This window comes from Hippoglossus stenolepis, chromosome 20, assembly GCF_022539355.2.
Source record: "Hippoglossus stenolepis isolate QCI-W04-F060 chromosome 20, HSTE1.2, whole genome shotgun sequence".
NCBI lineage: Eukaryota > Metazoa > Chordata > Actinopteri > Pleuronectiformes > Pleuronectidae > Hippoglossus > Hippoglossus stenolepis.
This window is the reverse complement of record NC_061502.1, coordinates 17,797,686-17,919,581: the sequence shown is the minus strand read 5'-3', so window position 1 is coordinate 17,919,581 and position 121,896 is coordinate 17,797,686. Positions and strand designations below refer to the sequence as shown.

At 44.0% G+C, this 121,896-nt stretch overlaps 6 protein-coding genes and 1 long non-coding RNA gene across 10 annotated transcripts in view; 2 read left to right on the top strand and 5 right to left on the bottom strand.

The window, feature by feature from the left end:
- Window positions 1–218: 218 nt before the first annotated feature.
- On the bottom strand, window positions 219–4,081 carry nup43 (nucleoporin 43). Its single transcript, XM_035143319.2, has 8 exons — window positions 3,675–4,081; window positions 2,938–3,060; window positions 2,581–2,658; window positions 1,857–2,019; window positions 1,623–1,758; window positions 1,376–1,527; window positions 1,166–1,282; window positions 219–714 (listed from the first exon to the last, which is right to left on the bottom strand). The coding sequence occupies exons 1-8, from the start codon at window positions 3,792–3,794 to the stop codon at window positions 485–487; spliced, it is 1,119 nt and encodes a 372-aa protein (XP_034999210.1). The 5' UTR covers window positions 3,795–4,081; the 3' UTR covers window positions 219–484.
- Window positions 4,082–5,686: 1,605 nt separating this feature from the next.
- Window positions 5,687–11,793, top strand: pcmt (protein-L-isoaspartate (D-aspartate) O-methyltransferase). 2 transcript variants are annotated; one of them, XM_035144096.2, is made up of 8 exons: window positions 5,687–5,866; window positions 8,588–8,692; window positions 8,783–8,814; window positions 9,131–9,235; window positions 9,400–9,520; window positions 9,914–9,999; window positions 10,160–10,329; window positions 10,848–11,793. In XM_035144096.2, exons 1-8 carry the CDS (start codon window positions 5,695–5,697, stop codon window positions 10,858–10,860), a joined length of 804 nt encoding a protein of 267 aa, XP_034999987.1. In that variant the 5' UTR covers window positions 5,687–5,694; the 3' UTR covers window positions 10,861–11,793. The 2 variants fall into 2 exon arrangements, 1 of the variants encoding a protein (XP_034999987.1); XR_004694281.2 differs by having other exon boundaries at window positions 5,688–5,866; window positions 10,160–10,392.
- A 575-nt stretch (window positions 11,794–12,368) lies between these two features.
- On the bottom strand, window positions 12,369–18,179 carry lrp11 (low density lipoprotein receptor-related protein 11). 2 transcript variants are annotated; one of them, XM_035144094.2, is made up of 9 exons: window positions 17,369–18,179; window positions 16,489–16,646; window positions 15,755–15,896; window positions 15,529–15,654; window positions 15,172–15,375; window positions 13,819–13,986; window positions 13,677–13,733; window positions 13,496–13,588; window positions 12,369–13,415 (listed from the first exon to the last, which is right to left on the bottom strand). In XM_035144094.2, the coding sequence occupies exons 1-9, from the start codon at window positions 17,994–17,996 to the stop codon at window positions 13,261–13,263; spliced, it is 1,731 nt and encodes a 576-aa protein (XP_034999985.1). In that variant the 5' UTR covers window positions 17,997–18,179; the 3' UTR covers window positions 12,369–13,260. The 2 variants fall into 2 exon arrangements, with proteins under 2 accessions (XP_034999985.1, XP_034999986.1); XM_035144095.2 differs by having other exon boundaries at window positions 17,396–18,179.
- A 340-nt stretch (window positions 18,180–18,519) lies between these two features.
- On the bottom strand, window positions 18,520–66,694 carry map3k5 (mitogen-activated protein kinase kinase kinase 5). The gene is made up of 30 exons (XM_035143900.2): window positions 65,637–66,694; window positions 52,778–52,917; window positions 50,083–50,106; window positions 46,129–46,322; window positions 44,916–45,084; window positions 43,908–44,014; window positions 40,929–41,099; window positions 38,452–38,564; window positions 37,133–37,292; window positions 36,107–36,260; window positions 35,875–35,982; window positions 35,322–35,374; window positions 33,846–33,941; window positions 32,199–32,280; window positions 30,687–30,820; window positions 29,608–29,735; window positions 29,103–29,239; window positions 28,135–28,240; window positions 27,102–27,259; window positions 26,159–26,336; window positions 25,455–25,472; window positions 24,746–24,923; window positions 24,349–24,517; window positions 24,072–24,257; window positions 22,828–22,933; window positions 21,871–22,108; window positions 21,670–21,782; window positions 21,439–21,554; window positions 21,015–21,091; window positions 18,520–20,186 (listed from the first exon to the last, which is right to left on the bottom strand). Exons 1-30 carry the CDS (start codon window positions 66,049–66,051, stop codon window positions 20,126–20,128), a joined length of 4,089 nt encoding a protein of 1,362 aa, XP_034999791.2. The 5' UTR covers window positions 66,052–66,694; the 3' UTR covers window positions 18,520–20,125.
- On the top strand, window positions 20,843–22,408 carry LOC124851196. Its single transcript, XR_007032274.1, has 2 exons — window positions 20,843–20,924; window positions 21,381–22,408. It is a non-coding gene; the product is annotated as an uncharacterized LOC124851196 (long non-coding RNA).
- A 40,943-nt stretch (window positions 66,695–107,637) lies between the features above and the next one.
- The window catches only part of tfap2d (transcription factor AP-2 delta (activating enhancer binding protein 2 delta)), a 43,326-nt gene continuing 29,067 nt past the window's right edge, over window positions 107,638–121,896 (bottom strand). The window contains exon 9 of the transcript XR_007032266.1: window positions 107,638–107,697. The gene's annotated coding sequence lies outside the window, so the exon portion shown is untranslated. The remainder of the gene's footprint in view (window positions 107,698–121,896) is intronic.
- Window positions 115,227–121,896, bottom strand: part of tfap2b (transcription factor AP-2 beta) — an 11,754-nt gene continuing 5,084 nt past the window's right edge. For both annotated transcript variants that reach the window (XM_035143311.2, XM_035143312.2), the window contains exons 4-7: window positions 121,689–121,896; window positions 121,356–121,474; window positions 120,345–120,486; window positions 115,227–116,281 (exon numbers count right to left, since the gene is read on the bottom strand). The exon at window positions 121,689–121,896 is cut by the window's right edge and continues 12 nt beyond it. In XM_035143311.2, the coding sequence (XP_034999202.1) occupies window positions 115,990–116,281; window positions 120,345–120,486; window positions 121,356–121,474; window positions 121,689–121,896 (761 nt within the window). In that variant the 3' untranslated portion in view covers window positions 115,227–115,989. The remainder of the gene's footprint in view (window positions 116,282–120,344; window positions 120,487–121,355; window positions 121,475–121,688) is intronic.

Below are 121,896 nucleotides of genomic sequence, written 5' to 3'. Positions count from 1 at the left end.
CTTTTAATTTTAAGAGATACAGGAAACCGTAGGAGAGGAATGTTTGGGTGAAGCTTCACTCAAGTTCCCCCGATGCAGCGTCTTCATCCTTCACCTGAGCTCAGTGAACACAACTAATCTGAGCTGGTAAAGTAGAATTATATTTAATAAACAGCAGCAGAGGTCATTTAAACCTTGTGTGTAAAAACCTTGAAAGTATTTGCGTCATTTCTATTTCATTGGTTTATTTATTTATTTCAAAAACAGTTTTAACAACAACATCCATTCAAAAAGTTCAGCTGAACTCAAATACTCTGCTTGGAACGATTTACAAAACAATGAAGCCATAATGATTCATCAATGCATCAGCAAAATACACAAGTAAAGCCACAATATCACAAACACACTTGTGAACATTTGTTTTGATATCTGATCAAAGCAGAAAATAAAACCTCAGCTAGGACCGAAATTGGCTGCAAATAAATATCTTTTTCTCTTGTGCACTTCAAACTGGGATCTGCCGGTTGACAAAAATCGCCTCTCCGTCAGTCCCGCAGACGAGACACTGTCCGAGTACGTCCAGGCTGTTGACCGACAGCGTCTGGCTGGGCAGCATGTGGGTCGTCTCCAGGCGTCCTTTACTGGAGTCTCCGCTCAGCCAGGCGTTGACGAGGGACTGGTTCCCTCCGGCTGGAGCCATCGCACTGCGAGACATCATGCTGGTGTTCCTGCCGCCTGGGAAAACCACAATGAAGCATATTGCATTAGAGATTATTGTGATTACTGTGCCATTATTATGTTGGTGTATAGATTCCAATGTTATGCTTTGTTATTTTGCTTTCAGCTGACCAAAAAATAAAAGCTGGGGGTTTATGACTAATACATAAAATATACAAATATCCTCTTTCTAAGGCAGAAAGATAAGTTTCTAACATATGATTGAACTGTCGTGTATAATTGTAACGACACATCAATCATGTGATGTGCTGACAACATTTGGTGAATGGTTTAGAGTTTGGAACGCTAAAGGTCACAGTTTACAACAAGTATAATGAAAATACTCTGGATTGTGGTAGAAATGCCAGTTCTCTGCAGCACAGAGCAGAGTTTTTTCTGTGTAAAATCGGGTTGGTCATCTCCCTGTGCACTCAGATGAGAAGGAAACATGTGACATATGTAGTCTTACCTTGTAGGAAGGAGGGCATGTCTGACTGTGAGGATGTTTCCCAGTGTAGCAGCGAGCCGTCCTCTGAACAGGTGAACAGATGGTCTGGGTTGGTTGGGTGGAAGTGGACCTCCCACACTGGACAGAGAACCACAGAAAAACTTTTATGTAAAAAAAAAGCAGCAGTTATTGCTAAAAAGATCCAAATGAACTTGTAAGTCTAAGTCTTACTTTCAGCAGAGTGGGCCTCCATGAGTGAGAAGGGAGCGTTGCTCTGTCTCACATCCCAGACACAGAGCATGCCGTCCTGGCCTCCTGTGGCTACGATGTGCTGTTGGTTCGGATGTCTGTCCACACAGTGCAGAGGAACTCTATCCCCGGAGCTGAGTGGAAAACAACTTGTCAGTTTTGCTTACAATGAAAGGAAAGAGCAAAATCCCATGTAAATTTTTTTTAATGATGACTGTGGAGATCTTACAGGGAGAGGATCTGTGAGGGCGAGTTGCTTTGTTGTCTGAAATCCCACAGCTTGAGTTGGCCGATCGAGTTCACCGTCAAAATCTCTGTTGTCCTCAGATAAGTCACCGCATGAATCGTGCTGCTGTCTGCGTTCTCTGGCAGTGATGAAACAGTCCAATAAAACATGTGAGTCCCAAGAAACATCAGTCATTACATTTTATTGTGAAATGTTGCAGCTTAATCTTAGTCTCACCTATGACTCGGATCACTGCTTCCTGGTCGGCTCTGAAGACGATGATCCTGCCATCTTCACCGACCGTCACGATCTCGGGGCTGCTGCACACGACACCAGTGCAGGGGGCGTTGTCACAGGGGTAACGATGCGCCCTCGCCCAGTGCTGAGCAACTGATATTGTCTGCAGACAAGAGAGAGAGAAGACAAATGAAATGAGACGTTTTATCAAACCACAACTATTTCGTGTGTTTCCTGTTAAGCAGTTGGTCAACAGTTCTTTCCCTGAACTGAAACATATTTGTGGAGCCATTTCCATGTCTTTAGCTGTTGCGTGTTACAAAAGCTTTTATAAAGTCATAAATAAAATACCTTGTGGCAATTTACAGTTTTCATAAATGTTATAAATCAGACACAAATAGAAAATCTGAATAACTACTTCAGAAATGCAAGAAGAAGAACTGACCACTAGTTGATCCTCGTAGGCACAGATTCAGGTCAAATGTTGCTCTACTCAGGGTTTCACTTCACTGTTTGATCGTCTTTGTTGCAACATGTTTTTATATATTGTTCCCCCTAATTTTGGAATAGCAGATATTCCACAAGGAGCATCAAATAGAAGTAAAATATATTACATTATTGTCCAGGGTCAGTTGGTAATGGCTCCATGTGTCAGACTCCTTCTGGACTGTGTGGTAGTAATATAAAGTTATTATTATTATAAAGTTATTAGTATGATGTGTACCTGACTGTTTTGGTGGTGGCGGTAGATGCTGACTGCTCCAGTTGAAGATGCCGTGACGATTCTGTCTTGGTCCAAAAACTGTAAAATATTAAAGGTTGCATGAAGGCACAAGATGAATTCCAGAAATCAGATAGAATTTAACAATAAGATAATAGGTACAAAACAAAAAAAAAAACATGACAACAGCCTTGTGATTGTCCTCACATGACCCCTGAGGTGATTATATCGATTCACAGCATCACATGAAACATCTGCACATGTAACCTTCAACCAACTCCAGGGGTTATGGGGGTTGCAAGTCTCTTATTTTGGTCTTTGAGGTGAAAAGTTTAAGAACTCCTGCACTAAGAGACTCACCTGAAGGTCTAGAACATCTCCATCGTGCTTGTGTTCACACAACAGCTGAGGATCTCCTTCAAATCCATCGTCCATGTCTGAACTTCCATTGTTCCCGATGGACCAGATGGAAATCTTGTTGTCCTGCAGACACATTCACAGGAGCTGATGGTTTACACAGCAGCAGAGCTAGTTTAACTCTATTAAAACAATTATAAAAACATAAATGTGCCCACACAGACATTTAACATATACAAAACACACTTTTACCTACATATAAATACTTGTATATACATTGGTGTAAAGTAAACAGAGGCTTGTGTGGTAGATTTCGAAGGAGTTTATACAAAAACCCACCAAATAACACGAATGACTGAAATGAAATGCTGCCACAAGATCAAAGAATATGTAGTAAAGCCATATAATAATACAAGTATAGAATATACATATAACAGACAGATAACTCATACAGACAGCTGTATCACCACAGTTAAGTTTTGTGACGTATTCTGCTTTCTCTAAATGAATTTATGAGCTAATCGTTATGACTCGTAATAAACACGTATTAACAACAAATAAACACTTGTTCGTGCATTAGATTGAAGCCGAATTGACACTTTACGGTTCACACCGGGCCTCAAGTCGTGATCTGCCCAATCTGATCCAAGGAACCAGACTACTTTACGAACTGAAACAGAATTGCGTGTTTTCTCTACGAAGTCTGGTGTGAAGTTCAGTATAAATATCAACTTGCCGACCTCGTTGTCCCACGAACCGGCCGCGAACACGTCCGGCTGCTGCAGCGTGGACACGGACACGGGCTTCCATCTGGTTCTGCTGACTTTCTGGGACACGTACTTAGCGTTCACGTTCTCCATCGAGGCAGAGACGGTCTCTCACACTTTAAGGCAAAACACGTTAGCCGGTGTTAGCTTAGCATTCACGAGTCAAACCGAAATGTACGCGCCCACTGCCGTCTACCGAGTACGGTGGCTCAGCGGGGTCAAAACACTCCGACAGCCATGAGAATGAGCGCCACCAGCTGGTGTGAATGGTCGAGACTGTGGGATAGTGATGCATGTTGAAATATACAGTTAATAATAATAATAAAATACACTTTATTTATGCAGCACTTTTCAAAACAAAGTTAAAAAAGTGTCTTTAAATGCAAACAACTACTGCAACTTGTCACACGTGTCTCTTGTTCATAGTTTTGTCATCTCTTGTATTTACTCTCTTGTTTATTGGCTCATTCTTTGTTCTATTATATTGTAGTACTTTACTGTGTATTCTAGTACTTAATTGTGTATCATTTACTCAGGGAGTATGTATAGTTTTATTACATTTTATGTTTTATTACATTTTATTTTGAGCTATTTCCATTCTTCGTAACTGTTTTATTGCTACTTCACATGCTGCTGTAACAATCATTTACCAATTTGGGATCAATAAAGTACATCCATCCATCTAACTCTCTCTCTCTCTATCCATCCATCTTTCTCTCTCTCTTCTCTCTCTCTCTCTCTCTCTCTCTCTCTCTCTCTCTCTCTCTATCTATCTATCTATCTATCTATCTATCCATCTATTTATCTATCTCTCTTTCTCTCTCTATCCATCCATCCATCATCTCTCTCTCTATCCATCCCTCCCTCTCTCTCTCTCTCTCTCTCTCTCTCTCTCTCTCTCTCTCTCTATCGATCTATCCATCTATTTATCTCTCTCTCTCTCTCTCTCTATCCATCTATCCATCTATCCATCTATTCATCTAACTCTCTCTCTCTCTATCATCCATCTTTCTCTTTCTCTCTATCTATCTACCCCTCCCTCTCTCTCTCTCTCTCTCTCTCTCTCTCTCTCTCTATCTATCCATCTATTCATCTAACTCTCTCTCTCTCTCTATCCATCCATCTTTCTCTTTCTCTTTCTCTTTCTCTCTCTCTATCTCTCTATCCATCCCTCCCTCTCTCTCTCTATCTATCTATCCATCCATCTATTCATCTATCTCTCTTTCTCTCTCTATCCATCCATCCATCATCTCTCTCTCTATCCATCCCTCCCTCCCTCTCTCTCTCTCTCTCTCTCTCTATCCATCTATTCATCTAACTCTCTCTCTCTCTCTATCATCCATCTTTCTCTTTCTCTCTCTCTCTATCTATCTATCCATCCCTCCCTCTCTCTCTCTCTCTCTATCCATCCACATATTCATCTATCTCTCTTTCTCTCTCTATCCATCCATCCATCCATCTCTCTCCCTCTCGCTCTCTCTCTCTCTCTCTCTCTCTCTCCATCTATTCATCTAACTCTCTCCCTCTATCCATCCATCTTTCTCTTTCTCTCTCTCTATCTATCTATCTATCTAACTCTCTCTATCTCTATCCATCCATCTTTCTCTCTCTCTCTCTCTCTTTCCATCCATCTATCCATCTCTCTCTCTCTTTCTCTCTCTATACATCCATCCATCATCTCTCTCTCTTTCTCTCTCTATCCATCCATCTATCCATCTCTCTCTCTCTATCCATCCATCCAAATAAAGAGAAACGTGGGTTTCCACTACAACATGTCTCTCACGCCCCCTAGCGGCCTGAGTCCATAGAGCTGCTGCAGATCTGCAGGACTCAGAGTGGTATGAGTTTTATTCTCTGTGTTATTAACCTGATTTTATGTAAACTACCACACGGTTGTATTCAGGGTTCGATGCCCCCGCCGTGCGCCGCACTGAGCTCCACGTGCCCCGCCCTGTGCTGCGTGCGGGCCGCCCCGCAGTGAGGCGGTGTCCGGATGCCCGGTGACGCTGCACCGGCTCCTCTGGAAGTCGTGGGCTTCCTCGGTAAAACGTTCGGCGCAGGCGCGGCACTGACAGCTGCCGTCTACTTACTCCGCAAGGTCTGCTTCACGATGGCCTGGAAATCTGGGGGAGCCAGCCACGCAGAGCTCGTCAACAACCTCCGCAGTGAGTAGTTTGCACCGCGGCGGCACCTCCGCGCACCGCTCGCCCGGAAAAACGCTTCGTTTCGCGGGTAGAGGTTATCAGCGCAGCACGGGGGGGGTTAGCCACCTAGCGGGCTAACTAGCTAGCCGTGTGGTCAGGTTGTTGTTGACCCAGCGCTGCCTCTCTCTCTCCTCCCCTTTGCCGAAGCACGCTCACCCCGCGGAGCACATGTCCCCGCGTCGCTGCTAAAATAAAACAAAAAACACACAATGTTTTTTTTTAAATATCTTATTTGTAGTTGCAGGATATTTGTTGTTTTGCAGGGGTTAGCTCAGCGTGCTAGCTCTATGTGCGTCACTGTAGCTAGCGTTAGCCCGCGCTGCTAGCTGCCCTGCCCACACTGCACCCTGCACCATTCACCTCCACCTGAGCGACGCGGACAGCTGCTGCCGCTGCTGCACCTTTATTTAGCGGATGACCGTGAACGACACGCCGCTGTGTCACCTGCGGCTGCTGGCTGTGTGTTCAGGCGGGGTGAGGGTTAGTCAGAAGGGAGCAGTGAGTCGGTGGGGCACCCCGCTGGGCTCTGGTGCGATGGGTGCCACCAGTGCCACCAGTGCCACGTGGTTCATCCTGCAGCCCAGACATTACGGCATCGTGTTGGGCACAGAGGCGAAGTGAAGCCGCCTCTGATCTGCAACGTGATGTGCACTGTCATCATATCTGACGACTTCAGCATGCAACTCCACTTTCAATATTAAATATCCACCCGATGCTATTTATATTCTGTTCAGTCCAGCTCTGCAGCAGACTGTGAAGCTGCAAGCGTTGTGAATGTGTCTCTTCTTTCTGTATTTGCTTCTTAATCAAAATCATAACTCATATATTCAGCCATATTTATCCTTAATGTTAAAAACTAAATTCCAGCATCTGCATCAAAATTGAATGGGTTGTTCCTTGGCCCATGTCCCATCCCTCCACCCTCAGACATGACCTAATCCTGGAGAATTGGCTCCGGACTTTACCCGCAGTTTGGGTTTCACATGCCCAACGCAGCACAGGGAGGTTCTCTGCACAGACGCGTTCACAACAGCATCAAATCCTCCGCATTATTCAGAGCGAGAGAGGTGGAGCAGCCGGGTGCAGCAGACAGAGGCAGAGTAAGTGACGTATTAACTCCGCTGCGGAGATCACGTGATCGTGTTTACAGCAGCCGGACGCCGTCGCCAGCTCATCACCACAAACTCTCTAGACACGCGTCAGAAGCGTCATCAACTCACTTGCGGTGAATCCAGCGGGGTTTGAATCCCTGCTGTCTTCTCACATCGACTTATCCTGGATTTCTACGGACTTTATACCAGGAGGTCAGGCGGAGAAAGTCTGCAGAAACTGCAGAGCGTCTCACTCGGACATTTGCATTCACACATGCACCTCCTCTGTGGAAGATGTGGAGGAACTGTAGAGTTCAGTGCATGTCTGAAAGCAGCTTCGGTGCAATAAATCCATCTTTAGCACAAGATCACGTTTTCTTTCTTTGCGATGCTTTAGACGCTTGTCAAATTAAAATGATGTGGTCATTATTTTTGATTTCACGCTCCTCCTGATTTAAACCCTGGACTGGGCACTGACCCATTTAGTGGCTTAAATTTAACCCAGAACGAGCACAAGCTGGATTCATGCAGGTCACACACAGGATGCATGCTAATTCCCAACTTTGTGTCTAGCCTCCTGATCCCACTGCTCAGAACTGCTCTGTTCAGGCAGTTGCAGTTCACCCAGTTGCATTTGTTCTAATGCCTCATGAATGTTTAAAGTTCAGCGCCCAGTTATGTGTCGGAGGAAGATTAAATGCGCCTTTTGAATCGTGTGTGTGGGTTTACAGCCTAGAACGAGGGCAGAGTTGGTTTGCATTCGCCAGGCAATTTTGAATCCCGAGAATAATTGTGGATGGAATAAAAAAATTCCTCGAAACTGGCCGGTGTGTGTAGTTTTAATTTCAGAAATCAGTAGTAAGCGTCCATCTGGTGGATTTGCAATGTATCCAAAAGCAGTGCATAGCTGTGAGGGTGAGGGGAGTCGGTAATGAGAGCGGCGCCGGCTGTCGTTGGCGACTCCTGCCTTTGGCACCAGCTGCTACAGGAACCTGTTATAAGGGATTAATCTGAAGACTAGTACTTTTGTGGGGAGTTTTTTTTATTCCCCATGAGTTGTCTCTAAGGGTTTGTCACTTGTCGGTTGCTTACATAAGCACATGTGACGCTCTGCAGAAACGTTTATCACTAAAAAGTCTCCACGCTTTCATCCTGCGTTTTCTCTGAAATTGTATTTTTCATACGTGGCATATTTTTCCATTTAGGGCTAATCTAGTGAAAATCTTTTCAGCTCTATTTGTGGTTTTTTATTTATAGTTCATACCAAAGTTTCTATTAAACTGTAAATAACTTAGCCTCAATTAAAACGTTGTGTCATGGGAGTTTGATAAAGGCATTTTAGGAATAATTGCCAATTTTCTAACGTATATTTATCAGAATTTGAAATAATTTATTCCCTAATATTAAGTCCCCAAGAAGTCCTGCTCATTGATTTGATTTTATACAATGAATAAAGGTGCAGGTACTAACTGTGAAGGTTGACACAGTATATGTAATATCTGCTCCTGCTTTAAGGTTGTGTCATGTTTCCTCCTGGTGTTTGTACTTGTGTCCATAACATGCAGTGACACAAACTTTGTTTCCTCCACAGAAAATGGCATTATTAAATCCGACAAGGTCTATGAAGTCATGCTGGCCACAGACCGATCCAATTTCTCTAGGTGTAATCCCTACATGGACTCGCCGCAGTCGATAGGTACGTACTCGTAACACAACTCGTGTATTCAAACAGTCTGACATCAGAGGGAGGAGCTGACCAAGTCTCTGCCTTTCTTTTAACCAAAAGGTTTTCAAGCAACCATCAGCGCCCCACATATGGTAAGAAAAGACTCCCAGACGTGCTTGTTCCCATTCACACATTTAGACGCTAAAAAAGAGAAGCAGCCAGAGAGATGTACCACATCAAATTTTAACCTTCATCTTTTAAAAATTTTTAACGGTTTAAAATAACAGCCAAACACACCCAGGTAGTTTTATGGATTTGTGTGTTAGCTTTGTCAAACTGAAAGTCGCTTAGAGCTCAACATCGTGATGCTAAGAGACACAGACAGAGACAAGTTTCCATGTTTATCAGTTATTTTCAGCCCATATTTATCCTGATTGGCCTGTACCTTGTCATCACTGTGCCCCCCAGCACGCCTACGCCCTGGAGCTTCTACACGACCAGCTGTACGACGGGGCCAAAGCTCTGGACGTTGGCTCCGGCAGTGGGATCCTGTCCGTCTGCTTTGCACGAATGGTGAGCCACACACGTGACGGGTAAACGCACACAACTTCTCTATGGTGGCTTTCTACATGTAATCATTTAATAAGCTGGACAACCAGTCAACGTGAAATCAGATGAAGTGAAATCCTTTGTGTTTATGAAGTGAGCCTCATCCCCCCTCCCTCCGCTCTTTACAGGTAGGTCCTAAAGGGAAAGTTATAGGAATCGATCACATCAAAGAGCTGGTGGATGATTCTATAAACAATGTGAAGAAAGATGACCCCAGTTTGATGACATCGGGCCGAGTGACGCTCATAGGTAACGTGTCATTCACTATATTCACACAGACACCATTAATCAAACTATTTACCTTATTCTGAATAAAGATAAAGATATTTAAAGTCTCCTTTTGGGAAATGTGTTTTTATACTTAATCTGTAATTAGAAATTAAACCTCAAACATTTATCACTTTATTGATACAGTATTAAAGTAGTGACATTTGTTGAGATGTGATTTGTAGTTTTTAGTCTGTTGGAGAAATTTCTTTATCTAAATAATCAATTATTTGAAACTAGAATTAAGTAATTAAAAGTATAGGTTTAGATAAACATCACAGCCATGTTTAAATGTTATTAACCGACCTACTTGATGAGGAAACGCACCCGCGTGCTGTTGCTCGTAGCCTTTACTTGATATCCTGTGTGTTTCAGTGGGAGACGGGAGAATGGGCTACGAGGACGAGGCGCCTTATGATGCCATTCATGTCGGCGCTGCAGCACCCAACGTCCCTCAAGCTGTGAGTCTCACAGTTTTCCCGATTTTTTTTTTTTTTTTTTTTTCAAAACCGGGATTGAATATAATTTAAGAAATGTGATGCAAATCTGACTTAGTAATGTCATTCTGATCCATCCTGGACATTTGTCTCTTCACGCTCTTAACCCTCCTTCCTCTCCCAGCTCCTGGACCAGCTGAAGCCCGGCGGTCGGCTGATTCTCCCCGTCGGCCCGGCGGGAGGAAACCAGATGCTGGAGCAGTACGACAAGATGGAGGATGGCAGCACCAAAATGAAGCCCTTGATGGGGGTGATCTATGTGCCTTTAACAGACAAAGACAAGCAGTGGTCCAGGTGGAAGTGACTTCCTACTCCCTCCCCTCCTCCCCCCCTTCTCTGCTTCTCACAGTGGCAAAGGTGAAATGGTGTGGCTCGGAGCAGGCGATGGATCACAAGGGGCTGCATTTTGCTGCTTGTCGACATTTTTTGCTGCCTCCATACCACACCTGCACGTTTCCTTCATTTTAACACTAAATTGGTTTGTAAAAAACCTGCCTGACGAATGAAATTTGAGCTCGTAGATCTTTTTGGAGCCAAAAAAATAAAACCATGAACTAATTAGTGTGACGTGTGAGGTTATATGCTTGGTTTTTCAGAGCATGACTTCTTCATCTGGATTCTAATGACTGAATCGTCGACTCTGTGAGATGTAGAACAATCTAACTATCTGTTTGGATTTTGTTGTGACAACCAATCTAAACTTGCATGTGATTCTAACTCCCAAGTGTTTGCACGATGAGGTCGCGGTTTGTGTTGCTCACAAGCCGCTCGTCCGTTTCTCCTCTCTAACGTCTGACTTGTGTTTCTCGCAGGGATGAGCTTTGAAGAGGAAGACCGTCCGTTTTCCACCTTTTAAGTTTGAACCTGGAGAAGACTTGGATGGGGTCGAACCGCCCTCGTCATGTTGCAAGCATAACAAAAACAGGCTCTTTTTTTGTTTGACATCTAACAACGGACAGCCAGTACCACACCGATGACAGCCCAGAGGAGGCTGGGGAGAAGGACTGCTTCAAGCTCGGCACAGAAATAAAGGGAGAGAGCGTTTTGCTTTTCTTTTACAGGTGCGCGCATCTTTTTTTGGGGGTTTGTTTGATTTTTAATCGCTGGATTTAATTTTTGGTTTTCTCCATCATTTAAAAATGCAGTCAAGACATTTTTACAGTATTACATTTCAGCAGCATCAAAGCTGAATGTGGGAGGGACGCCGGGCGACCACGAGGAGGAAAGACGGCGACTTTTAGATCATTTAACTAGCTACAGCGTGTGTGCTCTCTTCCCTTGCCAGCAGTATTAGGATCTCACACACACACAGGCAACACAACAGCTGATGTAACCCACTTTATCCTGTTTGATGTGCGGCACTCTTTAGGTCATTCTACACTTAGAACAAGCTACGCAGTGGATCATAACCGAGCCTGACTCCAGAGCGAGCGGCGTGCTAACAACACTGACACACGTGCACATGCAGGGCTGCGCTTTCCACTCGGTGATGTGCTGCTTTTCTGCCATTAACCAATTTTGTGCAGGCTCTTCTGGTGACCGACACTAAAACGGCATCGTCACTGCTTTGCCAAAACATTCTCCAACAATATAAAGCAAATGAATGTGTGTTTTTCTTGGGAGAAAGAAAGAAAAATCAAAAATCCTACATGGAATAAAAAAAAAAAATAAATAAAAAGCACATTTCATTTTGGGTGATACTTGGCTTTCACAGTTTATGGAATGGCATATGAAAATAAAGAGATGTTTTATGTCTGACTTTTGTTGTTGAATCTTTTGTGTGTGTACCTCATGTTGTACAAAGAGTGAAGCTGAAATATCCTGGGGAGCCAGATTCTGTGCAGCAGTGATGGTTTTGTGGAGCTGTTGTGTAGAGGTCTCACCGATGCATACTCTCGACCAATGGCGTGTCAGTAACTGCTGTCAATCATGATGTTTCACACCCTTTTTTTTTAATAGGGTCAAATAACGAAAACCAAACTTATCAGAAACACGAAGATTTGAACAAAGAGTGATAAGAACTACCTAAAATGACAGAAACCATCATTTTGGAAAAAATTGTTGTGTACATTGACTTTAGTTTGGTCAGTGTCCCACCTGCTTCCATGGAGGAGGTAAGGTTTATAGACAGCCACCAGGGGGCGAGCTAACATCTGGACATTGTTGACGTACACGTCTATGGCTGCAACCTAAAGTCTCACTGAGGTTTGAATAATATTCTAGAGAAAAGATAAACTAGTATTGACCTCGATGGTTGTTTGGTAACATCTTTAAAATGCAGGCTTATTATTTATATTTGTATAAATCACTGTCGGCACACCACACCAATATTGTCCGATATAATAATAAACTTTAATATCTGACATGTAAGACAGCACTTAGAGGAAAAACATCTGCGCAAATACAGTCACATACTCCACAAATAAATGTTTGCTTGATGAAGACGTGTGCAACAGATGCAGGCAGGAGTGGGACCGGACAGAAATCACTATGGTTACTATGTTCTGGGATATTTAAAGAATAACTCCAACATCAGGCACTCCCGAGTATTAACACTTCTGTCCCCAGGTCAAAGCTACAGAATTTTAAATATCAAATTAACTCATTTGTGGATTAGGTATAATTTTAGTAAAGGGGGTAATCCAATCATATGTTTATATATACATATATATATATCAGTGTACAGGCGTTGAAGTAGGAATGTTGATATTTACCTCCGCCAGGAAAGTTATGATTTTGTCTGCGCTTGTCCGATTACCACAATATTTGGTGGAAGGATGTGATACGGGTCAGGGAAGAACCCAATGAAGGTTGGTGCGGATCTGGATCAGATGGCGTTCGCATCAGGGGGCTTGATATCTATGAGTGTGTGTAATCTGGTGCAGCTTGTTTGAATTTAAGGAGACTGTTGGGCGGAGGTACGCGTTCTACAGAGTTCCCTTCTCGTTCTTCATGGATTGAGCAGCAGTGTGAACTCTCAAGCGTCCGACTCTGTGTCATTGGTTCTGACAGCAGCAGCAGATCCAGCCGTTCAAATGTAGGGAAACGTTCATGACACCACAGAGTCGGGGTGTTTCCTTCCTGACGTGAGGACAAATAAGAGACGAGACATTCAGAGTGCAAATTTCAAAAAGTCCTGGCTCAAGCTCTTCGTGTTTGACGACGACATCCTCGACGATTTTCTCATTCGTCAGATCTTAACACTCGCTGCCCCGGGTTGGTTGGCTACAGGTACATGCCGTTGATGAGGTAATCCGAGTCCTCTGTGGTCAGGGGCCGGGTTTTCTTCAGCTTGTGGCGAACGAGTTTGAGGCGGCAGCCGATAATGAGCAGCAGCAGAGCAGTGATGATGAGTCCGAGAGCCAGGGGCAGGACTGCACCTGGAGGAGGAAACAAAGTCATTACACATGAACCATTAAAGGAACCAGAGCCGGACAGAAACACAGACGTTGGGTCTCACCTGACTCCGGGACAGGATGTCCTCCCATCGCTGGAAAGGGTTTCGAGATGGGGACGTCGCTCTCTGCTTGGCTCTGGGAGACTTTAGGTGCAGCTGTAACAAAAACACAAATACACCTCAGTACATGAAGCAGTCAGCCGACTCGTATGTCAGTTTTTTTGAATAACAATAATAAATGTACCTATCTCCGTCTGTTTGGTGATGGGAGGAGCAGCGGTTGCAGGTTTGAAAGCTGGACCTAAAACACATTTCCATTATTTGTTAAACGCATCATAGTTTTTCTGTTGGAGTTACAAAAGGACCAAAAAAAAAGTAATCCTCACTTTTTTGAATACATTCACTGATGCAGTCTGATTCCTGCAGGAAGTTGTTGTGGTTGCCCTGGCAGCCGCCATACAGGAAGTGTTTGCATTCGCCGGCGTTTTGGTCGTAGTACCAGCGGGGGAAGGTGCCTTTACACGGTCCCACGACTGGAGCTGCAGCACAGGGATCTACAGGAAACAGGATACAGAGAAACAGAGTGAGGTTTCACCAATAATACACCGTGACCCTGGTCTCTTTCTCTTTATTTCAGGAGGTTTGGTCACTTTGGAATCCACACTACGACCAACCTGAAGGTTAGAGCGGGTCCTACACTCACCTGAAGGTCGATGGTTCGATTCCCCGTCTCCTCATATCCCACTAAATTGCCTCTAATGGCTACTGCTTCAGAATGTGATTGAATGATAGTGCTGCATGAATGGGTGAGTGTTACCTGTAGTGGTTGATACTAGAAAAGTCCATTTACTTTCAGCTAAGTCTTTTGAATTCTCTCTTCTCTTTACGTTTTTTAAGTTATTTATGAAGCAGAAACACCAACGATTCAGTGATTGTAGCTTCTCAAATGTTTTTCTCTGTTTGTTCTGATTGAAAATGAAAAATGTTTGGTTGTTGTGCTGCAGGTTGAAAAATAAAATAGAAATATGAGGGTGTCATCACAGGCTTTGGGCGACTGTGACAGACACCATCAACTTTCTGACATCTTATCGACTCAGAAATGAAGGATTTGGTGAGAGAGGATTTCCTACGTTTCCCCCCCCGAAAAAAACAGAGGGATATTAATGATGCTTTTCCCTTTGACGTCTTCTCCCCTCGTCTCAGCTGTGATTTCTCATCTAAGACTCCTGAGAAAACACCTCCCTCATATGATACCTGTGGTAAAACAGCAGAGGGGGGACGATGCCCTTCAGGTCGGTCTCTGATTCAGGGATCAGGTGGCAAACGGGACAGAGGAGCTTTGTTCCGGCACCGAGCTGTTTTTCCCAGCCTACATTTTCCGCTCCGTGCTGTGACTCAGCGTCTGCCTACAGGGCTCCATCTGCTTCCAAATCCAGACACACACTAAAACCATCTCTGCCTCTTGCACTAATGATGCAGCGATGGAGGCTCACAGCGTCGAGGACATTTGAACAACAGCAGCTGAAGTAAAAAATAAATGCTGGTAGATTCACTTAAAACTCATCTTTGTTTATCGTGCAGTTATCGTGTTAGTGGATGGTACATGGACGAACAAAGAATACGTCAAATACATTTATAGTAGTTTCTCCTTTTTATCCATCTTTATATACAGTGTATGGTTGCTGTTATTGGAAATTAAATGTTACAGAGTGTGAATTAAGAGCTTTAAACAATCTTACCTTGACTGACTGAAGTCCTCTGCTGACCGGTACTTTGAGGAGGAGCGGTCTTGGTTCTTTCCTCAGGTGACACGATGTTCTCCACGTTGTTCCTGGGTCCGTCCTGGAGCCTGGACCCGGACTCAGCCTCCTCCGTCCGGGCTCCAGACCCACGAGGGCTGGGCACGTCCACAGGGTGGCTCACCGTCTTCCTGCCGCTGTCGACTGAAGACATTGCAGAAAAACAAACAAATGATGGAGAGGTTTTTATTCTTGAACCATTAAAACATGATCCAGAATACACAAGAGATTATAAAAGACTGTTTTCCCGTCACTACAAACAACAACATGTATTTCTGATTATGAAACGTTTCTCACAGTTTGGGCAGAAGTCCTCGTCAGAGCGATCTGGACAGTGTTGCTTCCCATCGCAGGCGTAGGTGATGTCTATGCAGCAGCCGTCATCACACCTGAACTGGTAGTTTGAACAGTGACCGGTGCACACTGTGGACACACAAAACTGTAACTGCACCGTTCGCACAACAACTCAGCATCACAAACACTAAAGAATCTGATGTGGTTTGGTTTTTTGTGCGTGCGTCACCTTCTGCTTGGTGTTTGGGCGCCAGCACAGTGACAGAGACGTTGTCGGAGCTCTTCTGACCCACTGTGTCGGTGACCGTCATCTGGAAAGTGTACACGCCCTCCTGCAGGTCACTGATCTTCAGGAGCCCCGGGTGCGTCGCCTTAAACACACGTGCAAGAAAGATTGAAGGATGAGTGACAGCTCTGTCGTGTTGCCATTAAACGGTCCAGATTTACAACATTATCCACGAAAACATTTTAATCTTTTCATCTTAGGGCTGCAGCGTCATAGATTCTGGACTACCTCGTGAGCGCCCCCTACTGAGAGTGGAAGTTCTCCTTACATCATAAATGTTCTGAACATCAGCAGAGCTCATACCCAGCTGTCCCCTTATTAAACCACATTTAAAAACTCAACCAAGATCCATTAATTGAGAATCTGAACGTGAGAAATCAACGACAAATATTCATATGAAAAGTCGGACGTGTTTTGCTTGGTGCAGAAACCGGGCTCCAACACTTCTGCTGTGTTCTCTGAGCAGGTTTAGACACAATCATTTCTTATCTGTGTTGAAACAGCTGAACACAAGTCGCCCTGTTGACTCAACTAATGCAAACACAGCTGCAATGTGCCTCTGATGCCTGCGACTATTCATATACTGTGAATACAAAAGTTAGAATCGTCTGATCCCTCGAATCCCTCGAGCCTCTTTACACCTGTTGGTCTTTTATTTGTACAAAGTAAACACTGACCTTCATGTTGATGGCTGTTTCTCCTTTGACCAGGGTCCACTCGTAGTGGCTGATGCCGCGGTCGTCCACGCTGTCCCGGCCATCCAGGACGGCCCAGTCCGTGGGCAGCTGGATCACCACGTCCTGCCCGGCGTCGCTGCGAGGAGGCTCGTCCACGTCTGCAGACAGAAACACACAGCAATTAGCTTGCTGTCAATCAACAAATCAATTAAGTGTCAAATTTTTGGGGTGATTTCTGTAAATGCACTGTAATGTCCACTTGTTTGGATGGAACTAAACAGATCAGATTTAAAACACCTGCTGCTGGTCTCACTGTCCTGATCTAATTCAGCAAAAGCTGAAAGGTGGAAAAGGCAAATGATTAACTCACTTTATCGTTATCTAGATCAGCTGGACTTTGAAGTGGCTGAAGCTGACGTGGTCAACTGGTAGAAACTGTTAGGAAGGTGTAGTAGAACTTTTCTTTGAGGCTTCACACATTCAATCTAAATAAATGAAATAAAATAGAAAATATACTGAAGCTAAATGACCTTTACTTTTTGCCCAGTATAAAACTAGAACAGATCTTAAACTGATTTGTTGTTAAGTTCGTTATAATGAAGAACAAGTAAATAACCAGTATGTTTCCCTGGTTATTTAATACTTGAACTATAGAACATCTACAATAAAATTCTCACATACAGCATATTACTATACAATAAACACTTTGGTTTTACACATCATCTCATGTATATTATATATATTGAATATATTTAAGTTTTTATATTGAGCTCTTTTTATTTGATTTAAATTCAATGGTTCCCAGTGACGCTGCAGTGCTGGAATAAGAAGATGATCAATAACAAATCACTGTTATTGATCGTGTAGCTGAAGCTCTAACCCCGGATCTCCACCACCACCTCCCCACCTGGTGCCTGGTCCTCCTCGGCCGGTCCCTCCCCGGGCCTCCTGGCTGGTCCCCCGGCGGAGGCCCCGGCGGAGGCAGGGAGGTGTCCCGGGGCGCTGGTGGCGTTGGGGCCCCTGGTGTACGTGCTGAATCCCGGCTGCGGGGCGAAGGAGCACACGCTTCTCCCCCGGTAGGTGCAGTTGAACAGGTAACAGCTGAGGCTGTCGCCGGGCTGCCGCGGCTCCTCCTGCACCACCGCCACGGTGCAGTGCGGCTGGGAGCAGCAGGAGTGCAGGCAGTCCCTCCAGGTGAGCACCCGCTCCGGGGCCAGCAGGAACGTGGCCCCCTGCTCGATGGAGGCCTTGGTGCGGATGATGCGCTCCCCGACGGCGCTGAAGTCGCCCGCGCACGAGTCGATCCCGTCGGCCGCGCGGTCCTGCTGCTGCAGCTGCTTCCGGAACTCCTCCAGCAGCTCCTCCACGCCGGAGATCTTCGACTTGAGGTCGGCGATGGGCGAGGAGCGGCTGTCGGTGAGCGGCACGGAGGAGAGGAGCAGGGCGGAGGCGAGCAGCAGCAGCAGCAGCAGCGGAGGAGGAGGAGGAGGATGCTGCAGAGGAGCCATGTTGTTGTTCAGGAGGAGAAACAGCTGATCCTCACACCGCGGTCCGGAGAGGGAGAGGAACCTGCCTCCATCCAAGGATCAGCCAAGGATCAGCCTCACGAAACACCTCATCTCAACATGAGCACCGCGGAAAGATGGAGGTGGAGGTTCTTCTTCCTCAGTGTTGTCATGGTGAGGAGGGGAGGGGGGAGGGAGGGCTGACGTCACTGTGATGAATAAACACAGCAGACCGGAAGTAGAACACCTGAACCTGACACATGTTCATAATGTCAACAAAACACGAGCAGTTAAATAAAATGTGAGGATTTTATCTCTCTATAGGTTTTTATATAGTTTATTATTCAGTTTACTTTATTGTTTTATTATTGTTGTGTTATCAGGAGCGTATCAATAGAATCCGGGGACCTGGGGGGGCCCTACATTGAACCAAAAAGACACACACACACACACACACAAGAGAAAAATGACATGATACCAAGCCATATCATTCTCATCTTAAAACAATCATGACACAGATGAATTCTCCTTTCTCTTATATTTTAATTTGAATTAGAACCCAGCCCCCCCCCTCAAATACATAAATACGTATATTTCAAATAAATGAAAACACGTACAAAACCATTTATAAAAGAGCTGATTTCTCCTTTCTTTTATATTTGTATTTTATCAGTTGTGTTTAAGTTTTAACTAAAGAATGATAAAATCATATTACCTTAACTTTTTGCCCATTATCAGACTAGAGAAGTCCGAGCTTGTTTAGTAAACTTGTTTGTTGTTGAAACACAAGAATATAATGATCATGTTTACCTGGTTATACTCACATAAAACACTTATTTGATTAGTATTTACACATATTTAATAATAATACTCGTTGTCATGGTGAGGGCGGAGGCTCGTATTCATCACTGTGAGGAACAAACACAACAGATCACCTGAACCTGACAAACCTGTTCATAGTGTCAACAACCGCAGAACAGCCTCCTCTTTCAAATAAAAAAAAAATCTACGATAACGTCGACATTCAATCACATTTTCAACACGTTTCACAGTTTCAAGATGAAAAGTTTTATTCAACAGTATGACACAAACATCTCGATTCATTTTCGATGTGAAACATTAACGGAAACACAGCTCGTGGTTAGTTCCCCCCCCCCCCATTTCTGACATCATGTTTTAAAATAGCAAAAAAAGTCAAGGTTCTTCCATTTCATATTTTCATCACAACATGAACGTGACAGGAAGTCGTATCACACGAGCACGTTTGTCAGTGTACAACAACAGAAAGAGAGCAGATGATGTGACGTAACATTAATTACTAAACAAACATCGTCTCCTAGGATTTGTGATACAAGAAAATACAATAACGTCCCGTTTACTTTTCACGTGTTCATCTTAGACTCGGTCTAGTCCCACATTGAGATTCAACTAGGCTATGTTTATCAATATATCTTTTTTTTAAAGTACATAAATGTGATTCACATATAATTTTATAACACAATATTTACATGTTTCCGAAAAATAAAAAAAAATGGAGATTCCTAATATAAAAAGAAATGTGAAAAAACTAATTAAATAAGTCTCTGAACAGTAAAAAACAAAAAAAACAGGGCATGCACTGACATCCTTCAAATAACCACAACAATTAAATTAAAGATCCACTTAAATAAAGTAGTGATAAGATGAGAGAAATAGGAGTACAGATGGTTTTGAATGCAGTATTTTGTATCTCAGGCTTGTGTTGGTCAGTTCTGTAAACCTTTTTAAAGACAGGAGGAAATGTTGTTTTAAGGTTTTAATGGTGGATTTTTCCCACAAAGCGTCGCTTTTAAACGCACGTGTAACAAAAAGCGGCGCCGCGTCGACGATGCGACAAAACCAGTGGCACTTCTCAGTGATTGTTTGCCCGTCAAAATGACCTCGTATCCAAAATCCCTCGTTTCAGGATTACAAAACAGCAGGACCTCGCCGCTCAGGGGTTAGTGTTTGTTCCTCTGCGGACCCGGCGATCACAGGCGCTGCTCCTGAACGTGTCGCTCTTATAAATACTGAGGTAAAGAAGAGAATACTGAGTGTTTGATTCGGGGACACGGGTCCAGGCTTCTCTGGGCGGGTGTTGTCTCTGAAAGGCCTCAGGTTGGCTGCTGCCTGTAGTCTGTGATGGCCTTCCATAGTTTACACAGGATCCCACCTCTGACAGGACACACACAGAGACAACGTTAGGTTATATATTATAAAACATGACAGAAAGTAACACACAGCCGACAAAACTAAAACATATAACTCAGTTTTTAAAGAAGCTAATAAAGTTTGTTTAGCTGCGTATGAGTTTCATGCTGATAAATCCTGACACAGAAAGAAAATTATTCAGTTTTTTACCCCTGTTTGTTGGTTTGTTAGTTTGTTAGTTTGTTAGTTTGTTAGTTTGTTTGTTTGTTTGTTTGTTTGTTAGTTTGTTAGTTTGTTAATTTGTTTCGTTTGTTTGTTAGTTTGTTAGTTAGTTTGTTAGTTTGTTGGTCTGTTTGTTTACTTGTTTGTTTGTTAGTCATATTTTGTTTGTTAGATAGTCGTCATTAGAACCCAACCGATGTGGATTTTTAAGGGCAGATGCTGATACTATATTTGAAACTATTACTAAGATGTGGTTATCAAACTCTTATGACAAAGAAATGTAACTGAGGCTTGATGCTTAACCTCAAACTTTATTCTAAATAACTATAAATAGAAAGAAAACAACCAAATATGTGGCATATAAAGATGTAATTGTTTTTACATAAAATGCAAATCAAGCCAGATGAAGGTCCATGTGTGAGGTCAGGGAGGAGGAGGGGTTTGTCTGTGTGAGGGGAGGAGTTTTGAGGGGGGAGGTCCTTTAAGGTCTGAGTGTTTCCAGCTGTGTGTGTTTGTTTGAGACCATGCGACCGTGCACCAGTAAGTTTCTTTGATTTATTGTGTGAATTGTTTGAGAATTAATTTTGTTGTAGCTTAGTACTGAAAACAGAATTTAAAAAGTGTTGTTACCTCAGTCTTAAACTCTTCAGATCTTCTCTCGTTACATCGTGGAGGATGTCGTTCAGCGTGTACTCCTCATTCAGGACCTGAGGGAACACAGAGGGGAAATATCAGGCTGTGTGCAAACAATAAATAATATTAAATTAGAAAATGAGACGCATGAAAAAACTGCCAAAGTGACTTATTATTGATGCTTGATTATTGATCTCTTATGTGCAATCTGCCACTGTATATATTCTCACATGGTATATCTTCTGTTTACACTGTATATATTACTTCTATTCCATTTATATCTTATATATTTCCTTGCAAGTATTGTATGTTTACGGTTTATTACTACTTTACTGCTGTAATGGCAAATTTCCCCTAATAAAGGATCTTATTAAAGAAAAGGAGAAACAGGACGTCACATTAGTCAAACACAGGGACTCACCTTTTCTATGGCGTCCTGGTCGGCACCGTAAAGGCTCAGCCAGCCGCTCAGCTCCGAGTCCTCTCGTGTCTCCGCAGGTTGACTCGTCTGTTCTTCAGAGGACAACGTGAAGACGTCTGCCAGAGAAGAACAAACTTCTTTAGTGAACTGGACAAACTGAACATTTGCACAAAGAAATGGAGCAGTAGCTGCAGGAGGTACAGAGTGGTACAGAATGAAAGGGAATCAGACCTGCGGGCTCCGATCGCAGCCTCAGTAGTCTGATCTCCTGCTCTCTCTCCTCCAGCACCTGCTGCAGGATGGACTGATACTCCCGCTCCCTCTCCAGCAGCTGTTCTAGCAGCCTGGAGTCAAACAGGAAACGCAACAGGATCAGATGAATAAATAATAACACGGCCAATGGTTTGTGTATTTGATGGCGGTGGCGTCTACCTGTTGGTCTCCAGCTTCATCCTGCCCAGCTCCATGCTCACAGAGCGCTGTGCGTGGTGGGACTCGTGTGAGACGGTGGAGCTGAGCGTGCTGACCCCCGACGTGGCCACCGTGTCGTCGTGAGCGGCGATGGTGGGCGCTCGGCTCTGGTGGGCGGAGTTTCTCTGCTCGTCGTCGTCGACGTCGTCCTGATCGGCCGGGTCGCTCTCTGAGGCCAGACTGAAGTGAGGCCGCAGCTCTGCACACACGATTCAGTTATTAATGATCCATAGGACGAATATGATGCACTTTGTATTTCACACGTGAGGAAACATGTTCTATGGAAAGTGTCATGAATTCTGATGCTGCATTAAGATGAAGTTTATTAATTGATCAAAAGAAACTAGATGAATCGCAATTTGAGGTATTAGTATTATTTGAAAAACTTTTTGTTTTTCTAACTTTTAGCAGTTTCTGTTTTGTATTTTTGTAAAAGGAATATTTTGAGGTTTTGGACGTTGGTCGGACAAACAAGCAAATAAAATGTCTCCTGATTTTGTTTACTTCTAATGGTTATTTTTACTATTGTCTTACATGTTATTGACTGAGCCATTAATTGATCGTTTGGATCGACACAGTTTTAAAAAAGTTGATGCAATGACGAAGTAATTTTTTACACGTGATAATTCCTGGAAAGTGGTTTTCAGATCATAAAGGGGATTTTCCTTTATCTTATTGCTCAGCTACATCAAAAAAGAACCAAAGAAAATCTAACTGATTATTTTCCTAGTAACATAACTTTGATTAAATCCAATAGTCTGTCTATGATCTAATTCAACAGGCTACTTTTCAACACTCTGCTTCCTAAAGTCCAGTCCTTTAACATCTCATCCAACCACAGCTCGTGTGTTCATCAGACAGTCGGCGCTGCCCCGAGGGACAGAAGATAATTTATGTAGCGGCGCTCGGGGACGATACCTGGCACCAGGATGGTGATGGCCGTCTGCACGGCTTTACGGATGATGTTGTCCAGAGCGAACATCCAGTGAGGCTTGATGTTGTGGTTTCTCAGCACTTTGTTCACCTGGACATGAGGAAATGAGAAACAGAAAGAAAGTGATATTATTTCTTTTTAATTTCCCTTATTTCATTTTTCACATACTGTCGGTTTGTCTGCCATTTTTTTATCCACTCCATTTTAAAATGGTTGAATTTATGACTAGTCTGTTTTGTTTTTTGCTTCCATTGTAAAGCATTTTGTATTTTGAAAAGATCTCTATAAATAGAGTTTATTATAATTATTACTCATCCATCATCTAAACAGCTTATTCTTTTGAGGGTCGCGGGGGAGCTGCAGCCAAGCCCAGCTGAAATTTGGGCGACAGGCGGATAATTATCATTATATCACTGTACCATTTTTTTGATTTCTTTAGAATTATTAAGATGGTTAAAACATTATTTCCTGTAATTTTAAAGTATTTTATTGTTTCTATATGTAATTATCTTATGCAGCGAAAGAATCTATATAAAACCATATTATATTTGCTGATGTTTTAAGATCTGAACTACAAACCTTTTGAATGCATGAATTTCTCCCCCTCCACTCTGAACTGTTCCCTCTGATGACCAACAGGGGGCATCAGAGCCTCGTCCTCTTGCAGGATTATGCAATATCTCTCCCTGACACAAAAACAACCACTTGCTCCTTTGCAATTTTTTTCTCATCACCCTGTTTCTGAGGGGACGGGCATAAACCGCCCTTTAACGTTAACGTGCAATTATTCCTGACAGATCGGCCTTTTGTTTCCTCACTTAAAGGTTACGAGTATTTTCACATTTATCCGTCTGATCTGTGCGCGGGAGGAGCAGCAGCAACATGGTGCTCGTAGCAGCAGCTCTGTTCTGCAGCTCTGTGAAATGACAAGAACTGCACTGAAGTGATCAGAGGTTCATGCAGTGACTAAGAGAACCTCCGCCTACAAACAGGAAGAACAAACCTTTGAGGAGACTTTTTACAAATCAAAATCTACAAGATAATATAAGATGAGAAGAAACAAACAATCTCTGGGTCAGAGACCGTTTTGAATGTGATCCTCTGCAGCAGAGACGTGGAGTATTTCTTTGATTCATAATATCTTTATTAATAATTCACCGTGGGATGAGATGTGAGATTCAATTTGAGATTTGCAGCGACGAGCTCCTTGACCCTCGGTGATACTCACAGCGTCCTGGAACCCGAACAGCACGACCTGCAGCTGGCTGATGGCGGTGCTGTCAAAGTCCAGCTCCAGCTTGAGTTGCGACAGCGTGTTGGCGATGATCTTCCTGTCCGCCATGCGAACGAAGTCGGCCAGGCTGACCACGAGGGTGGAGATGTGCTGCGGCTTCAGCTTCATCTCCTCTGAGCCCTGGAGGTGAGGAAGAGGAGAGGAAGATGAGGCGAGGCTGACGTACACAGGAGCTATGAGGAGTTTATTTATTTATTCTTCTGTAGCTGACCTGTGTGAGGGCCTCCTTCAGGTTGGCCACCACCTTGTCCCGGTCCTCCGTCAGGATGTGGTGCAGCGTGGCTCGTCTCTCGCTGTCCTTCCGAAGCATAAAGAAGCCTGAGTCCTTCTCATCGGGGGACGGGGGGGCACTGTGGTCCTCGAAGTTCTCCACAGGAATGCTGAGGAGAAAAAAAAATGACTGTCAGGCTTTAATGCAGTTCCCAAAATATACTGTAGTTTCCAAACAAACCCACATGTAAAGCTAATCATATAGGTAATAGATTACTCATTGACATCATTGACTGGTGCAGCAAAACCAACACAACTCCATCATGTCAGATTTGTAATAAAAGGCAGCTCAGACCCTGTTTACTCCAGATTAGAAACACGTCTGAGCCTCGTTCTACCTGAGGAAGAGCGACCTGGGCCCCTTGACATCTCTCTCGCTGTAGCACTTGATGCTGGGCTTGAAGATGAAGGGGTTGGAGTTGAGGTCGTTGTCAGGGGAGACGGAGCCGTACTCGCTGCTGCTGCTGGTGTCCTCCACCACCACCGGCACCGGCAGGGAGATGCTGCGCAGGTACTCTGAAGGAAACGCAGGATGAGGTCAATCCTAAATGCTGCCGCGTTCAGACACTAATAATCAGATTCATCGCTCTGCAGCAGAGGGATTCTGTGGCAATCAGGAGGAAAGAGAGCTAAAGCTTTGAAGATGGTGAAATTAGAAATGGTGCTAATGAAATTTGGATTCCTTCTCAGAAAAGACCTCAACGCCTCGAAATTGATGCTATACTTTATAATCAGGTTTCGGATGAAGAGCTCAATCGGATGCATCTGGCAGGAAATGACACCGTGCATGAATAATAAAAGAGGCATGATAAAGGCATCCAAGCTTTTGCAAAGAAGTGAAGCTGTGCAATGTGTATTTTGAGTTCCTGGAAAGCTCAGAGCCGTGCGAGGCGGGAGGCCACTGGCAGCAGAAAAATGAAATCTGTAGCCTCCATATTCTCGGCAGCACGGCAGCAGGCAGATGTTTCCTGGAACTGACGTCCTGTTTCTAAAACAGAAATCCCTCTGGTGGTAAATATGTGTGAGGCCGTAAATGAAATAGCTCACCTGACCCCGGTGACAGAGCTGTGGGGGAGAAACATGAAATGTGTGTCAGTGTTTCATCGAAGGAGACAACAGACAGAGAGAATAACATTTCCAAGTATGTAGCTTTTGTCTGATCTTGTGTGTTGATGCCAGAGGACATGAGAGCATCTCTGCTGCAGGAGACCGTTCTGATGGATAGATTCTCCAACAGGAGCAGGAGGTTAATATTAAAGCTTGGGTCCTTATAAGGACAAAATACATATTTACTCTAAGTAATTAAAGCCCTATTGGTTGTCAAATTCATCCTTAGTGTCATTGTGACTGGATCCAATATTGTTTGTTATTGTGTTATTTACTAATGATAATAAACGCACATGACCAATCACAAGTCGATGTTTCACCACTATTTCATGGCATCGGATAACTAATTAAAAAAATGTAATTAAAAATTAACACTTGAAACATTTTCTATTTGATGTGTACTTTTTGTTTGTATCATGTCCCATCTGTTAACACGGAGGAGGCTGGGTTTAAGGCCTGTACCGCAGCCAGCCACCAGTGGGCGATAGAGATGCTTTGGCTTCACTTCTGGGATCGTCCATCTTTATTTACAGTCTACGTGACATCTTCTTGTTAAAGTCCCACCGACTTAATGTAAATATTTCCAAGAAGAATTTTGGAGATTTAAAAAAACTGCCAGGAAACATCAACATGGTTTTCTCCACCTGTGAAGCTGCCCTTGCCCTTCTTCTTGCGGCTGGTGACGGTGAGGAACTCGTCGGTGAGCAGGTCGAGGGCGGTGGCCCGGTGGTCGGGGTCGGGCTCGAAGCAGCGCAGGATGAAGGCTTTGGCCTCCAGCGACATGGACTCTGGGATCTCTGGATGGATCTTGAACATGCCCACCTGCAGAGGAAGAACGGCTCAGACTTCAGAAAAGATAAAAAAACATTTTTTCTAAGAACTCAAGCCCTCAAGGGAAATGATCTGATTACCTGCAGCGAGCTAACGTACCAGGAGACCCCCAATGCTCAAAGTGCGAGACTCTCACGACAATGAGAAATTCCTGCGGCGGCTGACGAGGAGTGTTGACTTAAGATTAGCAGGGAGAGGCCCCTCCCTGGAGAAATTCCACGTGGACGAGTGAAGAAAACATCCAGACGGTAAAAGTCTACACGGCGTTCGAAGTGCAGACGCAACACGACGACAGATGATCCGACTGAACCTGCAGTTCCACGAACCCTGTGACACTTGATCCCAGTTGTCTCAGTGTTTAGTAACGTACAGAAACATACATGTGCTTGTTTGAACTCACATCCGTGTAATTGAACCACAGGGTTTGGAAAGTTCCACGATTCAGAGCTTGGACAGGAGAAGCCTCTCAGACCTTTAAACGTACAGTTACCGTCCCTACTGGGTCACACGTGGCTGAGAAGAATATTTCACTGGTGTGTCGCACTTTGCTTTTCCATCCAAAGTGTGATATATATAAATTCTGCGTGTATCAGGGGGGGAGAGTAATGAGCTGAGCCCCAGATGTTCATAATCACAACTGGAAGACACTTTCTGGAAAACGTCTCAGGAGAAGCAGCTGTTTACCGTCGTAAAAAACCTAAGAGTAACAGTTACCCAGAGGAATGATGGGAATCCGCGACCGCCGGCGTCTCTCACCTTGAACATGGCGGCCTGTGGTTCTCCCAGTTCATAGAAAGGCGGTTTCCCAGTCGCCATTTCTATGATGGTGCAGCCGAGAGACCAGATGTCCGCTGGTTTCCCGTATCCCCGGGGACCCTTGTCTATGATTTCAGGAGCCATGTACTGGAGTGTGCCTGAAAAACAACACAAACACAAACAAAAACCCCACAACAAAATACTTAGATAGATGGTAAAGATAGTACAGAAGTAAAATACTTAACGTAGCCATAGAAGTAATTTCTGCAAAAGTTTGTGTCTGCAAAACCAGAATGTTTAACCACTTCAATGCATTTTCCACAGTTTCAGATTCCGGTTGCACATGAGTGACGTCAGGAGAGAATGACCGAAGCTTCCATTAGGACTAATTACCAGTTTCCTCCGTCCTGAGGTGACGACACAGTTCTTTCAAACCAGTCGTGTCACAAAAGCTTCACCGGAGCTTCTGACGTGTGTTTGAGCAAAGAGCCTCTCGGTGCTTTCACATAATCACATTCGAAATTTTTTGAAAGGACTCTTTTGTTCTATTAATAACCGGCTGCCTGCGTGTGTGCTGCTTTTAGAAGCTCGCACTCTGGGCTAAAAACAGACGGGGACACATTAATAGCAAGGCCCGGGCTATAAAAAGGAGTAGCCCAGTTTCCTGAAAGAGGCTCCACCGTCGCAGGGTGAGTCCCTTTCTGCTCCAATCAGCTGTCAGATGCGTTACTACTCCAAGAGGTCAAACTGAGCCGCGATTGGCCGCAGCGTTTGGCGGCATCACGGGGCACAAACCTGCCAAAGCCGACGCGTCTGAACAGCAACAGTGAGCTATTTTCAGGGATTTCACTCACCGAGGCTGGATCACGGCTCCGAAACGGGGACAGCCGGAGAAAAGTGTTATTATTCCTCACCGAGCAAAGTTTAACCCCTTGAAAAACATCTAGTTTTTGGGGGTGAAATTAAGCCGACGACATGTGTTGCTGGGTGAAAGGGAGTGATTGAGAGTGTGGGTCAGTGGGTCAGCGGGTACCTGTGAACGTCTCAGTGCAGGGGTTGATCCCAGCCAGCCTCTTGGAGGTGCCAAAATCGGATATCTTCAGCACGCCGCTGTAGGTGTTGATGAGCACGTTGTCACCCTGCAGATTGAAAAGACAGACAGTGAGAACAGATACACGACCGCAGGGTACAGCCACTTGTGAGGGAGGAAGACGACGGAGGAAGACGATGGTCTCAGCCAAAACAAGGTGATTACCATTTAGCTGCTGCTGGTTATGTTTATACGAGCGTGTTGTTTAATCGGGCGGATGCTTGAGGAAGAACTGCAGTTAATGATTGTCTGTGATGGAGGCGTTATCAGTGTTTGTCTGCCATGACATGACATAACCGGCAGGAGATCCGCTCTTAGGTAAAGCACTCAGACGCTGAGATGTGCAACACAAATAAAACCTGTCTGACCCTTTTCTTATATTTCATTTATTCTTTTATCCAGGTTTTGTGTTTTAAATTTTTCCTCCAGCAAAGAAAAACTGTCCAAAAGAGAATTCTACTCGCTTTGACTTTGGACAGTTATCCTACTTTTTCAGTTTCAAATCAGTTTTTTAAGATTTGAACTGAAAATGTATCTCAGACAGAACTGACATCTTCCCCCCGGGGATTTCTATCGCTGACGTTTCTGCAGCTCGTGCACGACTTTCTGTTCTTGAAATGCAAATCCTCTCCGCAGCGTTGGAACATCCCACCTGACACACGAGCGCTCGTCACGAAGTTGGTTCCGCGCTGTATAATCAGTGTTAATTGAAGAGGCCTCTGAACGCAGCCTGGCGGAATATAAAGCAATGATATTAAAATCTAAGATGGCTGCAGTCTAAATGATCCTTTCCCTCAATTCTCTGAACAATATCCTTTCCGGTAATTATCCTGCAATAAGGCAACGATGCCACGAAGGTAATTAAAGAAACCTCAGTCGGATCGTTAACTGCACAATAAGGTGCGTGGTACCTTGATGTCTCTGTGTGCGATCTGGTTGTCGTGCAGGTACTTGAGCCCCTCGAGGATCTGCCGCGTGTAGAAGCCGATGGTGGGCTCGTTGTTTTTCAGAGGGCCCCACTTGGACCTGAGCAGCGCCGACAGACTCCCTGCACAACAACAGGACCAAAAAACAATTAATACGCTGGCTCTGACCTGAGGTCAGCAGCACGGGGCTGATTGGTCCAACATTCAAGGCCTCTCTAATCAGGACGAAGAGCTGACGCAACCGGGACAAACTCCGTTCTCCAGGAGATTGTTCCAGAAAAGCAGTTTCAATGTGATTATCTGTGCTTGTAATGTATAATATATACTTTACTCTACGAACTTTTGTTAGTTGTGTGTTAAAACATGTTATTGTTGTTTCCGATGCTCCGACACACGTTGTGTTTCTCTCCTGTTTGAGTCAAACTCTCTTCACGTCTTCTGGTTGTTGTTTTATTAGTTTTAGTTTAAAGAGCGTGAACGGTCGTCTCACCTCCGGGAACCTGCTCCATGAAGATCTTGATGAAGCCGTTCTCACTGAGGGAGCCGAGGTACTGGACGATGTTCTTGTGCTTTAAGTGCTTGTGGAGAGCGATCTCCTCGTGGAGCGGCTGAGAGTACCTGCGTTACAGAAGAGGGAGATTATAAGGAAATTACACGTAAACAGATAATCTACGTAGAAGAAGCCCGGTTAAGAACAGAGAACTTCTACAATGACGAGATCTCGGTCTTTATTTCGATTTACGATTCATTTGAAAAAGGTTAGGGGCCCCAAGTTTACTGGAAGATCTATTAAGACTTTAATTTGAATATACAAATAGTTGCACATACACACATAGAAAATACTGCAAATTGAAAGTATTGACTACTAATATTATGTTTATCTACACATTACATAAGGGGATTATAACTAAACTGAAACTTAAACTAACCAAACTTAACCAAAACTTTGGTCAAGGCAGCAACTACTGATTAGTTTCATTATCAATTCATCTACCAATTATTACTTTGATTATTTCACTAACTATTTGGTTTATATACGTCTATATCCATATATCAACAACTCCCTAGACTCAGGGTGGTGTCTTTAAATGTCTCATTTTGTCTTAAAGCTGAAAGATATTCATTTCACCGATGAAGATTAAGAAAACATACATTTATTTACATATGACTCCATATGTAAATAACGTGTCCAGAGCCACGACCAGAGGACTGAAGTGTAAAAACACTGAGGCTGGATCTCGATATCTGTTCCCAGCAGCAGGAAACTCTTCACATGAATCACACCCTCCGTCTCTCCCCGTCTCCGGCTCTGAATCCACTGGTGAATTATTTACCCAAATTCTCCACATTCTTCGCAGCTGAGCGCCCCGCTGACTCGCTGATGTGATTAGTGCAGCAACGTGTGGCGGGCGGACTCATCGGGTCTGTGACGGAGCCGGAGACGAGAGGGTGGAGGGACGAGGGGGGGAAGGTGGACGGACGGAGTTTGTTCTCCATAGAAACCACCAGGGACACAGATAATAGTAATAATAATAATAATAAAACCCCCATGTTGTCTTTCTTCCTCACCTGCTGTCTTTCTCTGGGATTTCTTTGATGGCCAGTCGGACCTGGTTGCTGAGGTCTCGGCCGGCGTACACCACGCCGAACGTGCCTTTTCCCAGAACCACCCTCTCTCCGTGCTCGTCGTACTCATAGTCGTACTGTGGACACAAGCACAACACACAGGGAACTGTGATTTGTGACAGTGGGGATGTTAGATGTAATATATTGTTTTCATATAAACAACTGTGATCCCAACAATAACGTTAGTAATAAAAATAATAAAAAATAACTTCATAGATCAGGACACGTTTACTTTTCTATTACTGTAAATAACTGAATTTAATTTACATGCAATGCTTCGTCCTAGAAGACAGAAAGTTGAAATGTGAATGTTTGAAGAAAAGAAATAGCTGCATGATTGTGTCTTTGTTGTTTGGACATTTAAACCTGTTAAAATGATCTGGACTCTATTTTTAACACTTTGTGTTTCGTTTAATTACTTTTGTTTGTTTCTGACAAAATAGAAAACACCAGCACAGAACAGAAGTTTCTTTCTTCGCAAGATTATTCTATTCTCCTTATTGTAAAATCCAGTCTGTGCATATATCCCTCCTGTTTTTCCCGATTAACGTTTTGAAACCTTTGTAATCAGATTACTTTAAACCTGTTACATTGGTTCCTGGGCACAGTTAATGTTCTTTTCAGACACGTGTGATGGATGTGGACATGAACCCTGGTTTGAGGACAGGCCATGTTACCGAGGGGCAGCGTCGGCCTGCGGATGAACCGACGGTGGATTCAGGCCGATGATAAATCAAACACCAGCGAGAGGAACCTGTTCGACATCTGATACGAGCCGAGCCGAGGCAAACAGGGTGCGGCTGTGTTTTGGGTAATTAGGTTTTCTCCTCCCGAGGCTCCACTGGGGAGTGAGTGCAGGTGAGTGCAGCAGCAGGTGTCAGAGCTCAGTCACTTATCAATAATAAAACACACCGGATCAGAAAAAGGAAAATGCTAAAGTAGAGTCTAGTTTGGTCTTTTGATGGAAGACTTACAAATATTCAAGGGTTTGGAAATAAAGAAAAACTTGTCTAGTGCAAATCAATTGTTGAAATTAATTGATTTTAATTAATTAATTGATTTTCTTCCGTCAGAAATCAGATTTCCTGTGACATATTAAGAACATGGACAAAATAAACCACAGAAACACAACAGGATGTAACAAAACAATGCAGGAAAGGGATGAATTAAAGTTAGAATTAAAATTAAAAGTGCAAAACGTATATTTTGCTGAAGGAAAATCCCAAGGGCAGTCATTTTGGATACAGATGGTAAAAATGACACTGTGCCAGGTCATTTGTTCACAGCACTAATGTTTCGGTTCCTGTTCCTCAACAGAATCTGATATTATCGCTTTAGCCTGTAAATCTTCGACGTTTATTCACCAAGACAAAGAAATTCAGCTCTAAGGCTGAAACTCAATCTTTTGTCGAGACTCGGTTCAATGCAACAAAGAAGTGAATCCAGGCTTCTCACCTCCAAGGCGTCGTTGTCGCAGTCTCCCTCCTCTGGACCTTTCCACGTCTCCTCGGTGATGCTGTTGACCAGATCACAGAACCTAACAGAGAAGAGCCCGGTTAGCGTCCTGCTCAGGAAATACTGTGAAAATCCCTTGAGCAGCAGATTCATGACGGAGATTAAAGTTACACCGTGAACCTGCAAAGTGTTTTAACATCGACAGCTTCGGCATTTGAAGAGTTAAACTTCAGCTTCGAGCTCGTTTGTCAGGTTGTCGGCTTCGTTGTGAAGATGAAGACTGAACAATAGCAGCAGGTTTCGGAAAACTGGAAAACGTAAAATACAGAAAGATAATCTAACACTGTACTGCTTGCATCTAAGAATATACAGTGAAATCTGTAGTTATTATTATGTTTTTGACGTTGACAGCTTCAGCATGTGTTAAATTGTGTTAAATGTGTTCCTGCAGAAACCTGAAGCAACAATCAATCAAAAATCTAAAACTCTACAGCCTGCATTTCTAAATTTAGAAATGCAGGCCCAATGCCCCCCCCCCCCCAATGCTCAGGTGGGCAGGCACTTATTGACGTGTGTACGTTTGGGACAATTTACATGTGTTGTCTCGGATCCACGGAGTCCATATTGTGATTGAGTGGCTTTATTTACAAGCTGGTGTAGTGATCCAGAAGGGGTTAGAGTGTGTTTACATGCACACCTCCCACACACACACACACACACACACACACACACACATCGACCCAAACACACACACACACACACAGTTATTGACCTTTACCACTCCCACCGCACACAAGCTGTGAATCAGTCGCCTTGATTCTCCGTCACACACACAACATGCCTGCAGGTGTTCGCTGGTACACGTGTGCACATGCCAATCATGCATATGCACAATTAGACTGGATCTCTTCCACTTTGCAAGCACCTCTTATTCCTCCCTTCCTCCTCCCCCCCCCCACTGTCACTCCCCGTTCCCCTGTATGAAAAGGAGAGCAGCATCACAACACCAGCAGGCATGACTCACTGACTCTCACACTCGGGGATAATGGAACTGGAAGTGCTCGGGAGCCTCCGATGTGAAAGTCACAAGTCGGAACAGTCGGCGCTTCGCTGCGCGGCGAGCGAGGAACACGCTGGCGTCGACACGAGAGAAGGTGCGTTAGCGGTGAGAGGGAAGGTGAGAAGCTTCCAACCTGAGAACAGAGCTGACGAGAGAGCGTCGGAATATTTGCTGAACTTTTTGTTCTATCACACGTCGTTTATCACGCTGACAACAAGCGTCAGGGGCAGATTTCAGCTTCAGCATGCAGACTGAAAAACCCAGGGGATTGAACCTACGACCTTCTGGTTAGGGGACGACCCACTACAATCATTTTCTCATTCTTTATTGAGCATAAAGCAAATTTAAGTTTTAAAGTTGTAAAATCTCTATAACTGATATTGTTTTTTTAGTAATGACGGAGTTATAAACATTGGTTATTTGTTAGTAATGGAGGAAAACACTTTTTTGTGTATTTTCTGTTTATTTTGCACATATTATTGCTATTTTCTATATTTCCTTGTGTTTATATTGCATGTTTACTTCTCTATTACTGGTGTTTTGAACTCGTTTGCTGCTCTAACACACATTTCAAGAGACGGACCGACCTTTTGCAGTGCATCTCTGTGCAGAAATAGATCTGGAAGTCGTCGGCATTGTGCAGGACGTAGAGGAAGGCACTGCGCTCGTCGAACTTGCTGATGCTGAGGAGAGAAAGCACAGTTTAGTCCAACAGTGACCTCATCAGAGCGCGGGGGTTCAGAGTGAAAGACGCCTTTCACCGGACTCGTGACGTCAGCCATCAAATGTCTGGGACCAGATAAAAGACGCTGTGTCACTCCATCAAAACACAAAGCCCAGTACATGGATTTACACACAGAAGCAACATCAACACAACCTGTGGATATGTAGTTTTGTCGTTTTGTGAGTTTCAGCTGCAACATACACAAATATTTAAAATAAAATCTAACGATGCTGAATTTCTGCACAAAAGACGCAGACAGCTTCGACTCAACGACCAAATTGAAACTTGTATCCACCGGGATTGATCGCTCGGCCTGGTTCTGCCGAGGCTGAGCCAGACACCGGAGCGCCGTGTGCCGTGTGGTCGTATTGTCGAGCTGCGATTGTGTCCTGCTGACTGTCTGCAGGCTGAGAGGAGAATCAGTCGTTCCCTAGCAACGCGTGAGCACGGCCCTCCGCTCGCTCTCTCTGATCTGTCACTGAATTCCTCTGAGGGCCGTGGAGGAGCAGACGCAGAGCAAGACATCGTCTGCACTGTGGTTCGGTCGGGAGCTGTGTGAGGTGAAGTGATAGTAACACACAGATCCGCTCGCGCTCTTGTGTTATTTATCTGCACATCGAGAGGGAATCACATCAAATGCTTCTAGCAGAGATTCTGTGTCTCGATGCTGATTCATGTCCGACCCTAATGGGACTCTTATACACACGTATCTCCTCTGATCAGTTGCTCCTGGACGGCTAATTAATCATACTTGTATTTTTCAGCTATTTCATTTTAATATGCATCTGTTATTTTTCTAATTTGGAACAATAGAAACTCCTACATTCAAACAGGTAGTTTCATTGAGAGCATGATCTCTTATTCAAGACAGATGTTGTGCAGAGGGCTGAATCCCGATAGTTGTACATTCATTATAGACAAATTAAATCAAATTAAAGTGCTTAGGTATAATATTCTTGCACAGAAGGACTTGGAAATTTGGATGTTGTGTGTTGTTTACTGTTAATGTCTAATTCTGCTTCTTCTCTTTTGAAGTTTACTTTTATATCCACTGGTGCAATTGTTGCACGTCAGCATGCGACTGATGAATGCGACTTTAAATGCAACTTTAATGAAAATTAAATTGAGGTTTTAACGTTTATGCAACTTTTGTGAGGGCAGAAAATGATTTTGAACATTCATCTGATTCTGTGGTTTGCAGAAAAATTAAGAATTCACAATATCACCGCCTGCAACGCTAAATTCCAACCCTTCCCCCCGGGTGGAGACACGTGTGAGGTTACTGTGACACCACTCGGCCGTAACCACGAGCGCGTCAGTGAAGACAGGAGACACTGACCTGACACCTCGAACTGATGTGGCGCTGAAGTTCCACTCATAAATCCCTTTGTTCTGCAGGAAGACAGATTAAAAAACAAATGAGATCATCACAGCTTCGGGGAGAAGATAAACTGAGACACTCGGCTGACTGATGGTCGTATCACAGTGGAAGCACGATTCCCAAATTTGCTGAGGGACCTCACAGTAATAAAAAGACATTAGGGGTTTTATTGGAGTGGTTGTGGCGCAGGAAATAAATGAAAACATGATGTCGGTGCTGCTGATGTTAGAGGATCAGTTACTGGAGAGCAAACAATGCATCTGCTGCAAAAATACGATACAATACGAGGAAGTAATCAATAAATACAAACAACTTCCTGAGCGGAAACAGGAAAATCTTCATCCATCACTTAACTTCTGCTGATAAATGTGAAGCCATCTTTTGTTTTTTTTTCATCACTTGACCAGATAGATAGTGTAACGCATCAGTATCGTTGCTGTGGTTACATTCAGCATCAGCTGAAGGATGCTCGGCTGTAAACGCTGTGGTTTCACCGCAGTAGGTCACCCACCTTGTCGTCTGGGGCAACGTGCCAGATAGACACCGTGTGGTCATCCACGTCTTTGTTTATGGACAAATACGAAGGCTGGTACACTTTCGTGGGCTCTAATATCAGCACCTAGAGACACAGAAAAATACATGCGGTCATTCATTTCACCAAATCACTTTTGTAAAGCATGCAGGAGCTCTTCTGTTTCCTCGGGCATTGTTTGGCCTCGGTTTCCTCGCCTCGTGTCACTTACAGGAAACCGGACAGAGGAGACATCCTTCTTGGTCGCCTCCACCAGGAAGTCCATCCAGAAATCCATCAGCTCCTGCTTGGGGGCCGGCTGCTCCACACCGGGCTTCTTGAAGTGCTGATATATCAGGATGGTCTCCACCAGCGAGCGCAGGTACCTGAAACCAGCCACAGGCACGAGAGGGGTTAAAGAAAAACACAACCCAGCTTGTTCGGAAGCCAAATCGTTATTTAACCAAACGCACGTATCCCAGAAAAATCTGAATAACTCAGCTGAGGAAGAATCATAAACACAAATGATGCTACATGATTGTGTTTGCATGCTGGGAAACATTTGTCTTTATGACATTAATGGAAAACTTAAAGAGCTTTTCACAGCACAAACACAAATAAAGAACAGCAGGGACTTAACCCACTGCAGGAACAGAGCTGCAGATATGAAACCGTCTCTTAAAACCTCCTGCGATGAATTTAACATCTGAAATTATGTCACAAAGACAATTAACCAATAAAAGGATTCCGTGAGCATGTAGAGATGTTAAATTAACGGAGATCTTGGGTCTTATATTTTATATTTTTCAGTTTATGCACATCAATAATTCCGTACTTGAAGGTTAAAGAAAAACCTTTTTCTCGTGGTTGTTATCTTGTCGGTGTCATTAAAGCTGAAGCTAAATGTGTGAGCTTGTTCGTTAACTGTCCTTTGCACCATTTCAATGTCAAACTCGTTGGAGAGAAGCACTTTCCCTCCCTGGAGCCGTTGATTTCCATTGCAACACGTGTTAAACTCTTCACGACACCAGACTCATGTGGGGAGAGAGAGACGCCGATCAAATGAGCAAAGTGAGTTCCTCCTGATATTTTCTGTTCTCCACCAGAAACACACTCGATACTTGCATATTAGACAAACTGTGGTTCCAGGACAGAACAAGACAGAGCACAGCGGCACAGACACAGTCGGTGATGGACGTGGGCTGAGCTTTGTTTTTCCTGCGAGCTAATCCGAGAGCGGCTCCTGACGTTTCCTCACCAGATGGGGGCTTTGAGTTTGAAGAGTTTCTCAGAGGCCTGGATGACCCTGTTGTTGTCGCAGGCCAGGATGCTGGCGCCCAGGAAGAAGCCCACGTCCCAGTAGCTCTGCAGCTTGTCCAGGCTGCCTTTTTTACCCAGCAGGCTGCTCAGCTTCACGCCTGCAAGACACAACGACAGATACAAGCATGTAATCGTTTTATTGTGTTTCCCCTTTGGAGCATCACCAACTGAGATTTGAAGTAGATGAGATAGTGGAGGGAAAAAAAACATGCAAACTCTGCATGGATGTGCCACAACACGCTTTAGCCTTTTTTATAATCTGTCATTGTGCTCAGCAAGAGTTGAAAGATACTTGTTATGATATTCCCCGGGTTCTGTTGCGGGGGAGCTGCTGATACATGTCCTGCACAGTATGCGGCTGCAGGAACCAACCATTCGTGGAGTCAGGTGGGGGGGCGGGGTGGGGGTCACCGGGATGAGTGCAGGAGTGAGCAGGGTCTACAGGGACGGAGGGTGGGGCCACATTACGGAGCTGCAGGCGGATTCCCAGGACCGGCTGCTCCGTTTCCCACATTCCTGAGCTACTCTGAGCCGCGGGGCAAAAGGCAAAGATTGGGAGCAAAGGCTGAGGAGGTCGTGTTGTTTTCACTCCGTCCCTTTGATTGTCAACACGATAACGCAAAAACTAGGGAACAGATTTCCACCAAACTTGGTGAAAGGATGAGACATGGTCCAGAAAACAAGCCATTCAAGTTTGGCAGTGATCCGAACAAAGGGGCGGATCCAGGGAATTATGTTTTATAGGTTTCTTTAACAAGGTGCATGCTCCGCCTACTGGGATGTGGGATCAGGTGAACATCAGGACCATAATTTCAGTATTAATGGAAGTGTGGTCATGCACGTACGACCTGAACAAGTCAGAACTCTCAGCGGACACGTAGAGTAAAGTCAAGCCGTGCAAAGCTCAGTAGATCTCAGGGAAACTGCAGCGTAAGGTTGTACATTTCTGCGGCTTTGTCACTGAGTGGCTCGCCTCATTTTCCGCCGGTGAGAGTATTAAAGTGTGGCTTGCAGTTTTGTTCTGATTTCCAGGCATTAATGCAAAGTGTAAAATAGCAGCTTTGCTTTTGTAAAGGAGCTGAGTCTTTTCCATGGTCAGACGTGACGCATCGCGAAGAGCTGCTGCTGCAGAGCGAGGACACGGCAGGGATGGATTTCTCAGTGGTTACTCAGCAGGTTCGATGTAGTCAAATGAAAAGCAGCGTCTGCAGGGTGAAGAGACACACACACATAATATCCACTCCAGCGTCCACTCACCTGTTTTGCGGAGCTCGAACGACGTGTCGAACTGGTGCCCGGCCGCCAGGAGGAGAACAGCGTAGTTGATACCCGAGTGCAGCGTCGGCTCGGACTCAAAACCCTTTTTAAACCTGAGGTGATAAGAAAAATTACTCCAATAAATATCCTTCCTCCAAAATCCCAGCGTCTCTGAGATAACAGATGACGTCTCGGGCCCCCCCCCAGACACGTCAACTCAAAAAACCCAGAAACAATCACAGCCATATTGAGTTGGGGCCACGGAACAGCAAACAACAACAACTGTGAGCACCCTCGCTAAACAAGACATGTAATTTATTTAATGACCAATCTGTTCTACTGAGGGGAAGTGACGAGAATGTTATCAGGGGAATCAGCCAAGATGTGACACGGAGCTGGAAATAACAGCCAGATGGGAGCGTGATTACCGAAGCAGCGTGTTCCGGCGACAAAGATATGAGATCGAAAAGAGCAAATTCCAGGAAGGAGGCAATTGACAGCTGGGTGTTATTGTCAAGTCGACCTCCGTCAGGTGCTGTTCGCTCCTCTGCGCTCACATCACAACCATATACTCCTGAGGGGGGGGGGAGACGCGTTAGCCAGGACCCTGATCTGACTCTGAATTCCTGGATTCTGCAAACCCTGCACATGCATCATGGAGATCCAGCAGGTTTCTCTGGAGCTTATTCAAGCTTTTAACCTCAAGGGATCTCTCGCTGTTGTTTTCCCCTAAATACCTTTGCACCTTGTCATCTTCCACGTATATAGTGTGAGACGTTGCTGCTATCTATCTATCCATCTATCCATCCATCCATCCATCCATCTATCCATCTATCTATCTATCCATCCATCTATCCATCTATCCATCTATCCATCCATCCATCCATCCATCCATCCATCTATCTATCTATCTATCTATCCAAATATCATCTCTCTATCTATCCATCTATCCATCTATCCATCATCTATCTATCTATCCATCTATCCATCCATCCATCCATCCATCCATCTATCTATCTATCTATCTATCTATCTATCTATCTATCCATCTGTACATTTTGGTGTCAGATCCAGGAATCTTATTTTTCACATTTAACATTGTTTGTTCGGGTGTTTTTCAAAATTTCCCCTGATTTCTTAGAGAATAATTCACGGATCTTGATTTTAAAATATCAGACATGTTTAGGGGAATTATTAATTATTATTAAAAGTTATATTTTTGTAGCCAGTAGCCAGTAGGGGGTGTTCCCATCCGACTTCAACACTCATTTTTAAATAATGTTACCAGGTTAAGTTGTTCCCCTTTTTTAATTCCTAAGAGCTGCACTGACGTCAGTATTATGGGATGATGCATTCGCAGGGAAATTGTCTCTAACATTCACCAATTACTCGAATTGAATGGCTTCTCCTTTAAGCGTAAAGTAATTAAGGCTGTTAAGAGTTACACCTGTGATTAAACTGCTTCTGATACGTGCTGGTGCAGCATCACTTCCTCTCCACGCCTTCCTCTCGTTAACATTACTCATCACAATCAAACGCCTCATTTCATCTCTTTTAATCACGTCGGCCTCCCGGTTGTTCACGTATGTTCTCTGGTTCCTCGTGTTCTTCTCATTTGCCCTGACTGTGACGCGCTCTGTGTTTTTTCCAGCCTCGTCTCCTTGAGAGGAACTTGTCGGAGGAACCTGCGTTCGTCTCCTTGAATGAAAGTAACGACACCAACAGGGAAACAAAAGGGTTTTTACAGCTGACGTCCCTGATTCATAGAACCATTCACGGAAAACCACACGATTAGCTGAGTCAGAATAAAGATACTCATCAAGCATCTTGTCTTTAGAAAACACATCTTCTAATTGTGTGTGTTGTGTTGTTTCTATGTGAGTCACACACACACACACACACACACACACACACACACACACACACACACACACACACACACACACAACCGTTTATGAAGAGTCATCGATGTGATGCCGAGTGAACATCACAACCTTCCCGGACAGATTTTATCTTTCTTTTGGTTTTGCTGATTATATTTTAAGAGTTTTAGAAGTATAAGTTATTTAATCCTATTTACAACAAATTGTATTTCATTGAAGTTAATTAAAAACACTTATAGAAGTTACTTCAGCAGAGCACATTCCTCCGCCAATGCCCAACAACCCCTCAAATTAAATAAAGCTGCACATAATTTCACACACTCATAGAAATCTGATTTATTTCTTCCAGTAAATGAATGATTTTAGAGGAAAACAAATCCATTCAGTTGTTTTTGTGTTATCTTGGTTATAAATCTAAAAGAAATCCCAAATATATTTCTAACCACGACCCTGAAACTAAAACAGCCCTTTGAGGAACCTGTCAAAACGTCCTCATTTTCCAAAGGTGCCCTCCTCACTCTTTAAAGTTTAATACTCAAACAAAAGACACACACAAAAGACACACACACACAGACACACACACTGCTCTCTCACCACAGCGCGCCGTTATCTCGGCTCTGCGTGTCAGTGAAGTGAGACTCCAGGAACGTGTCCTTGTAGATGCGTCCCACCAGGCAGTAGATGTCCGAGGCGACCTTCTCCTCGTCCTCCACCAGGGGCAGCATGATGTCCAGGGCTTTCTGTCGGTCACCTGGCAGGTTCCTCCTACGCTCACACACACACACACACACACACACACACACACACACACACACACACACACACACACACACACACACACACACACACACACACACACACACACACACACACACACAGCGTGCACGGTCAGAAATGAAAGTTTGGACATTTCTGAACTTGAGTGAGAGATTCGCCTGCAGCGGTGAAGCATGAAACTAATCACATTTCAGTAAGTATCCAGACGTGTGTCAGTGGAAAACGATCCTGGGTATTTGATTCCTCATCTTAAAGGGTCACTGCACCAATTTCAATTTCATGAGCCTAGAAGTCTGTCTCTATCTTAATGGAGCTGCTAAATCAGGGACATTTACTTTGAAAGTGACATATTCAACAGAATATATAAAGGGACGAATGAGATGAAAAACGTCTCATGAAAAATATATATAAATTGGCAAATTCAGAAAGTAAATGAATTACAAATAGGTTGTTTGAACCTTCCACGGTCCATTGAACAGATCAGCATGTGAACACTTCCTTTAATTCTTTTCTATTTTTGGATAATGACATAATGAGAGTTTCAATGAGAGTCCACATCGCAGAGGGTGTAACAGGTGGCACCTTCTCCGACTTAACAACAGATACACAACAACATGTAACACAACAACATGTAACACAACAGTTACTTTATATGTCTCCATCCACTTCAGGAGGTTTGTCTGATTCTGTCGAGCCCACTTAGAGTAGAGAGCAATATGGCTGATATGGATTTTTGAGTTAAAATATATATAAATATGTATAAATTGGCAATAGCATCTATTTCCTGTCTTGTGTGTGTCACTGTGATATGTGTTAATGTTGTTGCCTTAACAACATTAACACATTCAGATTCTTGATAACATACATTTTTTTATTTGTGAAGCATCTATAGTTTAAATATACTGTTCAGTATGAATATTAATATTGATAATGTTAAAATCTGTGCCTTTATATCACACTGAGTGGTCTGAGCAGAGTGAATCAAAACAGCCAAGTGTGCATGTGTGTGTGTTTGTGTAGCTAGGTAACTGGTGCACAGCGTTTTGTTGTGCGACACGATACTTGGCACAGACGAGGTCCATTAAGAGCCCGACTTAAATTACACAGGTTACTTGGGTCGTTAAAAAAAAAAAGTCACTTTTGTTCAGAGAGCTGAGGCTTCACCTGAAACGGCGCGTTCTGCTCTAACTCACCTGGAAGGAAAGGATCCAGCCTTATGAAACCACATTTCAATTCTATAGATCTGCACACAAATTCACAAATTACAAATAATAGTCTCCTAAACGTGACTGAATTGATTTTGTTCTTCAAGACCCATGAATCTGAGACATCGAGGAAACTACTCTGTCAATCAGTGAGGATAAAGCAGCCGTTCAGTTATACGTCCTATTCAACACGTGGAGTGTTAATACCAACAAAGGTCATTGAAAGCTGCAGGAAATTCACCTTCCTCATTAACGATGCAAATTTATGCATCAAACCGCTGCATTGGGGGAATTTGCTTTTGTTCTGAGGTTTTAAAAAATTCCCCTCATTTCAACCGTCAGACTTCAGAGAGAAACGCCTGTCGCTCTCCTGCAGAGTCTCACACGGGCACAGAGCGAGAGCAGAATCCTGGAGAACGTAACGTGGCTTCTCTGCCGAGCACGAAGGTTAAAGAAAACGTGTGAGCTGACAGCTATTACTATGGAGACCGTCCAGAGGGAGACGAGACCTGCTCCCTCTCTCTCGCCCCTCGTGCATCTCTCCATTTCTTTCCTCTCCTCCCCAGAGGGCTGATGGGTGTTTGGACGGAGGAGATTCTTCCCCAGTCACGTGTCTGATGCTGCGAGATAATTAGTGAACGCTCACTTCAGATTCATTTAGAAGCAGAGAACCTACTTTCGATGAATTGCTGAAAATTGATTCAACCAACTCCTCTTCGATTCTCTCACGGCGTCCTGCTCTCAACCTGAAGATCTGACGCATCTCAGCGAGAGTCTTCAGTCTTTAACACGAATATGAGAAAATATCTGACCAGACAGTAGCGGCTAACACTCTCGCATCTTGGCACCTGGCACAAACATTTTCCAGCCGCTGCCAAATTACAGAACAGCACGTTTTTATGGCTGTTTGAGGCGACAGGGCCACGGAAACCGCGGGTGAGAAACAGGCGGTTGAAGCCTCCTGTGCTTGTAACGTGGGTCTTTTTCCTGAGTAGCAGTAACTGTACACATGCTACTAATAATCTCGCTGCTGCTTGGGAACCTGCTTTTAAAAAAAAGAGAGAAACTCGTGAAACTCTTTCATTTCCAACTCGTAAAGTCACAAATGCAGAATCCCACTCATAGCAACATGTTATGATTCACATCCTGCTGCTGTTTCAGGGAGAATTGGGCCAAAAAGACCAAAACCCTCGTTTGATTGCAGCTGAGTAATAAAAAGCAATAATGCCAAAAAACACACAGATAACCAGGTCCAGATAAAAGTACAAAAATGACCTGTGACGAATCGGGAAGTAGAAGGAAAAGATGCTCAGACGCCCTCAGGTTGCCTCACACGGTTAGTCACAGATAAGCTCATTGAAAACATCAGACACTGGAAATGCACCAGTTCCGACCTGCAGATCCAAATCCTCAACCGTCACCCTTCAAATATGTATAATTACATATTAGATGCAATTTACCTTCACAGACACAAATGAAAACCTCCTGGTAGATGTGTGAAACTCAGTGTCCATGTCTGGTGGTGTCAGTGAGTGTCACTGGGTGTGTTGCCGTGTTGTGTTGTTGTGTTGTGTGAAAGTTGCCGTCTCACCGGTTCAGTGCAAAGGCGTAGTGGAACTTCACGTGCGGATGAGCCACGAGGTCAAAGGTCGGGAGCTTCTCCAGCGTCTCCACCAGCTTCACGATGGACTCGTAATCCTGGAGGACAAGGGAGGGACACACACACACCGGTGAGCTTCATCATCATCATCGCTAAGCATTGTGGGACATTCGTGCACCAGCGTCCTCCAGACATGCAGCGCAACACACGGAGGCGCTGAGCTGCTGTGAGGCCGGGGGTCTGATGTCCCTTTATTCTGTCTGAGACGCGACAGTCTGACGGACACCAAACGCACTTCAATAATTGAGTGGCCCCTTCATCACATTTTTGTCGCTCCTACTCGCCGGCATCGTCGCTATACCCAAAGCACGTTGAATAATTCAGCACGGCCACATTGCTTGTTGTTCTAATGAATGATTTATGAGCTCGAGCGCTGCCTACGGTGAGTGGGAGGATCTGGACAGCGAGCGCCACCACAATGTGAAAAGACTAAAGAGCGAAGACGAGCCGGAAGACTTGAGACGAGCAGAAGAAAAGCTTCGCCCCGGAGCTCTCCACGGGCAGCGAGAGGTCGGAGACAGTGACGGGGACGAGGCGGGGAACTCTCTCTCGGTTGTACAGTAAAGTTAACACAGCAGCTTCCTCTGCCAAGGTCGGAGACATCCGCACGCACACGGATCATTAGTGTGGCTGAGCTGGAGAAAGGTAGTTTGGTGAATAATGTTCCCTCGTAGTTTATCCTGGAAACTCGTGACCTTGTGGGATGTTCGGCTGAAAGTTTCTACGAGTGCTGATCTAAAGAGAAAACGTACGGCTGATCTATTTTTTTACGATATATTGAGATAATCTGAGGCCACATCCATACTTCTGCGTTTTGATTTGAATCTCCTTGTTTTAGAGGCGATACATTGAAAACGGAGACGGTTGGAAACTGTCTCTTCATTGATCTCATTTGTAGAGTTGTCTGAACACAGGACAAGTTGACGACACGCTGCTGACCTGGATGTCCCTGTACGTCAGCAGCAGGTTGATGACGATGTCCACTGAGAGGCACTCAACGTTGTCCAGCCGCTGTTGGATCCGGCTCAGCTCGGCGGCCAGCTCCAGGCCAGTGTACAGCTCCCGGGCTTTACGGATCTCGTTCAGAATCGTCTCACGGAAATACTGACTGGAGGACAAAAAAAACACTGGTTAGAAGTATAAGAGCAATAAGTCTGTGGCTGCCTCAGCTGCTGTTACTGTTGCACTATTACAAGGGGATATTAAATAATGTATTTCAGAGGAAATATTTCATAAATTAAATATTTTCATACTTCCAGTCCAGTAAGCAAATTGAAACCAACATCATATTGTGTTATTCTCAGACAAGGACATTTAACCGTCTGATTATTTCATGTTTTCTTCCCTCGTCTAACATTACCACTGACGTGTAACTGGTGTCAAGCCAACTTTGAAATCTTGGCAAATCGGCTCTAGTGCAAGTAGTGACAAGATTAAAGTAGAAATTATAACCAGCACATACTCAGTTTTTGTGAGTCACTTAACGTTTTGAATAAGGAACTGGAGAAAGAACCTTTTTCATTTCCAGCAAAACTCAGTCAACCATTATTTAAAGCACCAAAGTCGGCATTAAAATCCAAAGATCTCTCAGGAGTACAGGAAACATTATTCTCCTTGACACATTTACAGTTTGTGTTCAGGTCGTTTTCCAGTGATGCTTAAAACTGGTGTCCAGGAAACTGAGGCTTCATCCAAGTGTAAGTTCTGAGTCTCTGAGGCTGGAGCAGAGCTTCCATCTCTCTGGCAGCTCCGCCGACTGTTGGCAGGAAAGTCTCAAATGTTACTGCAGCAGCTGAGGTGTAAATGTGTTTTTCAAAAGCCGAGGGAGGCAACACATAAAAATAATATCGGCAAGTCAAAATGGGAAGAGACGGACAATAAATCCAAAGAGAAACGGTCTCAGTGCTGAAAACACCAAAGAGCTAATGGTCTTAACAGGAACTGTAACTTCGGCTTCTTCCTCATATGTGAGCGACCTGATTTATTTGTCAACCTTCGATTCTGGTAAAACAACGTTAGCTCCCGTTTCCTTATTTCACTTATTTTACAATGTCATCTGTAAGTGATATGGTAATTATGTTTTTATTAAATATTTAAAAGCATGAAATCCTTTGGTCCAGTCCACCCATTATCCCCAGTTTGCTGGACTCACTGGGAGTTGGCCTGGGACACTTTGAGCAGCTGGATGAAGCGGTCCAGCAGCGGCATGCAGATGGGCCCCAGCAGCATCTCGAAGCTGGGCTGCATCAGCTCGGTGAGGCCCTTCATCAGGCTGCTCTCACAGCAGTACACCTTGTTGTGCGGCGTCACCATGTACGGGATGAAGGTGTAGTTGGCCGAGCACGTCTGTGGACACAAGAGACGCAGGGTTGGGAAACCAAATATCTGTTCATCGAGGCATCGGAGGGTTTTCTAAAGCATTGTGGTGTGAAAGAGGCAGCAGCTGTATTTGAGCCAAACGTGGGTGTAGTCATGTCAAATTTAATTTTGGAGGTTATGTTTTCATCTGCGTTTGTTTGTTAGTTAGCAAAAACCACTCAACCGATTTCAATGATGTTGTGTGGAGGGGTGGGACATGGCCCGAGAAGGAAGGAACACATTAGTGGATCCGAAATTGATTTTGAATAGTGGATGGTAACATTTTTACGGATGACACACAGCTATACAATGCAGCAACGGAGCATATGCAGCTATCATAGGTATCGATAACCAAACTAAGATTATAGTGTTTTCTAGGTAAAAAAATATCCTTAAAGTACAAGGTGTACATTTATATTTCAGTAGAATACTCAGCTTCTCTGAACAATTACCTCGTCTGAACTCTCTCTACAGCCGACTTTACAGACACCGTATAGGAAACCAAACAATGCATGTGGAGGAAGCACATTTCTTGTTGCTTCCCCCCAGTTTGAGACCAGGGATTCGACTCCGACCAGACGACACCAGTCTAAACAGACAGCCGCCGGGTGGAGTGATCTGCATCAGCGGCGACAGCCACATTACCAGCTTCTGTCTTACAACCGCAAACACTCAGAGCGGCGCCCTCCCCTTGTTCCTGCAGCCTGGGGAAGCAGACGTGCTGCCGTTCACCTGGTGCAGAACCTCTGCCCGGTTATTTGCTGCAGCTGCTGCATCCAGGAGTCATTTGTTTTCATCTGTTTTAGTTTTAGCACCACAATCTTTCTTCTTTATCCGCTGAGCTCTAATTCCAGACACGTGTGCTTTCTGTGCTTTCGTTTTTTTGGGTCTGGAGGTAGATTAGTGTGTTTGTGTTAACTTGACAGTTTTCTCCTGCAGCAGCGGTAGCGATGCTCCAGCTGCTGTCGCTCGCCGCTGCTGAATAAACAAAGAGCAAACACGTGCGTGTGGTGTTTACAGACAGTACACAGAGAACGAGACAGGCAGGAAACCCACTGTTGACATGCTCAAGAAGCAGTGGAGGTCTTTCAGAGGAGAGCTATTCCCAGAATGTCAGATGTGCGGTGACTACACGAGAGTCTGAGGGAGGTTGAGCTGTTCCACAGCTGCTTTAATATTCTCCCCCGGTTTCAGCTTTTCAGCCTCTTTTCGAAAAACACACGGCTGCTGCTGCTGCTGCTGCCAACTGAAAAGAGGAAGTGGAAGGAGAGACGTTGAAGCAGTGAAAGCAGATCCGCAGATAACTGCATCCTCCTGTGCAGCCGTGGTTCATGACATCACCGTTTTGCTGCACGTCGCTCAAAGGTAAACTGGGACTCCTGCTGATGCCAGGTGTGACCAGACAGGTTGCAAAACGCCGACGCTATATTTAGCTCCTGTGTGTGTGTGTGTCTGAGGTTCATGCAGACACAGGATCCCATGACAAGGCCGCTGCATATTTCAGAGAGGGTGCAGGTCGTTGGAAGCGAAGCTCCGCTAGTCGCACGCAGGTGACACGTGTGTGAGCTGCGAGGGAAACACTTGCGGCAGCGCTGGCTCACGGGGGAACGTGGTGAATGAGTCAGTTGTTCAGTGAATGAGTCACCTGGTTCGTTAGCCGATGGCCCATCTGCATGTTTGCAGTAGGACGGAGCCGGATGCCGACTCACCTACACACACATGCTTTCTTAGAGCTTGACATAACTTGATATTAGCACATTTATACAACTCTCGCAACAGTGAATGATCCATTGAGGTTTGCGGCGCCTCACATCTATGGGCCTGGAGCCTGGAGGTTGTAGCTGTGGGCTGTGACTGCAGAGGTGAAGTCAGTGGGCAGCTACAGTAACTGGATTTACACCAACACACTGGAAACACTGTGCACGCAGCTACAGCAATTTGATTATGCAACAACAGAGGCCAATTATCTGGATTTCTATGATCACAGTGGAGAGCAGAGAACAGTCGAGTACATTTGCAACTGCAGAGCGTTTGGTTGTTTCTCCCTGATCAGCGATTGTCCGATTATTGTTTATGATGACAAACGGGATTTGGGTTAATTTAGGCTCCAGCGGGACAAGAATACGTTATTTACTCATCCTGAGAGTTTCCTCTTGTAATGTTTAGCTTGAAAATACAAATTCTACAATTTCCTTATCATACTTAAAATACTATATAACTACTGTACGTTTAAACTGCAATACAACAATAATGCTGCATCTATATTTCCGTGTCATCTACATGTATCATGAAGAGGAAGATGATTTTTGGCCATGCAGCTGTATTCTCAGTGTTGCAGAATATGACAATTCATTGTGATGTAATATGAGTGTGTTTGTGTTGGGTTGTGTCTCAGGATGCATGTCACCACAGAGGAGGTTTTCTATTGGCTTAACGCTTCCATGTGACTCATGTTTGGGGCAATTGCATATATGAATATGAATATGAATATGAATAGAAAAATTATCATAAAAACTGCACAATTTTGTGTTTTTTGCTTGTGAAACTGAATAGCAAAGAAAGCAATGTTAAAAATGTTAATTGTGTTGCATGCAGGAACAAACTTAATGCATTGAATTGACACAACATGTAAAAGATATTGCAGATATTGAAGTTAAATGCCTTTAATAGCAGGAGGAGAGAGAACAAAGCGAGCGAGAGCACATCAGGGAGCAGCGAGCTCCCGCTCTCACACTGTGGCTGATAATCAGCTCCTCTGACACGGTGCAAGTCCGAGTCAGAGATCAGTGCAACCTCCCCTCCACTCTGAAAAGCCACTTAGGAGAGCTAAGCCTCTCATCTGACTCCTGGACATGGACTCCTGGACGACTCGCAGCCGGCCTCTGCCTTAATCACACTCTGCTCCACTTTCTGCTGAATCGCTCGATTGTTCAGTGGCTGGATCGACAGGAAATCAATTTATTTTGAGCAAATTTCGAGCAAAGATGCACAAAATTTGATGCTTCCAGCTTTTCAAATGACAGGATTTACTGCCTTTTTAAAAAAAATCTTTTATATGAATAGACTTTGTGTGTTTTTAATCAAACATTTAATATCAAACTTCTGCAATAAGAAAAGAGCCAGTTTGATGATGTCGTGAAGCAGCGTGGGATCGTGGGAGACATTTCTTGTCTCGTAATATTCTTGGGTCTAAAACTGTGGATCTCTCTGGGTTTGAACGTTGTTAAAAACGTAATAAACAAACTACCGCATACAACACAGGTCTAAGTTGTTGAATTGTTTCATATTTTATCTTGAAACATTTAGATAGAAACTACAAAGGACGTGAGTCAGCGAAGAACAGGATTTCCTTTGCTTTAAATCAGCCCCTTATTTGAATGCTGCAGTCTTTGCAAGTCAAAGTTCCACCTTTCTATGCAGATGGTGCTCGTGCAGTCGCCGCAACTCACCAACCGGCTTTCATCTGAGAGAAGCATCTTGCAAAAAACGGGAGGAAGACGCTGTTTTCTTTTGACATTTCTGTGAAACCAAACATTTATCGCGGCTTCTAAACAAAAGCTGGGCTGCAGAGGAGAGAAACACCTCTCAACACGGAGGAGAAGCATAAGGTGTTGGACTGCTGCTCCCTGCATGTTGTTAGAAAAGAAAGAAGAAGCATATTCTTTGCCGCACATAATACGTGTGATGTGTGAGTAATGTGCGAAGGCAAAGGCGAGAGGAAAGAGAGAAAGATGCTTTGTCTACTTACAGTGTTCTTCTGGCAAATTATCTCCTGAAAGAGGACGAGAGAAAAACATTTAGAGATTCAACAAGCACATTTTCTCTCCCGGCGGCAATTTTACACTCTAAATTAAACAAGACAAGACAAAACCAAATCCATTAGCTGCACTTAAATTTAACGTAACGTACCTGAGACAGTTCGATTTTTTATCTCTGTCGATATTTAGAGTGGTTGACTAATATGAATGTTCCTGTGAACAGTCTGTGGCAACAGTTGCTGCCATTAATTCAGCATAAAGGATGAGAATACAGTGCAGGTGAGGTACGGAATGAAAATTATTGAAAGATATTTTACTAGGAAAGGTTGTAGGTTTGAATCCCGGTTTCGGCTGGGCTCTCTTCTGTGTGGAGTTTGTTTGTTTGCATGTTCATCATCACAGAGTTAGGTTAATAGGAGACTCTAAATTTGTGGTAGATGTGAATGGGAGGGGGAATGATGGTTTATGTCGGCCCTGCGTTGGAATTGGCTCCAGCCCCCCCCCAGCGACCCTTACAGGATAAGTGATATAAATACATTTGTTTGTAGGAAAAGTCGACCTTTAACTGTGCAAGTTAAGCATCTTGCTTATTCGACATATAAAGAGTATTAGATAAGTTACCCAGGAACAATTCAAGATAGCAGGGAAAGAGTCAAAGACCAATATTGTACTTTTCAGGCAAGTTGGACATTTCCCCTTTGGGTCTAATAAATGCAGCTAAAACTAAAATGCAGTCAAAGTTCCTTTGAATTCATTCACTCAAAGATACAATCAAGATCCATTATTCTCTGGGAAATCAGAGAAAATGTCAGGAAATGCAAATCTCATAAAGGGATAAAAAAGAATTGCCTGGATTGAATTGAACTCATTCCACCAAATGATGTGGTAATCTGTCCTTTAGTTTTTGTGTAATCTTAATCTTGACAAACAACCCAAACCAATAAACAACATAATCTCTCACCCTTCAATTCACAAGCGTGTGTATTGTTCTCTCTCGCACAAAGAGACTATTTTATCCTTAAGAAAATAAACGGCGTGACCGGCCCCGAGGACACAAAGGCCTCTGTGGGTCTGTGGGTATTTTTAGTCCCGGTGCCTTTTGGAGAACTCCCCCTATTTAAAAGAGCAGCCCTCACTTAGAAAGCAGCACCCTTTGAAACAATGGAACCGCCGCCTGATACACATCAGTGGAAACCACCAGAGAGAGGAGGTCTTGTCAGGCTGGGGCGAGGAGCTCCAGCCAGACGGGTGGGCACCACTGCAGACCACAGGAAGGGAGGGGACCGCTCCGGCTCCCAGTTTGCGTTAGCGCAGGGAGGAATGTCATGGAGGGTATTTTGGACGTAGAAATAATAGAGCTGCGAATGTGCATTAGCTCTTTGGGTCGTGTTTAAGTCGACTGTGTGCAGACAAACCCCTCCTGACAGGCTGAGTGGGGCGTTACGCTGACTGGACAGTTCTGTGGAGCCCTGAACTCCCTTCACTACGCTCACTGCACAATAAAGGCCTCAGTGTTCCTCAGATACGAGCCGCTGGCAGCAGGAGGGTTTTTAAAGTGTGTTCGGCTCTGGCGTCAGACTGTGTGAACCACGTCTTGTCTGACACACACACACACACACACACAACACACACACACTGTTGTCATGTGCTGACACACGACCGGGGGGAGATTCTGGGTTCCAGCCCACTGAAGTTAGGAGCACAGATGTGTTTCTCTCCGTTACAGATTCCCATAACATATTAATGAATGATGCACGCAGGGAGAAATATTTGCATATTGTCCGGGAAGTATCACTTCCTCGTACTTGTCGGGTTTCCCCTGGAAGTTGTTGATGGTAAAACACCGATCACGTCAAACAGTTAGTGGATAAACATTTACCCAGCATGCAGCACTTGTTGTGTGAAGTAGCACGACTGCTCTCGTCCCCTGAAGGTTTATTATATTTTCATGATGTTGGCAGAGGTAGTTTATTTTCACTTCAGGTATAAATCAGACTTCTGTCAAGAGTTTAAAATCAACACGGCTCCACAGAGAGAACATAATCATCTTAAATTGTTAGTTTAAGAACTGAACGTACTTTAAATGCTCCAAAGTGTCCTTTTTAGTAAAAACAGAAATCTTTTAAAACTGAACTCTGCCAAATAACTTAAGGTTGCGATTGTGCAATAACTGTTTTGGTCCATTTTGGTAATAATTGTTTATGCTGGTGTATTTATTCGTCTGATCTTTATCTTTCATATTCATATTTCTCTTTCACGCTGTGTATGCACTGCGGAGATACACAGCATTTTGTTGCAAAGCTGCAATGACAAATTATGGCATTCTATTCTATCTTGATGTGAGTTTTCAAAAATACCATGTAGAAAGAAATGAAAATCTGAAACATCACATGTAAAAAGGTAAAAGAAAAGACGTCTCACTCTTGGATCCACTAACTGACTGAAAGATAAAAAAATAAAAGAGGCCACGTTGACGTCCCATCTTAAATGTTTCATAAATGCGTTTCCTTCCATCAAATTACTGATGCATTTATGTGCCGCCGTCGCCACCAAATTACATTTGTGTCAATCCCACGTCCGCCCAGTGTCCTTCTAAATAAAGCCTCTAATCACGACCCTCGTGAATCACAGTGATGGCGAGGGGCGGGACACTGTCCTGGTTCCTGCTCGTAAACCACGACTCACCTGCAGCGACTGGAGGGAGTCGGAGTTAGTGTCGCAGTACAGGATGATGTTGTTGGCCATGCTGAAGCTCTCCCGGACTCCCAGGTGGTAGAAGAGCGAGGGCTGGCGGAAGGCGTCCGTCATCTCCACCACAGCAAGATCTGACGGCGACAGACAGGGAGCGGTTAGTGTCGGGGGGGGTCGGTACAATTATACTTCATCTTCATCATTATAGCTCAACTACCTTCATTATATCAAAGGTTAAAGTGACTAACTGCTGATATTTGGTTTTCATTAAACCCAACATCGACTGGACTTTATTGTTCTGGGACGGAGACGCAGCTCGGGGGTCAAAGGTTAACGGACTCGTCTGAAACCACATCACGTGTTCGTCACTACTACAAACTGTTCACGGTGGATTTCCTGACGTCAGCCACAGATTCTCGTGTCAGGGAGACAAGTGGAAGCTAATCGCTCTCTTGAAAAACAGACCAGCTCCATGGACGAGGGACGTTTGATCCATCTCAACTCTGTCAATAAACACAAAGACGGTCGATACCACCACCCGGACGCCGGCTGGACGCCAGCGTGCGATCAGGATCAACAGGTCAACAGGAGTAAATACTGTCCAGTGTCACTCAGAGCAGCAGGACTGTGGCCTCTGGTGAAAAGGTTCCCAGACTCCTGTGCTTTTACATTGAAAATACACAGCTGTGCTACACCAGAGATCAGTCATAGGCTGCTGCACTGAAACGTAACATCATAGCAATGAAAACAAAACTTGTGAACATCTAAAATGATGCTTATGAGGCGTTTACCAAACTGGTCGACTTGTAGAATGAGCACGGCCGTGTGATGGGGGCCCCTGACAGGAAGTGGAGCTGTGCACGCCTCCCCTGACATCGCCGCCAGCCACCGATAACAACAGAAAACCCACCAGCCCCGGTGGCTGTGCTGCAGTAATGACAGGGGGCTCCGGGCGTCACAGAGATAACACGTCACCCTGTGTTTTTCATCTGTTTCCAACTATCCACCTCTCTGTGTCAACAAGCAGGTCGCACAGAGCCGAGCAGCAGAGACGCTCGGATACGGCAAAAACAGATCTGACTCCGCTCAGAAGGTCGAGTTCATTCGAACGACTGGAGGAAAAGCACCGAGACGCTCAGTCGTCTGAAATCAAGGATTTAGTCTCTGAGATGAGGATTTGATCTGTTTTGACTCAAACTAGACTTTGAGCTTGTAGTAATTCCAACTTTTAACTGTAAAGCAAACTTCGTAAACCTGTGAAATAAATATGCAGGAGAAATAAAACTTGTACACGTGTAGAAAAGGTTTGTGTTAATAATTAAATGTTTGAATAAAAGCTGTGAACAACAAATAATGTGAAGTTGTACAAAGACAATGTGAAAAAGGAAAAGTGATTTTATGAACATCTGTTGCAGACAGGACGGAAACAAGCTGTGGTTAAATTCCACATTGTGTGTGAGGCCCGAAATTACTGGAGTCCGATCAATATGGATTTTTAAAATGTTAAACCCCGGTCCTTCAGAATAAAATCACTCTGATCGACCCCCTCACAATTTGACTGAACAGTTCACATCAAGCAGTCGATTTGAATTCTGTGGATCTGCCAACGCCACTTTGCAGAGAGGAGCCAATCAGAGCCACTCTTCCCTCCTCCTCCTCCTCCTCCTCCTCATCAACACGTGCAAATTAAACCAGGAAGCACGCACTTGTTGCTGCCCCCGGTGGTTCTCCTCATCACCCCCTCTCATTGCAGCCAAGTGGGCAGCGGACATGTGGGATAAAGAGGATTTTCAGCTCAGCGGCTCTGGGCACTGATGTGGAACCTCGAGAGGGGTTTTGTTTTCTGGGTGAGTGGCCGGCGTCTCCACATCAGGACGGATGAGCACAAGTTAGATTTCACTTTCTGACGCAGGAGGCGGAAGAAGGGAGTGAACCTTCATCCTCCCTTTGGCCCGACCTCTGCTCAAGAACCACTTGTTGCTTCCATATCTGTGACGCATTTCCATCAGTGATATCGTCAAATATCAAACAGAGATTCAGCCTCGGTGCACGTTTGGACGTCAGTAACAGAAGTTCCCGGCTTGCGCTCGAGGACTAATGACACCAGGTGGAGTCGGTTTGTTGCATTTTATTGAAATTCTCAATTCCTTAAACTCACTACAACCCTGAGCACACACGGAATAAAGAGGTTGTTTGTCTTCTTCAGGGCTCTTACTTTACGCTCTGTGCTCACAAGGTGCAACCGGACATCCCGACAGCGCAGGTCGTCTGATGAATTAAAGATAAGCTTGTCTCGTTTCTGTGCAAACAGGGGAACCATCAATATTACATCTGAGCCGGACTTTAATTCAAAAATATATTCAGAGGCTGCAGATGTTAGGAGTGACGTTGGAGTAAACCTCAAGAAAAAGAAAAGGCGAGTGTAGTTCTGCAGGGAGAGTGGAGAGGAGCCATCAGCTCTCTGAAGTGTTTAGTACCCAGAGCCCCTGAGAGCTGACAGCACTGTAGTGGTGCACGATGATGTCGTCAGTGTGGAGACGTGATGCACACGTGTTGGACGATAATAAAAACGCAGCACGTCACCGGCTTCAGTGGAGACGTCTTTCGTTTCCTTTTTTTTACAGCAAGGATAGATTTTTATATATTATTCTAAAGGCCGGTGGAAGATGAAGTGCAAGAAATGTTCTTATCATTGCAAAACATACAGGGTTAAATTTAGAATGTGTCAGGTCCTCACCCGTTGTATTTCCTGTTTCTAGTTTGTTATTCACAGAGGAGACAAAAGGCTCCAGGGCACAACATGAACAAGAGGCATCACACACCTCTAATACACCCAGACTCAAAGAGACACAATACTACAAACAACATGAGTGTGTCTCTTTGCAGCTCTTTTTTGTGTCTCTGCAGTCATTTTGTGTTTCTTATTAGTTGGTTCCATGTCTTTGTGTGTCTGTTTGCGTCTCTGTCTGATAGCTTTGCATCTTCTTGTGGTTGTCTCACATCTTGTGGTGTTACTTTATTATCTCTGCAGTGGATGTGTCTCTTACGATGAAACTGCTGTTTCTCTTTTCAGTCGTTTTGTGTCTCTTTGTGTGTATTTTGCAACTTTTTTGTGTCTATTTCTCAGTGGAAATCATCTTTTTGTGGTTGACCTACATCGCTTCCTTCTCCTTTTACTGCTCTTATGGTCAATACAGTTGTTTTGTGTCATTGTGCATCTCTGTGTCAGTGTCTTGAGTTTATCTGTGGTCATTTAATTGGCTTTCCAACACACTCTCTGTTCCAGGGCCCCCCCCGCCCCATTGTGCCCAGTGGGCTCACTGATCCTGCCTGGATGACATGACAGGACTACATGTGGTTTTATTACACAAACTGAATGTTACTTCCTCTTTTCTCTCTGGACTTTTCCTTCAAGTGTCAAACAAACGGTTTGATTGATTTGACTTTTATTTTCATTCACAAATCGACCAGCCTGGGAAGAAGTTGATGGAGATGTGTGTGTGTGTGTGTGTGTGTGTGTGTGTGTGTGTGTGTGTGTGTGTGTGTGTGTGTGTGGCAGCGCTGCCAAGAAGCTTGCCGTGTTAGAGTGCACTGATGGAACCATTGGCCTGCATGAGGCCCCTTTGTGAGTTTGTGTATTGTGTTACATAAGCGAAGACAATTTCAAAAGCTTTATTTGTCTACAACTGCAGGGAAGAGCTGGGAGAAGTTGTTCTTGTCTGTTCAACACAACTCAGAGCAAAAGATTCTGAACATTTGAATGAGAAAATGTAAGAAAACACTCCAGGATTAATGGAGACATGTGTTTTTTCAGTTTTGCAAAAAAGTTGAAGACTGTGGAAAAGGGAATTGAAAACCCCGAAGCTCCTGAATCACAGCTTCAGTGTTTTCCATCCTGATGTCACGTGACACATTCACACGCTACATGCCTATAGCGTCATGTCTGACACGCCCCCCCCTAACAAAGACATTCTAAAAACGAGAGCGGAGGCCAGCATTTCCTACACGCACGGGAATTTGCTGACCAATCACAACAGAGTGGTTTCCGGTGGCCAATCAGAGAAGGCTGGGCTTCATCGGGAGGGAGGGGCCTTAAAGAGACAGGGGCTGAAACCAAGAGTTTGAGACAGAGGCTGAAGAGAGGAGCGGCAGCAAAGGACAGAACGAGTATAGTGATTTTTTTTTTCAAATAACACAAATTAAAATGATATTATTACACTCTCGACAAAAAGTGTCACACCTCTTACACGCTGGTGCTTCGCAGTCTGCCAGAAGCCTCGTGATCGACTCCTTGAACTCCCGCCGACAAACATCACACAGGCAGACACTGTGATTCAACAGCCGAGCATCTGAATGTTTCTGGAGAACATTCACGTCCTGGAAATTCGTACCAATATAGCATCACAGCTGCCAACACGGATCCAATAAGGGAGTCGCACCCAGACACCCTGCAGGAGCCTCAGTCATCTGATCTCATGTGCTCACCTCATCTGCTGTTGTAATATTTGCAATCACCTCAAATCTAAGGAGTAAACAAAGTGTGTCTGCGCCGGGGGACAAGCTGAAAAACATGCAGAGTGATGTCCTGATAATCCTGCAACGCCTCCTGCAGCAGGACCCGCCACTAAACTAGATTGATTCGCTCGCCCACCGCTCAAAGCAGAGGAGGGGAAACAATTCAATACTCTCTCGCACTGTTTGGCTTTCGGCAGCACTCGGCCTCCTGCAGCAGCTTCCTCACGCCCAGCGGTGCCTCTGAGGGGGAGACGGGGGGACGGGGGACGGGAGAAGAAGGTGATGAATTTGTTCTATTGGCTCCTCTTCCTCCTCGGCTCTCTTCACACATGCTCTCTTTTTTGGAGAGAGCGGATCTGCTCAATGTTAGGATCCAAACGGCGCTGCAGCCGGTTCCAGTGGGTATGGATCATTTCAGGGACTTCTCCTCTGTGCAGCGAGCCAAAAGGAAAGCGTACGTCGACACAATGAAATCTATTTTAATGAGTGGGGGGTGTTGAGAGATGTAAACAGTCGCTCCCGAAAGCCGTCGGCTATAAACAACACCGAGGCCATGTGCTCCATCTATGCTACACGTCCTTCAAGCTCTACACAGTGCATGAGAACAAACTACTTTATTGTCCACGCCTGCAACAAACAATTATTTTCATTCGCTGGCTTATTAAAAGACACTTCTGCAAATGCATATTCATACGTATTGAAAACAATCAATAACTAGGTTGTGTAAATATTTGAGCCTGAGGGATTTTCACAGATGTTTTATTGGTTTTGATGTTTGCAGGCATGAAATCAAACAATGCTGAACAGATGTTGACCTTTTAAAGTTAATTTTATTAATTCAAGTTCTGTATATTCACTTGTGTTTGTGTTTTATTTATATTTATAGTTATTCATAAGAGGGTTTATGGTTAAACTGTAAAATCGATATATATAAAATCAGTATTCAAACATTTTTTATCCACTTCTATCCACTTGTTTTTTCCTATATTCTTTTCTAAAGCCACTATTCTACTATTCTCAGAGTACAATGGAATATTTTATATAATCTACTTCACCTCGCAGTTCAAGAGCAGGATAAAATGTGTGCGTGTGTAGGTCTGTGCTCGTACTTTGGCCTGATAACACTTAATTTGTGTGAAAATGTTTCTACTATAGCGAAGCTGAAAGGCACTAAAATCCCATTAGCAGCAGTGTTTACGTACAGTCGGTGTGTCCAGCTGTGTCCAGCTGTGCACGCCTGTAGTTTCACTCTGTGCTTGCAGGAACAGGACAGGTACAGGGGAGGTAAATAAAGCGCTCGTCACAATCACTTACATAACAACTCCACATAAGAAGCTGTAACCATGGAGACTCAGCGAGGAAACTGCTGTGGATGTAAATCAAAGCATCAGTGTGTGGCAGAGCAGTTTTTCCTCTCCTCGCCGCCGAAGGAGGGACTGAGGCTTGTGTGAGTAAAGAGCAGTGGGAGGATTTCCCGACTCGAGGAGACAGTGGAAATCTCCCAGCGCCACTGGAAACCATTTCCCACACTCAAAAAGTCGTCCCCCTAAAAAAATGAACCCCCTGAGAACAGAGCGTCCAGAGCAATTTGAGGCAGCTGCATGATAATTACCTCTATACCAGGTCCTTATTTCCTAAAATAAGGTCTTTCTATTCTGAAATGAGGACCTGTTAACCAGATAGAGTCTCACTAATGGCTCGAGGGCAAACTTTGTGGGACTTGACCTGAATGCAGTCGTGGGTGATCTTGCAGAAGGAGCTGACATTTAGCTTCTACAAACACGATGCTGCTGCCGCCGCCACCAACCTGAGCGGTGCATTCATTGCAGGTTGTAAAGTCTCGACCTTAATATGTTGTGATTTGCCGTGAGTAGATGTCATGATCTCTACGGCTCAGTTGAAAAGTAGATTGTTAAAGATGATCGTGAACGTGACTTATCTTTCGGACGCACTAAAGGTCACTGAAGACGGATGGGAAGTCAAGTCTCAAGTTTTGTGCATTCTTGTGAGTTGACTGGAAAGGGGTTTGCAGAAACCAGTGTTGCAACAGCTGCAGGTAAAAACCTGTAAAAACCTGTTTGTCATTATTGTTGCTTTTTTGAACATGATGCCAACTGCTTCTTCACAAACAGAGGAGAGGGTGTCCAACAAATGCAGACTACTAAAAGGGCCCTCAGGGGACGGGGGCGGGGGGGTTTAGAGGAACACAACGTTCTTGTGACATGTGACGACTGAAACCGTCTCGAGAAGTTGGCAAACATCTACGGTGAATTCCAAATCCTACTCAGCTACAAAAACAGCCACTACAGACGTTCTCCCATAAATACAACCCTGGGAATGGAGTAGGGAAAACGACCGTACAAGTCTTTCAGCTGAGAATCTCTGTCCACAAACACACCCGTCGTCCCAGAGGACACCAGACAATGGTTATTCGGCAGAGAGATTCATGCTTCCCTTTATTTTTAGACGCAAGCTTGAAAGAAATGACCCTGGAAACACCGCCATGCAGGAAGCCAGACCAACGTGCCAGTTGCACCACTCTCCTGGCAGACTGTCTTTCATTTTTTTATTTTTTTTACCTCTCCTCCTCCTCCACTTTGTTGCCCTTCTCACACACACACTGAGAGATTTTTTTTTTTTTTGCAAACTGCAGTGCCATGGCCCCCGAGAGGGAAAAATAGCTGAGAACAGAATGTGAATTCATCCGCGGCTGACAAACACGCAGGGAGAAACTCGTGCTGCTGCTGTGCTGGCTGCCTCGACTTGCCGGTTTGATTTACTTCCTGCTCTCTTCTTTTCTTTGCCTCGCTGAAATGAGAGGGAGCTGTTTTTATGCCAAGTAAACAATGTTTTGACCTCATTCCAGTTACTTCACACGATGGGTGGCGCTGAGATAAAGACGCACTCGACAGGGATTAGAGTGAAATTACACCTGAGCCTCGGAGACGCAGAGAAGAAAAAGGTTTTCTAGCAGAAACAGCAGAAACATCACAAACCAGGTGCGACTGATCCAAAATCTCCTTTCTTGGAGTTTTTAGACGAGTTCCTGAAAACAATCCCAGCTGTCAATCGTGACCTTTCACCTTGGACAAGCATCAGTATGATAAAAAACTACCTGAAAATGTATTTGAGGTGTACTTTGACTGTTTAGATTGGCCCATGTCCCATCTCTTAACCAGGAGGAGGTGAGGGTTTATGATGCAGACAGACAACAACGGGCGGTCGAGGCTTTGTTCTTCCTGAAAAAAATAGTTGTGCCCTTTCCAGAGAACTCCGTGTCCTTCGTGGTTTCTGCCTCGCGATCGGACTGAAACTGATGAGTCTCTCTCTCTCTCTCTCTCTCTCTCTCTCTCTCTCTCTCTCTCTCTCTCTCTCTCTCTCTCTCTCTCTCTCTCTCTCTCTCTCTCTCTCTCTCTCTCTCTCTCTCTCTCTCTCTCTCTCTCCGCTGGTTTCTGAAGTCGCAGGTTTACCCGCCCCCTTCTGCCTCTCACCTCAAATGAACCATTGATAAGAGTTTTAATACGCCGCCTCTCCACCTCCTGTCATTTTTCTGAGGGGCACTTAAGAGATTTCTCCCGGGGGTGACTCGTGCACTTACAACACCTTCTGTGTGTGTGAACAACACAACGAGGGTTAGTCTGCAAAACATGCACATACAAAAACACAGGCGGGGAATACGAGGAGCTGAGGCTTTTCATCAATGACGAATTTCCACGTCTACTTGAATTTCACAACAGAAAAGAATAAAGAAGAACAGATTCTCAGCTTCCGATTTTGATACTTCCTGTTGAGAAAGATCAGCGCGTATCATTACGGGAAAAAATGTGTCCCCCCGCCGACGTGCACTTGAGGTTCTGTCAGCACCGTGTGCGTGACGCCGCTCTTCCCCCAGACGCCGTTGAGTGGCCTGTGGGCTAATTCCCTGTGACCTTGTGCTCTCTGACCTCCGAGGGGGCAGCCAAGCATGCAGAGTAAACAGGAGGGAGGATAAACAACTTAGCAGAGGGCCGGCTGACGGGATTCCAGAGCCACGTGGCCTCTCAGCTGGCGGGAAGTGTTCAATCTTCTTCTGCTGGTGAGTCCCCGAGACGCTCGAGGTGTCGACACCGGACGTGGTAAAGGATCAGAAATCACTCCCTAATCAGAAGGTCCAAAGGTCCCCTTAGAGTCAATAAGATATAACATAGATATAATTCCCCTAAATAGGCCTCAGTCTTTTCATCAGGACCCATTTATTATTCCCTGGGAAATTGGTAGAAATATCACCGCAAAATGTAAAATCTTGCAATGTTGAACAAACCCATTAAAGATTCTTGGATCTGCTCCTTTGTCCGATCTGTTTGAAGACTTAACGGCTTCTTCTTCTTGGCCCATGTCCCATTGTTCCCACTTTGTTCTGTGGAAATCTGTTAGAAAGTTTTTTTGCGTAATCCCACTGACAAACAAAACAAACCAATGGACAGAGGCGAATATATTTCCTCACGGGTGGAGGGACGAACAATTGAAAGCCATTTGCATTCATTGGGCCAACGCGCTTTCAAATCATTTGTAACCTGCGAACAGAAGAGATTTAAACAATGTCCTCCTCTCAGCCTCCTCGATATTAGGAGATAAAGGCACAAGTGGACAGCCTGACAACAGTTTGCGAGCCGCGCCGCTGGCACAGCGCCGAGTGTCCGACTCCGGCTCAGAACAAGAGGAGAGCAAACACTGAGACGGAGGCAGAGCCGCTTTCAGAGCTCGGCTATTGTTCAAACAGCCATTGTGCTCCCCTGCAAATTACACAGAAATGCGACGTGATGATGAACCGGAGAGATAAAGCTCCGCATGCCACAGCCGTGACCCGACATCACAAGACAAGTGGAGCCGCACAAGTCTGCACAATTGATCCCTGAAATGTGCCAACATCCACTGCTGCGCTTTTAACTCCGCAGGAAACGAGCTAGTTAGAAATGAACCGTCCAGGAAAAACAAGCCAGCTCCTCTCAAATGTATTTCACCTGAATGTGTTTATTTCAAGAAGAGCGAACTTAGTGTGTTTAAATTATTATCATCATGTGCATCAGTATTTTTTGTTATGACTCAGAGAGGTTATAGATGATCTCAACCCAACCAACCAATGACTGATGAATCCATCCTCCACCTGTTTTTAGTCGATACAGAAGCATTAGCAGTGGCTACGAGCAATTAGCTTCGCAATTATGTGGATTGGAGTCATTTTACTGATCCATTTGAGCACTTACGTGTTGTTCCACGAGTCAGCGAGTCATCAATCCAACCCTCTTAGCCTCTTTCACTTCAACCTCCATCAACATAATGAGAAGAAACGACTAAAAGCTCAATTACAAGACAGAGCAAAAGGGAAAATGCCTTCGGTGCAGAGTGTGCTTCTGATTTAAGAGTCAGTCAATTTCAAATAGCTACAGCGACAACTACTCATCTACAACTGTACTTTTAGTTATTATGGGATTGTTGCCGTCGCCCTTAGATAACAGAACAGTGTTTCTCATTAATTATGTGGCGACTCGTCATATTCAAATTTGTCCCGTTGCACTTTCACAATCAACCAAAACCTTTCATACACTCATCATAACACAACAGGACATCTCTCACTTTCTGTTTTACTCAGTTGTTGCATTGTGTAGGTGTGCCCTGTTGCGGTTTGCTTTGTAATTTGTTGCGCGCTCGTCCGTAAAGTTGTTACCCTCCACGCAGTCAGCCCTCAGAGTTTCAGTTGCAGTTGTGCAAGTAGCACGCAATGCAGTTGTCTCTCAAATAACCACCTGTCTTTAACAAGTCTGTGAAGCTGTCACTCAGAATCTGCTCATGCACAAATAACCTGCTACTGTGTGAAGTCTGTGGGAAACGCTGTAAAGGTAAAATAATAATAAACAGTCAGATCATCCCTCTGCAGTCGGAGGGTTATTTATCCATATTATCTACCCTGAGCTGAATGTTTGTTTTGTGGTGTGTTATTTAATTAGTGGTGAAATGAAAATGATTTTTTCACATTAGCAGAGCAGTGGCAGCGGGTTTGGGGCTCGACTCTCAGGCATTAGGCTCAATTCAACAGATCTGCCGGTGAATTGAAAGCTTTGTTTTCCTCTTCACCAGAACAGTCCGGTAAATCTCCTGCTTTACTCCTGATGCCGGTAAATCTCCTGCTTCCCCAGAACAAGACCCTGAGATACTTCCACCTGGAGCCGACCCAACCTGACCAGAGCAGTCCATCATTTCCCACTGCAGATATACTGGATATGTGAAGTCATAGGCAGAGAAGCATTTAAGTATAGTACAGGAACAATTCATTATTAATTGATCAGGCAATTGGAGGAAAATGATTTGCTATCTATTTGGATAATGAATGAATCGTTTATAATCGATTGAGCGTCAAGATCCATTAGTCCGAGGTTCACATTTACTGGATTTTCAAACAGATCCTTCACATGTCGATTACCTGAAGTCTGTGATCAACAGTTCTCAGCAGTTTTCCCTCAGTTTCCTCCATCGTGTGCTGTCGCAGCCCCGAAGGCGTGACCATCAGCCTCTGCCGCCTCTCAACCAAACGTCCCCCTTTGTCCACGGCGCCACGTGAGGAGGACGTTTGAGGACGGGACAGGAACAGGCTGTCGTTGTATTTCAATCTGGCAGATCTTCTTCTTCCAAATGAGCAGACGCAAAGCACAAGCTCCGGCTCTGAGCTCATAGTTTGAAGTTTTTTTGTTGTCTGGCCTTCGTGTCGGCTCGGCGCTCGTCCAGGAAGAGGACGAAGCGGAGTGTGTGTGTGTGTGTGTTAGATAAAACAACGGGTTTCTGGGAAAAATGCCTCCGACCTCCCATGTGGATTCTGAGTAAATTCAGTAAGTCGGAGGAAGAGAAGTGGACATGAAGACAACTTGATGTGTTTGTACAACTAATAATGTTTTGTTATGACAAGCAACACGTCTGTTTGTGTTGAGCAGAAACTTTACAACTGTCACCGACTGGAAGGCTCAGGCTACCAACGTATGGTTAAATGCATGTAAAATAAAAACTCATTTAAAGAAATTTAGTTCCAGAAACCTCTTTTTGACATCATCTAATCAGACGGTATGAAATTTTGAATATAATGATAAAAAGCACAAATGCTGAGCGCTTCATCGTCAGCATAAACAAAAAACCTCAACAAAGACAAGATTTCATCAACGAGCTTCTCGTCAAACTCATTTTATTTTAACCCGTCTGGTTTAAACCTGGAACCTCCTGGTAAATTTCATCCTTATCTTTGCCTCTTGTGTTTCCTACTTTCTCTGCACTTTTAAAACCAAGGTTCACTCTCTAAAGTCGCACCCAAACTTCTCTTTTCTCTGACGACTCTGGAGCTCAAGGTTTCACACTGTCCTTCGGAAGAAGCTCGTCACAGCTGCACACTGATATGGTTTTTGTGCTACATGGAGTTTTAATGTGGCCTCATGGAGGTTTTTTGAGGAAACTGCAGCTGTATCCTTGACACTTGAGCTGATTCTGTTTGTGGTTCGCAGCAGCAGCAGCGGCAGCAGTCACAGGTATCTCTGCTTTTATCTCTGCTGCACAAGTCCTGATAGCAAATATCTGAGTTCAGAGTCTCTGGCTCGTCACCAGCTCCGTACACTTACAGCTGCTTTTTATTTGACTGAAACTTCTGCTTTCCAACGGGGGGGTTTTCTCTGCTTATTATGCAACTGAACATTTCCAGTAGGATCACGAGCCAACTACTACACATGCACTACGGATAGAAGCGAGGGGGAAAGTGCTTTCAGTCGGATTCCAGTGGAAAGTCCAGCCTCATGGCTCAACCCATGACACCCGGACGCACGATACTGGAGACGCACAATGGAAGGGGGAAACTGTGTGTGTGTCTGTGGAGCAAATTAAACAAACCCCCGAATGATGCTCTCCTGCTCCGAGAGGTTTTGCAGACTCAAGCCCTGACTTGTGCAGAGCAACCTGTCCTGCAGGCGGTTTCTCCGAGGTGATGTGAGGTGATGCAGCAAGCTGTGCGACCTTTGACCCCTGGAGCTAGTTTGGAAGGGAGTCCAGCATTCCTGAGCCGTGAAGCAATGCTCTTCAGGGGCGACTGGCTCTCGCTCAGCACTATTGATCTGACTGTTTAATCATTATAATGGAGAGTAGGTTAAACCCAATGCAATGCATTCAGATAATTAATCTGAAATAACAACAGGCAGCTTTTAAGGCCTCCTGCAGAAGGAGTCACCCTCTTTAACTTCATGTTTACATCCTGACGTTCATCTTTAGTGCTGGGTTTCACTTGTTCGATGCAGTTTTGGAAGGTGAAACGGGCTTTTTGCACTTGACTCACCTGCGTTGTAGAAGCTGTCCAGCACCGTGGTCTCCCCGAAGTCCAGTTTCCCAAAGTTCACAGTCTCCAGTCTGCTGCCCCCCGCGTCGCAGGCGTCCTTCAGACACTGCAGGGCCATGCTCTCCGCGTTGTTCTGCTGGGTGCCCTCCCCGTACACCACATAAGCCACCGTCACCGGCCTGGTCTTGACCGACTTCCCCGTGGAGAGCAAGCCTCCGCCTTCCAGCGGGCAGCTCCCGGTGGTGGGGCTGAACACCGCGCAGCAGCCGCCACCGCCGGCCACCACCGTCGAGTCCTGCCAGAAAGTTCCGGCAGCTGGGATCCCGGACGCGCCTCCATCCCCGGGGCTCTCTTTGCCGGGACAAACCCCTAAGCAAGGCACCTGTAAGGAGATCCCGTCCTGCTCTTGACTCATCTTGCTCCAAGTATCGCTCACTGCGTTAGAAAGTGTGGCTTCTGCAGCAGTCCTCCATGGAGAGCCAGCGTTACGCACGGCGGTTACCCATGGAGCCGCTGCACGGGCACGTCTGGCTCCGTCTCAACAACGCAGGTAGACAGTGTGTTAGCGGCAGAGCTGCAGCTCCACATCGCGCTGCATGTCTGCGGAGGATCCCACGCTCACTGTGCCTCGCCGCGGAGTCACGACGCGAAAACACACGCACACGCGCAAAATCCTCCAAATCCGCGCATTCCTCCTCCTCAGCACCCACGGCGCACGCACATACTTCCAGAAGTTGAGCAACACAACCCAACACAACACAACACGGCCGGTGTCTGCGCTGAAACGCCCACAGGAAACAAGCGATGTCACAGCGAGGACAAGTTGAGCGCAGTTGGAGTCCGGCGCAAACCGTGCGTCATGGCGCGCAAAGAGAAAGTACAGTACAGGCTGCACCGTGCGCGGGTCGTGGACTGCGGGTGGACCCTGCCCAGTTTCCACTGTTATCTCCCACTCTCACACACACACACTTACACACACTCAGGCGCTGGGCGGGGAGACAGCAGCAGGGTGAGTGGTGGAGCTGCTGGGCGGAGACACGATCACCATATGTGGAGCAGAGAGGGGAAAAGGAGCAGTTCGCCGAAAACAATCCGGTCATTCACAGAGTCCAGCGAGCGGAGCGGCCAGGTGATTGGCTGAGCGGACGATCAGCTGATCACATCAACAACAGAGCAGAGAGAACAGCTGTTATTGTGACTGGGAGCTGGAATCATGTCACAATAATGTGGCTCATAAGTCACACATTAAATACTGTTTCATATAAATGGATTTGAAACATGCATGAGTTAAGTTTCCTTTAACTATTAATGTGATTTATGGTTCAGCAGCTTCACATCTGCAAAGCAACACTGTCAAGATGCATCTTTGTTATTTGAACACATGTATAATCAAAATATTTTCATAAAGAGGAATCAAGTCAGCTGTCATAACCTGGTAGGTTATTCTTTCCTGTCATAACAGCGACATCTTGTGGTTCAGACCTAATATTACAGCTTGAACCATATAGCTATATGTATATGTAAAATTATGGGGGTGGTTGGGGGTTTGGAAATATAATTTCCGTGCAAACTTCCAATGAGTTGAATTTAAAGAAAAGGAAAGAGATGGATGCATGCTGACAAAAATGTAGAAGCAAAACTGGTGTGCAATGAAATTCAGCAGCATAATTAAATGCAGCCTCTGATATAATAAATAATCCAAATCTATAATGTTTTAACCTTCTTATTAAGGTGGGACTTATTGTAAGAATGTAGACTGCATCAGTTGTAGGTTGATGTTCTTAGTAAATTGTCTAAACTGTGCAGAGAAAAGGAAAAATTATTATAAATTACTGTGTTTTATATTAACACGAGCAATATTCATTATGTCTTGTTTAAAGATTTTGATTATTTCAAATTACTTTCTCCATTGTAGAAAATCAACATTTTACAACCACAGAAGGTTGTTTACTCTTATAGATAGATAGATAGATAGATAGAAATGGATAGATAGATAGATAGATAGATAGATATAGGATAGAGTATAGTAGATAGATAGATAATAGATGGATAGATAGATAGATAGATAGATAGATAGATAGATAGATAGATGATAGATAGATAGATAGATAGATAGATAGATATAGATAGATAGATAGATAGATAATAGATAGATAGATAGATAGATAGATAGATAGATAGATGGATAGATGATGATAGATAGATAGATAGATAGATAGATAGATAGATAGATAAATTGATAGGGATAGAAAATAGATATAGATAGATAGATAGATGATAGATGGATGGAGATGGATGGATGGATGGGATAGATAGATAGATAGATAGATAGATAGATGGATAGATAGATAGATAATAGATAGATAGATAGATAGATAGATAGATGGATGGATAGATAGATAGATAGATAGATAGATAGATAGATAGATAGATAGATACTGACACATTTTTAAGGTGGTCAAATAAACAACATCTACTATCAGCACTGATCTTAACGCTGCCCAGTGAAAAACACACAAAATAAAATGATTTGTTCTTTTTATTCTTCAGGGAAACATTGTCAGGTTGAATAAAGTTTTTTAAAAACTCTCTCACTTACTCAGCAGAATGTCGTTGCCCCTCCTCACCACTAGATGTCCCACCCCGCCCACACATGCACTGATGGGTGTTTCATGGCGAAGCAGCAGCTCAGTGATGAAGCTGCCAAACCACACACGTCCACGGGGCTGTGTTATTCCACCGTCTGTCCTTAAACACATCAGTCTGCCATCCATCGTTTAGCTGGGGGCCAGTTACACATCACACCCAAATATTACTGTGCACCCCCCACCCCCCCTGTCTGCTGCTCTCACTCACATCAAGAGCTCAGACTGTTGAGATTCAATTATTGTGAGTTCAATTACAACAAAAGTGTGTTTTTCATTTACTCAGTTCTTCCCCTCGTCCTTGTTTTTATTCCTCATTCAGTCTCACGCACATCTACACACAGATATTTAACATGTTGTATTAGAAAGGCGTATAAAATTAACAGTGAAACATCACCGCTCACAGTCGACTCCTCCAGTCAACGACCTGCAGATATTCACAGTATTACAGAATCCAAGGAATACTGACAAGGTGACTTCTTATTCTTCTTCTTTATCTTTGCTTAAATTAGAGGGATCAAAAGTAAAAATACTTCATTCTTCGTTTATTATCATACATGCATTAATGTGTAAAAAAGTATTTATCGTTGAAGCTGGTTGGAGTGGAACTTGATCTATTAATCAATGAAGCAACAAATAACCAGTAGTGTACTTTTACTAAAGTGAAAGTAGTAATACTACAAAGTAGAAATGCTCCATTACAAGTCGAAGTTCCTCATTCAAAATTGTTTTAATTAAGTAAAAGAACATAAGTATGGATAACAAAATGTAGGTTAAGTTTCAGAAGTAAGTGCAGTATCTCAAACATGTATTTGTACTTGAGTAAATGTACTTGGTTACTCTCCACCACTGCATCAGTTAAAGTTTAATCCTTTGCTTGAAAGAACGACACTGGTTGTATTCTGCATTTTTCTGGCAGTCAACAAATCCCATAGAAAAACCAAACCAAACAATATGAGCCGTTCGGCTTCAGTGAAATTCCAGTGGAAGCTCATCACTCTCAGTAAGAAGCTGAACGTTCACTCAGTTAATTACTTATTTGGACGTGAACCGTAAAATCTTTACACACCCATTAGGTTTAATGGGTATTTTATTCACTCTCCTCAAAACCATTATACATATGTTCCTTTTATTTACATTTGTTTCTATTTGATTTCAAAGGGTTGTAAAAAACAAACATTATCTTTTATTATTTTTTTGGTAGTTGTATTAATTGATTTCTTTGGTCACAAGGGGGCAGCAGAATGAGACCCATTGGATGATACCAGCTGTCAATCACACGGTTTCCACACCCGATGCATACTGTGCTTTATCGTCTATTTGACTCTTAATGGATCATAATTTACTGGATGAGCATCGTGGTATAATGAAGAAGACTTGAAACTAAAGATTGAGACATAAACTCGTTAGGAAAATATTTATTTAAACGTATATAACGTCGCCCTCTGCTGGTCATTGCAGAGAATACAGGGTTGTGGCACGTTTATATTGGCTTCACTTTCCAGACCCGGAGTCTGCGTCCATTTTTATATACGAACAATGAGCTAAAAGACGCCAAAACTTTGTAGAGCCGACGGGAGCTGAAGAGTTGTGTCATAATTATTTGTGCGTTGTCACTTTAGCCCCTTTTCCGATGGTTAAAAAACCCACTAACACCCTCGTACAACCAGCTTTTTGTCTGCGATGGGAATAGATTCAGTCGGGATTCACTCCCGGATTTAACGTCTTGGGAACAACGTGCACCAGCGATGTTTTTCTTTGCATCGTGCAAAATGCAACGCGTGTACCCACTAATCCTGGTATACGAGTGACCTCTGTCATATGATCTGTTAATAAGAACATATCGATTAGTGCAGCTTTAAATAACAATTTAACAGCAGTTGTTTTTGCTGACCTCTTGTGGTTTAACTCGTCGCCCCGCTCGCCTTCCGAAGTCGCTCTTTAATCACGACCTGATTAGGCATCGCTCCAACTGGCCCTCGTTAGATAAAAGTGCACATAACGACCTTTCTAACAAATGTCAAGCGGCTGTGCCAGGTTGCCGCCGCCGCCGCCGCTGCGTTTACATTCCTCAGTGTCTGATAAAATGCAAATGCATGCACGGTTAACAGCGGAATGAGAAACAAACAAGCCGCAGTATTGGTTGTTGCAGTATTGGTTTAAGTTTGTGAGGGTTTGAGAGCAGTTAACCGTCAATAGGTCGTCCGTGCTGCACCCTGCAAATAAAGCTTTCCATTCTGCTCTGCCACAGACCATGAAATAGTCACTCAGCTCTGAAATGGAGAGAATCACTCACACAGAGAAACTGCGGGAAGTTCAGTTAGTTCTGCGGTGCAGGTAGGAGATAGATACTTGGAGGCACAGACTTATTGCAGCCTTCCATAGATATCTGCCAAAGTCTACACAAACATTAGAGGGAAACGGGGAAACAAAATTACAGAAATCTGCTAAGTTTGACAAATGGCGGGCGCAGCATCGCCACCAGCTATTAGCCTGCAATGATTAATAAGTGAGAAAATAATTGCACTTCATTGAGATTGATGACGCCCCATTTAACCTCCCCACTCATCCCGGCTGTGCCACAGAGCAACAAGATGAGCCTCGGACACACTGCTGCTCTCCTGGCCTCATTGGTATCAAACGCACACACACACACACGCGCATGCACACTCGTACGTGCGCACACACCCACACACACGGTCTGTAACGATCCTACGGGGCATTTTTTAAAAGCCTCGCAGCGCTCTGATCATAAGTTCATTGTTAGTAAGTGAAAAACAATGATCTCAGCTCTAGGAGGCCTCTGGGAATCTCCCACTCCACCAATATAGAAGCATTTAAGTCAAACACCATGGGGAATTAATGACAGCGGAGTCACCATTAACTCCTATGCTAACGAGTTTGCGAGCTTTGGCCCTCTTGTTTAACACATCGTGAGTTTGTGTGCGCGCGTGTGTGTGTGTGTGTGCGTTCGCTCGTGGGTCGGACAATCTTGTCGATCTGAAACACGGCCGGCTGTGTGAATGTGTCTGAATGCGATTTTCACGGGTGGAATGCAAACAAAAACAGCGGCGATCGGGGGGCGAGAGGAGCTGGGAGTGCCGTGGCGCCTTATCCTCTCAGTCTGCAAAGAGACGTGGCCAAGGTTATTAAAGAAGGATGTAGCAGAGCAAGATGGCCGCTGTTGTGACCAGAGGCGGTGTGGAGAGATAAATGGTTGACCCAGCCTGGTGTCAGGTTAGGATTGATGCCACTATCAGCCCCACTGCTTTCCCAATGATTTTCTCAAATCTCTGATAGAGTGTGTTATCTAGTTACTGGCATGAGGGCAACGGCCTGCAGGCACGGAGAAGGTCAATCTATGAGGACAATCTTTGTTGGACTAAATGAGAAAAAAGACCTCACAAAAAAGAATAAAAAGCAGCTGCTAGGTCTCTGGGATAAGATAAGCCAAATTACTTCTCTTTAGTAGGATAGGCCTCGGGCTAAACATCAAGAAAAAAAAAAGAGAGAGAGAGGAAAAAAATTAAGCGAGGCAGCTGCTGTGCTCTCTGACTTCAGTGTTGTAGATTTCACCTGGAACCTCGGCTTCCTTGAACTAATGTTGATTCGGCGGCGGCGGCGGCACCTTGAGGAATGGGTCGGGGCCCGGCGCGTGTTTGTCCGCCGCTTAATCTGCATTTGCCCAATAAATCTCCTTAACAGGCGCAAAAAAAAAACAACACAGGAGCTTCCAGAATATATAACACCGAGCAGGCGAGGGGGACGTGGGCCGCCTGGCAGATCTTCCAGCTCCCGCCGTGATCTCACTCCGTCAACCGTTGGTCTTTTTTTTTTCCTGAACTGCGGCGAAAGAGTTTGACTAATAGGTTGTAATTTACCGGCCGGGGTCCTGATCAATAATTCTGTGTCAATAATGATGGAGAGGTCTGCGTGAGGGGGAATGATTCCACTCATTGTCTGAGAAAAATGAAGGTGCGGACATCACCGCGGGCCGTAGGCAAATGTCCACAGGTGCTCGGCCGGTATGATGGTGGAGTCGATGAGTGGGAAGACGAATAACACACACACACACACACACACACACACACACACAAACACAGATCAAAACTTTAACACACACACTCGCACACACATGCACGTCGCTAATGGATGCATTTTTCACCGCGCTTTTTTCCGCTGACGCTCGGCTCGACAGGCCTCTTTCATGACAGTGTCATTTTGAAAGCAGTCCTCTGACAGAAATATTGACCAAACCACTATAAATGGGCGCGAAAGGTCTGTTTCTTTATGATCCAGAAAATTGCTAAAACGGTTTTGAAGGAAATAATAAATTGCCCCTTTTTTGTTGTTTATTTATTTCTCTCGCTGTTGTGCGCGAACATGTTCTACAGCTTATCCGCGTGGAGGTGAAAAGTAGCTGAGTCAATGGAAATATCATCATCATACAACTGTGAATGATGATTAAATCTGATCTGATTTTATATAATGAGACAAAATAATCATGTTTAGAGTCTTGAAAAGCTTGAAAATCTAAAATATTATATTTTCCTTATAATATTTGTGCAAAAAAACCTCCTCCTCACGTTATGCGGAGCCACATCAGAGCACTTATCTTAAGTTTGGTGTAAAAAACATGATTCTCATACAATTGTTTCATAAATAACGATTAATCCATTAATAACCTAGACCCCTCTTTAATCAGGGGACTTTGGGGCCCCATGCAGGCACAAGGGGCCTGGGGGCCTCTCACATTGAGCCAAACCATCAGTGGTGTTGTTGCAGTGTCTTGTGTGTAGCTGATCCTAAAACTTAAAGGGGTTCTCGCTAAACTGTTGTTGCTGTGGACTAACCTGATCAACTGTTTTTTGGAGGGCCCCCCCGTCTCTGCTCGGGGGCCCCGGGCCTTCTTTGCCTTCTTGTCTTCTTCTTGTTTGGGTCAGAGGATCCCGATCAACGAAAACCAACAAATATCTCCGTTACACCGTCAGGTTCAATGTGTTAAATCTCCAAACGGGAATCTCGCGTATCGGCTGAGATGCTGAGTCATAGCGTGTCTCTTGACTTTAGTTAGAAAGCAGCAGTGAGATTGCCAGTGTGTAGTTACAGGACTGATATCAAACCCTTCTCAAGCTGTGGTGAGCCACACTCCACCACCTTGATCTGTCAGTCACAGATAAACGCTGCTGACTCCGGGGGGGTTGGTGGGAGCAGGAGAAATGTTTCGACACAAGCGATTTGAAAACCCTCCGTCCCAGCAGAGCCAGAACTCCGAGTTTTCCTTATTTAAGTTTAAAGTTTACCTCTGTCCATTTGTGTGTTTGTCAGCAGGATTATGCAAAAACTACTAAACTGGTTCCAACGCTGTGAGATCTTTGGCAGATTTCCCAGGGAATAATTCACGGATGTTGCTGAAGAAATCTGATATATTTAGCGGACTGATTTCCATGAGTGTGTTTGGTGCAGCTTGATTGGATCTAAGGGGACTGTTGGGCCTTGGTGGAGGTATGAGCTCGACTGAGGGACATTCTGGTTCCATACTGAAGTTCAGCAAAACTCTGAAACAGCTCAACACAACAATAAAAGAGGAACTAAACTATTAGAAAGCTAGTTGTGATGCACCTTGTGTGTGTTTTGTTTCTCCGAGTATTTCTGTGAATATTGACCTGAACATTGCCTCTCAAACATGCAGTGGTTTGAAGATAATTTCACGATTAATAACATAGTTAAGAATATTTAAGACCTTTTATTTTGACGATCTGCAGGACGCTTGGTATTCCCACACATGGCATCTTGCAGCAGACGTGTTCTCTGGAATCCAAACCTTGACCTGAAACATGTTTTGTGATCCTCAGATTGTGTGGAATCAAAACAACAAGCTGGAAAAAACTCTCTCTATTTCCTGTTTTGACCCTGAAGGTATCATCTCTTGGAATAACTGGGGGAATTCAACGATACGAACCAAAGCCACAGAAGTTGACATGTTAGGTCAGTTTAGGGAAACGTGTCCGCCAAGAGATCAAGATGCCAAAATAACTATTTAGATCCTCTGAAGTTGGTGATTGACCAAACCTTCGCAGTGCGCCCGCTCCTCCTCTAAAATGAGCCGAGCTTTGTTTTCAGTCCTGAACAGTTTGAACATTGCGCTCTAAGTGGATTGGGTTCCTGTCAGACCTGAGCGTTTGGACATTGATAAATTTCCTCCTGTGTGGGATCGATAACTCTCACCTTTCAGCCCAGGGCTCCCTCAGAGTCGGACGTCATAATTACTCTGTCAAGCTGAATGCCTGTCTGTGTTAAGACTGATGACTGTGTGTGTGTGTGTGTGTGTGTGTGTGTGTGTGTGTGTGTGTGTGTGAGAGAGAATAATATCAGTCAACGTGCGTCCAAAACACTGGAGCTTTTTTCTATGTGAACGTGGTGTTGTGTGTTTTGGGATGTGTGCTTGAAGATGGATCATATTTTCTACACGTAGGCTCGTAGCGTGTGTGTGTGTGTGTGTGTGTGTGTGTGTGTGTGTGTGTGTGTGTGAGTGTGGGCCCAGGTGATGCTTTGTTGGCGGAGCCGGACTTGTGACTGGCAGTGATTGACAGCCGGGCAGCCCGCCTCCTCCTTTCTCCTCCCACGGCTGTTTTTGACGCCTGTCATATTGGCCAATCAGAGAAGTGATCTGACAGCTGTCCTGACACACAAATACACACACACACACGTGCACCTACAAACGCACACAGACACCTGCACGTACACAGACATTTTAATTCTAATTCCCTTGAAATTCTGAATTTAGAATTAAGAGAATATGCTGAATTTGGAGGATTTTTTACATTAAACTACAACGAACTGCCTATAGGAGTGAAAAAGACCAAGCGGCCATGTTTTCTTAACGACTAGCAGCGAGGATGAGCTCCACAAACAACACGCTGGGGAGGACGGGCCCCTCACGTCCATCACGTTCAGTGCGTTAACAAACGCAGATCTGTATCAGATGTAATGATGATTTAATATTCTGTTTTAGGGGAATTACCTCCGTCTGCTCCAACAGGCGTCGCCGCTTTCGCCGCATGCATCCTTCCTCCAGGTTACCAGCTTGGTGCATGTGTCTGTGCACGTTTGTCGTATTTGTGCAAACATGCATTTGTAATCGTTTTTTATTACATCTGGGTGCGTGTGTGTGTGTGTGTGTGTGTCGCAGTGACCATGTGGGTGACAGAGGCCGCCTGTGGAATTAAAAGTGAATGAAGCACAGATGAGCGGAGGCTGCCCGCTCCGTCCTCATAACGCCGCCACGATAATAATAATAATAATAATAATCAGGGAAATAATAACCTCAGAGCTCATTTAGACATCAATACTAATCACTCTCATTTGGAGGACAATAATAATAATCAGGCTCATTTGGAGAGCCGCTTCTCCACAGAGGCTTCCACTGCCTTTGGGGTCGGTTGGTGCTTAACCTAATGATAATAGTCATGATTCATGGCTCAACCCTGCCTGCCTGCATGTTGCTTTCACTCCACAGGATCACAGGAAGTGTGTGTCTGTCTGTGTGTGTGTGTGTGTGTGAGAGAGAGAGACAGTGCGAGGATGTGTCTTCTTTGAGCTGTTGTGTTTTTTTGTCTATTCTTTGAAAGCGCACTGACACTTTAACCTTTATATTTAAGGAGAAACTTCGGTTCAGATGAGGTTGAGTCCAATTGTAGCTTGAATAATTCATTGTAAATATCCATGGTATAGTTTTTCGGTTTAGTTTTCTGTGTAGAGAGTTTTTGGTTTGTTTACAACTATCTGTCTCAAGCTGTTTCTTTTCTTGTCCAACTTTCACGTCTTCCTGTTTGTCCCGTTATGGTGAACATCACAGTTATTGCTTTCTCCCCTCAAAACTAATAGTACTGACCATAGACTGTATTTAAAGATGGACGACATGTCTTCCATTTCCTCCATTTGAACAAACTTGTGTGGGACTTTTTAGTATAGTCCATGTCCCATCCACTAACATGGAGGAGGCAGGGTGTATGACCCACACTGCAGCCAGCCATGAGGGGGCGATCGAGACGTTTTGACTAACCCCAGAGTTCTTTGACGACATTTTTATTAGATTTTCTGTCCCTGTTATTGCTGTAATGTGTCTGTGTGACGGAGGCAGGCGACATCTAATGAATTCATGACTGTAATCACTTCCAAAGATTTGTTTTTCCTCCACTTGATCACACTCCAGACGACAGGTATTGCAGGTGGAGGCCACAGTGGATTTAAGGCTCTGCAGTCTCTCTCTCTCTCTCTCTCTCTCTCTCTCTCTCTCTCTCTCTCTCAGCTCTCAGGAGAATATTCCCTCCTCTTTCTGATGCACTGGGACACTCGGGCCTACTAATGTAATTCCTCATGACTCGCGCTCATCTCATCTGGGCTTTGAACTCTGGGCTCGGCAACTTTTTCCCGAGCGAGACAGAAAATGGGTACAGAGGGGAAGAATTGTCCGGCACTGATTTGCTGTAAAACCTCGGACAGAGGATCATTTCGGCGCAGCTCGGGAAGATCAAAAGCTCGGCTGCCGGAGAGCGGGCGCGGTGGGGAGATGGTATCGCCGGGCTCCCATTTCATTCACAGACGAGTGTGAAATGACTTCATCTGTTATGTGGACTCACACTAGACACTATTATACACGACTGAACCCTGTCCCTCCCCTCCGCTCTCACTCGCTCCCGCACGGACGCAGCTACAGGCCAAAAAACCCACAGCAGCTCGGGCCTAATAACACATCTGTCAGGTATTGCTTTGTGCATCTATTAGCCACACTGTCAGATCTTTACCTACAATGATATCACGAATTATAAAACAGCCTCGTTTCGCGTGGCAGAATAAGACCTGTTAGGCTTGAGTCTGGTTTTAATTGCCTGTTAAGAGGAGCCGGAGATCTCGAGCCTATAAAAACACAAACGAGGGAATATCGGACCACTAATAAGCGGAGATCAGACCCGGAGTCCGGGCCCACAGATGCTAGTTCCAGGCCCCGGCAGCGCACATCGTTACCACTCTGCCTCTCGCACTTAAAACGGGAGGAAAGGAGGAAAAAAAAGCAGCAATTTTCTCCAACTTCAGAGCCTTAAACGCTTGAATAATTTAGAGCTGAACATTATATATTCGCTTGATTATTTCAGGAACGACAACAAGCGGGGTTCTCTCTCTCGGCGTCGCTGCTAATGGAGATCGCAGCACGTTTCGCAGGCTCACACAAACACTCAAAGGAATCCAGAGTGGTATAAAGAGAGAGGGAAGCATCATGAGATAATACGAGTCGACTTAACACAAGGATTTTCCTCCTCTTTCTTCTTCTTCCTTCCTCCCTCGTCTTCATTTCCTCCGTCATTAAGGGGAGTCCGACGCAGAGCCGGGCTGTAATGCTGCGTGTCGGGCTGTGAGAGCTCTCTCGCTCTACCTCCGTCTGCTCTCTCCGTCTCTCTTCTCTCCCTCTCTCCTCCTGTCGTCCTCCTCCTCTTCTCCCTTGAACATCCTGTTTAGCTGTTTAAGCTGATGACACAGAGAATATTGCATGTTGAAAGGCCGTTTTACCACACACACACACACACACACACACACACACAATGACTTACACACACACGTACACACTCGCTCGCACACACTCTTGCCCAGAGCGAAAGGCCCCAGGCAGTCTCCTTCCTGCTAGCCAGGGGCGATCATTCTGCCTCTATGATACTTTAACTGTGGGATGTCAGGAAACATTAGGCCTTTAAAAACACAGCTACGATGCAGCACAGACACACACACACACACACACACACACACACACACACACACACACACACACACACACACACACACACTCCTCTCTCTCTAGTACCACCGAGTTGCCTACAAAGCCAACACAGATTAGAAAAACAGTGATTTCTTCCTTATCTTTTCCTTTTTCTTGATATTCACCTTCTCTCAAGTGTTAAACTTTTAATCTACTAAGAGTATTGATGTTTTATGATGCCGACCGTCTGGAGGTAACTGTTAAACTGTAACCTTCTGATGCACCAAACACGACACAACTTTCATACGAGAAATTTTAAGCACTTCTGGATCTCTAATGTTCAAATTTAGGCGGAATATTTATAAAGATGGACAACGTGTCTCCACTTCCTCGTACTATCCAGAAATGAAGCCTGAATAACAAGAACTAGATAAAATAAGAATAAAATAATCGTTTTGGTTTGGTCCATGTTCGATCCACTCATGTGGAGGAGGTGGGGTTTATGATGTACAGCCACCAGGTGGCGATGGAGACCCTTTGGCTTCACTATTCGGGAGTTGTCATGTCGTCCATCTTGATATTCAGTCTATAACAAAAAGTAAAAGTAAACTACAGGACCTACATTCATTCTAATCAACATGTGTCCTTGGGCTACAATGGATATTTCAATAAGTCATATTTGACTCATGTTTTGGTTTATTTTAGAGATTTGTTGAAACATATTGTGCATCATCAGCCTTATTCTATGTATTAAAGATTAATTACAAGTTGCACTGTAATATACTTCTTCCCAATTGCATAATAACATCCAACCTGCTAGAATATTTAGAGCTGGATGTAATCTTTAAAATAACGTGTGAAGACAGCAGGATGACGACTCTGCGTTTCTTCTTCGCTCTGCGTTATCAAATAAACACAAAACGTCCAAAAAGCTTTAAATTGTGAAATACTCCAGTAGAAACTTTTTTTATTTGTCTTTGCACAGTGGTTTTCTGAGTGTTCACATCCATCTGTGTGACTGTAGATAAGTTAAGACGTGTGTGTGTGTTGTACGGGGCATTATGAATGACTCCAGCCTGTCCCGTCTCCCTCCGCCTCTCCGTCTCTGAGCCTCTGAGAACCTCAGAGAGTGGGATGAATGTTTCAGAGTTTTAATAATAAAACATCTGACATCGGGCTTTACAGGGCTCTGCTGCCGAATACTTCCTGTATCCTCGCAATAACTCCCGTATTTTCCTCCGAAATGAGGGAGAAATCTATTTGTGAGCTCGGACACAATCAGATACAAAGCCGGCGGAGCTCATCTCAGATATTAGCATTTAATGAAATGCACATTTCTTTCATTTAGTTTGAAATGTTTCCAAATCTGGGGGAAATACTGGGATGACCCATGTTTTGATATGCTCTTTATTAGTTTGTTTTCTTTTCATTCATTCTCCACTTAAGGTTTTCAATGCGCGGCCTTTGAGTCCTGCGTGCCAAGCTGCTGAGGACGGCCTGTTTTCACTGTGTGAATCTGGGTTCGCTCTGTTCGAGCTCTCATGCGGCCGGAGGTGCATCCGACTCCAGACTCCTTTAAAGCAGAAAGAGAAAAGAGAAAAGTGCATCTATGTCCTGTACGCACATGAAAATATGTCAATAAATCAAAGAGTAAAATGAAATTGCTCTTTTCGATCCACCTCAGTGTCGTCAAAGTTGTTCCACTTGACCAGATTTAGTCTGTGAGGATCAGACGTCTTGTTCCTGTGTTGTGAATTTGAAAAAGAGAAAGTTCTTTGTAGCAGCTGCCTGCAGAGCTAAAAGTTTCCTTCAGCATCTCCTGTTTTAAACTTTGCTGAAATCCACATATTAAAACACACACACACCAACACACACACACACATGCAGGAAGGTCCAATGTGTGTGAGTGGGTGTGTTTGTGTGTGTGTGTGTGTTTGGCCGCGGGCCCACAAGGTGTTAATTGGATAATGAGGTACAATGACAAATCCCTGTTGCTGCGACAATAAGGTGCTGCTGTCCAGGTTTAATATCGCAGGGCCTGGTGTAATGCTGTTTGGACACACACACACACACACACACACACACACACACACACAGCTCAGGTGTCGCCGCTCCTCTTTGGAATCTAATCTGGCTCGTCGTCCTATAGCAGCCAATCAGAGGGAGCTATTGCTGCCCCCAACGACCAATCAATTATCTCTAATTCTGGAAAGGCTCTCTCCTCTCCTATGTCATTTTCTCTCTTCCCTCTGCTTTCCTTGATTCCTTCTCATCTTTCTTTAAATGTCTCTTTCCTGTCCTCTCCTTGTTCCTCTTCCCTGTTTCCTTTCCTATACTTCCCTTGTTTACTTTCCTTTTCATTTCCTTTTCCTCTTTTTTCCTTATTCTCTTCTTTCCTCATACCCTTCCCTTGTTTCTGTCTCCTCTCCATTTCCTGTTTTCTAACATTTATTTTGCCCTCCTCCACCTCAACTCTCTGTATTCCTTTCCTTCCCCTGATGTTTCCTATACCCTTGTTTCTATCTCCTCTCCTCATTCCTTCTTGTCTGTTCTCGTCTCCTCTCCTCTCCTCTCCTCTCCTCTCGCCTCCTCTCCTCTCCCTTCGTCTCCTCTCCTCTCCTCTCCTCTCCTCTCCACGAGCCATAACTGGGGGGATGATGGACCATAATTCACCGGGATCCGGGCCGCCCCAGACGTGCTCACATTAATTGGATGTCCATATTAAATGGAAAATGAGAGCGGCGCTGAGGGAAAAAGTGAATGACTGACTCTCTTGGCTGCTATTGACCTATGAGGAAGAGACGCTGCCCTTTTCCCCGGCGCTCTCCCTCGCCCAGTTTTCTCTGCTCCCGTCAGCGTGATGGATCTCAAAGCATTCATTTTCTGACCCCTCACCTGGAAGCAGATTAAGCGCTTTGATTCAATAGGGCCGTTAATGGGGGCGCCAAAAGTTTATGAGGATTTCTGGAAAAGGCCAGGGAAATTAGATTGTAAGCTAACAGATTTATTGCTCTGTTTCAACACATTGTAAAAAGATTATAGGACCTTGAGGCAGGTTGGAGGGGCAGCGGGCCGCGGCTTGCTCTCGGTGTGAAGGAGAGAGAGAGAGAGAGAGAGAGACGCACTTCCACTCTCACATTTACCAGCTATTTCACACTGACGGGGAAAAGACAAGCATGTCAGTCTGCAGAGGATAAGCTCACGGCCGACCGTAACCTGAAGGACAGATGTTTAGACAGCACGCCCAGAATCGCTCCGCTGGAGGTGATGTGATGTGGAACCATGTTGATGTGTGTTGCGTTGTCTTTTTACCTGCTCTCACCTGCTTCTGTCTCATGATGCTCCTGTTTTGTGTGAGCAAGGGATGTAGCAGCTCTTTAAAAAACACACACACATATATACGACCAGCTACTCATCGTATTCTGCACAAAGCAGAAAGAACAACATATAAAACTGTTCTTTGACAGAGACGGGGGTTTATAATTTTAGGGGTCAATTTAATTTACAAAGAGTGTGTTATTTTGTGTGACGGTCTGGAGGAAGTAATAATAAATTCAGTGCAAAAATATTTTATGAACATTTAATTGTTGGGTATAAGGAGCATTGTGTTGTTGGGTGAATTTATAACGTGGTTAATTGTAAATCTTCCTACTTCTCTTCAGACAATGTTAATGTCACTTATTAAGAATGCGTTGATTATTTTAATGGGGATTTCTTCATATAGGCATGTTATATGTACATGTGCATGCTTGTATATGTATGCATTTATGTATTTATGTATATATGTGCATTTATGTATTTGTGGTTTGTGAATATATATATGAATATCAGCATATATATGTCCTATATGTAAATTATATTCTTATGTTCGAAATAAAGTTATCTCTCTTTTTATCCATCTAATATTCATGTCATGTCATGCACACACACACACACACACACACACGCATTTAGACTTGTCGCTGCAGCTCAGGTGAACTCCACATGGTAAAGTGGCAGCGGCGATTAGAAGCCTTGACATGTGACATTGACAAGCGCCAGAAGTAAAAGGCCAATTAGTCCAAGTGCAATTAGACCCGTTGACTTCCCCTCGTGTTGAAGTCACTCATTAACACGACTGCTGGAAGGTGTTGTGTGTTACTGAATAACACGACAACAAGCAATGTGTCGTTACGTGATTGCTCCTCTGGTGAGTCGCACTAACACATTACTCTCTACAAATAAAACCTGTTAATGAAGAATAGTTGTCGAAGTTTAATGTCAAATAATGTAAGTTACTGTCCCCAGCTGCTATTTACATTAACCTGCAGATTTATGATTTTTAAAAATCAAAACATAAAATCATCATAATCAAATTTACCACTTTCACCTCGCTGTCAGTCAAATGCATGTTTTCTGTAACTGCATTATACATCATATATTAACTGTTTAACAACTGACGTTTGATACTAACTCATGTGTTGCACACTGTATAAAGTTGTGTGACATTAAACAAGTGTCTGTGGTGACTTCAGGTTCACATAAACTGAAGATGATGGAAGCAGCTGAAGCAAAGACTCTAACATTAATTTAAAATATTAAACACATATTTAAACCCGTGTCATCTATCGATTTATTCCACAAGAACAAGAATCACCTTCTCAGCTCCTGATTTAATTGGACTGAACCACCTAAACACACAGGTATTACACACACTGAAAACCCCCCCACGGCTTTTCAAAAGTGGTAGAACCAGGAAGTATATATGACACATGACATCCACTTTGCCCCCTTTTGTCTGAGCACCAGAAAACAGGTGAGAAAATGCTATGTGTGTGTTAGCAGGTTATCACAATGGGTAACGGATAAACGTGAGGTTTGTAACCACGTGGAAAATGGTGTTGACCAAATGTAAAAGGTTTGTTGTAGAAAGAGACTTAAACAGAAAGGGGATGGAGTTTTAAAGTCGTTAATGGAGGAATCCAGCCAAACTGTTCCCTTGTGACTTGGTGGAGAAGAAAATGGAGCCAAAAGTAGAATCAATGCTAGGAACTAAACCTGTGCTTTAAAAACAAGGCCCCAAATGAAAGCTAATGCTGTTTGCTAACATCTTCACCATTAGCTGCTTTCAGGAGCACTGAACTCTGGACATTTTCCGGAAATTATCTCAAGGAGCCTGTATGTGCGATGGAAAATGTCCGAGTCAGATGCTCCAGGACAATTTCTGGAACTTTTCCTGCCACTAAAATGTCTGGAGAGTGCAGGTTTTGCATCTTGTTAGCAAAAGTAGCAAAGGTATCGACAAGATAAAGTCAATGCACCTTTTCATTCTGGCTGCGGACTGACAAATCCTCATGTGTTGCACCAGCACAAATATTAACACACACCGAACACGAGATGCAACACGTTGGAGGCGAATCTCCGTGTCCGTGTGCAGCTGGAGTGTCAGCGGAAAAAGCCTGCAGACAAAGTGCTCCGTTTGCCAAACACATCCTAAACCGTCATCCAACACGCTGCGCCGGAGAAAGGCCTCCGCCGGAGAAAGAGACCTGCTGAGGAAAAAAAAAAAAACGTTTTCTGCGATGTCGGTAATGATGAGCCGAGGAGGCGCCAACACAAACAGATTCCCCGTGTGTCGGGTAATCGACTCGGGAGTAATGTAGAATTCCGTCATGCGTGTTAGTTTGGCTGTTGGTGGGGTGGTGGGGTGGGGGGGACCTGCTTGCATGGCTCAGAGTTAAGATTTACTCACCACGACTGAACCGTCTCTGTGGGCTGAGCTGCAGAGTTTGGGTTTAACCCTCTGATGTCTGGTTGCACACCAGCGCCCCGGGAACTCGTTCTGTAGTAAATTAATTTACATTTGGAGGATTTTCTAAAAGATGCCGGCTTCCTGTGGAGCCGGGGAGATCAAAGTGTCTCATTCTGTGTGTTTGATGATGTTTGATGTTTGCTTTGAGTGTGAATGTTGCTGACTTTATGCTGTCTTTTTCTTTGCACAGCAGGGGGGGGTTGCTCTTTCCTGCCTTCTACTTTCTGCCCTTCCTCGCCCATATTCGGTAAGTTGCGTTATACTTTTTTTTTTTCCCCGGCTCTGATCCAGATCCCTTTTGCTGACATGTCCTTAATCACCTCATGATACCTGCCCAACAAGCATTTGATGGATGGTGATGTTGTTGTGGGAAGAGGAGACCAAGTGCACGTTCACCAAAACTTTCTCGTGGATCAGTGGAAATCTTCAGGAAGCTTCAGAGATTCTTGTGATTTCACGTGATGGTGCAGATTAAACTAATAAGTTTGATGCTGTTTATCTGTTTATTATTGGTTTGGTGTCTTTGCTCTAACCAATCAGAGGCGTCCGATGCATCGTCCTATCAGTGATGTTTGTGCTTGACGTGGAAGCTCAGTAGCTACAAATGGTTCACTTACTGTTTTCTACGATTTATTTATGCCGAGCTCGACTCGTCCTCGACAACATGTGCGATGATTGCATGTGAACTTTTCTTGGGTCTGAAATTCAATTTACATACAATGAGGTTATTTCAGCAAATGTGATTTTAAAGGAAACATAATAGAAATTGTATTATCTTTTCTTTTAATATAACGAAGATGTTGCCTGAATCTAAATGAAGACGCTTGTGAAGAACGTGGTAAAGAACTCAAACTCACAGGTGCTTGACCCCTCAACCCTTAAAATGTCCCATGGAGAAGTGACGTGTTTGAGTCTCATGTGAATACCTCGTCTGGTTCGAGGAAAAACTGGATCAACAAAGAAAAACTGGAGAATATCAATGTACTGAATTAAAGCTGTTTTTTGGGAGCTTTTATCCAATTCCCTCTTTAGTTGAACTTGAACACTTTGCTTCTGTGCTTTGGATAAAATGTATTTGCTGTCAGTTGCACCAAAAAGTAGCAGATTCCATTGTTTACTTGGATCTTATGTACATATTGTGACTAAGATGCAAATGGCCTTATTCTCTGAAAAGAATAGGTGCCATAAATCTATAATTTCAGGCGGCGTCTGTCACCCGAGCGTCAGAAAACAGATAAAATAGGTGGAAACAGGAAGTTGAACATGAGGAGGAAGCGTCTAAAGCAAAGACAGTTTCACGTGTCGGCGGCGACGTGTTGACAGCGAGCTCATGTGATAGAGAAGCACTCTGTGACGAGGGTTGTCCTGCGTCGTGTGTTTGCTCAGGGGCACAGCGACCTGCTGGAAATGAATCTGTGATTGCTGTGAATCCCGCCTTATTGCCTCCTCATTCAAATTCCATTATTGCCGGGGATGCTTGTGTGTGTGTGTGTGTGTTTGCATGTTTGTGTGTGTTGATAGACGTTACTGAGTTTGTATGCGAACAATTACCAGCGTCCCCACCGACTCTTCCTACATATATATGACTCCCTGAGGCTACAGCAAGGGCCCCCGGGCGCGTTGTGAGGCCCCTACACCCACTCTTTCATGTGTGTGTGTGTGTGTGTGTCTCCGCAGACGCAGCTTTTGTTGTTAATCTGATTTGGTTAAATGTCCCCCAGGCACACACAAAGCAGAACCTCCTCACCTTTCACCTCCCCCTCATTGTCTCTCCCTCTCTCTCTCCCTCTCTCTCTCTCTCTCAAAGATAATAATCCCCGACCATCTCACTCATTTGAAGAGGCTAATCAGTTTAAATAATTTGCTGCAGATATTTTTGGAGCAACACAGTGTGTGTGTGTGTGTGTGTGAGAGCACGATCGGTGTGCCAGCGTTTCCCTTTTTCTTTTAATGCAGCCACTGGATTTCAGGCCATGTTGATAAACTGTTAGAGAAAATAATCATATCTCCATATTGTATGAATATGAATCCTTATTATTTCACGTTTGACTTGTGCCATCAGCCGTTCGACTGCACGTGTAATTTTTCTATTTTTATTCTCACTTTCTTGTGCTGCTGTGTCATTTGTGAATTTCCTGAGCGGAGGATAAATAAATGTGCATCTCTTATCTTGCATAAGAAATAATAAAACCAGTTGATGCATTATAAACTAAACGCTACAGTGGAATTAAACGGGTTTATTGCTTTTAAATGCAACATCCTCTTCATAAACCTTATTATAAAACATCCACGATTGTGTTTTCAACTTCACTCTTAAACGAACACTTTCAAACTATATTCTCTCTCTCAGATTAGTAGTTAATGGATTTTTTTTTAGGCGACAGGGTTGTTTATTATTGAATAAGTCAAGTGCAACAAAGATCTCTGCTTCTCCTTTTGTGAAGACGGTGCTTTTTTGAAATAATATAAAGATGCATTTGGACTATTTGAATGATTTCTGTGCGTATTCAGTTAAATCTAAATATTCGCTGTCATGAACACTGATGTTTAAAGTTGTACGTTTCAGTTTTTTTTTGTTAAAGCTTTTCTACACAGACAATTATAAAGCTTTTAATGGGCTCCTATATGATTTTGAATAATTGCCTCAGTCTGGTTTGATTGAATTAAAAACTGCTGGGCCTTGACGGGGACATTCTAGTGTTGTATCATATCAAATCCTTTTAATTTGACTTCATGGCGTATTCTTAAAATATGTGTGATGATATGATTTTTTCGTTTTCTTTGCACCTAAACAACCAATGATGAGAGTATTCGTATAAACGATGATGTGGATTCTCATCTTGAGTGATATCGGTGTGTGTGTGTGCGTCGCCCTGACTCCCCGTCTGTCGGCTTCCTTTACTACGCCAGAGGACAGGAGACATTTTTTTTTTTTACTCATTGTAAAATGTGTCGTGTCAGTCGAACGGGCAGAGTGACAGCGTGCAGCCGTCAGCTGTGTGGACACTTGGGTCGTGTTGGTTTAGCCTCATTATCCCACATCCGACATGTTTCCCGTCACACGTGTGTTTGTGTATTTACTTTTCTCTCCGATATCTGAACTGTGATATTCAGCTGACCTCAAAGCTCACAATTGCCCATTTCATCTTTCCCATTTTCTCTCCCTCCTGCACCCGTCTCACCCCCTGCCTCCCATGCCCCCCTCTCTCTCTACCTGGGGCAAAGTCTTATGTAAAACACATTTATTTTTAATGGATTTTTTAATGAATTTTTTAGCTGCCTATTAATAATGCCATTAGTGGTGGCAGAGCGTCTTCAGACAGCAGCCTGGCCTGCTAATCCTGCCCCCCAGCCCTGGCAAATGCAACTAATCCAGGCCCCTGCTTCGGCTCCAAGTAGGCCTCACACACACATGAACACACACACAGAAGTATGTGCAAACACGTCGTGTATGTAAAACACACACACACACACACACACACACACACACACACACACACACACACACACACAAACGCACACACACGTGAGAGTGTTGCCTAATCCTCCGCCTGTATATGTTCAGTCGCTCTGCTTCACTTTTCTTTCTTGTCTCTTTCTCACACACACACACACACACACACACAGCCTCCTCCTCCTCATCCTCCTCTTCTTCACTCGCTCACCAGTCCTCCTCCTCCTTTAATCCCTCTGTCGCTCCCTCTCTTCTTCCTCCCTCATTCATGTCTTTGCCTCCCACCTTATTTCTCCCTCGTCCCTCTTTCAAGCACTCCCCTCCCGTTCCATCTTGACCCCCCTCCCCTCATGCGTTCTCTCTACCCTCCTCGCCCGCCTTTCTTCTTCTCCTCCCCTGGGCACCCAGCAGGCCTGGCCTTGGTGCTCGACTCCTCACGGAGGCTCCTTACCTGGGGCCCTGAGCGAGCGCACACACACACACATAAACACACACCCACACACACACACATCTGTGGATGCTACAGAAAGTCAGTGCAGAGCAGGGAAATAGTGAGCCGCTTAAAGCCTTAATAGAATTTGAGCCGGGCTCAGAGCGCGCTGGAGAAAAGGTGTTAATTACTGCTGGTTTTAATGCTAATTAAATGTTTCAATTAATGCCGTGTTTGTTGCCAAAATGTGTCAGTAATTGACAAACGGCAATAAGGTGTGTGAAGGCATTAAAGACGGAGACAAAGAGAACGAAGAGAACGCTCTACCTCAGATGTGCAAGAGCCCGGAGCAGTGCAGCATGGGAAATTTCATTCATGAAGCACGGAGAGAAGAAGACGGAGAGAAAGCTGGAACAGATTCAATACAGCTGTTTTCCATAAAAGTGCTCGTGGCCTCTATTAAATAGTGTTTCTGTCCAGGCTGAGCTGCCGGACTTATTAGCACTTTTTATTGTTAAAGTGCAGCTTATCCACAGAGAGACAAAAAAAAAAAGTGACGGAAGTAGAGCGGGTCGTCCACTAACCAGACGGTTCGGGGTTTGATACCTTGTTCCTCAAGGTTGAACCCCTGACTTGCCACAGATGGCTTTGAGATGGAGAGAAGCATAGGAGCGTTGCATGTTTGTGACTTGGAAGAAAGTAATTAAACACAGTCCAAGTAAATAAAGAAATATAAGATCATTTCTTATCTGAGATCTCTAAGATTACATTTTTTAAATGAAATGTTGATTAATTAAAATTGGTTTATTTCCCCCACATTTCTTCTCTTTGCTGCGTCGAGAGATTCTTTATTGAACCTCGTCCGGATCGGCATCAGATCTCACCTGTTGCCGGACCAGTGGTTCAACTCCGTGTCAAGGGCAATATTATAATACAATGTTTATATGAGGTATAAAGCAAGAGAAAGAAAGGATATAAACAAATTCAATATTTAAATAAAACGCATTTAAATGAAAATAAAATGGCAAGAACTTTCTTTGCAAATGTGAAAATCAGGTACAGGTTTTCTCGGCTGTATAATAAAGAGTTGAGACACTTTGTCCTGTAAAACTAAAGACATTAGTGTCATGTGTGAATTAGTTCTGGTTTTATTAAAACCACAGGAAAAAATGTGCAGTTTATTTTCGTTAACCAGTGTGAAGCGGCTGGTGTTTGTCTTTATGTTAATGTGTCGACACCACAGGTTTGTGTGTGTGTGTGTGTGTGTGTGTGCGTGTGCGCGTGTGCGCGTGTGTGTGTGCCTGTGTGTGCCTGTGTGTCGCCCCACGGTGATGCAGTGCAGACACAGACAGTCCATCACGCTGAATTATGACCAATGAGGAGCCGGCGACACGCTCACAACTGTCGTGTGTTCACTTCTCACACCACCTTTTTATATAAGAGTGCGGGTGTTTGTTCCTGTGCATCTTCTGTATGTATATAAGGTGTGTGTGTGTGTTTGTCACACTTGCTGCACACTGATATGAATTCCATCTGACTTGGTATGCAAATCAAAAGACTCTAGGTAGGGTAGTGCTAATCGCCCAGTGGCTCTGTGTGTGTCAGTGTGTGTGTGTCAGTATGTGTGTCTGTGTCTGTGTGTGTGTGTCAGTGTGTGTGTGTCCTAAGGCTTTCGGGATAAGGATGTGAAATTCCAGATCAGCGTTTCGGAGCTGAAGCCCGTAGGCCCCTGTCAATCTTTCTAACACACACACGCACACACACACACACACACACACACACACACACACACACACACACACACACACACACACACACACCTCTCTCAGATTAGCATAATTAAGTCATTTGTTGTGGTGCTGCCTGATAAAATCATTGAATTATTCAATACCAACAATATCGCAGGATAGATAAATCTGTGTGTTTGTGTGTAAATGTTTGTTTGCACGTGTGTGTGCATGTGTCACTTTGCACCCCGGCGCCGCCACCTCGCCATTACCCACAATGCTCTGGGCTTCAGGCAATGATCCGGTCGGCCTAATCAATTGCTCTTTCGCAACAATCCATCACATGCAAAGCGTTCATTTGTTTCCATAGCGGCAACAATTAAGGTTTTGACGCTGTTGATTACAGATGCTTCAAACACTAAATAAAAACTAATAATCTGAAATTGCGTTTGTTCCCGTACGTGTTCGTCTGTGTTTGAAAACAAAGCGGCGAGCGTTGCTTTGTGCCGCGGCAAAGATTTGGCGTCAGCATCTTCCAGCATGAAAGTTCTTTGACTGAACACCGACAGCAAAACAAAATGAATTGTCGGGAGGAGGAGGAGGAGGAGGAGGCGAAGGGGGGGGGGTGGTGGTGGAGGCTGAATGTACTTTGAAGTTCTGTGCGTCAAGGACAATAGGACGCGGAGAGATGCTGTAATTGTGGGGGTGCGGGATGTTACGGTGAGAATGAAACAATGTTCGCAGGAGTGAAATTACGAGTCGAGCCAAGAGGAGGAGTGGGCTTCGTGTACGAGTCGTTAGGGAACGAGCACAGGGATCGAACGCGGCGCGGCTTTGAGTTTGTTTTACAACATTTTCTGTTTCCTCTTCATTCATGAGGTTTGGGTGGTGACATTGCTCCTGTTTTAACTTTAACTCTAAAAAAGTTGAGACTGAGAATCGACATGAGACAAAATCTTAGACCTTTGACCCTGAAAGTTTTTACTTTAAGAGTCGATTTACACGTTTTCTGGGCAAAGAAATGTCATTTCTGGGAGTGACATGAGACAAAAATCATAATGAGGTAAACCTTCACTGTGGGAAATTCACAGAAACCCAGTTTAATTCAAATTCAACTTTATTCGTCTCCCCGGGGGCAATTCAGGGCAAAGGGGAGAGCAAAGAAAAGTGCAAATCATCGACACACATAAAAGACAAGAATAAATACTGACAGATGTGAAAATACCAAAAAATACCAAGGTAAGGTAAATAGGAAGCTGGAAAAGAGCTTCTAATAAATGAAATACAACCCGTCAAAGTCAGCGTCCACCACATCTCCCTCAATAAGGATCAGGGACTGGTGGAATTTAGGAATCTGTGATGGTTTGTGGACTGTTTTGACACAGAATGACCCATGAGTAATCCCGATGAGTGGGAAGACACATTTTTGACGATTGTAGACGATCACAGGATTAATAGGAAGCTGTAAAACGTGTATTTCCTTTGGTGAAACCTGAGAGAACCTCAAATGCGAATAAACGAGGATTACGAGAGGCGAGCAAAGATCTCAAGTTTGATCCAAAACATCATTGCCACGGTTTATAGGACATAAGAGTTGATGGAATATGTTGTATAAGAGTGTCTGGTACCACCGTATCTTCTACCTTCATAATTCCATACGCTGGACCTTTTTAATTTCGTATCCTGACCACGGTTTATGTTTCCGACCACATCCTGGCTCCTCCGTGCAGCCGGGCACAGATTGAGCTTTCTGGCACAGAGGTAAATAAGGAGGGTGATTAAGGGGAATGAAGCGGGAGCCCCCTGTTATGCTGGCGTCCCTTCTTTCTAATCAACATTAGTTCGGAGTCATTATTCCTCTGAAGTAATTGAAGCCTCCACACACTCATAATCTCGTCCATTACTCTCCGCCGCCAAGCAGGAGGGGACGAGGAGAGGGCGAAGGGAAAAGGGTGAAAAGAGGATGAAGAAGAGAGAAAGAGGAATGTGGAAAATATAAAAAAACAGAAGAAGTAGATCAGTTTATGTCACTAAAGAGGTTTCAACGTAACTTTGGGAAACGTGGTCGACACGTAAAGAGTTTTCCAGAGTCTCAGGACCGATTTTATTCCGACCTGTCATCCAATAAATGACAAAATACAGTTGTTCCCTTTCAAAATAAAAGGTAAGCTTCCTCATATCTGATGCAATTAATGTTAGAACAAAACAAAAACCTTTTTTCACCTTCTTTAACGTGCTGAAGGTTGCTGGCCTCTCTGCATAGTACTCACTCTCTGAGCTTCTAGATTCAGTTTTGCAGCCTGGAACGTAAATAATATTTTGTGTCATATTTTATATTCCCGATGCTCTGAAAATTATTTGCATCCAACACCAAACAACGGCAGAATGTTGGTGAATATCTGGCAAATAATATATTTACCCCCAGAAGTTGGTAGAGACCAAAACGGAGCTGAAAGCAGAGTGAACGTTGGAATAACATTTGTCTTATTGCCTAAAAAACACGACTTCAAATGAATCCTATTGTTCCCCCACGTCTCTTAGTGACACATTAAACTATAACTTTACAAAGTGATGTGTTTACATCTTGTTGCACCGGCCCTAAAATAACTTAACAAACGAATTACTGACGGGTTTTAAGTTTAGTTTAAGTTTTTAATGTTGGAGAACCAAAAAAAGATATTTGGAAACATACCAAACACAGGTTATGTCTTAGTCTTTCTATTCTAAACTGATCTAACCCTGGATGTCCTGCACGTAAACACACGGATTTAATACGAGCAAATGCAGCCACACACACATCAAGACGTTGCTCTGACGGCCTGGAGAAGTAAAGTCGTAGGTTCACGCTCGCTTGTGGCCGTGCTCGACCCCGTGTGCAGGAGAGAAGATGTTGGAGCGACAGAAGCAGGATGCATGTGATGGAGAAAGAGAGAAACATGAGACACGGACCAGGATGAAGAAAAGAAGAACAAGATGAGGATTAGACTTCCTCCGCCTGAGTGAGAAATCTGCAGGTCACAAGTTCCAGAAGGAGGAGCTTCCTGTATCTGTTCATCTGTCGAATATGGTTCATCCACTGAGTTTCCTGTTCCTCTTCCAACGTCGCTGAATTTGAAATCTGAACATCAAATAACATTAGATCACGTGGACCGAGTCGGCCAATGAGAGCGGCTGGCTAACGGCTGCTGGTGGGATTGCAGTCACCGCGCGCACACACACACACACACACACACACACACACGCAAGCAAATGGGAAAATAAAACATTGTTGTGAGCTGCCACTTTAAAGAAACAGTAACAGTAAAGTAAAAAAAAAAAAAAAAACTTTAGCAGCGAAAAACTAATAATTGCAAAGCAGCCAATTAAATTGTGCGGGAGAGATGAAACCGCTCATATTTCCCCTGGTAATTTCATGCTCTAAACTCGCTTCCGTGCGCACATAAAAAGAGGAGAGAAAATATCATTTCAGAAGCTGACAGAACTCATTGTTCGTGGAATTTTAAATTCAAAAAAGTTAATAAAGGCGAGTGCGAGATGAAGGGAATTTGCATTTCTCAGATTAACAGCATGTAGAGCAGCGGCGGCGCGCGCAGCCTCGGGTCATCATTTAAGAAACCTTTGCATATTTTATTTAAGAGTGGCCCGGTTTGGAGCGTAATAAGACAGACAGATAATGATTAGAAGGTCGGGCCTGCAGGGCACAGCCGGGCTGGGCGCTGTAACGCTCTAATACCCAACACACACACACTCACACACACACACACAAAGCACAGCACTGCCTGTGCAGGCTCCTCTAATTGGCTGCTGATGGTTTATGAAATGTTTTCCAAAGGTTTTATTGTTGTTGTTGTTGTTGCTTTTATTGCTTTCATTATTTTAATGGAGGTTTCTGCTGGTGAGCACCGGGTTGGCTCAGAGCCACCTGGTTCTGCTAACATGCTCCTTTTTAATTAACACCGAGAACCCAGAATGGTTCCAGAGCTGCCGGATCCCGGCTCCACGCTAATGTTGCCACATGGTCGTACTGTAGGTCGTCTGCAGCGTTGGGGGGGGGAAATGTTTGGGAAGCACCTCCGAAGCAACACCAGTGAGATTCTTGTTCCAAACTGATGGTAATTAAGTTCTGTCACACACCATTAAGACTGCGACACTGAAACTCTCATGTAATTACAAGTTTGATTTAAGTCCCATCCCATCTATTCAGCGCTAAAAGAAAAGCTGTGGAAATGTTCACTGAGACCAAGAAATGCATTTTCTCTTTTCCTTTTTCTTTTTTTAATTGAGTTATTTTGATCCGAGCTCTGAGCGTAGAGCTGCTGCCTCTTCTTCTTCTTCTTCATCTTCTTCTTCTCCTTCTTCCTCGTGTTGAAAGGAGCCAGTTGAGGTGGTTCTGGCGTCTGATTGGGTCGTCTCCTGGGCGCCTTCCATTCGAGGTCCTCCGGGCACATCCAACCGGTAGGAGACCCCCCTGGGGAAAGACCCGGAACACGCTGGAGAGATTATATATCTCATCTGGCCTGGGAACGCCTCGGGAGCTGGCGGGAGGAGTTGGAGAGCGCTGCCTGGCAGAGGGACGTCTGGGCTACCTCGCTTAACCTGCTGCCGCTGCCACACAAACCCTAAGCTGCAGAAAGTGAAGGGATGGAGGGATTCTGATGTTTTGCTGATTCATTATTATTCTGTTCATGCTCAAGCTGTGACACCAAGTTTCCAAAGCAGCTCTGGGATTCATGTGCTGAGGATTTCACATGAAGACGGAAGCAGGGTTGGGAATTGGTTGGAATTAGGATAATTATTAAATGAGATTTTCAAAAGAATAGAAAAGCTTTTATTCTCATTGTACAAGAGACAGCAGAACAACATAACGAGAGGCGCTACCTCTGAAAACATAGTTCATAATTATGTGTTTGTTCTCGTTTGTAAATCTGAATTAAAGGCTGACAATGACGGTTGAGGTGATGTGTTCGTCGTGTCAGGAGTCGGAGGATTCTCGTTGACATGTGAGTGAAGGAAGTGTATCGACAACTTACAGTTAAAGGTGCAGTTTAAGGTTAACAAAAATAATCTAGAATAAATCCAACGTGTCAAACAGGGACTTTCTGTGATCACTGGCCTTTTCAGCTTGTTGCATGTACATGCATGTTAAAACACACAGAGAGAGATATCCATAGTGTGTTGAGGTCTATTCACCAGGTGGCAGCGTAACTTGGACTGTATGCTGTGTGTACATAAGGGAGGATGTTATGGCCCCGAGCTGAGGGAAGCAGCAGCAGCTGTCTGTTCCAACACAAGCACTGAATTTTATATTTTATTACGAGTAAATAAAAAGGACTGAAGGTGGTGTCTCGCAGGGACTGGTGCTTCCTTCTTGAGGCCCAGCTAGTGTCCAGTAGTTCATCCTGTATTTATTATTATAGATCAATGCATTCCCCAAAAAATGACTCTTTCTCTGTTGTTATCTAAAATATATATGATTATACCCATGTGCAGTTTGTGAGATTACAATCGAGGGAGAAAACAGTCGACTACTGGTGCTGATCACTGATTGACTGTGAACTACGACCCTGAGGATCTGCACACACAGTTCTTATGTTTTTCCATTTGCTTTGTAACCTTTGCAGCAAAGACAACAAATACACAACAGCTCTGTGCAACAGTCCAACGTATTTACTTTATCTAAACACATCACAATGTCGCCGGTGAGGATTTGTTCGTAGGTGCGACATCAAGTTAGAATCGTTCTTTCTCTTGCTTTTGTGCTCTCTATCTGGAGTTGTGAATCAATGCATCTTTTTGATCTTCCTCACTTCCATGTACACAACAGAGCTGAGTGTGTGTGTGTGTGTGTGTGTGTGTGTGCGTGTCTGTCTGTGTGTGTGTGTGTGTTTCCATGGCCCTCGGGGTGTCGGTATAATGATGGTATCTCACAGACACCTTCATGGGTTTGAGGCCTTATTATCAGAGCAGGTAAAGTAATTTCTCAGTTAGACCAATGTTCCACCCTAATGTGTGTGTCTGTGTGTGTATCCACGTGTGTCTGTGTGTGTGTGTGTGTGTGTGTGTTTGTGTGCGCACATCAAAGCACTACAGAGAGATGAGCCAGATAATATTTCTCTGATTAATTTAGTCATTTGGGATACTCTGTTAACTGGATTACACTGAGATGTGTTGATATGGCCACATGGCCCTGGGTTGTGTGTGTGTGTGTGTGTGTGTGTGTGTGTGTGTGTGTGTGTGTGTGTGTGTGTGTGTGTGTGTGTGTGTGTGTGTGTGTGTGTGTGTGTGTGTGTGTGTGTGTGTGTGTGTGTGTGTTTGTGTGTGTGTGAGAGAGAGAGACTGTGTGTTTGTGTGCACTTGCCGATTTACACTTATCAAGCAGCTCTTGTGTTTCATTCCACTTGTGAGGTCCAGAAATCGACAGCGATGCTTTAGCGTCACACTTCTTAAGAGGTTGTTCAGTAAATCGAGCGATGAGACGTCCAATCAAAGTCACGCACGTGTGTCAGGTCGACCGGGTTGTTGTTTGACATCATTCAATTAGCCTGACATTGTATAAAAAAATGACATTTCCTGTGAGGAGGAGTGCTTTTATTTTGTAGTGTCAGTGGCAGCTTGGTAACAGTTGCTAGGAGCAGTAGATTTAAAGACACAGTGAAATGAAAAATACATTTACAGTCTTATAACTTTTAACTGTTCATCAGCTCAGGACTTTTATTGTGTCTAAAGAAAATTATGTGAAGAGACGAACCATACTCTGGCTACTTATAAATAAACGGCCTTTTCTCATTGGCTCCAGCACGTTCACCCCGTACCAAACTATTTCTTATCTCAAAACTCAAACTACGTTTAGAACATGGGACAGAAATGAAATATTCAGCATATTATTCCGTTATGACGGGATCATTTGTGCAACAGGCTTTGGGTTGTGCTTCAGTGTGTTGTTCCTGAAATACAGATTGCATCCTCTGTTGCCTCAGGAAACTCTTATTGTTCTCTTTACAAAGGTAAAATAAGTAAAAACTTAACAAATAATCATGTGACTAAACCATCTGAGGAATAATGTGAGGGTACGTATGGAATTTTACACCACAGACAGGTAAAGTTGAGTCAGTGGCATATAAATGAATAGGATTCACTTCTTTTGTAACAAGCGCGTCCCCCTCACAGTTTTGTCACGTCAGGGACGAGACACTTCACAGCCAGAATATTCAGGAGCAATAATTACAGCAGTGACTTGGCTCGAGAGCCTGGTATTAAAGACGGGGAAATAATGTGAACCAACAGGAAGTCCAAGTGCCAGCAAACGTGTGAAAAACAGTTGTGTGCAGGTTTGTGTTGCAGTGTCAGGGCGCATCATGACAGACAAGCAGCGAAATGTAAAGAGAGAGAGAGAGGGAGAGAGAGAGAGTGGAGTGGGTTAGGATAACGGCGAGGGGCAGAGAGACACCGAGACGGGGAGAGCGAGTGCATGAGAAAGGGAGAGCGAGAGGGATGGTGGAGTGGCCAGAGGGCAGTGTGCATTAGAATAAAAGCCTGATTGGCTCTGACCTTCCTCACAGCCAGCTGTCAGCCTCTTAGATACACACACACACACACACACACAGCGCGTACAGCACACAGCCTGTTACGGCCCTGCAGGCTCTGATTACCATATCAGCACTGTCTCATTTGCATAAATCCCAGCACTCTTAATTAGGCTTCATCTCTCTCTTCCTCTCTTTACCTCACTCTCATTTTCGGCTCTTTCCCTCCACTCTTCCTCCTCTCTCTCCCTCCATTTGCTCGCAGATATGGGGCCGGGGTTTAGGGTTAGAATTAGCAGATAGGAGGGTCCATGACTCCCAATTAGTTTAGTACTGTTTAGCCTAATGACAATTTCACTTCATCTGCATGTATTAGCACACCAGTGTTCTGTCACTACTTCTGTGCACATTATCTGTGAGGAATTCTCTCTTTCAACTTCTATTCCCCCTGTCCTCTTTTTGTCTGCACCTCTTTATTTCACAGGTGTTACGGTCAGAAAGGACAATGAGCTCATTGTGCAGAAGTTTAACTTTTCCACCTGCAGCAAAGTAGCGTCCGCTCGCCGTTATCCCTCCGTGCAGCCGTCTCGTAAAGTAAGCCGCTGTTGTTGTGTCGTCACAGTTTTACACAGAGGCCAATTAAGATCCCGAAAGTTTGTTTATCTGCAGTTAAGCGTCTGTCAGAGCACATTATATTGCCGCCTGATCAGAAGGAATTAGTGGTTCATGTGCTGCCTACATGCTGTCAGAGCTGTAATGAATGTGTGGCCCATTATACAACTTTCAAATACAACACAAGTGACTGACAAGAGTGTAAAGTGACTCTGCAGAGCACAGGCCGCGTGCACACGCTTAGAGGATGGAGGAAACGAAGACGCCATGTGTTTGTCTCGAGTTTTCACATGAAACATGTTTTATATCAGCAGAGGTTTTTATCTCTAAATTGAACTGAGGCAGTTGAATATGCAACAAGTCGCAATTACATCTTCTGAACTCTGAAGAATTTTAAGAGAAACACTTGAGGGCTCGAGCAAACTGCTTCAATCACTTCAAGCAAGTGCACTCAGTGTAATTCATATTAAAAAAAATGTAATTTAGATGAAAATATAAAACATTTAAAGAACATTCCACTCGGAGTTAACGTGTAACATCTGCACTCGGCTGGAAATCTCAGCCTCAACATTGAAAATATTGTTTTTAAATATGAATATTTGTAATGAAGAGGTTGTGTTTCCCCCCCTTTCTCCGTTGGTTTGTAAGCATGATTCCTCAGAAGCTACTGGACGGATAATCACAAAACTTTGTGGAGGGAAGTGGGACGGGTCAGGAAAGAACTCATCTAATTTTGGTGTTGATCCAGATCGGGGGGGGGCAGATACAGGAATTTTGTTTCACTTTCTTCAGCACTGTGAGATATAGTGTTTTTAAACGATTTATATATCTTGATGAAATAAATCTGGTATATTTAGGAGACAGAGTGGTTCAGAGCCAAATAAAGAATCTGAGTGCCATTCTATAGTTTGGACTATTTCAAGCCAGCAAGTTTTCCTCCTGTGTATTTAGTTACAGATGAATTTACAGCCTAAAATAAACAAAAACTACGGTCGTCTTTCCTTTACTGGTAAAGAGGAAGTTGCATGTTACCCTCATTCATTCAGATTTTTCAAAGTATTGCCGCTTGTGCTGAAGAGCAGAGGACAACCTCATCTCTCATCACCTCCACTATACATTTAGATCTGAACTGTACAATTCATTTCTTTTAAAACATCTCGTGTGTCAGATTTAAATCAGATCAGCACCTGTAGTCCTATAGTCCCACTTTCTTCACTTTGTTTACGTGAGCTGAAGCTGTTTCCTTTGAACTCGGTCTGCTCCTGTGTTTTGTCATCTTCCTAAAGTGGGTTTCTGTTTTGAATCTGGTTTGTGAATGTAGGTGAACAAATGAAATGGATTAGAGGAAGGGGGGGGGGAGCTAAATCGTATTCAGCTCCGGTGCCTCATTGAGCCCGGGGGCAGCTCTGATCTGTGGATCTCCGATATGTCCGCCCGAGGGCGTGTTACATCACCTGAGAGCCCACGAAAAAAAAACCGACGCGGACTTCAGGACGGGTTAGGGAGCAGCTGATTAGCCTACCCAGGGTGTCTGAGAGGGAAGCAGGAGGAGGCCGGCCAGGAGTTGGTGAAGGTTGAGCTACATCGACATTATTTTTAACTAAGATGCGCAACTAGATTTTTTGGGGTGGATCCAGGGGGCGCTCTGGGAGGCTGTTGAACCCCCCGAACACTGAATTCTGTGTCTGTGTGTGTGTGTGTGTGTGTGTGTGTGTGTGTGTGTGTGTGTGTGTTGTTACAGGGAGGTGTGTAGGGGGGTTAAACACAGCTATATTCTGTAGATAACAGGATTAGCTGGGAAGCGGATAATAAGTTAGCATTTCCTCCCCGCGGCGCTCTCTCCTCTCTCCTCTCTCTAATCCTGCAGCTTTGATGTCCCTGCTCCCATCAGGTATCTGGGCTGCTCTGGCCCCGGGGCCCCGAGGCCTCAAATGCTCAGACACTGAGTTGTGTGTGCGTGTGTGTGCGTGTGTGTGTGTGGATGTCTGCCCGTGTGTGTGTTCAGTGTCCTCATTAGTTCTGCCTGTTTACTAAAGTTGGCTTCTCGGGATGAAATCTGCTGTACGGCCGCTCTGCCAGAGATCTGCTCACTATTTACAACTCTCCCTTCGCTCTGCCAGGCTCTGACCCGGCAGAACGCTGATGAGGCATCTGATTCCCGGGCAGGAAACGCCTGAACAACAACAGCACTTTAAAAAAATATATATATATATATATCACAACTCCAGCAGCAGAGCAAAGAGACAATTTAGAGGAAGAGATTCTTATTCATTATACTTCCCCCGAATTATGTAATTTTTACAGCTATGGTAAATTACTGCACAGCTTCAACTGCGAGCCCTGTTTTGATTTTCTATTTCACAGATTTTTTTAAACGATATGAGGAAACTTCTTCCCCCCCATGCTGAGATTCTTATCAGGATGGAAACACACTGTCCCACAGTTTGTGGATGTTCTGCAGCAAAGGTTGAAGTTGTGTGACGTTGATATTGTGCACAAACGGTCGGGGGATTGAAGCCAGAGAGGACGTGTGGCTGGACCCAGGGAATAAATATTGGATCTTGATGATGAGACTGATAATAATAATAATAATAATATGTAGGAATCCCAACACACCCCAGTGTGGGCGACATCTGCCTTGTTGGGTTGGAGAAAAATGGGAAAGAGAGGAGAGGTGGGTGGAATAAGAGGGAAGAGGATTGAGAGAGATCAGGAACAGTTGTGTAACCATCATATTTATTTATTCAGACAGACAATGATAATGAAAATTATGAGTGTGTGAAATATGCTGCAGCTCGATTGAATTCAAGGAGACTGTTTGGCCTTGGTGGAGAGATGAGCTCCAATATAGCTGGAAGGTCCATTGAGATACAATATCTCTTCTGACTGGGAGTCCTGGTCGAGATGGGCAGCGAATGAAAAAGCAGAGATAGGTAACATAAAAAAATAGTAAGACACAGCAAACAAACAAAAAAAATTATAATGGGGAATAAAAGCAAATATTAAAATCAGTGAAATCATGTGTAAATCAGTTAAAATCATCAAAAATCAATTAAAGTAGGCTGCCACCGTTTGTGCTTTTATAACCATAACTATGATCTGTCACTTATAGAATTAATTAGCTGTGTTGGGTTAAGTTAGAAGAGCAGCTGTTTCAGAAACTGCATTTAGATAATTATGGAAAATTTATCTACTGAGGCTGTTTTCAGGTTGATGATAGAAAGAATGAAATAAAATACAGTCTCCTCATTCATTCCAATGAGAAAACACAAACAAAACACTTATATTACAACACAAAGCTTCGACTGTTCATGTATGTGAAAGTTCACATTCTGGATGATTTCCTTCTATGTTCCAGTCGTGTGGACTTTCTAGATTCTTATAAATTAAGAATCTCTAACCTTTATCCTGAACATCCTGCACCATGTACAGAAGTCAAAGGGCCACCATACTGTTGGGAGGCTGTTTACCAAGAGGATGCTCGAATGTGTGTGTTTCTAACTCTGTGTGCACGTGTGTGTGTGTGTGTGTGTTCGGTGGGAAGGCAGAAATTGAGTCTCGGAGAGTGTGAGTCTAATTAAAACGATGAAAATAATTACTGATACAGGCTGACAGACAGCCTCGCCCTCAGACATCCTCAGTAATTAGTTAATTAACCAAACGCAAATTAGCAGCAAGAATTAGTCAGCCAGGCTTAACGGAGAAGATGGTGAGCCCTCCTCTCGCTTTCTGCTTTGCTTCTCTCGGCCCCGCCTTTACTATCTGTGTGTGTGTGTCTGTGTGTGTGTGCGTGTGTGCGTGCACGCCTACAACGCTACGCTGCACTGTTTTCAGAAGTTAGAAATGGGGCATGCCTGCTTTATCACTTTGTCACTGCTTTGCATGACACAGTAGCAACATGGCATGTAACACTGCGTTTTTACGCCTAAGTCAATTCATTCAAGTTAAAGTGATTTCAGGATAATGAAGCAGTTTTTTCCCCAGTTTTTTTGCCTTAAATAAATGTCGAGTGAACATTTGTTCCCCTTCAAATCCGCTAAACTTAATTAATGCTAAAAAGAAAGTGAAGTTTATCCATAAAGTTGTCAAGGACACGGCAGGAAGGTAACGCTGTACGTTGCCTCCATTGGAAGTAACATAAAAGACCCCCCCCACCATCCAGCTCCTGTGATTCAAACGAGCCGCTGCAGTCGCTCCGCAGCCCCGCGGGTCACTGGAACAACCCCTCGGATCCACCACACTCAAGTCAGGATGATTACGTGAGCGGCGATGAATATTCGCCCACTGCCGGCTCCACTGGGCGAGTTGAGGCTCAGTGCTGGAAGCGGCTGGTATTCCTCTTGTTAACACTCACTTTGACTCGCCTGTGGCTCCTTTTAGGGGAGATCTGAGAGAAACAACCGCTGCACAACAAGCCGCCTTTTCTGACTTAGCCACAAACAGAGCGTGGACGAGGAATAGAGCTAATTACCTTCTTTTAGCTTTTCTTGTCAACAAACTGCAATTAAAACGCCAAAACCAACAAATCAAAGAATCCTACGACCCAGGCCCGATGAAGCTTATTCCATTTTTAGAAACGATTAAACACGATCAATGAACTCCACTGTTTCACTTCATGCTCCTTCATTTCGTTCATTATGGGGAATATGGGCAACGCCAAGGAGGTTATGTTTTCACCCCTGCAAAACCTCCTGAACGGATTTCCACCAAACTGAGTGGAAGGACGGGACCTGGGTGGAGAGAGAACTCAATACGCTTTAGTCTTGATCTGGATAAAGTGGTGGATCAAAGAATAATGCATCGCTCTCTTGAACATCCCTCGATACGGCGTTTTTCTATTTTTCACATTTTCATTGATTTCCCATGCAGCGAATAATTCATGGATCTCGTATATTACGGGGACTGATATTTATGAGTGTGTGCAATCGGGTGTGGATCCAAATAACAATCTGGATCCAGCAGATTTGAATGTGTCATTGCTTGGGGACTGGCGGCGGTACGACGTTCTAGTTTATTTTGAATCACTCCCAAACCCACAGCACAACAAACGTGTATTTATCCAGAGATAGAAATTGTTGTGTACCTGTAGTACACAACACTATTTTTTAAAGGTTTACCACTCGTATTGTTATCATGTAAGACATTTATGTTTTTGCCTTTTTCGTCACATTTGTAAATGATAAGAAAACTGAATATTAGCAGACTTAAGGAACTGGAAATAAAAAAACTCCAGATATTCCAAAATCTCCCCAAACATGAGCTTTTTCAACTTTAATACATTTTAGGGTTAACTGCAATCTGATCCTTTCAATAATAAAAACACCAGCATTTACCAGTTGTGCAGCAGGAGTTCAGTCTCGGTCAAACTACAAGTTGATGTCAACAGACAAGGTCTCGGCTTTACCATAAAACCAGAGGGCGACTGACTCTTAAATGTCACAACGAATATGAAAGAGGTGCATTCAAGTCTATAGACTCTGTTATATTAAAGTCTCTTATAGTAAATAAGAGTTGTTGTGAAACATCCTCTGATATTGAATCAGCACCAAAAAACGTATAGAAAGACATTTTATCTTTTGGTATCAAGATTTTATCATTTGGATGTGATTTTTTTGAAGTAAGAACAATTTTGGACTTTCAGTGAGTTTAAAACCGAAATGGAAAGTTACAGTTTATGCAGAATATTATAATTATACAACATAAAAAGAGGAAATGAACAAATTATTTCTCCTCACAGACCCAAATAAATGGAAGTAATGTTCGTACTTTGGCTACAGGCACAATAATTATCTAAGATAAATGATTAAATATACATAAACATGCATCCAGCATAGATACATACATACATACATACATACATGCATAGTACATACACAAACATACATATATGCACACACAGATGGAAGAGGTAATGGTTTTGTCATTGGGCATATGAATGCGTAAGTGCAAGAATGTGTATCATTGTGTACAGCAGTGTGTCTGTGTGCTCGCTCGCTCGTAGCTCCGGGGAAGGAACCATGTGCACATTCAGGTCAGAGCTGTCAATCATGCTCAGTCTGTTAGCTGTGTGTGTGTGTGTGCGTGTGTGCACTGACGTATAAAAGTAATCTAAAACCAGCTCTTGCAGTATAGTCACGAGAAGAGTTTCTCCTCTGTGCGTTGGAGCTGCAGGATTCTCCTCACTTCTTCAGAGGTAAAGCAGTTTGAGCAAAAAGTGCAAAAGTTATCGGAGGAACAGACGAGGCCTTTTTCGTGAATGGGGGGGGGGAAATAAGGTTGAGTTTTTTTACACTTGATATTAAAATGGGTGAACACTTTGCACAAAATGTAATTTGTTCTTAATTAGAGTAGAACATGGAGCAGAGATGGATCCTAATTGTTTAAAAGTTTGATGTAAGGCAGGACAGGTTTGTTTATAAAGCACCATTCAGACACAAGGTAATTCAAAGAGCTTCATAGAGGAAATACATGAAAAATAAATTAAAACAGAGGTGTAGAATTATTAAAACACTTCAAATAAAACAATTATAAGACAAGTTTGCAGCTAAATTTAGCATCAATACATCGAATTAGCATTATTACAATATTACTTGGACCACAGCGTTCTTCTCTGGTATTTGACGGATCGTTGATGTAGACTTTATCGCCACCTACAGGCCTGGCATGCTGGTTTAAGCGATTGTAGTCGTTTGTGTGTTCTCGTCTGGAGGGAGATGTTTCGTAAAATGACGATCGCGTTGACGACAGAGCGGAAAATATTCACTTGTAGACGAGACTTCAATCAGACATTTTACAGATCCAGTCACGATTCGTGTGTAAAGCAGTTTTTCACTCGCTTGCGTCTGGGATAAACTTCAATATGACAAAGCGAGTGATGAAATCAATGGTTGAGAACAGGAAGTAATCACCAGGTGCCAGTTGCTGCACTGGGATTTGGAACATTTGGTCCATATCAGCAGGATTTAATAAAGACTATTAAAGAACTGGATCAACTCTCTGTTGCTTATGTTCTTTATTGTAGAACTCGCATAACAAGAAAATTCATTAGATCCTCTTTTTTAATAATACTTGTGCAGTGCCTGAATGTGACTGTCTGTAGGGGCTGCGTTGGCCTGAATTAACGCAGCTCGCAGCTTTGTTGATCATCCAAAACAACTTCACACTCAACACTGAACTTTCTTGGGTCCTGAACAAAACACCAAGTCTCATGTAGCTGTGTCCTGCAGCGAAGACGGAGGAAAAATGGGTCTTTACTTGGGTCCTACTTCCCCCACACTGGACATCCTCGCTCGTGTTTCCTCTTCTCATTAGTATCTGTAGTAAAACACCCAAACCAAAGAGGTTGTTATTTCTCTAAGTGCTATTTTCAGTCTGAGCAGCCGCTATGTTTTTGGGGTTTTAAGACGGCGCCTGGAGTTTGTCGGAGTATTTGTCTCTCTGAAACATTAACTAAGAAATTTTGGCACCTAAAACTGCAGCAGAACTCAGCCACAGGGGGCAGAAGATCAGAACATATCACTTGCTGAACGGATCCAAGGGTACATGCCATCTACATGATGCTTTCGCTTCACATCCACCCGGTGTCTTTTTGTTTGTACCAGCTTCTGTTTTCCCCAATTTCCCCCGTCACACTTCACACTTCACTGCCTGTCGCTTAGCAAAACTAGAATCACTTTACACCAGTCTGTAAACAATAGCTCCTCTGCTGGGAACGACTGTCTCCATCCACCCAGCAGCCAGCAGCCAGAGAGGTGCCGCTGTGGGATTCAAACTCCTTCTCCAGGGACCCTCACCGGAAGCTCATCTTCCCAAAACACGACACCAAAATCTAAAAGTAATAGTTTGTGACAGAAGCTAAAAATATATAAGAAACACATCCCCACGGGAGTGTGTGTGTGTGTGTCAATATTTTTCTAAAGAGGAAGAAAATTATTTCCCTTTCTGTTAGATTTAAAATGTCATTTTTCATAACTCAAGATCAAGAACACACACACACACACGAACATACACACACCTTCTCACTGACTTATTTGTATTAATTGTGAATATAACAAATAGCCAAAAAACATAAGTAAGTGTGTGCAGTTAATTTTTCCTCCCTTTCTCATAGACAGCACATTTAAAAATAACTGCAGTTAATAAAACAAAGTGCCGTAGAAGAAAAGAAGATAATTCCAGAGATAAAATAGCATCTAGTTAACGTGAACTTTTGAGTTTTGATCCGTGTCCCATTTGCTAACATGGAGGAGTTATGAATGGCTTATGAATTATACAGTAGCCAGCCAACAGAGGGCGGATGTGAGGTTTTTGGCTTCACTTTTGGGATCTATCGTGTCTTTAGATACAGTCGGAAATGTTTACAAGTAGGAAACTCTTTGGAACTAGTAACTTTTTTTGCTTCTGTCTCACCTGCGCAGCATCTTCGTGCATTTTCTTCTTCATCGTCAGTGGATGTGTCTTCTTTCCTGTTCCAGTCTAAAAGAGGAATCTGTCTGTCTGCCTCCATCCGTCTGTGTTTCATCGACATTTCCACTGTCAACGATTTGAATGTCAAAGATGATTAAATGTGCGTGTTTTAAAAAAACATGCGTGTGTCAACGATTGAACGCCAGTAATTAACGCCAGTTTTAACACAGGAAGTCAACAGGATTAATCAAGTAATTAATTTCACTCAGGGCTAGATCATATTTTTTAATTTAGTGAAATGAGTATTTACTGTACTTCATATTTGCATTGTCCCCTGTTTGAGCCCCAGGGTGACGTGACCGCCCTGGGAGATTCAGTGGGAGTTCAGCAATATTTGCAACATTTCCATGAAGTTATTTGCACAGAAATACAGGACGAAGGGATAATTCAGCCTCGTGCGGCACCGAGCTCCGACTGCTGACGTCTCTTTGTTTCCATTGACTCGGCCGCCATTGACTTTGCCCTAATGTCAGAGATATGACATGACCTGCAGGCATCTGTTCTCCTTCCCCGGAAGCGTCACATCCACACACACGGGAGCCCATCATAGGCATCACACACACTTTCCTGCAACCCACACTTCCCACACCCCTGTCTTGTGGTATTTCTCGGGTGTCCACGCCCCGTGTCCTGTGGTGTGTCTCCTCCAGAGGAGTGTATGTTTTGTTTATGGTCAGTGACATGCACAAGCACTGTGGGGCCTAACTGAATGTGAGCACTGTCAGAAGGGATTAGAGCCGTGTGTGTTGGGGCTGGTGAGCGTGTGTGTGTGTGTGTGTGTGTTAGTTGACTGGTGGGGAGACACCAGTACAGATGGGGGCTTCAGATGTGATGAGCGTCACGGCCGGGCCTCCTCCTGTCCTCTTGGTTCAGCATCAAGAAATGCCCTGCCGCTGCCGTCCAAACTAACCCGAGCAGCCCATCGGCCACACCAGTGTCCCCTTTGTCTCCTTGTCCCCGTCTCATGCACACTCCAACACTTGGTCCAGCTATGTGGATATTGAAATGACCAATGTTGTATTGAGATTTATGTTCCTGTGATACCAAAGGTGTTTCAGTGTGTTGTTGTTGCAAGAAGACATTGATCACCACAGTTTATAATTACCAACGTTGTCATTATTGCTTAAAACCTCACTAACCTGCGGCTCTTTTGAAATGTAACTTTCTGGTAACGTTGGGTGTTGAATGGTGCAGCCTACAATGCATTTATTTCTCTCTCATGAAACATTGCAACTTAATGTACAGCGTAGAATAAATTAATGTCCATCGCTGTAAAGCTGCTAAAGGGACAGAATAGATTTTAAGTAGGAGGCTGAACTATAGTTTTTCTTGCAGAAGTTATTCTCAAAATTTGTTTTATGCCTGAAAAATCTAAGTAGGCTATAAATTCCAATTTTTGTTTTTCCTGTGAAACAGAAATTATGTACAATATATTCACTTTTATATATATATGGCTGCTAGAACTGTTAGTGGGTGTTAGAATGCATATTTAACAAACTACATTGTGTGTCACATTTGAGATGAGCTGTCAGAGAACTGATGGCTGTATCCATCGGTCTAGCCTCAACGCACACACACACACACACACACACACACACACACACACACACACACACACACACACACACACACACACACACACACACACACACACACACACACCTGCACACACACACACCAGTGTTGGTGTGATGAGGGTGGGCTGGATGTTACAGGGGTGGATGGTTGGTTCATGGCCTTGCTCACTCGATCAGACTAGGCATTTTGTTCAGACACTGAACAGAGACCTCCATCGCCCTGAGGCCATCTCTCTCTCTCTCTCTCTCTCTCTCTCTCTCTCTCTCTCTCTCTCGCTGACTGTCTCAGTCTGTGAGCCAGAGCAGAATTTCGTTTTTATCTGTAACAACGGACAGAAAATACAGTTTGTCTGCTCTTCTTCTTCTCATCATCAGCCTCATCATCAGCCTCCCTCATGTTTCTATCCAGACTCTCTGCTTGTCCGAATCTTCGATTACACCCTTTGTGTGAGCGCGTTCACATTACAGTTGGACATTAGTATGAAATCTGGTGGTAGCATGTGCTTGTTGACCTGATGTAATTTCCAGATCGATATCAGAGTTTAGCACCAGGTTGTTACAGACACTGTCTCAGCTGCAGAAATGACTTCATTACTAAACTAGGATGGCAGTCGCATACCTTCGCCAAGGCCCCACAGGCCCCTTCAATTCAAGATAGAAAAACCTCCTAGATATCAGTCCTACAAGATTCAGATATTATTATATGGGAAATTGGTGACAAATTGAAAAAGCCTTATCTCGCAATGTTAAAGAGAGTGAATTTTGTTTCCCTTCATCTGGATCCACACGAATATTGATGGGTTCTTTTTTGGTTAATGTCTCATCTGTCTAACTTTCATGGAAATCCATTTTAGTGTAACCCTGCCGACCAAAACAACTTTATTTCCCCTCCACTAATGTTCTTCACTGCTGTGAGCACACATGTAACAATCACAGCATGTATCAGTATATTTATTATCTACATATCATCTACTTTGGCCACTGTGCGTTCAGATATTTTGCTTTATGGATGAAAATGTGGCCTTTAACCTCCTCAGTTGCCTTATTTCTCCTCCTGTTTCCATCCTATCTTTCATGTTGGACCAGTTTTGAAAATGTCGGCCAAACTATCCCTCTCTCACGGAGTTGAAACGTCTTTCTGTTCTGCAGTTGACGCTCTTGTCTCACGTCCGACCTCCTCCCGTGACGTCGCTCCTCCCTGTCTCAGGTCCTGCCTCAGTGTTTATGTGTCTGTAAGTGGTATGACCCAAGCATGCCTCCAACAATAAACAGAGCTAATAACAATTGGCTGTCGGGGGACTGCGTGTGAGTGTGTGTTGGGGGTGGGTGTGAGGTTGGGGGTCAGTAAATGGAGAGTTAATAATGCACACACACTCACAAGCCCCTCCAACACACACATACACACACACACAGCATCTCACCAATAATCTCCTCCACTGGGGTTCCCACATATAGACACTGACAAGATGAGTTTCTTCATTGCTCATCATCACAGACGCTGATTTCAATGATGATCACTTGCTCATGTTGGATTGGAGCAAGGTTTTAAAATGGCAGTTCACAAACCAATGGGTGACATCACAGTAACGATGAGTTAAGATGCTCAAATAAGGTTTATTACCCACATTCTTGGAGCCAATCGGCTTTTATCTGATGACGAATTGGCCTCTGGGGGACAAGGGTCAGTATTTTGGGGCTTCCGGTAAAGACAGTGGACGTCAGGGTTAAGACTCCATCTCTCGTTTCCCGTACACTGTTTCCAGTCTGACCAGTTTCTTTTATCACATGAGTTGAATGTTTCTTTTCACAAAACACAAACACTGATGTAGGGTTAGGGTTAGAGGGTTAGATGGTTAGAGGGTTAGATGAAGCATTTCAATCGATGTGTTCGGCCTCTTTTCCTCTTCACACAGACGGTTGAACCTGTTAAAACCTGAGTGGTCAAACTACACTTCTTTTACGTAAAAATTAGCGAGTATATCCTCGTCCTTTCAACGAGGGAAGACCTGCTAAAAAGGGGTGATTGCCTCCTTTCCCATCGGCAGTAGAGGAGTTTGTCTTTCGGCCTTTTTCCCTCGGTGCGTCGTGATCAAAGTTACGAGTGCACCGACAACTGGGCGCTCCCAAATTAGCGCATTCACCCGGGTGTCTTGCTACCGTCAGTGCCAACCGAAGTCAGAGCCGATTAAAAAACGGTTTGGTTATAGGGTCTTGACCTTCTATGTAAAGTTCCTTGAGATAATGGATATTAAAAATTTGGTGGGATACAAATAAAACTGAATTGAACTGAATGTTCGTTGATTTTTGACGAGTGGACACCAGACTTGTCCCTCGCCTTCAGATTCTGAATATTTACATGCAGACTCCGTCTATAGAGATTCATGAACACATAAAGATGCACGTGTCAATGTCGTTGAACTCGTTGGCCCAGCGAGTGCGTTGCTTTGTGTTCCTGTGTGTTGGTGTGTGGACGTGCACGAGAGAAGCTGCGTGGCAGAAATGCCTTCTCCTCTGCGTAACCTTGACCCGTCTGGAGAGGCAGTCTTGCCTCAGCAGCAGCAGCAGCAGCAGCTGTGTCACTTCAACTCAGCATCTTCAGTCCAACCTTAGGGGACCCGGACTGCCCGTGTCCCTGCCACACAGCCAACAAGGGCCCCCCCTGATAGAGCAACCAGCCAGAAGCCCCCACCCCAATCCTCCCGCCCTGAGCTACCAGCAAACATGCACACTGTCCGTCATGCATACTGATAAACGTGTTCACTATCAATAGCAGCAGACAGTGGCCTGGCCCGGCTGGCTTCTTGACTGCTGACAAAGCCCAGACTCATCCTGCCGGGGCCCTGCAGACACGGGAACAGTGGCGGAGACAAACACTGGCCTGCAGCCACTCCCAGTCAGCTCTACATATGTCACATGTTAATGACATCAAGTCCGCGGCCACCCACAGACCGATCTTGAGGGCGGCCGATCGAGAAATAAAGTCGTTTCTCCTTGGAACGACAGACTTGTGGCAACTCAGAGGCTCGAACGCGTCGTTCCTCTGCACGTGAGCCCGCTGTCGACACACCGCTCTCCACCCGCTCCAGCTGCAGCCTGCACACGGTGCTTCTGCTGACGGAGCTGATTTAGAATTAAATTTCTTACTTGTACAACACAAATATGTGATTATAATATTTATGATACATGTTTTCTTTCAGAAATAATGAACATTTGTAGCCCCGAGGCTTTTCTCTGTTAATTAATTAAGTGAACTAGACTGAAAAAGGGAAAAGTAAAAGTCATTATTGTCGTGTCTGAGTTCATCACTGTGGATATATGCAACTGTTTCATGGGAAACTCGAGTAAATACCCCTTTGTTTTTGTGGGGATTTGAGCTAAAAACCTAGGAGTGGATGAGCCAAAAACATATTTGCAGCTTTAATCCCATTAGTGGACGAGTGGAAATGTTAGACAGCAGCTATGCTCCACTCCTCCGTGTGCAGAAAGGAAACTCTACGCTGCCTTTTGTCGAACATGACTGATTTACTTTCTCCTTTTGTGTGCGCGAGAGCTTTGCCTTTTCATATCGATCACGGTTGTGCCAACTGTTTGTTTTGTCTTTTCATATAATGAACCCTGGGCCCTCGGTGAGGCCCCGGCGGAGCTTTGCTCCACGCTAAAGGGCTTTTTGTGAGACAGTGTCACGCTCCCTCGTTCCGGCGAGGCTCTGCGTTTCTTATTATTCATGGCTCTCTCCCCGTTTGTTGAGAAGGCCGGGATCAAACAGGCCGATTTGCCATGCCTGACACCCACTCTGACACCCACTGCTTCGAGTGTGTGTCTTTTGTGTGTGCGTGTGCGTGCGCGTCTGTGTGTATGTGTGTGAACTTGGCTCAGGCTCAGTAATGACAGGATTTGTTAAACAGTAAATTAATGAATAATGAAATATCCAGCACGCGCCTGCCTCGCCTGGAGCACAGTGCCCCGAGCAGGAATTACTCCCGACCAGCAATCGGCTGTCTGCGTTCTGCATAACCTGGGTGTGTGTGTCTGTGTGTGTCTGTGTGTGTGTGTCTGTGTGTGTGTGTGTTGGATAAGCATTTTTACAGCCCATTGCGTGACTGAGGGGCCTTGCTGATGGGGGTCTGCTCCCTCACTTCCTGCCAGAGTGACGGACAGACGGCGTGCAGAGGAGACCGTTGGGATACTGCTCTCGTACTCTGCATCTATCAAACGCTCTTATCTCGCCCATAAGCTCAGTCCTGCACGCCGGTAACCGGATTACCCCCCCCCGCCGCCTCTCATTAAAGTAACAACCTGTGACATTTTCATAAAAGTAAAATTTGCTTCCCATTAAGAACAATTCATCACAGACCAGTGATTCATATCACATCCGGCTGCAGAACGATTATTTGGTGTTTTAAACTCTGCAGCTGCTGGAGTTTCTCCCCTTGTGCACAGGAAGTGATGTTTTTTTTTTAAGCCTGATCAGACCTTCAAAATAAACTTTAATAGGCGATTTCAAAGTCACGCAGAATTAACCGAACGAGCGGATGTTGCATGACGTCACGGTGCAATTCACACCTGTGTTAATCCTGAGGTGGAAAAAAATTCCTCCACGGCTCAGTCAGTGTGACCCACTCTGACCTTCTCCACTCATCTCTGCTGGATTCTCCTCTGGAACATCTCCATGTCAGACACTTCACAGGCCTTTGGGTGATTGGGATTGGGTTGGGGGGGGGGGCTGGATAATTGCTGTGACCCCTGTATTATAGCCTGCAAGGAATCTTATATTTAACTCTGTAGTTCTATTAGTTATTATGAGAGTGTGCAGGGTTTCAGTGGAGGTGGATTATGACACTTGCATAGACTTTTTTGTGTCCGTGCCCCAAGTTTGAAAGTTTCCTCATTGTTATTATGGTTTTGACCCTGCGTGTCCATTAGTGTTCTTATCAGCATGATGTAAAAACTACCAAACGGATTTCCATGAAACTCGGTTACAGGATGAGAAAAAGGCCGAGAAAGAAACCATTAAAATTTGTCTTTGACTGGTACAAAGGGGCGGATCCAGTTTTTTTTCCCCACCCCACTTTCTTTAACATTGTGAGCGTTAAAAAAAGAAAATTATCAATTTCTCCGGGAATAATTCATGGATCTTGATTCTTTTTTAAATCAGGCATGTGAACGGGACCAATATCTATGAATGTGTGAAATTTGGTGCAGCTTGAATTTCAAAGGACAGTTGTTGGGCCTTGGTGGAGATGAGCTCTCTTGTTTAAGAAAGAACACAACAACCAGGCTTTATGCTAAACAGCACTGGTCAAGAAACCTTTTTAAAATATATTTCATTTCCTATAACTCAGAACATGACATTATCTTTTATATAGTGAGATGGGGCTTATATTTAAATAATGTCTTTTCAGATATTTGATATTATCTGTGCAGCAAAAGGACGTTTCTGAGGAAAGGTTCCCCTTGTTGGCCTCGTTATAGAATATTAAATCCGTAATGTTTGTAATATCCTGAGATGCCGAAGTGAAATTCTCTCTCCCAAAACGAGATTTGAATGAAGTTGGAAGACAGCAGGTAGTTTATGTGCAGACACAACCTTCGACTGAGGCATTTTCCAGAGGCCTGAGGCTGGAAACAGAGAACTGAGGGAGGAAGAGAAGGGAAACAACAACCTTTGTTGGCAATGATAAGAAGCTGCACCAGCCACTGATGTTCCTCCTCAGTGCAAGAAAAGAAAATACCTGCAACTCACATGATGTGATGCTGCAAATTAACTATTTAATTAGCTGTAAAAAAAAGAAATCCTTGATTTAAACATTCAGTTATCATCCGGCACCAGTTTCCTGCAAAGGTTTGTCTAATAGATTTTTAATTTTCGCTGCAGCTCAATTGACCTACATTGTGTTTGCAGATCATAATGAAATATGAAAGTAAAAATATTTAGTTTGGAGCTTCCCAGTCAGTGTGATGTGTTTGAGATGAGGTTCTAATCTGGGCTGGTGTCAGGACTGGGTCGGTGGGTCGGTCGGTCGGTCCTGCTGGTGTCAGTGGTTGTTTTCCTCGCCCTGTTTGGTTCAACCTGTCCTGGTTGTTTCCGCTGATGCTCCGCAGCTTCTTCTCTTTTGTTGCGGGAGCATCGCTCGCGGACATGCGGGTCCTGAACTCTGCACCTGCGTCACGCGTTGTTCCGCTCCACGGGTCAACCGAGCCCGCGGGACTCTCTCTCTCTCTCTCTCTCTCTCTCTCTCTCTCTCTCTCTCTCTCTCTCTCTCTCTCTCTCTCTCTCTCTCTCTCTCCACCTCTCTACCTCTCTCCACTTTTTTCCTCTGTGCGTCCTGTGCTCTCTCGTCATTAACGCACCGGCGGTAGATCCCCACCGCAGAAGCGCGCCCGCGAGGCACGATTCTATTCCCCCTGCGCGTGTGTGCGTGTGTGCGTGTGTGCGTGTGTGTGTGTAACAGAGAGAGAGAGAGAAGACTGAAAACGAGGGGCCTCACTGGCTGCAGAAAAACGCAGCCAATTATCTCTGTGGAATAAGACGGTATCCATCATTGTGTGTGTGTGTGTACTTCAGGGGCTTTTGCACTATATGGGCCATATAGACTATATTGGCACTTTAAACCTTAGCAAGGCTATTCCCTATATTGTATAATAATAGTGACGATAATGATGATTTGGGATTGTATGATATTCACATTTAACAATGTCCAAGCATCTATATGCCACAATATCTGTCAGTTAAAGGTCCAATCTGCACTTTCTGTCCGTGTTACTACAGTTATAATTGAACATTTGAACCTGTAACATGAATAGTTGAATGAAATAGATGAGAGGTAGTGGTCATTATTCAAAATAAAGGCCTAAGTGGGACTGAAAGTGAGAATAATTTGTTTTTTAAAAATGTTTTTCTCTGTAGATGTGAGTCTAAACCTGGTCTTTAAAATTTGCTGCATATAGTTTAACCTATTTTTCACATTTAAACCAAAGATTGAAACAGGTTACACATATTCATCATCTTCCCTGTGGAAATATTTGTTCCCATTTTGTCCTTAAAGCAAAAACTGTGGTCGAGCTGAATAACAGAAATATTGTTTTGTTTCATGTCCTCAATGATCAGAAAGTCACCGTCTGCTTCTGTGAATAATTAACATTAGTTAAAATTAGAGTAACATTAAATTGTGGTTTACTTAAATGTTGTGATTGGCCCATACATGTCACTGGCTATGTTTACATGGACACCAATATTCTCACATTAATCAGATTAAGCTAAAAGTCTAAATAAGACACGTTTGTAAACTGCAAATTTTGAATATCTCAACCTAAATAAGGTCAAATTTGCAATAATTGAATTAAGTGAAGAATATTCTGACTTTAGTCTCATAGAAATACGTCTTATTCACATTATAACGTCCTGTAGCTTTTGGACATTAAAAAGAAAAACACTCAAAACGGTAAATACAAACTATAGCATTGGATATTAAACTATTTCAGGTTATTATTAGTAGTATTTAACTAACTATATTAGTTTATGAAGCAAGTATTATTTTTTGCAGATATGAACCTGAATGTGAGTTGACCCCCCCAACCTTGAGTTCCCTGGAGAAAAGGCGCCGGCTGCACACCTCGCGTAATAAAACACATGGTTTATTATCAGTGTGATAGAAATGAAATCACTGGACAATTAGAAGCATGTCTACCCATCATCAGCACCATGACAACAGCTCTATAAGAACAGAAAAACACTGGATGAGTCCCGCCGCCGGCTCACAAAGGTCGAATCACAGATAAATAGGCCTACTCCAAAATAGCTGGTGAACCTATTTACACAACCGTTCATTTTAAATTAATATAAATAAATATTTACACACATAAATTAACACCCTCCCTCCGCGTGCTCGTGTTAAATAACCAGACAAATCTGTTTCACAGATAGGATGCTCACAACCCGATTCTCCCACAATGCTTTTTGTGTGTGAGGACAAACACAGACACACACACCACACACACACTCACAAACGCACACACACACATTCAGGCACACATGCACACAATGTTGTTTGTTGGCTGCTCACAGCATCTCAGTCTCACAGGATGCAGGCAGGGGGAGCAAAATGGATGTAACACAGTAACCACCATGTCCTCAGGGGGATGAAAAGAACGTAACACAGATGAAAAATCCCTCTGTGCTCTCTGACACTGGCCCACGGGTGTCTTCCTCTGCCTTTTTCTCTCTACCTAGCCTTCCTCCTCCTCCTCCTCCTCCTCAGTCCCTGTGTGTGGCAGGTCAGTCGCAGTGGTGTAAAGCTAGAAGTAACGGTGAAACGCCACTGTGTGTGTGGCCGCCTCCCGCTCGGCTCTCCATCATTGCTCCCCTTCTTCCCCTGCTTCATTTCCGCTGCTTCTCCTCTTTGTCGCCGGCCTTGTTGCCGGCGTCCCCGTGCCGGTTGTTGGAAGGGTTGTTGAGAAACATCTTGTCGAGTCCTTTGAGAGCCTCGTTGAGGTAGTTCTGGAGGGTGGTGAGCGCGGCGCAGAGGGCGGGTGAGCCAAAGCCGTGCGTGATGAAGGAGAAGTGGGAGAGGCAGCTCTGGATGCCGGGCTCCAGGATGGGCGAGGGCCGGGAGTTGCCCAGGGGAGTCCTGTCCTGGGCCAGCAGGTCTGTGAACTCCTTACACAGCTGTCTGCAGGGGGAGAAGACAACAGGACGTCAGGCTGGAGAAAAGCTTTGAGAAGATACTGCTGCTGATAACTGCCACTGTTCAGTCAGGTGGCGTTAATCATAATGAGGTTTATCCTGCGTTTGCTGGAGTGTTATTACCGGAAACCCAATGTAGACAACATCATATTAAAATCTCACCCAAAAGCAAGGATTCTACCAACTGCCCCCAAAACGTTACCTGCACACAATCTGACTTGAGTTTATTAATTTGAGTTTGATGGTTTTTTTGTAGGAATTTGCAGCGTTTTATCAAATAAGACCTCACGTTTACCTGCTGCTCTATCAGGGCCTGTATCGATACATCTGAGCCTCGGGTTAACACGGTTAATCCAGCCCAGGGATTTACTTTTGCAACATTGCAGGGAATTTATCCTAAATATCTCATAAATGTATTAGTTGTAGTGGTGAGGACATTTTGCAGCATCACCTGCAGATGTTGTTGAACTGCTAACTGAACCTACACTGAGCATGTATGTTATAATCTCACATTTCTCTGAGGCTCTGATTGAGGAAGCACATTCAATTGAAGCTGCATTTTAGTGCGATCTTATTTTGTTCTCATTTCCCCCGTCCTATAAAAACAAACTCAGCCGAGCAGATTAAAAAACAATTGCAGTGTCAGGGACGATACAGAGATAATAGATTAGGATAAAGAACGATGTCGTGTAACACAACAATTGATTCTCAAATAATATCACACGTGACTCAGGCTGTGCTTCGTGAATGAAGTTAAGTGGATTCCAGAGTAAAAGCAGCGATTTCTCCAGACTTCAGCTGTCGTTAGGTGGAAAAGAAGAAAAGGCAGAAAGACCCCCCCCCCCATCTATTCACTGAGAACTTTGACTTTTGAGTTTATTGAGTCACATGGTGAAAACAGACAAACCTCCTCTGAGAGAAAACTGAGATTATTCTGAACACTAGACACAGAAATAACCTCTAAATTAAGGAGGTTATGTTTTCATTACTGTTTTTCTTTTTGCAGGATTACGCAAAAAAATGCTGATCTGATTTTGTTGAATTTTGGTGGAAGGCCAAGAAAAAAACTTTAAGATTGCAAGATAGGACATTTTTGTTAATTTCTCACGAAATAATGCACAAACTAAAGCAGATGTGGGAAAATATAGAATATAACTATGAACAGGTGAAATCTGGTGAAGATCCAAATAATAATACAGATTATTTTCAGTCAGGGGATCTTTATTCAATTACTTTTATGAATATTATAGGAATCTGCAACTAAAATGTCTGTGTACCTGCTTTATGCATCTGATAATATGGTGATGAAATAGCCAATCAGCCTCAGCAGATGAAGAGTTAGGGGCCAATCTAAGTTGTATTTTATTCTGTCCTCTTGCACTTATTCAGCTTTTGTATTTGAAAGGCTTGAAATTTACAAGAATATTTCACTGTCACCACAGAAGAGGATTTTATGTCAAATACAGAAAATCTAAAAGCAAACAAATTCTAATTTCCCAGGTGGACTTGCATGAAATAAAGAGAAAACTCCCCCCTGATACTTTCCCTGACGTCCCTTTTCGGTGACTTCCCTTTATCGTCTTCTTCGTGATGTTGTGTAATTTGTTTTTGTTCCCTCGGCCTCCTTCTATCTAAAATAATCACAGAGTCTGATGCAATCGGCGGCTGTGGAGCACAGAGATACGTGGACAGAGTGGAAGCCCCACGAGAGGCGAGGATTTCATTCCCCCTCCTGGAACCGGATTATGGGAAACTGAGACAAGTGTCCATGCGGCGTGTGATGCTTCTTTATTTAACGTTAACGCGGCTGCACTTTGACATCTGGCGTTTGGGAGGAGGTTGTGTTTTTGTTGGTTTGTTTGTTTGTTAGCAGGATTACGCAAAAACTACTGAAGAGAAATGACATTTTTAATTAAACATTGCGAAATAGGGCGTTCATTTTTTTTCTTATTCAACATTTTCGTTGATTTCTCAGAATAGTTAAAGGATCTTGATGCTTAGGCGACTGAATCTATGACCACGTGCAATTTGATGGAGAGTTAAATAAAAATCTAGTGAATTTAAATGTGGTTTCATAAGGTGACTGTTGGGCCTTGGAGGTATGGACTCTATAGTCTGAAGCATGTCTCTCTCTGTGGACGTATTTTCTCAGACTCCATTGGACGCTTTAACCCTAAATATCTTCCAGGAATAAAGAAAAATGCTCCTTTAAATACCCAGAATGCACAAAACACTAATGCCAAGGTTTAAAAAAAGATCTGGACAGTTTCAGGCCTCCACATTAAAAAGCAAATCTTTAATTGTTAACCTTTCATTTTTCGAGGGCCGATCATCAAACGCATCGTCATTCTTCACTACATGTGAGTGCATCAGTAAAAGAAAATCACCTCTTCACCTTTTTTCTCCTTGTTAAATCTCATCATCTGATTTTAGGCCCACGTTTTTATATTCAGCAGACCCATCTCTCTCTCTCTCTCACACACAACACACACACACACACACACACACACACACACACACACACACACACACACACCCAGGCACCGCGAGGCCTAAGGGCAGAGCTCTAGCAAATGAGTGACAGGCTGTGCAGGCCGAGCCCAGCTGGGGTTAGGGGAGTAGAGAGGAGAAGCCGCCACCCCGGGCTACACTCCGGGCTCTCGCTGTTGTTTTCTGGCGACTTGAAACACTTCACTGCTAAATAATGAATTTCTAACAGGCAGCACCGACACCCCGTATTGGAACAGGTTTGAATCTGAGCATCAAACATCCACCACCGAACACACCCTACGTACTGAGCACCACACGCACACACACACACACACACTGTCAGACAGGCAGATGGTTTATGCAGTGCAGGCCGGCAGACAGCACTATTTATGCAAGCTAAAAATACAAGCGTCCTAAAGGGATCTTTGTTAGAACCGCCTAAAACTCACTCTGGGACGAATGGACGCAGATTAGGACGACTCACTAATCAGCAGATTGCAAAAAAATGGACAAATCTTAGGATTGATCCACTTCACCACTGCTCCCCTGGTTCCTTTAAAGAAACCCATCCTGCTCAGTGTCTATCTGGGATCCGATTCCACACTTAAACGGCCATAAAAATGGATTAATGTAAGTAAATGGGTCGATCCTCTAAGAGAGAGTTCAAACCCACACTTCTAACCTTGTATTTTATAAACGTCTGAGCTGCACAGGCCACATTAAAGTGTCCAGCTTCCAGAACAGTAAAGGTTAACCTGTGTGAGGGATTAGGTTTAGTAGTAGTCGTGACCCACTGATGAGTTCATATCAGAAGGTGAACATCTTATTTCTGCTCCCACGGAATTTCACTGCCCCAATTTTTCCAAGGTGGCAGATTGAGTTTGATCTCAATCAGCCGTTTCATCCCAGGTTGGATCTGTGTCCGTCTGTCATTAACAGTGTCCCTGCCTTGTTTGCTGTGTGCGATGCCGAGCATGAAGCTCAGAGTTGAACGCAGGAGGCTTCCGCCCTCGGGGGTCTCGACGAGGAGCCTTACAGAGACTTTAATTTCACTCAGCAGAAGTATTCCTGTCCAGAGCAGATGGACGCTCTTATATTCAGTCAAATGAACATTTCAAAATGCTGGACAAACCTGATTAAATGTCTATTTGGGTTTTTTTTGGGGACATTAACATCTGCTGCATGAAGCAAATATGCAGTATTGGAAATATTTTATAAACTTATTGGACTTTTCTTTAGGGATTTTTTTTTTAACTGCATTTCTGTTGCTGTCTGTGTCTGTGCCAAAACAAGGCCTCGACCTTTGTGCTCTTTATTTCCTCACTGTTCTTCGCTCTGTTTGAAGGAATCCAAATATCTACATTAGTTTGTTTGCTAATAATTTAACATTATAATCCATTTAATTCCTTTAATCTCCCTGTGAACCTCCCAGAGGACATGTATGTATGTATGTGTGTGTATGTGTGTATATATATTATTATATTATATTCCATGACAGAACACAGCCCATAAAGACTGCGAGGGAACACGAATCTAATCAAACGGTCCATCAAACTCACTTTGTCGCCAGCAGCATGTTTTTCCGCGTGTGCAGCTCGTTGGGGTCCGCGTGCTGCCGGTTGAGGTACTCGCTCACGGCTTTGGTGGGAAACTCCGTCTCGCAGATGTAACCGAAATCCCGGGCGAGGTGCACCGCCTCACCTGGAGGGGTCAGACACAGCCAGGGTGAATATGACGTAGGCAAACAGTACGAGTATCACAGATAAGGTGTTTTTTTTTATGCTTTAGAATACTTTATAATAATGATCTAATAATTCCAGGATATTATTATATGGACACTTTGTCTTTTTTACGCACGGATTTTACGCAAAAACCAATCGAAATTACGCAAACCAATAATTTTTGGAAAATTAAATGTGTGAGGTAAGGAATTGGCTCTTTAAAAAAAAAGAAGAAACTCTTTTTTGCAAGTAAGAAATAAAATATTTTCCAGGACAGTGATGTAATATTAAAATTGCAAATTATATAAAAATAAGCCCCATGTGCAAAATAAATTAAAGCAGGGAAACAACATGGGGGGGAGTCGAGCTGCCACTTTTCACATCGATTAATTATTTAAGTTAATTAATCAAACTTGATCGTATCTCTCCACTTCCTCAACACTGAATATTTATTTCTATTTCTGGCACCGCAGCCCTGCAGCCATTTTCTTTGTAAACGCAGAGAGACACTGAGGAGTCGGTGTGAGGTCACGACCTTTGTGGAAATTACGCACGGTCTGATTCTGGCTGTGCGTAATTTTTTTGGTAACGTTGGAATTACATTTTGGATTCTGAACGTCGCCTCATAGGAGCGAGACAGTCTGGGTTACTTATTCAGTTTGTGTTGAATGTTGATATATTGGGTTTGTTTTAATTGTTTGGGGTCAAACACACAAGTGTTGGGGGAGTTTTGAGGAAGAAGGGGAGAATGTGTGTGTTGTTTTTTAAACTTGCAAATAATTCAAATCTTTGCAGTGTGTGGACATAAATACTGAGAATAATATTTCTGCAGATTCTGATTTGAATCACCTTCTACAAGAGACGTTAGTAATGTGACGTTGGCAGCTTTGCGTCTTCCAGCAGGTAAATTCAGTCCAATCTTCTCCAGCTTTTCCCTCAGACATTTCCCACCGTTTTTGGACTTTGCTCTGCAGCGAGAAAAAAGGAAACGAAATCATGGACACTTGTGCAAATATCAGATCATGGATATAAACATCTTAAAGAGCATTTAATTCAAATTGATGGTTTCTGCAGAAGTAGTCGAATGAAGCCTCAGCTTGTGCTCCAGAGGATTTAAATGTTAAATAGGAACAAGGGGGTGAATGAGTCTCAGGGTTCACATATAGTTTCCTCGGCTCGTACCTTCTCAGCACGCCCCCCAACAGGGAGGCGTTGAGGCACTCGGGCGGGGACAGCCTCCTCTGCACCTCCCCTACGGTCACTTTGTACTTGGAGGTGGAGCTGAGCAGCGACAGGCGGCCCGGTACCGAGCAGAACACCTCGTTAATGTTGACAGTCACTCCCCCCATCAGGCCGTCCTTACCCAGCATCAGGGAGCCCATGTTCTTCA

Coding starts and splice junctions, on each gene's coding strand:
- nup43 (XM_035143319.2), bottom strand. CDS start 3,794: ATGGAGAACGTGAACGCTAAGTACGTGTCCCAGAAAGTCAGCAGAACC. Junction 2,020..2,580: donor GCCACCACCAAAACAGTCAG/GTACACATCATA, acceptor TCTTGTCTGCAG/ACAATATCAGTTGCTCAGCA. Junction 715..1,165: donor CATGCCCTCCTTCCTACAAG/GTAAGACTACAT, acceptor TGGTTTTCCCAG/GCGGCAGGAACACCAGCATG.
- pcmt (XM_035144096.2), top strand. CDS start 5,695: ATGCCCGGTGACGCTGCACCGGCTCCTCTGGAAGTCGTGGGCTTCCTC. Junction 8,815..9,130: donor CCATCAGCGCCCCACATATG/GTAAGAAAAGAC, acceptor TGTGCCCCCCAG/CACGCCTACGCCCTGGAGCT. Junction 9,521..9,913: donor GGGCCGAGTGACGCTCATAG/GTAACGTGTCAT, acceptor TGTGTGTTTCAG/TGGGAGACGGGAGAATGGGC.
- lrp11 (XM_035144094.2), bottom strand. CDS start 17,996: ATGGCTCCTCTGCAGCATCCTCCTCCTCCTCCTCCGCTGCTGCTGCTG. Junction 15,655..15,754: donor GCCCAAACACCAAGCAGAAG/GTGACGCACGCA, acceptor GTGTGTCCACAG/TGTGCACCGGTCACTGTTCA. Junction 13,734..13,818: donor CAGTGAATGTATTCAAAAAA/GTGAGGATTACT, acceptor AATGTGTTTTAG/GTCCAGCTTTCAAACCTGCA.
- map3k5 (XM_035143900.2), bottom strand. CDS start 66,051: ATGAGTCAAGAGCAGGACGGGATCTCCTTACAGGTGCCTTGCTTAGGG. Junction 52,918..65,636: donor GGACAGCTTCTACAACGCAG/GTGAGTCAAGTG, acceptor TGTCGCCGTCAG/ATCTTGCTGTGGTGGAGATG. Junction 32,281..33,845: donor ACAGAGATGCACTGCAAAAG/GTCGGTCCGTCT, acceptor CTTCTCTGTTAG/GTTCTGTGATCTGGTCAACA.